General features: G+C 42.4%; 6 protein-coding genes across 8 annotated transcripts; 3 read left to right on the top strand and 3 right to left on the bottom strand.

Annotated features, from left to right (window-relative positions):
• The first annotated feature begins 4163 nt into the window (after positions 1 to 4163).
• LOC110492346 (lipopolysaccharide-binding protein) lies at positions 4164 to 18063 on the top strand. Its single transcript, XM_021566584.2, has 17 exons — positions 4164 to 4283; positions 4477 to 4586; positions 4680 to 4791; positions 5049 to 5177; positions 5615 to 5770; positions 5858 to 5921; positions 6040 to 6100; positions 6197 to 6288; positions 6453 to 6629; positions 7121 to 7180; positions 8319 to 8486; positions 8595 to 8662; positions 8748 to 8790; positions 8982 to 9045; positions 9261 to 9337; positions 15509 to 15591; positions 17675 to 18063. The coding sequence occupies exons 2-17, from the start codon at positions 4487 to 4489 to the stop codon at positions 17715 to 17717; spliced, it is 1497 nt and encodes a 498-aa protein (XP_021422259.2). The 5' UTR covers positions 4164 to 4283; positions 4477 to 4486; the 3' UTR covers positions 17718 to 18063.
• A 4639-nt stretch (positions 18064 to 22702) lies between these two features.
• Positions 22703 to 25263, bottom strand: LOC110492345 (PRELI domain containing protein 3B). The gene is made up of 6 exons (XM_021566583.2): positions 25107 to 25263; positions 24023 to 24191; positions 23779 to 23868; positions 23606 to 23676; positions 23396 to 23498; positions 22703 to 23297 (listed from the first exon to the last, which is right to left on the bottom strand). Exons 1-6 carry the CDS (start codon positions 25136 to 25138, stop codon positions 23181 to 23183), a joined length of 582 nt encoding a protein of 193 aa, XP_021422258.1. The 5' UTR covers positions 25139 to 25263; the 3' UTR covers positions 22703 to 23180.
• Positions 25264 to 27709: 2446 nt separating this feature from the next.
• Positions 27710 to 30925, top strand: LOC110492344 (ATP synthase subunit epsilon, mitochondrial). The gene is made up of 3 exons (XM_021566582.2): positions 27710 to 28015; positions 30175 to 30299; positions 30713 to 30925. Coding segments are annotated over exons 1-3 (159 nt in total). The 5' UTR covers positions 27710 to 27983; the 3' UTR covers positions 30715 to 30925.
• A 1290-nt stretch (positions 30926 to 32215) lies between these two features.
• Positions 32216 to 63926, bottom strand: LOC110491113 (piezo-type mechanosensitive ion channel component 2). The gene is made up of 48 exons (XM_036945789.1): positions 63718 to 63926; positions 63262 to 63475; positions 62801 to 62972; positions 61447 to 61509; positions 61308 to 61317; positions 60383 to 60546; positions 59411 to 59789; positions 59027 to 59208; positions 54487 to 54635; positions 53923 to 54090; positions 52899 to 52940; positions 52583 to 52615; positions 52342 to 52469; positions 51993 to 52165; positions 51641 to 51817; positions 51276 to 51428; positions 50851 to 51051; positions 50503 to 50707; positions 50195 to 50296; positions 47177 to 47342; positions 46746 to 46989; positions 45387 to 45483; positions 45084 to 45243; positions 44863 to 44952; positions 44674 to 44756; positions 44302 to 44367; positions 43969 to 44081; positions 43766 to 43886; positions 43597 to 43659; positions 43326 to 43492; positions 43018 to 43217; positions 42637 to 42798; positions 42114 to 42389; positions 41702 to 41960; positions 40111 to 40299; positions 39820 to 40021; positions 39538 to 39667; positions 39197 to 39344; positions 38865 to 39079; positions 38600 to 38758; positions 35383 to 35530; positions 34925 to 35113; positions 34731 to 34823; positions 34464 to 34633; positions 34114 to 34230; positions 33808 to 33887; positions 33429 to 33657; positions 32216 to 32883 (listed from the first exon to the last, which is right to left on the bottom strand). The coding sequence occupies exons 1-48, from the start codon at positions 63920 to 63922 to the stop codon at positions 32631 to 32633; spliced, it is 7509 nt and encodes a 2502-aa protein (XP_036801684.1). The 5' UTR covers positions 63923 to 63926; the 3' UTR covers positions 32216 to 32630.
• Positions 63927 to 80380: 16454 nt separating this feature from the next.
• LOC100170209 (G alpha s/olf-1 protein) lies at positions 80381 to 101729 on the top strand. 2 transcript variants are annotated; one of them, NM_001129988.2, is given in 12 exon segments: positions 80381 to 80538; positions 82578 to 82650; positions 86403 to 86457; positions 86641 to 86760; positions 93457 to 93554; positions 96238 to 96292; positions 96487 to 96560; positions 96740 to 96798; positions 97080 to 97200; positions 97501 to 97631; positions 97924 to 97991; positions 99813 to 100408. In NM_001129988.2, coding segments are annotated over 12 exon segments (1140 nt in total). In that variant the 5' UTR covers positions 80381 to 80399; the 3' UTR covers positions 99960 to 100408.
• A 9725-nt stretch (positions 101730 to 111454) lies between these two features.
• On the bottom strand, positions 111455 to 119193 carry LOC110492343 (vesicle-associated membrane protein-associated protein B). Of its 2 annotated transcripts, none has more exons than XM_021566579.2 (6): positions 118901 to 119193; positions 115052 to 115204; positions 114811 to 114914; positions 114438 to 114518; positions 113990 to 114166; positions 111455 to 113719 (listed from the first exon to the last, which is right to left on the bottom strand). In XM_021566579.2, exons 1-6 carry the CDS (start codon positions 118956 to 118958, stop codon positions 113555 to 113557), a joined length of 738 nt encoding a protein of 245 aa, XP_021422254.1. In that variant the 5' UTR covers positions 118959 to 119193; the 3' UTR covers positions 111455 to 113554. The 2 variants fall into 2 exon arrangements, with proteins under 2 accessions (XP_021422254.1, XP_021422256.1); XM_021566581.2 differs by having other exon boundaries at positions 113990 to 114097.
• Between the last annotated feature and the right edge of the window lie 3249 nt (positions 119194 to 122442).

Raw genomic sequence — 122442 nt, 5'->3', positions numbered from 1 at the left:
TAATAGGGGTTGCAATAATTTCTGCAGATCATTTTAGAAAGAAAGGGTCCAGATTGTCTAGCCCGGCTGATTTGTAGGGGTCCAGATTTTGCAGCTCATTCAGAACATCACCTGACTGGATTTGGGAGAAGGAGAAATGTGGAAGGCTTGGGCGAGTTGCTGTGGGGGGTGCAGTGCTGTTGACCGGGGTAGGGGTAGCCAGGTGGAAAGCATGGCCAGCCATAGAAAAATGCTTATTGAAATTCTTAATTATAGTGGATTTATCGGTGGTGACAGTGTTTCCTATCCTCAGTGCAGTGGGCAGCTGGGAGGAGGTGGTCATATTCTCCAAGGACTTTTCAGTGTCCCAGAACTTTATTGAGTTTGTGTTGCAGGAAGCAAATTTCTGCTTGAAAAAGCTAGCCTTGGCTTTTCTAACTGCCTGTGTGTATTGGTTTCTAGCTTCCCTGAAAAGTTGCATATCACAGGGGCTGTTTGATGCTAATGCAGAACGCCATAGGATGTTTTTGTGTTGGTTAAGGGTAGTCAGGTCTGGAGAGAACCAAGGGCTATACCTGTTCCTGGTTCTAAATTTCTTGAATGGGGCATGCTTATTTAAGATGGTGAGGAAGGCATTAAAAAAATAATAACCAGGCATCCTCTACTGACGGGATGAGGTCAATGTCCATCCAGGATACCCTGGCCAGGTCGATTAGAAAGGCCTGCTCGCTGAAGTGTTTTAGAGAGCGTTTGACAGTGATGAGTGGAGGTCGTTTGACCGCTGACCCATTACGGATGCAGGCAATGAGGCAGTGATCGCTGATCTTGGTTGAAAACAGCAGAGGTGTATTTAGAGGGCAAGTTGGTTAGGATGATATCTATGAAGGTGCCCGTGTTTACGGCTTTGGGGTGGTACTTGGTAGGTTCATTGATATTTTGTGTGAGATTGAGGGCATCAAGCTTAGATTGTAGGATGGCTGGGGTGTTAAGCATGTCCCAGTTTAGGTCGCCTAGCAGCACGCGTTCTGAAGGTAGATGGGTGGCAATCAGTTCACATATGATGTCCAGAGCACAGCTGGGGGCAGAGGGGGGTCTATAGCAGGTGGCAACAGTGAGAGACTTGTTTTTAGAGAGGTGGATTTTAAAAGTAGAAGTTCAAATTGTTCTCTGCAGTAGATTGCAACACCGCCCCCTTTGGCCGTTCTATCTTGTCTGAAAATGTTGTAGTTCGGAATGGAGATTTCAGAATTTTTGGTGGTCTTCCTAAGCCAGGATTCAGACACGGCTAGAACATCCGGGTTGGCAGAGTGTGCTAAAGCAGTGAATAAAACAAGCTTAGAGAGGAGGCTTCTAATGTTAACATGCATGAAGCCAAGGCTATTACGTTTACAGAAGTCATCAAAAGAGAGCGGCTCGGGAATAGGAGTGGAGCTAGGCACTGCAGGACCTGGATTCACCTCTATATCACTAGAGGAACAGAGGAGGAGTAGGATAAGGGTACGGCTAAAAGCTATCAGAATTGGTCGTTTAGAACGTCCGGAACAGAGAGTAAAATGAGGTTTCTGGGGGCGATAAAATAGCTTCAAGGTATAATGTACAGAGTCTGTGAATGGTTTGTCCTCTGACAAATCAACTGTAAATGTCGGTGTTCCTCAAGGTTCCGTTTTAGGACCACTATTGTTTTCACTATATATTTTACCTCTTGGGGATGTTATTCGAAAACATAATGTTAACTTTCACTGCTATGCGGATGACACACAGCTGTACATTTCAATGAAACATGGTGAAGCCCCAAAATTGCCCTTGCTAGAAGCATGTGTTTCAGACATAAGGAAGTGGATGGCTGCAAACTTTCTACTTTTAAACTCGGACAAAACAGAGATGCTTGTTCTAGGTCCCAAGAAACAAAGAGATCTTCTGTTGAATCTGACAATTAATCTTAATGGTTGTACAATCGTCTCAAATAAAACTGTGAAGGACCTCGGCGTTACTCTGGACCCTGATCTCTCTTTTGAAGAACATATCACGACCATTTCAAGGACAGCTTTTTTCCATCTACGTAACATTGCAAAAATCAGAAACTTTCTGTCCAAAAATGATGCAGAAAAATTAATCCATGCTTTTGTCACTTCTAGGTTAGACTACTGCAATGCTCTACTTTCCGGCTACCCGGATAAAGCACTAAATAAACTTCAGTTAGTGCTAAATATGGCTGCTAGAATCCTGACTAGAACCAAGAAATTTGATCATATTACTCCAGTGCTAGCCTCTCTACACTGGCTTCCTGTCAAAGCAAGGGCTGATTTCAAGGTTTTACTGCTAACCTACAAAGCATTACATGGGCTTGCTCCTACCTATCTCTCTGATTTGGTCCTGCCGTACATACCTACACGTACGCTACGGTCACAAGACGCAGGCCTCCTAATTGTCCCTAGAATGTCTAAGCAAACAGCTGGAGGCAGGGCTTTCTCCTATAGAGCTCCATTTTTATGGAACGGTCTGCCTACCCATGTCAGAGACGCAAACTCGGTCTCAACCTTTAAGTCTTTACTGAAGACTCATCTCTTCAGTGGGTCATATGATTGAGTGTAGTCTGGCCCAGGAGTGGGAAGGTGAACGGAAAGGCTCTGGAGCAACGAACCGCCCTTGCTGTCTCTGCCTGGCCGGTTCCCCTCTTTCCATTGGGATTCTCTGCCTCTAACCCTATTACAGGGGCTGAGTCACTGGCTTACTGGGGCTCTCGCATGCCGTCCCTGGAAGGGGTGCATCACCTGAGTGGGTTGATTCACTGATGTGGTCATCCTGTCTGGGTTGGCGCCCCCCCTTGAGTTGTGCCATGGCGGAGATCTTTGTGGGCTATACTCAGCCTTGTCTCAGGATGGTAAGTTGGTGGTTGAAGATATCCCTCTAGTGGTGTGGGGGCTGTGCTTTGGCAAAGTGGATGGGGTTATATCCTTCCTGTTTGGCCCTGTCCGGGGGTGTCCTCGGATGGGGCCACAGTGTCTCCTGACCCCTCCTGTCTCAGCCTCCAGTATTTATGCTGCAGTAGTTTATTTGTCGGGGGGCTGGGGTCAGTTTGTTATATCTGGAGTACTTCTCCTGTCCTATTCGGTGTCCTGTGTGAATCTAAGTGTGCGTTCTCTAATTCTCTCTTTCTCTCTTTCTTTCTCTCTCTCGGTGGATCTGAGCCCTAGGACCATGCCCCAGGACTACCTGACATGATGACTCCTTGCTGTCCCCAGTCCACCTGGCCGTGCTGCTGCTCCAGTTTCAACTGACCTGAGCCCTAGGACCATGCCCCAGGACTACCTGACATGATGACTCCTTGCTGTCCCCAGTCCACCTGACCGTGCTGCTGACCATGCCGGTCATTTATGAACATTTGAACATCTTGGCCATGTTCTGTTATAATCTCCACCCGGCACAGCCAGAAGAGGACTGGCCACCCCACATAGCCTGGTTCCTCTCTAGGTTTCTTCCTAGGTTTTGGCCTTTCTAGGGAGTTTTTCCTAGCCACTGTGCTTCTACACCTGCATTGCTTGCTGTTTGGGGTTTTAGGCTGGGTTTCTGTACAGCACTTTGAGATATCAGCTGATGTACGAAGGGCTATATAAATAAATGTGATTTGATTTGATTTGAGTCATCAGCATACATTAAAAAAACTATAAAACAACATTTAGTTCATTTGTAAAGACATCACTCATATTTCATGTCTTGTTGGTTGGGAGCCGGTCCATGGGCCTCTTGACCAAATGTTGGTTAAAGCCAACTGGACACTTCGGGGACTGTTGAGAAAATAATTACAAAATAATATTCTTTGTAAGCCTAATAAATAAGCCTAATAAATGTCACAATTTAGACCCTGGGTTGACGCACTATTATTCTGTTCAGTTGTTATTTGGATAAATATCTGCTACTGTATCTCAACTGGAGTGTGCTAGCTTACTCCAAGCTGGAGGAAGACAACGAGTAAAGAGGGAGGCCTTATTTCATAGAACATTTATTTGCTATGAGCCTTCTCTTGATTCTACTAAGCACTGCTATTAAAACGTGGAGATTATAAAGCAGACCAAAATAAAAGTTTAACAGTCATCAGACATGGAGAGTATGTTTCCTGTTTTTCACACTCTACTTAGCAACAGTACATCTCAGCACCACTCACCAAAGGGGATAGGTGTTCAGCAGTTTCACTTTACAATGAAACAGGAAGTTAATAGACTATATATAAATATCACATGATTTGAGCACAGTCCCAAATCAGACCTACAGCCATCTATCTACACTAGAGCTAATAATCAACCTAGGTAAAATTATTCCTTTTATTGTACATGCATAAATCTATAGTCTCTGTATGTATGTATCTCTTATGCAAATCATGTTAACAAAATGATCTTTATTTGCTGATTTGCTGGATATAGTTGAAAAAAAAGTTGTTTATGGTATTTTATAAAAGCAGTACTATTTCAGAGGAACAACACTGTATATCTCTCCATATAGGGTGTTAAGCATGTTATCCCTCCTAATACTTCTGCTGAATCTTACCAATCATGCTTTTGGACAAAATCCTGCAATAAAGGCCATATTGTCAAATAAAGGACTTCAATATGGTAAGAAAATGCTATTTCCTCAATTGTCTTGAGTTAAAATACCAAACCAGAGAAATTGCATTTCAACAGCTACTTTATTCTTGTATCCTCCAGGGTCACACATTGGGGCTGATTGGATGCAGGAGAAGATAGGTAGTGTGATCATACCAGATGTCAGAGGTGGTGTTGACATTGGTATAGGAACGGTGCACTACGTCCTTGACGGGTACATGTTGTGGCTTTTATTTATGAAATTAAAGTAAACCATTACTGTTTAGAATCTCAGAATAACGTTTAACTTAATCATCATTAGTCAAAGAACCTGCTACAGACATTTTGTGCTTTGTCCTTTGGTGGCAAAGTACCAAGAATGAGTTTGGGTCTAATATTATAACATAGTCTCCGAAGATGTTCTATGATTTAAAACAGTGCTATTGACACAATGTGCACAACATTGACTGTCTCCACCAACCTTCTCTCTAGAATCTCAGTGTCTGGGTGTGATGTTCCAGAGCCTTCAGTGGAGTTCTATGAGGGCGTGGGACTCAAGGCTGTGATCAGTGGCCTCAGCATTTCAATGAGTGGAAATTGGCACACACGTTTTGGCATCATGTGAGTGACAGCGATCAGTTTCTGTTGTCTGATTGGTGCCTGTTTTTCTATTTTTCCATCTTTTAATCTTTCCATGCTATTGGATTATGAGGGTCAGGTACATTATTGATGTCTGTCTCCTGAAAAGGGAGAATCTTTGTTAAATGTACTGGTAACACAACTACTGGTGAAACAAGGTAACACAACTACTGGTAACACAACTGCTGATGACAGTATAACAGGAACTGATACACTGATACACTAAATCTGTACAGAGAACAAACATATTATATCTGGGACCAGTCAGATAAGAATGAGTACAGTAGTTCTCTCAACGGCTCTTCCTGTTTTCACATCAGAAGATTTGAGCTTTGAAGCCTGTTCCTTTTGTAATGACTTCAAAACGAATCAAATTTCTAAGAACATTATGTCTCGTTCCACTCTCTGTGTGTTTGCAGAACCGATGGTGGCTCATTTGACCTGGCAGTGTTCAATGTGGACGTGACCTCTGTGGTGCAGATAGGAAGTGATCAGAGTGGACACATTTCTATCTCCAGCGAAAACTGTGATGCCAGTGTCGGTGAGGCATCAATCAATTTCCATGGAGGAGCCAGGTATGTTTCAAAATGTATTTAGAGAGAGGGAGAGAAAGAAAGAGATTTATAATCATCATTATAATTTGGTAACCATTTTGTTAACAGTTTGATCTTCCAGCCATTTGTGAGCCTTTTCCACCATCGCATTAAAGCTATAATTGAGGAAAGAGTGAGTAAATTGATTCACTCATGATTTGTATTCCTTATACCAGTAAATGTTCAAATGATGTGGGGTATTTTTCAACTGACTGCATGACCATATAATGTATATATATCACTGCACCCAGATCTGCCCATTGGTTGAAGAGCATGTTACCGATTTGGAGCGACATCTATCAGAAATGCAAGGTATTGCAGTAGGGAGGACAAAGAAAGAAAATAGGCTTCACAAATATTATTTCTACCAGTATTGTGGTGCTCATGGTGTTGTTTTTTTCACTACAGTGTCCTTCAAGGTCAATTCTGCTCTAGTTTTGGACGTCCCCCTCACTAACTCACCCCTCGTCGATTCTATTAGCCTTGGTCTGGATTTGAAGGTAGCTTTACCTGATGTGAATGGATACAACATAACCCAATATGATTGTGTTACATGAAGAAAATAGGGTGGGGACTGGGGTTATCATACTTTGCATCAGTAACAAATGGTGTATTTTTTAAAACTCAGGATCCTTGCTCAGATTGACTGATTTCTGTGTTCCAGGGTGAGTTCTACAGTGTTCAGAGTCACACAGATCCTCCTTTTAAGGCCGAGCCTTTTAATCTGCCAGAGGACAAAGGCCACATGCTCTCCCTGGGCCTGTCTGAATTCACTGTCAACTCTGCCTCCTATGCTTACTTCTCCGCTGGACTCCTGCAGGCCCAAATAAACGACAGCATGGTGTGTGTGCGTGTGTGTGTGGGGAACAGAAGTCCTTACAAGGATAGCAAAACAAGGAAAATTGCTATTTTAGGTTTAGAAGTTAGGTTTAGGGTTACAATTAGGGTTAGGTTTAGAATTATGGCAAAGGTTAGGGTTAAGTTAAGGGTTAGGGGTTAGGGAAAATATAATATTTAATGGGAATCAATTGTTTGGTCCCCACAACAACAAATGTAAAACAAACGTGTTTCTGTGTGTGTGTGTGTGTGTGTGTGTGTGTGTGTGTGTGTGTGTGTGTATGTGTGTGTGTGTGTGTGTGTGTGTGTGTGTATGTGTGTGTGTGTGTGTGTGTGTGTGTGTGTGCGTGCAAATGTTCATGTCTGTCTGTCTGTCTGTCTGTCTGTCTGTTTTTCTGTCAACTACAGTCATTTCGCTCCTTTTAATCTAAGTATGCAAACTGTTGAGAAACCTTTGTATTTAACCCTTCCCTTTACTTCCTCTATTTATCTCAGATCCCCAAGACCTCTCCTTTCCGTCTCAACACAACCTCCTTCGGGCCTCTCATCCCTCAGGTAACACCCAGAAAATCCTTGGCCGTTGCCAAAGGTAAAATGCATTCAGTGGCCAGTTTATTAGCTACACCAATTTAGTACCGGGTCGGACCCACCTTTGCCTCCAGAACAGCCTGAATTCTTGTCGGAAACATTCCACAGGGATGTTGGTCCATACTGACGCGATGGCATCACGCAGTTGCTGCAGATTGGACAGCGGTACATTCATACTGCAAACGGCCCATTCCATCTCATCCCAAAGATGCTCTATTGGGTTTGGCCAGCAACAATGTTCAGATACACAGTGGCGTTCAATCGTTGCTCAGTTGGTATGAAGGGACCTAACATGTGCCAGGAAAACATTCCCCACACCAATAACGACCGTCACCAGCCTGTACCGTTGACACCAGGCAAAATGGATCAATTAACTCATGCTACTTATGCCAAATCCTGACTGCTATCAGCATGATGCAAAAGGAACCGGGATTTGTCAGATCAGGCAATGTTTTTCCACTTTTTAACTGTCCAGTGTTGGTGATCGCGTGCCCACTGGAGCTGCTTCTTCTTGTTTTTAGCTGATAGGAGTGGAACCCTGTGTGGTCGTCTGATTCAATAGCCCATCCGTGACAAAGATCTGCGTTCCGAGATGCCGTTCTGCACACCACTGTTGTACTGCGCCGTTATATGTCTGTTTGTGTACCGCCTGTTAGCTTGCACACATTCTTGCCATTTTCCTTCGTCCTCTCTTATCAATGAGCTGTTTTCACCCACAGGACTGCTGCTGACTGGATGTTTTTGTTTGTCGCACCATTCTCTGTAAACCCTAGACACTGTCGTGCATGAAAAAAGCCCAGGAGAGCAGCCGTTTCTGAAATACTGGATCCGACGTGCCTGGAACCCACGATCATACCTCGCTCAAAGTCGCTTAGGTCACTAGTTTTGCCCATTCTAACATTCAATCGAACAGTAACTGAATGCCTCAATGCCTGTCTGCCTGCTTTATATAGCAAGCCAAGGCCACGTGAATCACTGTCTGTAGGAGCGATCCATTTTCGTGAACGGGGTGGTGTACTTAATAAACTGTCAATGAGTGTGTATGGACAGTGTAGTTTTGCCCTTGAACAAAATCTTTCTAAATGCACTGTTTCATTCCTCCCAGCTTCCCAAGCTCTTCCCCAACATGCTGATGGAACTGCAGGTGTATGCCAGGAACGTTCCAATATTTTCCTTCCAGGCTGATAAGGTTACAATGGAATTTCCAGGTGCTGTTAAGGCCTTTGCCATCCAGCCAAATGCTTCACGGACTCCACTGTTCAAGCTCAATGTTGTGAGTTAGCTTTTTTGGTTCAGGGTTCATGTAAATCCTTTTCAGTTATTATGTACTTTCAGAATGCATTCTGTGCAGGGTTAATTCCAATAAATTCTTCTCTTCCAGGACTCCATTTTTAGTGGGATGATACGCATTTCAGAAGAGAAACTCAAAGGCTTGGTGGAACTAAGCAAGTAAGATGAGTTTCAGTTCCACTTGAATTAAATAAATACATTTGATTTGTAAATTAATTGAGTAATACAACTCTCCATTTGCTAGTTTTACCCTGACACTTGCATCAAGTGAAGTGGGAACATTCCAGGTAGGATGCAAAGACACTGCATTACCTTTACAATGATATGGTGCACTGCTTAACCTCAGTACGCTGTGGGACGGTTTCTCCATTAGGCATGCTTGTTAGTCCAGGACTAAGCTTAATCTGTATCTGGGAAACTGGCCCTGTATGGATAAATAAAGAGCTACCAAATGTTGACAACGATCACTATTTTCCAGACTGCAGCCCTGGAAAAGTTTATGAAGCTGGGGATGAAGATTACAGTGTTAGCTAAACTGAACGGTAAGTTCTGAAATGTATGCGGGAAAAAGAGCATACAATCCTAGAGTAGTACTACAGTAGGCCTATTCATGTTCATATTGACCATATATATACACATTGTCAAACCACACTTCATCATGGTATTTACCTTTTAACATACAAAACCATTGTGTGTAAACCTAATGACTGGACTGCTGAAATAGTTACCCTAAACTACTGGTTTTTGTTTGTTGCAGCCAAACTGGAGGAGGGCATTGTTTTACCCACCATGCACCACATCCATCTGGTTAACCCTGCGCTGAAGATCCAGCAGGTCTGATACCATGTATTATTTTATTGTGTTACTTTTAATAATTTTTTTGAAACTTAAAAAAAAAATCTTAACTCTTATTTTTCTTAAGACCGCATTGTTGGTTTGTAAATAAGCATTTTACGGTAAGGTCTACTACACCTGTTGTATTCGGCGCATGTAACTGTCATGTACTGTCATGTTGTGTCTTGTCTCTGTCCTTTCCCTTCACCCTGTCTCCCTCTGCTGGTCGTTGTTAGGTTACCTTTTCTCCCCCTCTTTTCCCCAGCTGTGCCTTGTCTCCTCCTAACCACCTCGTCACCCCTTTTCCCACCTGTTCCCTTTTTCCCTCTGATTAGGTCCCTATATCTCTCTCTGTTTCTGCTCCTGTCCTTGTCGGATTCTTGTTTGTTGTGTTTCATGCCTGAACCAGACTGTCGTCATGTTTGCTGTAACCTTGTCTTGTCCTGTCGGAATCTGCCGGTCCGTCTGAGCCTACCTATGTTTGGTAATTAAAGAAGCTCTGTTTAAGTTAATTCGCTTTTGGGTCCTCATTCACGCACCGTAACAGAAGAATCCGACCAAGAATGGACCCAGCGACTTCGGATCCTCTCCACTCAGCCGTCGGGATCCAGGGAGCGATGCTAGGCAGACACGAGCAGGAATTGTCTGCTGCTCGACATGCCGTTGAGACCCTGGCCACCCAAGTCTCCAACCTCACAGAACAGGTTCACCATCTCCGCCTCGATCCACCGGCCACTTCCAGGGCTTTCGAATCTCCGGAGCCCAGAATCAATAACCCGCCGTGTTACTCTGGGGAGCCCACTGAATGCCGCTCGTTCCTCACCCAGTGTGATATTGTGTTTTCTCTCCAGCCCTACACTTTCTCCAGGAGCACTGCTCGTGTCGCCTACGTCATATCTCTCCTTATTGGACGGGCTCGTGAGTGGGGCACGGCAATCTGGGAGGCAAGGGCTGAGTGTACTAACCAGTATCAGGACTTTAAGGAGGAGATGATACGGGTTTTTGATCGATCTGTTTTTGGGGAGGAGGCTTCCAGGGCCCTGTCTTCCCTATGTCAAGGTAATCGATCCATAACAGACTACTCTATTGAGTTTCGCACTCTTGCTGCCTCCAGTGGCTGGAACGAGCCGGCTTTGCTCGCTCGTTTTCTGGAGGGTCTCCGCGCAGAGGTAAAGGATGAGATTCTCTCCCGGGAGGTTCCTTCCAGCGTGGATTCCTTGATTGAACTCGCTATTCGCATTGAGCGACGGGTTGATCTTCGTCACCGAGCTCGTGGAAAGGAGCTCGCGTTCTCCGTTGCCCCCCTCTCCGCATCACTACCATCTTCCTCTGCCGGCTCGGGTGCTGAGCCCATGCAGCTGGGAGGTATCCGCATCTCGACTAAGGAGAGGGAACGGAGAATCACCAACCGCCTCTGTCTCTATTGCGGTTCCGCTGGTCATTTTGTCACTTCATGTCCAGTAAAAGGCCAGAGCTCATCAGTAAGCGGAGGGCTACTGGTGAGCGCTACTACTCCTGTCTCTCCTTCAAGATCCTGCACTACCTTGTCGGTCCATCTACGCTGGACCGGTTCGTCAGCTTCCTGCAGTGCCTTAATAGACTCTGGGGCGGAGGGCTGTTTTATGGATGAGACCTGGGCTCGGGAACATGACATTCCTCTCAGACAGTTAAAGGAGCCCACGGCCTTGTTCGCCCTGGATGGTAGTCCTCTCCCCAGGATTCAGCGTGAGACGCTACCTTTAACCCTCACTGTTTCTGGTAATCATAGTGAAACCATTTCTTTTTTAATTTTTCGTTCACCTTTTACACCTGTTGTTTTGGGCCATCCCTGGCTAGTTTGTCATAATCCTTCCATTAATTGGTCTAGTAATTCTATCCTCTCCTGGAACGTCTCTTGTCATGTGAAATGTTTAATGTCTGCTATCCCTCCTGTTTCCTCTGTCTCTTCTTCACAGGAGGAGCCTGGTGATTTGACAGGGGTGCCGGAGGAATATCACGATCTGCGCACGGTGTTCAGTCGGTCCAGGGCCACCTCTCTTCCTCCACACCGGTCGTATGATTGTAGTATTGATCTCCTTCCGGGAACCACCCCCCCCGGGGTAGACTATACTCTCTGTCGGCTCCCGAACGTAAGGCTCTCGAAGATTATTTGTCTGTAGCTCTTGACGCTGGTACCATAGTCCCCTCCTCCTCTCCCGCCGGAGCGGGGGTTTTTTTTGTCAAGAAGAAGGACGGGTCTCTGCGCCCCTGCATAGATTATCGAGGGCTGAATGACATAACAGTGAAGAATCGTTATCCGCTTCCTCTTATGTCTTCAGCCTTCGAGATCCTGCAGGGAGCCAGGTTTTTCACTAAGTTGGACCTTCGTAACGCTTACCATCTCGTGCGCATCAGGGAGGGGGACGAGTGGAAGACGGCGTTTAACACTCCGTTAGGGCACTTTGAATACCGGGTTCTTCCTTTCGGCCTCGCTAACGCTCCAGCTGTCTTTCAGGCATTAGTCAATGATGTCCTGAGAGACATGCTGAACATCTTTGTTTTCGTTTACCTTGACGATATCCTGATTTTTTCACCGTCACTCCAGATTCATGTTCAGCACGTTCGACGTGTCCTCCAGCGCCTTTTAGAGAATTGTCTTTTTGTGAAGGCTGAGAAGTGCACTTTTCATGCCTCCTCCGTCACATTTCTCGGTTCTGTTATTTCCGCTGAAGGCATTAAGATGGATCCCGCTAAGGTCCAAGCTGTCATTGATTGGCCCGTCCCTAAGTCACGCGTCGAGCTGCAGCGCTTTCTCGGCTTCGCGAACTTCTATCGTCGTTTCATCCGTAATTTCGGTCAGGTGGCAGCTCCTCTCACAGCCCTTACTTCTGTCAAGACGTGCTTTAAGTGGTCCGTTTCCGCCCAGGGAGCTTTTGATCTCCTCAAGAATCGTTTTACATCCGCTCCTATCCTTGTTACACCTGACGTCTCTAGACAGTTCGTTGTCGAGGTTGACGCGTCAGAGGTGGGCGTGGGAGCCATTCTTTCTCAGCGCTCCCTCTCTGACGACAAGGTCCACCCATGCGCGTATTTTTCTCATCGCCTGCCGCCGTCGGAACGTAACTATGATGTGGGTAACCGCGAACTGCTCGCCATCCGGTTAGCCCTAGGCGAATGGCGACAGTGGTTGGAGGGGGCGACCGTTCCTTTTGTCGTTTGGACTGACCATAGGAACCTTGAGTACATCCGTTCTGCCAAACGACTTAATGCGCGTCAGGCGCGTTGGGCGCTGTTTTTCGCTCGTTTCGAGTTCGTGATTTCTTATCGTCCGGGCTCTAAGAACACCAAGCCTGATGCTTTGTCTCGTCTCTTCAGTTCTTCAGTAGCCTCCACTGACCCCGAGGGGATTCTCCCTGAGGGGCGTGTTGTCGGGTTGACTGTCTGGGGAATTGAGAGGCAGGTAAAGCAAGCGCTCACTCACACTCCGTCGCCGCGCGCTTGTCCTAGGAACCTTCTTTTCGTTCCCGTTCCTACTCGTCTGGCCGTTCTTCAGTGGGCTCACTCTGCCAAGTTAGCCGGCCACCCTGGCGTTCGGGGTACGCTTGCTTCCATTCGCCAGCGTTTTTGGTGGCCCACCCGGGAGCATGACACGCGTCGTTTCGTGGCTGCTTGTTCGGTCTGCGCGCAGACTAAGTCCGGTAACTCTCCTCCTGCCGGCCGTCTCAGGCCGCTTCCTATTCCCTCTCGACCGTGGTCTCACATCGCCTTAGATTTTGTCACCGGACTGCCTTCGTCAGCGGGGAAGACTGTTATTCTTACGGTTGTCGATAGGTTCTCTAAGGCGGCTCATTTCATTCCCCTTGCTAAGCTTCCTTCTGCTAAAGAGACGGCACAAATCATCATCGAGAATGTTTTCAGAATTCATGGCCTTCCGTCAGACGTCGTTTCGGACAGAGGTCCGCAATTCACGTCTCAATTTTGGAGGGAGTTTTGCCGTTTGATTGGGGCTTCCGTCAGTCTCTCTTCCGGCTTTCACCCCCAGTCTAACGGTCAAGCAGAACGGGCCAATCAGACTATTGGTCGCATCTTACGCAGTCTTTCTTTTCGCAACCCTGCGTCTTGGTCAGAACAGCTCCCCTGGGCAGAATACGCCCACAACTCGCTTCCTTCGTCTGCGACCGGGCTATCTCCTTTTCAGAGTAGCCTCGGGTACCAGCCTCCGCTGTTCTCATCTCAGTTCGCCGAGTCCAGCGTCCCCTCCGCTCAGGCTTTTGTCCAACGTTGCGAGCGCACCTGGAAGAGGGTCAGGTCTGCACTTTGCCGTTATAGGACGCAGACTGTGAGGGCTGCTAATAAGCGTAGAACTAAGAGTCCTAGATATTGTCGCGGTCAGAGAGTTTGGCTCTCCACTCAGAACCTTCCCCTTAAGACGGCTTCTCGCAAGTTGACCCCGCGGTTCATTGGTCCGTTCCGTATTTCTCGGGTCATTAATCCTGTCGCAGTTCGACTTCTTCTTCCGCGATACCTTCGTCGCGTCCACCCGGTCTTCCATGTCTCCTGCATCAAGCCCGTCCTTCGCGCCCCCGCTCGTCTTCCCCCCCCCCCCCCCCCATCCTTGTCGAGGGCGCACCCATCTACAGGGTCCGTAGAATTTTGGACATGCGTCCTCGGGGCCGTGGTCACCAGTACCTCGTAGATTGGGAGGGGTACGGTCCTGAGGAGAGGAGTTGGGTTCCCTCTCGGGACGTGCTGGACCGTGCGCTGATCGAGGATTTCCTCCGTTGCCGCCAGGTTTCCTCCTCGAGTGCGTCAGGAGGCGCTCGGTGAGTGGGGGGGTACTGTCATGTACTGTCATGTTGTGTCTTGTCTCTGTCCTTTCCCTTCACCCTGTCTCCCTCTGCTGGTCGTTGTTAGGTTACCTTTTCTCCCCCTCTTTTCCCCAGCTGTGCCTTGTCTCCTCCTAACCACCTCGTCACCCCTTTTCCCACCTGTTCCCTTTTTCCCTCTGATTAGGTCCCTATATCTCTCTCTGTTTCTGCTCCTGTCCTTGTCGGATTCTTGTTTGTTGTGTTTCATGCCTGAACCAGACTGTCGTCATGTTTGCTGTAACCTTGTCTTGTCCTGTCGGAATCTGCCGGTCCGTCTGAGCCTACCTATGTTTGGTAATTAAAGAAGCTCTGTTTAAGTTAATTCGCTTTTGGGTCCTCATTCACGCACCGTAACAGTAACAAATAAAATTTGATTGGATTTGATCTATTAGTGTATCTTTTAAACCAGCCTCAATTAGTATAGGTTGGAAATCTGTAAATGTGTTTAATTTGCCAGTTTTGAGTATGTTTTGAGTATGTTTTGCCAGTTTTGAGTATGTTTTGAGTATGTTTTGCCAGTTTTGAGTATGTTTTGAGTATGTAAGTGTGTCAAATCAAATGTTATGTTACATGCGCCGAATACAAATGGTGTAGACTTTACTGTGAAATACTTGCTTACGAGCCCTTCCCAACAATGCAGAGTTTAAAAATAAAATAGTAACACAAGAGGAATACATTTTTTTTAAAAGAGAGTACCAGTACCAGATCAATGTGTAGAGGTGCGCGGTATTTGAGGTAGATATGTACCTGAAAGCAGGGTAAAGTGACTAGTTATCAGGATAGATAATAATAAAAGTAAAATAAAGAACAGAGTATCAGCAGCAACTGATGAGTGTAAAAGTGTGTGTTTATGTCTGTGCGTGTGTAATATGTATGTGTGTTATGTGTGTGTGTATGTGAATGTGTGTGGGTTTTGTGTAGGAGTTTCAATGTAGTGTGTGTGTGTGTGTGTGTGTGTGTGTAGTCTAGTGAGTGTGCATAGGGTCAGTGCAGATAGGGTCAGTGTAGATAGTTTGGGTACCATTAATTAACTATTTAACAGTGTGTATGTGTATCTTTACTTTCACCAAAGTAGTTCTGGGAGATACACCAGAACTAGGGGCAGCAGGCAGCCTAGTGGTTAGAGCATTGGACTAGTAACAAGATTGAATCCCCGAGCTGACATGGTGAAAATATGTTGTTCTGTCCCTGAACTAGGCAGTTAAAACACTGTTCCTAGGCCATCAATGAAATTAAGAATTTGTTCTTAACTGACTTCCTAGTTAAATAAAGGTATAAAAAAGACAGTATTTTGGGTTCATTCAGATGTTTTTTTCTCCCACAGGGATTTGTGTCCATTGCATCAGACCTTGATGTTAAATCTGGCGAGGGAGAGAGCCTTTCTGAAGGGATTTACCATTACCGACTGTAGGTGGTGCCTGCTAATATCGTTCATTATTATCCCAGAAAAAAATGATACATTACTAATTTCTTAATGTAGAACAGCAAGTAGCTACACAGTAACTAATTACTAATTAATGGTTACATTTTTGCACCTAAAACACCAGACGATTGTTATAGATTTTAAAACCTATTATTCAAGAGACAATTTTCAGCTTTGCCTAGTTTTCAGTTATCAATTATCACAAGTATCACATGAAATGTACTGCTTCACCTGAAATTACATTTGAGCATTGCCCCCTTTTGGATAACTCACTGATTAAAGAGAGGAACAAGACAACTGATTGCAGCTCACAATAAACCTGATTGCAACTCTGGACAATAAAGCTGTGTGATGCAATACAATGAAACACCACATTAATACACTGAAAAATTATTGTTTTACTAAAAGTTCATTTCTGTTTTCTTGAAGTGTTCGCTATGGCAAGGTTTACAAGGCTACAGTAAACATGTAGTCCCCCAAGCAGTGCTTAATTTGAGCCAGAACAGGATCCGGCACCTCTCAGATTTGATTTATTTTGTTCAGGTGTGGTGTCGAAAAGATCCCCCATGCCAGAATCCCCCCCCACCCCCTCCCCCCCTTCACGTGAACGCGCACACACGCTCAATTCTTCATTGTTGCAACTTGCATGCTAGTTGAGATGTCTGATCACGTTAGGCTCCGTTTCATTTGATTTTTGATGTAATTTTGTTCGCGGGCAGGCACAAGTAATGTCTGCAGTTTTCGGTTTGGCTATTTGTTTCAAGTGTATTAGTCTATAAATAAATCTCTTTGTCAAAATTTGTCACCTCTCCCATCTCTTATTCGACTAGTAGTTGTTCTGAAAGGTTTATTGCTTGCCTATATTTTACTCCCTCCTTTATGTTTAATATAACACACATACATTCATTATTCATTTTGGTTGTTCTATAGAAAGTATTTGACTGATGTGTGCCACAGAAAGTACTTGACTCTAGCTACAAAAGTAAGGAAACTAGAAGGGAGGGGGTGGGGTGGGGGGGGGGGGGGGCGGGTTGGCAAGGCTAGTTTCTTGCCTGCCAACCCCCCCTTCTATCATGGGACTGCAAGGCCTGGCACACTTCAGAATCCCTTTTGGTGACTCTAGTCACAAAAGGAAGTGGTTATTTCAGCAATAATAGTTTTCAGAGGCCTCTACTGCTCTCTCTACCCATCCCTCAATCCCCCATCCCATCATGCTTTTCCCTCTTATGGCTTTTCCTAAAATGTTTTACAACTTTTCTGTTTTAGTTTTTAAGAATGTAGGTACAGTAGTAATAATAAAATAATAATAACTATAATAAATAAAACGTGTACTCTGGGCGAAAAAAAAGTTCAAATATATAAGTCAACGTGAGTGCATATCCATAATCACAGTAAACTGTTATAATAATAGAAAAAACGAAGAAAAAAATAAATAAATGTATAATAATATAATAAACAAAACTATGACTGAATGTGCCTCCATGAAGAATCCCTCCCCAATAGGTCCCTTTTGTCAAGACTTCCTCCGAAGTCGGTCCCTCTCCTTGTTCGGGCGATGTTCGGCGGTCGACGTCACCGGTCTTCTAGCCTACGCCGATCCACCTTTCATTTTCCATTTGTTTTGTCTTGTCTTTCCTCACACCTGGTTTCAACTCCATCAATTACATGTTGTGTATTTAACCCTCTGTCCCCCCCATGTCCTTGTCCGGTATTGTTTATTGTAAGTGCTTGTGCACGTTATGTCTGGTGTGCGTCGGGTTTTGTACCCATTTAATGATTGTTCTGGTTTCCGGTGAGTTTTTATTATTAAACTGCGCCGTTGGAAACACAGTTTTTGCTCTCTTGCGTCTGACTTCTCTGCCACCCCTTATACCTTTGCCCTCAATAGGACACCCCCAGCACCTCCACCATCCCCATCAACCTCCACCCACCCCTCAACCACAAAACACAATAATGACAATAACAATATAAATTAAAAGACAAAATATATATACCAAGATACAGTACATATACATAAACATATTCATAAGACACTCAACTTATCTCTTATCTCTTTTCCTACATCAGATATGCAGGTGACATTTCCACCTGGATGACAGCACATAATTAGCAAGACGGAGATGCTCTTCATCCGAGGGAATGCCTGCCCATTCTCAGAAATGAGATCATCTGAGATGATCACGTCGTTTACATTCCAGTCCTTGTCAGCTCCATATTTGACGACTTCAACTCACACCCTGTTGGAATCTCTGCATTATCAGATTCGCCTCTGTTATTAATCTCTATATTGTAATCAAAAAAAGTGTTTCAAAATGCTGTACTTTTATTAATATATATGTTCAGATCATTCTTGAGAAATAAGGGGTGTAATATCTCCAGATGGGTGTGTGGTTGTCATGCCCTGGCCATAGAGAGACTTTTATTCTCTATTTTGGTTAGGCCAGGGCGTGACTAGGGTGGGCATTCTAGTTTCCTTATTTCTATGTTTTCTATTTATTTGTGTTTGGCCGGGTGTGGTTCTCAATCAGAGGCAGCTGTCTATCGTTGTCTTTGATTGAGAATCATACTTAGGTAGCCTTTTCCCCACCTGGATTTGTGGGTAGTTGTTTTCTATTTTGTGTCTGCAACAGACAGAACTGGTTCGTTTTGGTCCTTTTGAATAAATTATCATGAACCCGTGCTGCGCTTTGGTCCTCTTCTTCAGACGAGCGTTAGTGGTGCCCTTCCTCACCCATGCCAAGAAGATGTTACTTCTTGTGGGGTCTTTGCCTTGAAAGTAAGTGCGAGAGAATAAGTAATGTAAAATTAACCTACTGAAAGTATACGGACTAAAAAGCAAAACAGAACTGTCAAATTATATTATAGCTATGTCGTTGTATACTGGTGAATTAGAATCTTAAGTGTAACAATTTTGTTGGGGAAACAAATGCCATTTGAATTTTTTTTCCCCAGTTAGCTGAATGTGTTCTGGAGTCAATTGTCTTGTCAAATACGGACAAAGATAACATCATGAGAGAAGAAATAGCAGTCACACTCAAACACTGGTATGTTCAATTTCTAATTTAATATAATTGTAGATTATTATTTTTTTTTTAAATTTACATTTAGATGGCCACTAAAACATGTATTTAAATAATTATGTTACAAGAAATCTATACTGTTCCATTTGCTCAGAAAAACACATGTAAAGATATATAGACTACTTGACATTGTTTTGCTAGATGACCTGAGCCAACTGTGCCACTTCTGTGGGGAGGTGGACAATGAGGAAGACACTAACTGGGTAATTGCTTGTTCACTTCTAAAGGCACATTTTTAGCAGTATGAATGTGTATAAGCAGTCAATTTTCCAGAGGTAGTATAATCTTTGTCTGATAATGAAATAATTGTAATTCAAGAAAATGGATTTAATGTTAAATATATTAATTTGTCATCATAAAGTTGATTGTTTGTGACCGCTGCCCACGATGATTCCACCAGTCCTGCATGAAAACCATCATCGGACTTAAAAAAAAAAATGTAACTTTATTTAACTAGGCAACTTGCCTAGTTAAATAAAGGTTTAAAAAAAATAAAAATAAACTTTATTATTAAGAACAATTCAGACTGTCTGCGTTGCCTGGTCAGGACGAGGTTAGGCTTGAGTTCCAGGTGACGGTATCACCTGAAACTTCCATAAAAAGTGGACTAAATGTTCAGTCGAGCTGTTGCCGCTTTCCAATATTTGTTTTATTTATTGTCATTTTATTTCTTACTATGCCAAGATCGAAATTTGTATTTAATGTTTACAAACCTAACTTTCTGTATTGTGTGATATTTGTGTATTTTCTTACATGACAATGTTTCTTAAAAAAGAAAAGTTTCTTAATACCCTAATTTTGCATTCTGTAGCACACTACTGGTCAACATGAGCTACCACAATGATTATGAAGTGTGCCAGGCCTTGCAGTCCCAAAATAGAAGGGGGAGTGGGGGGAGGAGTCCCCCCACCCTCTAATTTCCTTAATTTTGTGGATTTTATTTTATTTAACCAGGTAGGCCAGTTGAGAACAAGTTCTCACTTGCAACTGCGACTTGGCCAAGATTAAGCAAAGCAGTTCGACACAACAGAGTTACACATGGAGTAAAACAGTCAATAATACAGTAGCATCTATATACAGTATGTGGTAGGATAAGAGAGAAAACAATAAATAGGCCATGGTGGTGAAGTAATTACAATATAGCAATTAAACACTGGAGTGGTAGAGATACAAGGGTGCAACGGAGCAAGATAAAAAAAATACAGTGATGAGGTAGATTGGATAGGCTATTTACAGATGAGCATGTACAGGTGTAGTGAGCTGCTCTGACAGCTGGTGCGTAAATCTAGTGAGGGAGGTAAGAGTCTCCAGCTTTAGTGATTTTTGCCGTTCGTTCCAGTCATTGGCAGCAGAGAACTGGAAGGAGAGGTGGCCAAAGGAAGAAATGGCTTTAGGGGTGACCTGTGAGGAGCGCGTGCTACAGGTGGGTGCTGCTATGGTGACCAGTGAGCCGAGATAAGGCGGTGCTTTACCTAGCAGAGACTTGTAGATGACCTGGAGCCAGTGGGTTTGGCGACGAGTATGAAGCGAGGGCCAGCCAACGAGAGTGTACAGGTCGCAGGGTGTGGGTAGTTTATGGGGCTTTGGTGACAAAACGGATGGCACTGTGATAGACCATCCAATTTGTTGAGAAGCGTGTTGGAGGCTAATTTGTAAATGACATCGCCGAAGTCTGAGGATCGGTAGGATGGTCAGTTTTACAAAGGTATGTTTGGCAGCATGAGTGAAGGATGCTTTGTTGTGAAATAGAAAGCCGATTCTAGATTTAATTTTGGATTGGAGATGTTTAATGTGAGTCTGGAAGGAGACTTTACAGTCTAACCAGACACCTAGGTATTTGTAGTTGTCCACATATTCTAAGTCAGAACCGTCCAGAGTAGTGATGCTGGACGGGCGGGTAGGTGCAGCTTTCCAATATCAATTTTGTGGCTAGAGCCATACTTTCTGTAGCACACACTACTGGTCAACATAAGCTACCAAAAATGATTATGAAGTGTGCCAGGCCTTGCAAGAAAATCAGTCAAGTACTTTCTATAGAACAAACTTCACGTCAGGTTAGGCAACTGAAATGAATAATTAATGTATGTGTGATATATTAAACATAGAGGAGGGAGTAAAATGTAGGCAAGCAAACATTTCACAACAACTACTAGTCGAATAAGACATGGAAGAGATGACGAATTTTGGCAAAGAGATGTATTTATAGTCTAATACACTTGAAAAAAATAGCCAAACCGAAAACTGCAGACATTACTTGTGCCTCCCCCGCTATCAAACCGACATCAAAAATAAATTAAACGCAGCCGAACGTGATCAGAAATCTCAACTAGCAAGCAAGTCGCAGCAATGAAGAATTGAGTGCGTGCGCGTCCACGCTAAGGAGGGGTGGGGGAGAATTCTGGCATGGGGGAGCTTTTCGGCACAACACCTGCACCTATTTACCCGGATACAGTACCTCTTGCGGCACGATTGATTCATTGTGTCAATGTTCGCACTGTAAACATTCTAATAAAAGCGATGGGCGTTAAATTAAGTTGCTTCCTCGTTATTTCTCCCGCGCCTAGAAATACCATTACGTTAATGCGCGGTGATCCTTCTGTGTAGTCATCGAGTTTGATTAATGTTGATTCCAAAAATCCAGAGCGAACTGGTGAATCGAACCCAGAATGAGACAGAACTGTCAGTGCCGGCCGGAGGAAAGGAGTGAGGGGCAAACTGTTCCTGATGGCGATGCCTTAGCTAGAAGCTGTTCATCCCGCCAGTTCAGCATCACCACCCACACCTCCAATAGCGAGTCAGACTGAGCAGGAGAGGGAAACGGGGAGCAGATGCAATTTGCAGTTCAAGAACAAGAAAACGTATTACCCCTGGCTTGTCATGCATAATTAAAAACTGGGCTGTACAACATGCAAACAGATGGGGAGCTTGGATCTAGAAACGACTGGAGGGATTAAACTATCTAGCAAAAGTGTGACTGGAATGTACAGTATCATCCTCTGCCTTTGACATTTAAAAAAAGTCCTCAGAAAAAGGGTTTTTGAACATGCCCGAACCAAGGCGCATTTGGTTCGGCATGTTCAAAATCAACTGTCACTGTCCAATTATCCTGAACATAACCCTGTCCCAGTGTCCACTGTTGACGTTCACTGACTACACCCAACACGGTTGTGTAAATCGCATACTGTAGTAATGGTCAAGCCATTTTTTCAATTCTTCCAAACGTATTCACACTTGTTACTTGGGTGTTGCTTTGTAAAAATAAATTCAATAAATTAAAGTCCATAGGGGTAATCAGCAGTTGCTACAAACATTTTGAGTTTGATTTGGGGGGGGGGGGGGGGGGGGGGGACATGTTTAGAATAATGCTGCTTTCTAATAATCTGTCTTGGTTGGGTTCATGCGAGTGACATATGGACTACACAAGAGTACACCCAGAACATTGCTCTGGGATCTAGGAGTAGCTCAGTTTCAAGGTAAGAAGCTTGGCATCTATCAGTCAGTCTCATGCAGGAACCAACCATGCTTACAAGACTTGTTTGTGTAGCAGTACAAAGGGAATGCCCCTTTTCAGAGTTTCATCAGGCAGAGTTTGTGAACCTCTCCAGCCATGATAAAGATTTCTTCCTTTACTTTAAATTTGAGTCCTTAGTTGTGAATTTCCCCAACAGTACTTCTAAATTAATGATGTACCCATTGATTGAAGGATATAACGTATGTCTCATGAGCTTAGTTCAACTGCCATACCGCATCATAACCAGAAAAAAATCTGCAATCATTTGTCAACAAAATAAAATGTAAACAAACACTATATAGCCTCAAAACTATACTTTTGTTATATGTCTGAATTTGACAGTGGTTACATTTCTCTAGCACCATCCTTTAGCTTTTTACCAAAACAGGGTTGGGGAGATCATTTTGTTATTGTTTCTACTGCTGATTGATGCTTTAAAATTCAAGTTTGCATTCTTGAATATGTAGCACAGTGACTTTACATCACAAATAAAACAGACCCACAAACAAGCATAAAAATATATTTTATCTTCTCAGTAAGTGAACATTTCCATGAAAATGACTGACAGCCTTTTAAAGATTGGTAAGTACATGGCTTGCATAGGCAACATAGAATGATGTTAAATGGAATGGTCAAGTGCCAGAGTAAACCTGTTAGACAGCCGACCATAGAATAACAATAGAAAAAAGACAGGAGGAGAATGAATAGAAACTTGATGACCTATAGGCACGGTGTGATTGAAAATGTTAGACTACAAATCCCATGAGCCTCAAATGCAACTTGGCTCCACCCTGTTCAATGTCATCAGCTTCACTCTGTGTACCCAACAGCATGTACCCTGCTTGTAAAGACAGTCCGCTGAGGGAATCGTGCGTTCTTGTGACAAGATGAGTGGACCAATACAGGAGGTGGCTGTGCTGGCAGATAAGGTTGGTCTCCCCTTTCAGGGGAAATGTCTGAGGTACATTGAGATGAAGGATGATCATTTCTCTGTGACTGCTGCTGCCATGGGGATACGGATTGTGGCCTGTGCAGTCGCTGCCAGCTCCTCGATCTCTGTGTTTAACCGCCTGATGACCCACTCCATCGCCTCTCGTCCCTGGACACAACAAAACACACAGGGGAAAGTTAGGGGCTGAACATTTCCATTCATAAATATTTAATCCAGGCTGCATGTGCGAAGGATAGAGGTCATACTTTGCCTGCATTCGCCGAGATGGTTTTGGCCATGAGCCCCTCCAGGTAACTGCTCAGACTAATTCCTTTCACAGAGATCAGTGCCTCTTGTGTCAGTATGGTCCTAAACATAAGGATAAACAGAAAAAAAAAAACAGTTTAGCTGTGAAAACGCAAAGCTATTTATCAATTTTCCCGTCTATAAACTCAAACCATCAACAAATCACATACTTTTCGGGATCCTGCGGATGCGGCCTGTATGTTAACTTTTCGTCCACAGATACTATGTTAGTACATGAAATCTGAAAGCAGAGGAAAGTGCATCAACGTTAGCCAACAAGGCTAAAAGGTGGAGTTATCTATAGTATTCACAAATGAACATCCGACAACAGCTGTGAACTCACATTTGTAGATTGTAGCTCAAATGTCTTTTCCTTGGGGTCTACCACCGAATGCTCCTGGATGTATGTGTTTGTTCGTGTTATACCAATGAGCTGTGAGAAAAGACAATGACATCCTCACTGTCAGTGAAATACGTTTGACATCACTAACAAAATAATGCATCCTCAGATCTGCTGAATGCACTTCTCAGGAGAATCGTATTAGTGGCAACATTGGAGACAGGCATCCACTGTGCTGAGGACTTACAGTCTTGGCCAAGGAGGGCAGTCCCCACTCTGTGCTGAGCAGTCTGTTGCTGCATAGCCGACCTTGTGTGTCCACATGTCTGTTCAACACGTCCACCCCTACCACGCCAGGGTTCATGGGGTTGGGGTACTTCTGCATTGCCGCCTTGGTCACTGTCTCCCACGGGTGGCTGTGGGGGGACAACACAGGAAATCAATATTACTGTAATAATACAGTATCATAATGTGTGCATATCATAATATGACCATGTGTGCATGTGGACCTCCTGGTGTGCCCCCACATGAATACATTTGAAAAACTGTCCTGACATTATTGTACTGTGTTATGTCGATTGGGTTAAGAAATATGAATTCAGTAATACAAGGTACTTGGTTTGACCTTGACAATGTTTATTTTTTACAATCCCTATTCATGATGTGAGGTAAACAGGCATTTCCTCACTCAATTAATTCCCCAAAGAGTATTAAGCCCTGAATATATAGTGACATAACAACCATGATTCCACCATTGACCGAGCCTCCGGTATAGCTAGTTGGAATAGAAATACCTTTATTCCAGTCTCAGAGAGCGCATGCCTAGTGGTGCGGCACGGGACATCACCAAAAAGAACATTGAGCTAAAATTCGATTAATAGATGAATTCACATGACCTTAAACAAGTAACAATTAGCTGAAGCAAAGCACCGGAATCCCGTGACACTGCTGTAAACTTCGGGCTAACAGTTAACGTTAGCTACTTGTAATGCAGCTAACTAATGTAATGTCAAAGACATGGTAATGTGGCTGGCTAGCTTGCATTCACTTACTGTACTGTCTTTGTTGTATAGCTAGCTAACTATCATTATTGTTCCTAGTTTAGTAATGGTAAAATGGAAGTTTGATGTGTTGGCTAGCCAAATATTTGGCTAAAGTCAGCTGTTTGCTACCTAAAACCCATTGACTTGTACCAGAAGCTAGTTGATTAAAAGCAAAGAGCTAACACGCGCTAACTGGCTGGTTGCTAACCTAGCTACAAACTTCAATAAGCAAGTTAATATCAAGGTATTTCAATTAAACACGTTTTAGAACTTTTATAAATTACTCACTTGAATATGTGTTCTGAGGTCCAGATCTTCATGTTTTAAACAGTTCAGTCAGTACTTGGGCGCCGGTGACTTATGACAGCAGCTATAAAGGAAAGATGTTGCCAAATTGCCCAACAAGTGGTGCTCCCTCTGGTGGCGACCAGAAGTATGTCATCCGACTAGTGATTGGTCGTTCGCGAACGAGTCGGCTCTAAGAGCCGGCTCTTGTAGGTGAACGTTGGGAGACGGCTCGCATATCAGAAGAGCCGAATCAATTAATAAAAATATATACAAATTAAGATATTAATAATCAAAAGATTTAAATGAATAGAATTAGCTAATTCAAAGAACGAAAAAATATATAAAACAATATGGGTCTAAATGCTCAAGCCCACACATTCGTTCTGACTGTCTGCTCAGACGAACAGCCTCACCTGTTGTTCCTGTCAATCAGACACGCAGTGTCAACCAATGAACCAAAGATGGGTAAGGGAGTGCTGAGCCAACTCACTCACAGTCACACACTGAGCAGCCGAGAACAGTGAGGAAGGACAGCTGTGAAAACAACAGCTGGAAAATGAGTCGGAAACATAGTAGCATTTTAATAATGTAGACAATGTTGGAGCACCGTGTAGAATTTGCCAAAACAAAATCTCATATAAAGCCGGTTCTACGCACAACCTTCACCAGCATATGCGAACTGTCCACCCAATTGTGAAGCTAGCTGTAGCGGAGCTTCGAGAAACTAGCGGGCCTGCTAGTGATAGTGGTGGAGCCAGCACCTCCACACGTGGAGATGTATCCACTCAGTCAAGTAGGCCTACTCCACGACCCACAGCAACGCAGTCTTCTATGGACCAATTTATGCCAAAGTCTATGTCTGTAGCAAAACAAGGCCAAATTGATATTGCATTGGCTAAAATGATTGCCACTGATTTCCAGACATTTTTCGATCGTGGAGGACAGAGGTTTTAGAAATTATAGCAATAGCCTAAATCCAATGTACATAATTCCAAGCAGGAAAACCCTTTCAAAATCACTTATTCCACAACTGTACGAGAGCACACAGGCGTCAGTGTGGGAAAGAGTCCAAAGCTGCAGTTTGCCTTACCACTGACTTCAGGACATCAAGGGTAACCACTTCTTACATGTCGGTTACATGTCACTTCATTGAAGATTTTTCAATGTCTAGCGGTCTTCTGGACTGCTTTGAGTTCAGCGACAGACACACCTCAGAGAACTTGGCAGAGGAACTGTTGAGAGTGGCCAGAGAATGGCAAGTAGATGGAAAAGTGGTCTGTTGTTAGCAACAATGAAGCTAACATAACAATTTTTAAATGGACTCATCATCCATGTCTTGCCCACACAATCAATCTGGTTGTAAGAGATGCTCTGAAGGTGATGAAACCCACGGTGGACAAAGTGAAAGCAGCTGTGGAATACTTCCACAGGAGCACAGTAAGTGCTGGAAAACTAAAGTCTACACAACGCCAGATGGGGATGCCTGAGCTGAGGCCTAAACAAGACTGCACTACAAGGTGGAATTCAACATTTTAAATGTTGTAGCGGTTTCTTGAGTCAAAGGATGCCGTCATCTCTACCCTGGCCATTGTCAATGCAGCTGTTGATGCTCTGACCCAAGAGGAATGGGAGGTGGTGGAGGAGGTGTGCAGAGTCCTGGAACCCTTTGAGCAGGTCACTGTGGAGATCAGTGGAGAGAGGTACAGTAAGCAGTTATTACTGCATCATTATTTAATCCAGTATTATATATGTATATGAGCAGTAGATGAGAATGTAATATCAGTAGACAAAACATGAACCTGAACTGTTCTGCGACAAATAATTGCTGAGAGAAGAAATCGCATCAGCTCCTCAAAAGTGAGGCAGCTTGCATTTCTGAATGCAAATCTCCCATAAAAGCAAAATATGGTCAGCATTGATGTGTGCTGCTGGTTATAACATGGCAATAGAGAGGAAAGAGGGACCAGTTTAATGTTTTAAGTGGGATGCTGCAGTTTTGCACATTGTTATTTATTTGTCTTTGATATGGTGCAATATTGTATTATTATGTTGTTCAGATTGTATTCGTGTTGAATTGTTATGTTTATATGCACTTTGTTTATATACATTAAAAAATGCACATGGGTAATAGCATCCTTCTTTTTTTTACATTCATTTCAATTTGTGGGATGCTGCAGTTTTGCAAATTGTTATTTATTTTTCTTTGATATGGTGCAATATTTTATTATGGTGTTCAGATTGTATTCGTTTTATATGCACTTTGTTAATAAACATTAAAAAGTTATACTATATAGCATTCTTTTTCATAACAAACCAATCAATTTTTTTAAATACATTGTGTTTAAGTTAGAGTATGATTTCATTTAATAATTTAATTATAATTGTTTTAACACCAATCATAGACAAACTATCGCAAACTGTTTGACTTGAAAAAATTACAAAACAACTTTTTTTTTTTTAAGAGCCGTTTGGGAGCCAAAAGAGCCGGCTCTTTTTGGTGAGCTGAGCCGAACGAGCCTGCTCACTGGAAAGAGCCGGAATGCCCATCACCACGTCCCACCCTCCCTGGTCCTTCAGAGTGAAAAATTACCGAATAACATAACATCCATTGAAATGTCTGGAATTTTCCTGACGCGTATTTCAGAGGAGAGAGTGCACCTTATTTTGAACAAAGCCAAATGTAGCATAAATAAGAACTCAAATTCCCTTTGAGTAAAAAAACGGCACTCATCAGATTTTACATACTGTCGATCATAAAGCGCAGATAAAAGTCCCGCCCCAGGAAGCGTGTCAACCCTAGCGACGTCATTCTTGCCTCTTCCGCCCTGATTTTTATAACATATCGGAGTTGTCCTTGAGCGGAATATCACTGGCAAAATGGTTGCATACTGGAGACAAGCGGGCCTTAGGTAAATGTATTCAATATTGAACAATGTCACATCTGATTGTACGGTCATGCACTTAAACGATGTAGCTACTAAGTTACATATTTGATTGACGGCTCTGGTGTGATTGATATCCAGCTAGCGCCTAGTTAGACGATATTATAAACGAATTTGACGAGTTAGCTAATATAGCGTGTTTCCCGTGCGTTATAATCAAAGTGGTCATATCACGGTCAGTCACACCAATTATATCACTGTCTTACGTATCGACATTATTTTTAGGACAAATTCATTGAAATGTCTATAATCGAAATGCTATACCCAGTCTGTTTAAAGCAGAACTGCCAACTTGTGCGTTGGCCGTGACACGCATTTGAACGCTCACGGCACATCTCACGCATTGAAAAGTACTGCAATTATATTTCTAATTAGTCCATTGTATAGTCAGTGCGTTAACTTTTCAACTGTTCTCCAAATCGTGTTGAACTCGGAACATCTGCGATTGCAATTTAACATAAGCGGAACGTCTATCCTTGTCCTGGCTTGCCACAACACTGACCCGCGCCACATTGAAGCATATATATGATTGGTCTAGTTATGTAAGGGATAAAGTGGATTGGATGCATTTTTTTAAGCAACACCCCTCAGGATTAGAGTGGCGCTGACTGGAGAGCCAGAACGTTCTCTGCTGAGTTTATAAAACTGTAAAAAGAGCAGCATGGTAGCGCTGTTTTATGTACAATGTGGTGCGCAAGATGAGGTTGCTGTTACTCCCGTCCCTATTGCAGAAATCAGCCTTTTGACAGCATGTACTAAAGTCGATTTAATCCATACTTGCATTAGTCCCCTTGTTTGGCGATTGAAATTTAGGTTGTGACAACGAAAAGGCAGCAGAGACCTGCAGTATGTAAGCAGGGAAGTTTGGTAACTTGTAACTATGAAAATCATTTTGTCAAACAGATTGTGAAACCAGAATTGTACGTTAGGATTCTAGAGGGGGAACAATACATCGACAAATATTTTGGTTAGGGTGTAGGGGCTAATTGATGTCGTCTTGACTTCAAGCGATTTTATCTATTTACTTTGTCTGAGAGGAACAATTCTCAATCTTAACAATGGGCTAAAACAGAGTAATTACTGTTTTGTCTGCAAGAACACTGTTATTCCCCACCCTTTTTAAAAATTGGACTTCACCATTTTTTCTGTTTTTAAATCTGATATGCCTACTTGTCTTTGTAAATGAATTGAGGCTATGTATTTTTGCAGCCCTTCATGGACAGTTTTGAATAAGTCATACAAATAAGCATGGCATATTAAATGCTCCAAGAATCAAATATAATTTGACATTTTAGGATTTTGTACATGCTAGGGTAACTCATAAACACATCCTATGTAGAGTAAGATAATGTCAAGGATATTCCACTGGTAGGCATCAGCTACCTGAATGTTGATATTCATTAGATTTTCTTAAAGGCTGGGTGATTTTGAGAAATGAATTGTTATAGCAAGAACACTTTCAAACACCCAGCGCTTGGGAAACAGATCAGGGGTGGCCAACCTTCCTGGAGAGCAAGAAGGATTTTCTTTCAGTGCTATTTGAAAGATACAACATGCTTGTCCTTACCTTGAAAGGAGTCTCTTGACAAGGAGACTGCAATCTATGATTTGGTTACCCAGTGTCATCAACCATGAGTATTTCCTGTGCAGAGCCTTGGTGTAGTGGTTATACTCCCCGGGCACATGTCATATACAACTTTCCACCTGACAACAGGAATCAATCCCTGCTTCCAACCTTCCCACTGTTTCTCCCATTTCCCTATCACATTTCATTACTGTCGGAATGTGTCAAACCACCCAAGAACTTTAATTTCATCCCCTCCAAAAATCTGTTACAAAGTTGTAGAATTGCGTGATAATTGAATGTCCAAAGCATCCAGAATACACCTGACCATTTTTCTTTTCTTTTTTTCCTCTTCTCTCTCCCCCCTGGTCATAGGGGTAAGCCATGTCAAAATATATAGAATGACAGGAAATTAGCTTAAAAACAGTACTTCCGGGGGAGGATCCCCCCCCCATCTTGGTAGCGTGCCAGGGGGAAAGGAAATTCATAGAAAATCTCACTCCAAGCTTTCTTCAAAAGGTGGCAGCCCTGGCTAAAGTGTTCCTTTCTGTGTCCACTGCAGCTACATTCGCTTCTCTGCGATCTGCGCGAGTGCAGTGCGAGCGGCACTGAAACCACAGTTCAAAGTTGAGGCAATGAAAGTTGCAGAATCCAGCGTCAAAGTCTATGTCCCAAAGGCTATAGCATGTGAGTATTGAAAGGACAAATCACTACAATCTTTTAAAATAATAATTGTATCCATCTACCACCTCCTAACCATCACACAATATTGCCTCAACTCTTGCTGCTTGGGCTATCACACCTGATTTTATATTGGTTCTATTTACTGCAGCTGCCAAGTAAGCATGTCAAGTATTTGCCTACTAAATCAGTCTGCTTTATTAGGCAAGTCAACTTTCTCATTGCCATAGATGTAGAACACTACAGAACTGCAGATTATCAGACAGTAATCACCATAATTTATATATTGTCTATGGGCATTACTGTCTTTTTGTAATCTGCAGTTCTCAAGCAACTAGAACAAGTAGCTAGATAACATCAATAGTTCAAAGTTTAAGATCAGTGTAACTTGACATGTTTCCCCCTCCTTTATCTTGCAGGATCTGAATAAATGTAATGGATGTTCTTCAGGGCCAAGAGGATTTTTCAAAGTCCCTGCCAACATGTCTGTCTTTGTGAATGAATGAAAATGCAAGGGTTAAATCTAGATTTGTGGATAGATAGGGGACCTAACAGAATGGAGATGTTTTTCCTTTGTAATTAAGAAAATTAATTAAAACTCCTATCTAAAAGATGTCTGCTGGATTACTTAAGCTTGCATCCATGACTCTTGTTTGCCCCTGTTTTGTGAAGATGCACAGTGGCTTGAGAAAGTATTCACCTGTGGCATTTTCCCTATTTTGTTGCCTTACAACCTGCAATTAAAATAGATTTTTGGACGGAGTTTATCATTTTAATTTACACATGCCTACCACTTTGAAGATACAACATATTTTGTGAAACAAACAGAACTTGAGCATGCATAACTATTCACCCCCCCTAAGTCAATACTTTGTAGAGCCACCTTTTGCAGCAAATACAGCCTCAATAAGCTTGGCACATCTAGCCACTGGGATTTTTGCCCATTCAAGGCAAAACTGCTCTGGCTCATTCACGTTGGCTGGGTTCCGCTGGTATACAGCAATATTTAAGTCATACCACATTCTCAATTGGATTAAGGTCTGGGCTTTGACTAGGCCATTCCAAGACATTTGAAATGTTTCCCATTTAAACCACCCAAGTGTTGCTTTAGCCGTATGCTTAGGGTTATTGTCCTGCTGGAAGGTGAACCTCTGTCTCGGTCTTAAATCTCTAGCAGACAAACAGGTTTCCCTCAAGGATTTCCCTGTATTTAGCAGCATCCATCAGATTGGATACTCCAATCGCCGCTTTGCAGCTCCTTTGGGGTTATCTTTGGTCTCTTTGTTGCCTCTGATTTAATGCCCTCCTTGCCTGGTCTGCGAGTTTTGGTTCACCTTCCCTCTTGGCAATTTTGTTGTGGTTCCATATTAATTTTTTTTAAACTTATTTGATGGTGCTCCATGGGATGTGCAAAGTTTTCGATATTTTTTTATAACCCAACCCTGATCTGTAATCCGCAACTTTCTCCCTGACCTGTTTGGAGAGCTCCTTGGTCTTCATGGTGCCACTTGCTTAGTGGTGTTGCGCACTAGGGCCTTTCAGAACAGGTGTGTGCATATATACTGAGATCATGTGACACTTAGATTGCACACAGGTGGACTTTAACTAATTATGTGACTTCTGAAGGTAATTGGTTGCACCAAATCTTATTTGGCGGCTTCATAGCAAAGTGGGTGAATACATATGTACTCACCACCTTTTTTTAATTTTTTGAAACAAGTTATTTTTTTTCACTTCACCAATTTGGACTATTTTGTATGTCCATTACATGTAATCCAAATAAAAATAATTTTAAATTAGTTAATTGCAATAAAATAGGAAAAATGCCATGGAGGATGAATACTTTTGCAAAGCCCTGTGCTTTACCTGGCAACATGGACTGTGAGTGGATCTTCATAACTTAACACTTCAGGAGTCTTATGTAAAAGTAGGATATAATCTCTGAATTTTATTCATTTAATTAAATACTGTACACAGAGGTGGAGTACAGTGTGAAATGAGAGTGAATACTTCTAGATGAGCTTTTCAGTGCAATGAAACAGGGTTGTGTTCAGTGGGATGTATAAAGTTGCAGAATGTTGAGAGAAATACATTCTGTAGAGCAGACGTGCATCTGTAAGCTCTATACAAGCCATTTGAATCTAAAATGACAATGTCGCATCTCAACTTCAATTAAATAGTTTCACACTTGGAGCACATTTCTATGATTACGGCCTACGGTCTTTGTAAAAATTTGAATCACTTAAAAGTAGTCAGTGATTCAAAATGCATGCATTGTACAGTAGGAATACAAACAAACAAATCATCCTTTTCGTAACTAAAATGTCATAGTGCTCTCTAGTCTCTCTTCTCTCTGGTCATCTTGATCATGGTTTCTGGCGAGCGATACAGGAAAATGAGCTTCTCAAAAAGTGTTTCCTCCAGCTCCATCTCACCAGTCTCTCGCACAACAAAGATGTCCGTGCAGAGCTTCAACACCCGATCCACACACGGCAGCTCCTCAAACATGATGGAGCGGGATATCCCGTTGAAGAATTCCCTGACAAACTTTCCAACGACCAGCACCACAGACATGTACAGGCCCACGATTCTACCGTAGCAAGGTGGAATGGCACAGGAGGTGGTATCAGGTTGCAGGTCCAGGACAGACAAGCAACATAAGTATATGGGATTTCATGGAAAAGAGGACAAAGAGTTTATTTAGCAGTGAGAACAAATCAACAAGTCAAAGCGTCAATCAGCAGTAGAAACAATAAATCAATCGCCCTGCCCCGGGTTCGGTAAAAGCTGTGTGAGAGTGATTAGGCTGGAGAAATGTAACCACAGAAATTCATAGACAAAGCTTTGGATGCAAGGACTGATCCACAATATCAAAATTATAGTTCTAACCATGTTTTGAGGCTATATAGTGTTTGTTTACATTTTGTTTGGTAAAACAAGCTTATATTTTGGGTTCTGATGGGGAACGACGCTCATAATTATAAGTTATATTCTTCAAGAGTCAATGGATACATACAGTATTAATTTATAAGTCTAAAACTGGCTGTATCAACTGCTGATTGTCACTTTGAAGGGATAGTTCTCTTAAAATGTAAATAGCTCCTGGGGCAGCATTGAGTTTTTTTCTTTACCTACCCCTGTCCTGCTAGAGCACCCAGGCTGGAGGGGCTGACTTTGTCGTTGAAAACCACTATCTCAATGCTGTGACAGCTGCTCTGGATGTGCCCTTGTCCAGGAGTGCATTCCTCCACCATCCACCACTGACCCCCCTCTGCACTTCCACTGTCTTCTGCCCGCTGTAGTTTGATGGACAGGGGCCGGTAGAAGGCCAACATCTGCAGGTCCTCAGGCCTATCTGAGTGTTCTGGGATGTTGGAGATGGGTCAGGGAAGATTTGAATAAATGAGAAGCAGAGACTATGAACTTCAGTTGACTGGTTAAGATCCATGGTTATACAAGCATTTGTTAAATGTATTTTCTGTACAGTATGATGGTTGGATAGAGGGTTACTTACCTACTTCCAGACGGGTGGCCATCTTGGACTCCAGTCCTCCGGGACCTCTGATGAACTTGGGCAGGAGAGACTCAATGACCCTAGCAGAGAGAATGAATGACAGCATATCAGCACCAACATTCTATTACCATTGTGATCATATCTTTTGTATGTGGAGTTCTTTTGAATGTAATAGGTTCCTCTACAACTAGCTTTCAGAGAGGTTATTTTAGGTTATTTTATTGACAGTAATGTCATGTTGACTGTGGCTGTAAATTCTAGTAACAGTTGATGATGTAGTGAGAGTGCTGGGATGATGAGACTCACACAGAGTCACTGCGTGTCCCTATGAGCATCTGAACTATCTGGTCCCTCAAGGCCCTGTCCTCATACTTGACAGTGTGTTCCCCAACGGTCTCCACGTTCATCGACAGAGACGCATTCCTGGGGAGGAGGGGCACACGTACACACACATACAGAGTGAAATCACTACCACTATCACTAACTGGTTAAGTTGTTTATTATAGCTGTATCATATGGCATATGTTTATAGCACAAACCATACAATCTTAGCTTTGACACAAGGTCAAAAAGTCAGACCTCAAGCCTTAATGGCGTTATATACCCCTTTCACATGTAACCAACCTAGAGCCCTATCCAACCCTGCTACACTGTACCTGAGTAGTACCCATCTCAGGGTGATGTAGATGTGGGTGGAGTTGCTGAGTTCATGGATCATAGCATCACGGCTGGCAGGGCTGATGCTCCACATTAGACTGGCATCACTCTTGATCTTTGCAATGACAATGTCCTCGGCCATGTAGTTCACAAGGAACTGCATGGCTGACTGAGAGAGTTAGAAAGAGGAGTATGTCAGAGTAAGGAGTTAGGGTCAATTCCACAGTCCCTCTAACTTACAACTTGTTGTAACCAGATCCTCTTACCGGGTGAGTGGCATAGAGGTTGGTGAGCCGGTTGAGGCCTGCCTCTGAGTATGGCATCAGGTTCTGCTCCTGGGCACTCATTGTGAACAGTGGCTGTATAAAATGTACACAGAAAACATCAGCATTAACAGTCTCACAGAAGGAGAACATTTTACCAAAATAGAAAGATTGTGAGTTTATGAGGTCATTTATACCTCATATCCTGCTATGCTGAGCTGAATTGAGACATCTAGAGGCTGATTGGTCACCCCAGCCACTGACTTGACCAATGACATGAAGAGGAGGGGGAACCAAATTACGCTGATGAGGAAGAATATGATGAAGCCGCCCATTCCATACTTCACCACCATTTTCTTCTTCTGCCCTGGGGTGTGTGGGTATTTCTGTACAAATTAAAGAGACAAATGATTCATAGTTCAACACAATTTCGGTCAGTTCAAGTTGTAATTATTAGCCCACAATTGTTCTTGATACAATAATTCTTAGTCTAGTGTTCATAGATATATATAAAAAAAAAAACATGAAGACAGAAAAAAAAGCTTTAATTCTACAGCGATTCACCATAAACTATCAGTCAGATCTACTCTCTATGGAGGTGAGTTTGAGATTGACAACTGCTGCCAGTCTAGTGGCAGTTCGGCATCCCAGTTACCTTCTCCGACTCCCTCCAGCACTTGAGTATGAAAATGTTGGCATAAATGTCCTCGACACAGATCCAGCTGCCCAGGCTGAGGGTGGTGTCGGTCCAGACCCAGTCCATCACGGCACGCAGCTCTATGAGGAACGGAACCAGGCGGAACCTGAGGAGGAGACAGGGACAACCCATAGAGATAGTTAGAGGACACAACATTGTATGTGTTCCATTATGGTGTCTGTGCGATCATGGCAGTGCCATTGAGGCCATCCTCATTTTAAAGTAGTCCATTTTATTATTCTACAAATGTGAGTTGGAAAACAAACTAGAAGGTTGTTTACTGCCATCTAGAGGTATAAAGCCAAGGTTGGTGATTTACTACCAACTGCAATTATGGAATGCTTTCTCACAGGTATAATTAATTGGCTGATCCCTCCTGATGACGTGGATTTGTTTTTAGGATCCCCATTAGCCTACGCCAATGGTGACAGCTAGTCTTACTGGGGTCCAACACGTAACAAAAAAGAAAGAGACAAAAGACTTTACAATTTACATGCAGTTTAAGTGGGAAGTTTACATACACTTAGGTTGGAGTCATTAAAACTTGTTTTTCAACCACTCCACACATTTCTTGGTAACAAACTATAGTTTTGGCAAGTCGGTTAGGACATCTACTTTGTGCATGACACAAGTCATTTTTCCAACAATTGTTTACTTATAATTCACTGTATCACATTTCCAGTGGGTCAGAAGTTCACCTACACTAAGTTCACTGTGCCTTTAAACAGCTTTGAAAATTCCCCAAAATTATGTCATGGCTTTAGAATCTTCTGATAGGCTAATTGACATAATTTTTGTATTTTTTAAAATTTTTATTTCACCTTTACTTAACTAGGTAGGCCAGTTGAGAACAAGTTCTCATTTACAACTGTGACCTGGCCAAGATAAAGCAAAGCAGTGCAACACAAACAACAACACATGGAATAAACAAACGTACAGTCAATAACACAATAGAAAAAAAGTCTATATACAGTGTGTGCAAATGGCGTGAGGAGGTAAGGCAATAAATAGGCCACAGTAGCGAAGTAATTACAATTTAGCAAATGAACACTGGAGTGATAGATGTGCAGATGATGATGTGCAAGTAGAAATAGTGGCGTGCAAAAGAGAAAAAAGTTTTAAAAAACAATATGGGGATGAGGTAGGTAGATTGGACGGGCTATTTACAGATGGGCTATTTACAGCTGCAGTGATCGGTTAGCTGCTGAGATAGCTGATGTTTAAAGTTAGTGAGGGAGATATAAGTCTCCAACTTCAGTGATTTTTGCAATTCTTTCAGGTCATTGGCAGCAGAGAACTGTAAGGAAAGGCGGACAAATTAGGTGTTGGCTTTGGGGATGACCAGTGAGATATACCTGCTGGAGCGCATGCTACGGGTGGGTGTTGTTATCGTGACCAGTGAGCTGAGATAAGGCAGAGCTTTACCAAGCAAAGACTTATAGATGACCTGGAGCCAGCGGGCCTGGCGACGAATATGTAGCGAGGGCCAGCCGACGAGAGCATACAGGTCGCAGTGGTGGGTGGTATATGGAGCTTTGGTGACAAAACGGAATGCATTTGAGTCAATTGGAGGTGTACCTGTGGATGTATTTCAAGGCCTACCTTCAAACTCAGTGCCTCTTTGCTTGACATCATGGGAAAATCAAAAGATGTCAGCCAAGACCTCAGAAAATAATTCTAGACCTCCACAAGTCTGGTTCATCCTTGGGAGCAATTTCCAAATGCCTGAAGGTACCACGTTCATCTGTACAAACAATAATACGCAAGTATAAACACCATGGGACCACGCAGCCGTCATACCGCTCAGGAATGAGACGCGTTCTGTCTCCTAGAGATGAACGTACTTTGGTGTGAAAAGTGCAAATCAATCCCAGAACAAAAGCAAAGGAAAAACCTTGTGAAGATGCTGGAGGAAACCGGTACAAAAGTATCTATATCCACAGTAAAAACTAGTCCTATATTGACGTAACCCTAAAGGCCGCTCAGCAAGGAAGAAGCCACTGCTCCAAAACCACCATAAAAAAGGCAGACTACGGTCTGCAACTGCAGATGGGGACAACGATCGTACTTTTTGGAGAAATGTCCTCTGGTCTGATGAAACAAAAATAGAACTGTTTGGCCATAATGACCATCGTTATGTTTGGAGGAAAAAGGGGGAGGAATGCAAGCCGAAGAACACCATTCCAACCGTGAAGCACGGGGGTGGCAGCATCGTGTTGTGGGGGTGCTTTGCTACAGGAGGGTCTGGTGCACTTCACAAAATAGATGACATCATGAGGGAGGAAAAGTATGTGAATATATTGAAGCAACATCTCAAGACATCAGTCAGGAAATTAAAGCTTGATCACAAATGGGTCTTCCAAATGGACATTGACCCCAAGCATACTTGTGGCAAAATGGCTTAAGGGCAACAAAGTCAAGGTATTGGAGTGGCCATCACAAAGCCCTGACCTCAATCCCATAGACAATTTGTGGGCAGAACTGAAAAAGCGTGTGCGAGCAAGGAGGCCCGCAAACCCGACTCAGTTACACCAGCTCTGTCAGGAGGAATGGGCCAAAATTCACCCAACTTATTGTGGGAAGCTTGTGGAAGGCTACCCGAAACGTATGACCCAAGTTAAACAATTTAAAGGCAATGCTACCAAATACTAATTGAGTGTATGTAAACTTCTGACCCACAGGGTATGTGATGAAAGAAATAAAAGCTGAAATAAATCATTCTCTATACTATTATTCTGACATTTCACATTCTTAAAATAAAGCGGTGATCCTAACTGACCTAAGCCAGGGAATTTGTACTCGAATTATCAGGAATTGTGAAAAACTGGCTAAGGTGTATGTAGACTTCCGACTTCAACTGTTAATTTAAAAACATGAACGTGTGTGTGTGAGTGTGTGTGTGTGTGTGTGTGTGTGTGTGTGTGTGTGTGTGTGTGTGTGTGTGTGTGTGTGTGTGTGTGTGTGTGTGTGTGTGTGTGTGTGTGTGTGTGTGCGATCATGATGTTATCCGTCCCCATAGGAAGTACCACCCAGTTGACTACTGGAAGTCCTTAATGGTGCTGCCCATGTTAAAACAGGCTTTTGGGCCCTAGAGTCCTCACTATCTCTGTGGGACAATTCTGGTATTATGGGATGCTCTGGCCTTTGTTAATCTATCATAGAGCATTGACTGTACCCTTGAAAGAGGAATAGGTTGAGGTAGTTGTAGTTCTTGGTCAGGAAGTTTCCCAGCACACGATTTGGGTAGCCACACTTGATCTGGTAGGCTGAGAGGCCAAAGTAGATGCACTTCACAAAGTACCACAACTGTGCCACCTGGTTCATGTTGAACCTCCTAGAACACAAGAGAAGGACCATGAAAAAGGTCAATAAGCAGGTCCTTTTTTGATGGTTACACTTGTATTCACACTGTAATTAAATTAATGAACATTAACTCTGACCTCTCAGTCACCCCAGGGAGTATGAAAAACATCCAGAAGTGGATACCAAACACCAGCACCACTTGGAAGACACATTTTCCCACAAGGGTTTTGCGGAGATAGAGAGCACGGTCCACTATCATGGTCCCAAACTGGATGAGCAGCATGACCAGGAAGGCCGATGGGACCTGGTCCTCCCCAAGAGCATCTGTGATGTCAGCCGCAGCACTGTGTTTCTGTTCCGACACAAAAAGAAAACAGTGGAAGAAATCCACTTGAAACAAGTAGGCCAAATAGCTTTCCAAATTCAATTGTGACTCAAGACAGGTATTCTCTTTTTTCTCTTTTCTCACCCCAAAAGCCCAGTATCCAAATATTATGACAACGAAGTTGACCACGTCGATCAGAAACATGAGAGCGTAGACATCACACACTGGGCTGTACTCTGGGTGAATGATGTCATAGAAGAACTGCCTGATAGGTAGGTATATGTGTAGGGCACTGCGAAGACAAAAGAGGTCCATGACTGAAAATGTCCATTAATTTTTAAACCAGTACTTAAACATGCACTCATGTCCCGTCAAAAGTCCTGCCTCCAGTTTGTAAACTGCCAGTTATCACCGGTGATATGGAATGAAAGTAACAGAATACACCTACAATGAATATCCGTAAGTATAGAGTGCTAAATGCTCACACTTCTATGATAGCAGCTTTAGCCTCTAGCATCCTTTCTCTGATTAGCTTCTTGATCCTTTCCTTCCTGGTCAGGGGAACTTTATTGTGGTGCCTCTTCTTCGAGTGGCGCTTTTTGAGCTGCATATCATCTGCAAGAATATCACATTTACATCAAGATACATTAGTATATTCAGGTTGGGAAACATTTCCCATCTGTTCAGGCAACACCCCATTTCAACTATAATACCCTCTCAAACTAACTCATTAGTTCAGCACTGTTTAGTCTACTGAATGTATGTACCGTTTGTCTCAGTGGAGTTGGCTTTTCCCCGTCTACGAAACAAGGATGCAGTTGAGGCCTGTAGAGGAAGGAAGGGCAGTCTTCGCTTCGGCTGATCCCCTGCTTTGTCTCCTCCACTCATCTTCTTCTTCTCAGTCTTCTTCTTTAACTTCTTGAAGAAGTCCGGCATCTCAACCTCTTTGTTATCCCAAAGACCGTGACACTACGGAGAGAAGAAGAAGTTTTGCAAAATTGTGCTTTTATCTTATCTTTTATATGATGTTCCACAGAAACCAGCATTCCCGTCAGTACCTTTAGAATGGAGCGATGGAAGAACAGAGCCAGGAGCTGTATCAAGTCAAAGAGAACGTAGCCATCTTTCTTCTCCACCCCAATGATGTTGGGCAGAGCAAAGGGCCGGTCCGCATTGATGCCTCGGTAGGCCGAGGTGGTCCAGGGGAAAAAGCCAAACTGGAAAAAATACTTGACCACCACAATCAGCTGGAAGAGATAGGAATCATCAATCACCCATACATAAAATGTATGCACGCATGACTGTAAGTCGCTTTGGATAAAAGTGTCTGCTAAATGGCATATATTGTTATATATATAGACATACACACAACATTACCAAAAGTATGTCGAACATTTCATTCCGAAAGCATGGGCATTGATATGGAGTTGATAACCCTTTGCAACTATAACAGCCTCCAGTCTTCTGGGAAGGCTTTCCACTGGATGTTGGAACATTGCTGCGGGGCCTTTCAATTCAGCTACAAGAGCATTAGTGAAGTCAGGCATTGATGTTGGGTGATTAGGCTTGGCTGGCAGTCGGTGTTCCAATTCATCCCAAAATTGTTCGATGGGGTTGAGGTCAACGCTCTGTGCAGGCCAGTCAAGTTCTTCCACACCGATCTCGACAAACCATTTCTGTATGAACCTCACTTTCTGGACTGTGGCATTGTCATGCTGAAACAGGAAATGGCCTTCCCTAAACTGTTCCCACAAAGTTGGAAGCACAGAATCGTAGAATGTCATTGTATGTTGTAGTGTTAAGATTTCCCTTCACTGGAACAAAGGGGCCTAAACCGAACCATGTAAAACAGCCCCAGACCATTATTCCTCCTCCGCCAAACTTTACAGTTGGCACAATTCATTCGGGCATGTAGTGTTCTCCTGGCAGCCGCCAAACCCAGATTCGTCTGTCAGACTGCCAGATGGTGAAGCTTGATTCATCACTCCAGAGAACGTGTTTCCGCTGCAAGCTTTACACCACTCCAGCCGACGCTTGGCATTGCGCATGGTGATCTTAGGCTTGTCTGCGGCTGCTCGGCCATGGAAACCCATATGATGAAGCTCTCAACGAACAGTTCAAGTGCTGACATTGCTTCCAGAGGCAGTTTGGAACTTGGTAGTGAGTGTTGCAACCGAGGACAGACGATTTTTACACACAATGCGCTTCAGCACTCGGCGGTCCCATTCTGTGAGCTTGTGTGGCCTACCGCTTCGCAGCTGAGACATTGTATAACTTAGACGTTTCCACTTCACAATAACAGCACTTGCAGTTAACCGGCGCAGCTCTAGAAGGGCAGAAATTTGACTAACTGAGTTGTTGGAAAGGTGGCATCCTCTGACGATGCCACATTGAAAGTCACTGGGTTCTTCAGTAAGGCCATTCTATGGCCAATGTTTGTCTATGGAGATTGCATGGCTTTGTCCTCGATTTTATACACCTGTCAGCAACGATATGGCTGAAATAGCCGAATCCACTCATTTGGAGAGGTGTTCACAAACTTTTGTATTTATAGTGTATATTATTTTTAATTAACCATCAATCTAAATAATCAACCAGCCAACCAATCAATCAACATATCACTTTATTGGGGGTGCCTGCTGTGCGTACCTCTGTGTAGATGATGGCTGCCATCCAGAAGCGCTTGGTTGGGCGTGGCACAGACAGCATGGCCCAGAGGAAGATAAGGATGGGCAGGATCAGACTGAGCAGCGAGGCCGACACCATGTGATTCAGGATGATCACAAAGTAGCACAGCATCTCTGACTTAGACACCATGGTGTTGTACAGGGCAAACACCAGTCTCAGGTGTCTCGGGAGAGACTGGAAGAACTGATCAGACGCTTCAATTTCATCATTCCCAAACATACTGCAATAGAGGAGAATCACAGTACGTGAGAAAAATGTATTTTTTTCTGATTCTCAACTTTACTATAAGGTACTGTGATACAACTGAATGGGTACACTTGACTATACCATGATTGTAACAAGAAAAAACAAGTCCCAATCTCCCATGACTGACTTGTTGAGCAGTAGCTCACTGGCCGTGAGGTTCCTGGTCTCACTAAGAGGCCTGGAGGAGTCTGGGAAATCTTCGCTGTTCTCATCAAACTCCAGATAGTCCAGGGAGATGGATCCTGAAATCATCACAGCTTTTTCCCTCTCCTCCTCTTCTTCCTCCCTCCATTCCTCCTTCTCCATTCTATATTCCTCCTCCACTTTATATTCCCCCTCCTCTTCTTCATATGCATCCTCTCCTTCTTTACTGTCCTCCTTATTGGGAACAGTATCATCATGGCTGATGAAAAATGTAATTCAGAAAGAAAGATGGATATAAGATGGAGTCAAACAAACTATGAGTTTATAGAGGGGTATAGAAAGTTAGTAGATATGAAACCAAATATACAGCAAGTCAAATAAAATAAGAGTTTATTTGTTGAGGAGGAGCTGGGAAAACGGCCACCTTCTCCATTGGCGCCATCTTGAATAATGGTGTACGGTATACAGAGCAGAGGAAACCATAAGTGCATAAGTGTCACCATCACCTTAGTGGAGGGTCTTCAGTGTCAAATGAGTCAAGGTCCAGTTTGGTAGTTTTCAGTAGTTTCCGTCTGAGTTGGTCGGCAGCGGCCTGGAGTATAGGAGGGTCATCCAGCTCATCCAGAGTGGGCTGACGAGACCCCAGCAGGGTCTCATCCGTCATGCAGCTAAGACATGATGACAGGGAAACATGTTGACCATCCTGGTCCTATGAAGCCATTCATAAAGCCTCCATAAAGAGGCTATAATGCAGAATAGCATAATAGTAGAAATACTCAATAATACATTTAAAACTGATCGGTTCTGTATAATACATGCAGCCTGCTAATGGAATAGGTAACAAATTTCACAAATGAATGAATCAAGACTCTGTAGGTGATGCTGACCTGGACAAGCTGCTACCCCAGGAGATTTTGGAGTGGGTGTGTTTCAACATGGAGTAACCTCGTGCTGATGACGGCACAGGTGGAGGGGAGGAGACAGGGGGAACTATGTCTTCCTGGTCTTCCAGGGAGGTCAGGGTGTTCTGTCTGGACATCCAGTTATCATAGAAGCGCTTCACGCTCTCCTGTGACACCTCTTTCCCCTGTAAAAGGAACACTTTTATTTTTGTCAACACTGCAGGGAGGACATAACTTAAAACAGGGTTTTACAAGTGAAATGACGTATCCCCTGTGGATTAATGTTACTTCACCTTCTTCTGTTGCTGGCCTAGAAGAGCCCTTTCAAAACGTAGCACTTTGGAGATGTCTAGACCATCTTTGCAGAAGGAGTTCAGGCCCTCAGTGAGGTCATCCAGAAGGGACAGGATAAACACCCATAAAAACTTGAGTGAGTCGATAATCCTCTGAAATATATTTTCTGTGAGAAGACAGAAACATTGTATCAAGTTAGTGGCAGTACACAGACTTCTAGAGTTATTCTACTGTATATCCATGAAGGGTCTGTTGAGGTGGAATGTTGACCTTTCTCCTCCACTTCATTTTCCTCTTCCAACTCATCCTCACTAGACTCGTCCCTCTCAATGCCTTGGATCAGACAATTAAAATCATGATGACACAAAACAACACATTAGTTATTCTGTCTCTATGACAGAATTATGCAAACAGTCCCATACAAACCAGACCCTCTTACCTTGCTGTCTCTGCAGCTGTCTCTTTGCCCTTCTCTTCTCCTCTTTTTTCATCTTCGACTCTTCTTTTCTGTGCAAATTTAGGGCTGCTTTTGAGCTTGTGACCCATGCCTCATAGGCTAACTGTGGAGAAAGGAGGCACATTCAACAACGTACCCTAACACTATTTTACAACTCTTTGTAGTTTGTCTTCTTTGTCCCTCACCTGAAAAGCAGATTTCTTCTTTGTTAGTGTCTCTTCCTCTTTCTTTTCCTGGACTTCCTCCTCTTCCTCTTCACTGTCACTCTCAAATAGATGGTAGCCACAGTTGTTTTCAACTGGAGGAAAGACAGAAGTGTGAAACAACAAAGACATGAACTCCTGCTCATTCTACTTTAAACTATTGCAGTATGTGAACTGTTTTAAACACTTACATTTCCTTGAGTTTGAATAAAAAAATGACAATTGATAATGAGATTGAACCATATCCCCCTATTGAAGTTCTGTTTGTAATTGAATAAATCTGAATCTTATTACTTAGGTTTATGGAACACATACCACCAGGCCGTGAAACCCATGGTCTCCACCATTTCTCCTGATCATTCTCTGCCTTCTCAATTTCACCTGGAAAACATATTCATCCCATCCCTCCATCATAAATGTACCCTTTCATTCAGTGAGACTGAGAAGAATAATGAGTTGAGTCTCCCCCCACCTTAGAATGTAAAGCGATTTGAGCAGTTTTAATAGTCTAGTGCTATTGAATCTAATATTAAAGCTGGAGGTAAACATTGCCCCTAACCACAGAGCTAGGATCAAACTATCTTACCTCCCAATTCTAGTAGGGGTAAATACAAATATCAGAGTATACGTTTAAGAACGGACCCTTCGTCAGTGGTTATGGACAACTACTAGCTCCATGACGCTCACCCTTTGGCACTATATCAGTAGGGGGCGCTGCTACGTCTCCTTGGCCAGGCTTACTCTTCTGTTTGGATTTGATCTTCTCCATCCTAGAGGAAGGGTTCAACACAGTGAATTAAAACAATGCAACAATAGCAAACCCCTTTGACTGAACACTAGATGAGAACAAACAAACTGCTGTGGCATAAGTCTTACTGCTTCTTCAGCGTCTCCACAGACTTCTTCTCCATCTCCAGTCTTGCAGCAACCAGTTTCTTCACTTTGGCTTCAAAGAGCTCAGCACCCCTTGAAATATGAAAGAAAAACAACCTATGTGGTCATACATTCAGCTGGTTCCATTCAATAAATTAATAAACCGTCATCTCAAAACTTTACTGGTAAGGAAGTGGTCAGGTCAGCAACTAGATAATTCTAACCTGGAGGCCAGGATCTTGGAGGCCTTGAGGTCAGACACCACATACAAGAAGTAGTAGCTGAGGAAAACCCTCCTCTGAGCCAGGAGCACGGTGAAGCAGATCGCATCCCACACGATGCCCGCCTCCCCCTCCGGCAGCTCACACTCATCATCAGGAGCAGCTGGGGAACACACACATATACACATATGTAAGCACACACGCAGGTGTGCACGTAGCTAAACACACACAGACACAGATAGAACAGGCTACATAAATGCACAACAACACACACAGTGTGTTAATGTGATTATCAGTCACACTTACGGAGATCATAGCCTTTGATTGTACAGACCATGCTGAAGGCCTGAATTAGCCAGCAACCATTCTTCAACAGGCTGTCCAGATAAGCACATGAGCCAAGCTGTGGACACACATACAGCAAGACAGATAGCTCAGAGGAGACAGAAGATGGGACATGAGACACTGATAGTCAGTAAGTGAAGCTGTTACATTAGCATCAAAGAATGAAGACTAGATTAGTGCATGTTACGGATACAGGTATCCTGTGTGTGTGTGTATCCTGTGTGTTTCTTTTCTCTCCGTCTCCCCTCACAGGTGAACATCATCACTCCCCAATCAGTCAACAATCAACCCATCAATCAGAAGACACACCTCCTCCTGTTTCCTACCCTATCACAGTTCCTTCCCCATGGTTTAAAAACCCCATCATTTGTTTGCTCAAGAGCTCTATCTCTTTGTAAATGCCATGTGGGTAGATCTCTGCTCTTTATAGATTTCAGTAGCTCAATCGCTTTGTAACTGCCATGTGGGTAGATCTCTGTTCTTCATAGATTTCGGTAGCTCAATCTCTTTGTAACTGCCATGTGGGTAGATCTCTGTTCTTCATAGATTTCGGTAGCTCAATCTCTTTGTAATGCCATGTTGGTAGATCTCTGGTCTTTATAGATTTCGGTAGCTCAATCTCTCTCTGTAAATGCCATGTATGTAGACCTCTGTGTTTGACTCGCTCTCTGTGTATTAATTAACCTCTCCTTTTGTTGGAGCACCTCCAAATCACTTTGTCATCTCCTGTGAGTATTGTTTTGGTTATGGTGTTTATTTGTTGCTGGTGGGAAAAGGGGGAAACCAAGACAAGTCGCCCATGGGCATACACTACCCGTAGGTAAACTTTGTTAAATACACTAGTTAGAACTGGGCGGACCACCCACTGTATTTTTGGTTAGTTAGCTGTTGTTAAAGTAGGCTAGTCTAGCTTAGGGGTGTTTTTGTATATTTATTGTTTCTTTCCTTGGGTCCAGCTCAGCCCCTTTTCCTGCTCCCCCCATTACCGTGTGTTTTACAATAAACCCTGAGTTTGACGGTATAATTTCAGTTGTCGTGGTTATTTCGTTCACACTCTTACTTTGTCACTATTATAATTTACATGAGTTATGTTACGGGTCTCATTACCATCCCCCCTAGACTGTCGGGCCAAAAGGGATTCGTAACAGTGCAGTAACACAGAACAGGCTGTTAGCATTGATGAGTGATTAAAACCAACTGTGTTATTAGCATAATACAATGTGGTACACATAGTATATGAATGAAAAATCCCTTTCAGCAACGAGGCTAGGTTTGAGGATAGGCTAGCTGAGACGGTGAGTGATTAGCTGGCTAACATACAGATAGCAGGTTCTTCATGCCGATGACAAAACAGGTGTAACCGATGAGCCAGTCCCAGAGCCTGAGGATGTATCGTACAGGCTGCATGAGCAGGCTGCCCCCGAACAGCATGAAGTAGAAGCAGGCTAGCAGGTAGCCCAGGCAGAAGATGTTAATGCGGGTGGTGCCTGTGATGAAGATGAGGCACAGCACCAGCCAGAAGAAGTAGCTGAACACAAACACCTTGACCATGTCCAGGTAGGACCTGAGGGAAGGAGAGACATCCATATTACCAATTGAGTAGGTGCAGGAGTTTTTCTATACCATGTAACCAGGCTGGGAAAAATTCTGGGCCGTAGTGGTAGGCTGTAAGTTGTTTCATGAAAACTATAAAATAGTTGTCTAAAGCACTTACAGGTCTGCAGCCATGCTAGCTTAGAGAGTCCACTGACCTGCAGTGGAGGAAGTTGTTGACAGGGATGTACTGGTTGAAGGAGCGTGGGTCCAAGCTGCGGCTGATCTCCACGTTCTCCCCGCCCATAAGGCGCACCGCGGCACGGTTCTCCTCCTCAAACACCTTCCACTGCAGCGATGAGCACATGAGCAGGAGGTGGTCGTCTGGACACGCAGAAAAACAAAATGGCTGCCTTGATCACTTACACTACATGACCAAAAGTATGTGGAAAACTTGCCCGTCAAACATCTCATTCCAAAATCATGCGCAATAATATGGAGGTGGTCCTTCCTTTGCTGCTATAACAGCCTCCACTCTTTTGGGAAGGCTTTCCACTAGATGTTGGAACATTGCTACGAAGACTTGCTTCAATTCAGCCATGAGCATTAGTGAGGTCGGGCACTGATGTTGGGCGATTAGGCCTGGCCAGTTGAAATTCATCCCAATTCGTTCCAATTCATCCCAAAGGTGTTCGATAGGGTTGAGGTCAGGGTTCTGTGTAGGCCAGTCAGGTTCTTCCACACCGATCTTGACAAACAATTTCTGTATGGACCTTACTTTGTGCATTGTCATGCTGAAGCAGAAAAAGGCCTTCCCCAAACTATTGCCACAAAGTTGGAAGCACAGAATCGTATACAATGTATGCTCTAGCATTAAGATTTCCCTTCACTGGATCTAAGGGGCCTAGCCCAAACTATGAAAAACAGCTGCTGACCATTATTCCTCCTCCACCAAACTTTGGGCAGGTAGCGTTTTCCTGGCATCTGCCAAATCCAGATTCGTCAATCAGACTTCCAGATGATGAAGCGTGCTTCATCACTACGGAGAACTTGTTTCCACTGCTCCAGAGTCCAATGGCTGTGAACTTTGCACCACTCCAGCTGACGATTACATTGCTCATGGTGATCTTAGGCTTGTCTGCGGCTGCTCGGCCATGGAAGCCCCTTTCATGAAGCTCCCGATGAACAGTTATTGTGCTGACATTGCTTCCATGGCCGAGGCAGATTGTAACTCGGTAGTGAGTGTTGCAACTGAGGACAGACAATTGTTTGATGCACTATGCACTCGGCGGTCCCATTCTGTGATCTTGTTGTTCTTAGACTTCACAATAACAGCACTTACAGTTGACCGGGGCAGAAACTCACGAACTGACTTGTTGAAAAGTGGCATCCTATGACGGTGTCAAGTTGAAAGTCACAGAGCTCTTCAGCAAGGCCATTCTACTGCCAATGTTTGTCTATGGACATTGCATGGCTGTCAGCAACGGGTCTGGCTGAAATAGCCAAAACCAGTAATATATATATATATAGTGTATGTAGGAGATACAAATTGATGTTGTATGAATGGATTTACATTACACACTATATACAGGGCATTCGGAAAGTATTCAGACCACTTGACTTTCTTTTGTTACCTTTACAGCCTTATTCTAAAATGTACTAAATTGTTGTTTTTTTCTCACCAATCTACACACAATACCCCAAAATGACAAAGCAAAAACAGGTTTGTAGAATTTTTAGCAAATTCATAAAAAATGAAAACTGTACTATCACATTTACATAAGTTTTCAGACCCTTTACTCAGTACTTTGTTGAATCACATTTTGGCAGCGATTACAGCCTTGAGTCTTCTTGAGTATGATGCTACAAGATTGGCACACCTGTTATTGGGGAGTTTATCCCATTCTTCTCTGCAGATCCTCTCAAGCTCTGTCAGGTTGGAGGTGGAGCGCTGCTGCACAGCTATTTTTAGGTCTTTCAGGTCTCTCAGGTAAGTCTGGTTCTGGCTGGGCCACTCAAGGACATTCAGAGACTTGTCCCAAAGCCACTCCTGCATTGTTTTGGCAGTGTGCTTAGGGTTGTTGTCCTATTGGAAGGTGAACCTTCGCCCCAGTCTGAGGTCCTGAGTGCTCTGGAGCAGATTTTCATCAAAGATCTCTATGTACTTTGCACCTTTCATCTTTCCCTTGATCCTGACTAGTCTCCCAGTCCCTGCTGCTGAACAACATCCCCACAGCACCACCATTTATTTAACCTTTATTTAAGTCAGTTAAGAACAGTTAAGACGCTTGGCATTCAGGACAAAGAGTTCAATCTTGGTTTCATCAGACCAGAGAATCTTGTTTCTCATGGTCTGAGAGTCCTTTAGGTGCGTTTTGGCAAACTCCAAGCGGGCTGTCATGTGCCTTTTACTGAGGAGTGGCTTCCGTCTGGCCACCCTACCATAAAGGCCTGATTGGTGGAGTGGTACAGAGATGGTTGTCTATCTGGAAGGTTCTCCCATCTCCATCAGGATCTTGGTCACCTCCTTGACCAAGGCCCTTCTCCCCTGCTCAGTATGGCCAGCTCTAGGAAGAGTCTTGGTGGTTCCAATCTTCTTTCATTTAAGAATGATGGAGGCCACTGTGTTCTTGGGGACCTTCAATGCTGCAGACATTTTTTGGTACCCTTCCCCAGATCTGTTCCTCGACACAATCCTGTCTCGGAGCTCTACGGACAATTCCTTCCACCTCATGGCTTGTTTTTTTCTCTGACATGCACTGTCTACTGTGGGACCTTACCTGTATATAGACAGGCATGTGCCTTTCCAAATCATGTCCACTCAATTGAATTTACCACAGGAGGACTCCAATCAAGTTGTAGAAACATCTCAAGGATGATCAATGGAAACAGGATGCACCTGAGCTCAATTTAGAGTCTCATAGCAAGGGTCTGAATACTTATGTAAACAAGGTATTTTTGTTTTTTATTTGTAATACATTTGCTGAAATAAAAATAAACTGTTTTCGCTTTGTTATTATGTGGTAGATTGATCAGGACTTTTTTTAATTAATCCATTTTAAAATGAGGCTGTAAGGGGACTGAATACTTTCCAAATGCACTGTATAGTAGACAATGGCCTGAATCCTTGAGATATGCATTCATACTTTCATGTAAATCAAGAAAGATTGTCAATAGGAGATTTCCCCCAAATTACTGAAATTGGAAATTGCTGGGATGAAGACAGAGAGACTCACAGAAAATGAAGTAAGGGGCAGGACGCATGGCGAAGTCAGGCAGATAAAGCCACTTGATGAGGTTGGAGGTCAGGGCCTGACTGGAGGTCCTCCATGGATAATCTGACAGATAGAGAAAAAAATTAAGAAAGCAGTGATAGAAACTATTTACTATTCTATCACAGGGTAACTGCACATGTTTTTAATGGCAGTAACTCTAGAATGAGGCCTATGTCATATGCAATCGTGTGACTCAAATCCTAATCACACATCAATTATGGTGTAGTTACTACTGTAGTACATTGTAATCTCCAGATATCTCTCCTTACCGACACAGAGAGCGGGAGGGATGCCGATACAGAGCAGGTACTGCAGCACCATGAGTCCTGCAGTGAAGCAGCAGTACTTAGGCCACACCTCCCCTATTGCCTTCCTGCGTCGTCGTGACAGAACAGCCATCAGAGCACAGGAGTGCAGCAGCGCATAGAAATCCATCCGTTGGCCAATCACATTCACCGCCACCACAAAGCACACCTGAGGGACAGGAAGACCATCTCAAAGAGCTATGCAACCACTGTGACATGATGATCCTTAAAAATGAAAACAAATAGATTAATAGCACAAAATCTCAAATGGAAGCACCAGTAAAAGAGCTATATTAGTTGTAGCTACTCTACCTCCAGGCCAAACTTGTAGAAGAAGTAGTTGATGAAGTACTTGATGCAGGGCAGGATACCTTGGTCCAGGTGCTGGCGTGTGATGCCTTGGAAGATGATGCTGAAGGTGGGGACCTTGAGGTCATTGTGGAGGCGATAGTAGAGCTGGTGTCTATGGACCGTCACCTCAAACACCAGCAGCCCCAGCACCATCAGGTGGTTCTGACATCAAAGAAAAACACAACCAAAGAACACTCAGACGATAGAACCACAGATTAATGAAGCTACCACACTAATAATAGGATATTCATTTATATGTACCATACTTACCATGATGTATTAATCTGTTATTAAAATGCATACATTTCAATATCTCTCTTTCAATGGTTTTCATGGCATCAATATTACTAAATAACCACAGACACTGAGTGAAAAGCTTGTCTTACCCTGAGACAGGGCAAGATCCTGTCTTCACACTTGCGCAGCTCTCCACACCATATGGCTGGGTCAACAGGCTTCACATAAAGCACAGACCTCCTCAGCAGCTCTGCCATGTTCCCCTCCAGCTCCAGCCCTGTCCCATTAACTGACACCAGGCTCTGCACAAACAGAGATGCATACTACTGTAAATGTAGATAGTCACACACACACACATACATGCACGCATGCACGCACGCACACACACACATGCACGAAAACATGACATAATTCCCTTTTAAGCCAACCATTACCAAGTAGATATTGATGCTACAGAATAATACATTTTCAGTATTTGGTCAGTGTTTTGCATTCTAGCGGTAAGTGAACTCACAGTGGTACAGTTGGAGGAGTACTCCAGAGGTTTGATGACCTTGAGCTGGTACAGCATCTTACACACCACCATGACACAGGCCCAGACTGAGGACACACTGGAGGCGATGGGGCGGAGCCGGGGGAAGGGCAGGGCAAAGGCCCACAGTACCAGAAACAGGAAGTTCATCAGAGACACCTTGGGCAAAGGAACGCAAAGCATGAAAGCACATGTTTAGTGCAGACCCCCTACACAGCATTTGTGGTGAAATCAGTGCAGTGTAAATGCAGTAGATGCACTATAAAATGTACTCTAAATGGGGTCAAGGTTCAATGACAACATGGCGTTTCAGGGTCACATAAAGACATCTGACCTCTTGCAGGGACACCCAGATAATGCCGGTAGAAACGATCTTGAGGCTGTGGAGCTCCAGCAGCCTCCAACTTATCTCTTGAGCCCGCTTGAAGACAGCCAGAGCCTGGAGCAGCAGCAGGCCAGCCCGGTCCACCATCAATCCCCACTGGGTCAGACGCTCCTCTGGGGCGCCTAGCGGGCACAACAAGGACAGCAGACTCAGGGTCAGATAAAAGATGTGATATGCTGTGCTCGATTTCACAGACTGTTCTGTTTATGTAGCATATTTGTTTGTATTGTCTATGTGCTGTTAAAATGAGCTTACTTCTGGTACAGTGCATTGGAATCTGAATCTCAGTGGCACACACCTGTTCCCTCCCGGTCCTCCTCAGATTTCTTCTCTGATGAGGCAGACAGTCCATCACTGTCCAACGTGTGCTGACTCCCCACACGTCCTGACTCCTCACTCATCTGCTTTCTCTGCTCCTTCGCCATCCTAGCAGGGAGACGGTAGGCAAGTCATATAATAAGTAATACACTATATACAGTACATACGGTATAACAATGATACAATACATGCAAAGGAAGGAAATGTACGGAAAAATGTACCGTTTCTGTAACTTTTCAATGTTTTCTTTAATTCTGATGAAAGATACAAATCAGTTAAACATTGTACTTAGAGTGCTAACATTCTTTTAAATGATCTGAAAAATATTACGTTACCATTTTTAAGAATTCGTAATGGACTGATGGAATGAAATGATATCACCCAAATATATTTTTGCAACACATTTCAAAGCATGAGCTTGACTCCTTTTTTATACTTTACGTCTGCCCAACTAAGGGGGTTTAAGATTTCTGAAACACTGGACAAACCACGGTGTGTGAAGCATGCCATTCACAGAGACAGAAATGCAGCTCTTACATGTCAGCTATCACATTGACTGATTTTCTCAGCTCTTCCACTCTGGATGAAGAGAGATGGACAGAATAGATGACACAGAATGTAGAGATGAGTGGAGAATGACAGCATGTTTTTCCAAAGAAAGAAACATAATTGGAGCAATCAGATCATTACATTAATTTACTCCGTTATCAATTTTTTGATTTATACTGATAACGCCATTGTACATCCTTTTTTATGAAAGGCCCAGCGTAGTCAAAAACGTTATTAAATATATTTCCACAATATGAGGTTGGAATAATACCGTGAAATTGTGAAAATTATGATAATGCCCATTTAGTGTAAGAGCTGTTTGAGAAGACCACCTGAAATTTTAACCTGTTTTGGTGGGAAGACATCACTAGACGGTAAATTAGTTAATAGACCAATAAGAAAGAGCTTGTTTTCTGTTTTCCCCTCCCCACTCAGACCACTCCCAGACAGTCATAGCAAAATTATTGCTTGAGAAATTGTTCTTTGCTAAGAAGCTTTTTTTGCTTCTTGTTGACCATTTTCATTGAAAAAAGGTACTTAATTGTTACACACAAATTATTTGATGTTGAGATGAAAACAGCCGCATTGAACCTTTAAGAAAATGCCTCTAAAAATACCAATTGGCATGAAAATGACATGAAAGGACCACTTTGATGGACTAGTAACAGTTCCCTCTTCCCTGATATAAAGCACATTATAAACTGGGTGGTTCAAACCCTGAATGCTGATTGGCTGAATGCCATGGCATATCAGACCGTATACCTTGTATGACAAAACATTTGTTTTTACTCTTCTAATTACGTTGGTAACCAGTTTATTATAGCAATAAGGCACCTCCGGGGTTTGTGGTATATTGCAAATATACCACAGCTAAGGGCTGTATCCAGGCACTCCACATTGCGTTGTGCGTAAGAACAGCCCTTAACCATGGTATATTTTCCATATACCATACTGTCCAACGGGTCTTATTGCTTGAGTATCCCAGGGGTTGTGATCAGGTTAGCTGTCCAACCTGGTTTGTCCCTGGCGGACAGGTATGTTGTCCAGTTTGGTGAGCTCCAGGAAGTCCTGGTTGAAATAGTGCAGCTGCAGGATGCAGGCCAATAGGAAGGCTGCCGGGAGGAGTATCCGAGCAAACAGCTCCACAGTGTCGTACTGCTCCAACCCCAGATCACGGAGACTAGAGGACAGAGGACAGGGACAGCACTGAGCACATAACGTCTACCAGTGGTGTTAACGGTACTAATGAAATGACATCAGACACATAGGAACCATATGTTTGATGTATTTTGTACCATTCCACTGATTCCGCTCCAGCCATTACCAAGAGCCCGTGCTCCCCAATTAAGGTGCCAGCAACCTCCTGGGATGCCTACAGTATGTTATTAGTCATGGATCATCAGGGAGACTTTCAGACACAGGGTACAAGATATGTGGAATTTCTGGCCAATGAATGATTCAATGAATCAATTAACACCGTAGCACTTTAAAGTCTTGGGGTGACTCCAACAATATGGAGGCATAAGAAGCACTGTGAATGTATAGTGTTGGCCACAGTGCCACCATACACACTCACCCTTCCTCAGACATGCCCATGATCTGTCTGAACAGGCCAGACACGGTCTTAAACTGGTACATGTAGATGGCTATCAGGACAACCATGGAGTAGCCCACCACCACCGCCCAAAAGTACTTCAGCACTCGCCTCCACACGTCATAACGGATCTGAGGAACGGTAACATCGATACCATGATGATCAAGGTCAAATCACTCTACAAATACTAATCACAGGGAGCAATGTTATTTTAGAAAGATCATTCAAGCACTCTGATTTCCCTCAATTACTACACACATTTCATGACAACAGGCGTCCACAAAATAAGTTGTCTTTTTAAACCCATTTATCATCGCAGTCTTCGAGAGAAACACTCTTTTCACACCACTTCGATACGGCTAAACTCTTAGAATAAAGGGTTATTTGCGGGGGGATAGGGTTCTACTAAGAACTGTTTTGATCTGAAGAACCCTTTTAAGAAGACAAGGGTCCTTTGTAAGGCAAAGGGTTCTACTTAAAACCTTTAATAGGCTGACCACACCGCAAGCATCGCGTGCACGAGCGTTGCAAAATAAATGTAGGAATCTATGTTATTCAATTATTGCGCCCACACTGCTTGCGCGCGTCAACGAGCGTCTGCGTTGCCAAGGGCTAAAATAGAAATCATTCCTATTTCTGACACAGATCACACTGCAAGTCCTGCCTCTCCCATCTCCTCATTGGTTTATAGAAGCAGGTACCCACGTGCCATCTCCTCATTGGTTATACCCACGTGGGTGATTGAAAGACAAACTTTGTTGCCGGTCATTGTGGTAATACTATGAAAGTTTAGATGCCAATCACCATATAAGTTCAAAGATGAAAAAGCCTGGAAGGAGGAGAGATGACTAGAAACGATTCGGTTGACCGTTTTATGTGTGGATTAATTGTCGGAGTGGAGGACCTTGTGCATTTCAGGTAAAATAACAACTCAATGTTTATATCCCAGGACAAATTATCTAGCAACAGAAAGCTAGCTAAATAGGATAAATTAGCTAGCAAGTGCAAGATAGCTAGCTAAATTGCCATACATGTTTAATGCTTTTCGACCTGTCCCCAAATTCATGTAATTGGTTCAGAGTTTGTTTTGATATTTTAACCTGTGTGTCGTGATCGCGTTTGGTGTGGGGGGACAAAATAAATGTATGCACGATGGCGCACGCGCGCAGTTGGTTTGGGTTCCGTGTTACACGGAACTGAATGCAGGTTGCAGGTAAGGATCCAACCCTTTTTATCCATCTTCGCATAAAATGACATACCCAAATCTAACTGCCTGTAGCTCAGGACCTGATGCAAGGATATGAATATTCTTGATACCATTTTAATGGAAACACTTTGAAGTTTGTGGAAATGTGAAGTTAATGTAGGAGAATATAACACACTAAATCTGGTGAAAGATAATACAAAGATCCTGTAGAGGTTAACACAGGGGCAAAGATCCTGTAGAGGTTAACAATTCCTAACTCTGGATTCCAATAGGAATTACACATCACTTTGCAAGCCAGCATAATGTGACTTGCAGGCCTGATATGGCAACATCACTATGTTAGGGTATTATTAGCCCCTCAAATAAAGGCCTTATGATGTATGTAATGTATTATCATAAATAATGCAATTGTAAGGCTAATAAGGCTGTTGGAACCGCTCATAGCGGGTTCTAAGAAGAACCCTCCAAAGATAAAAGGGTTCTCGGTAGAACCCTTCACAGACAGTTCTAGGAAGAACCTTTCGATGATAACCGCTTTATAATGGGTTCTAGGCAGAACCCTGCATTCAGGGTTCTAGGTAGAACCATACACAGGGGGTTCTTTGAAGAACCCTATATAGAGGATTCTAGATAGAACCCCCTGCAAAGGGTTCTACACAGCATTAAAAAAGGTTCCCCTACGGGGACAAACCGAAGAGCCCCTTATGGTTCTACTTAGCCCCTTTTTTTCTAAGAGTGTACGATCGGAAGTTACTTTTTTAGCAGGTTAGGAAAACTTACGCATTAGGTTGGGAGAATTAACTTAGCAGGTTAGGAGAATTAGGTTAAGGCTAGGGGTTAGGGTTAGCGAAAATGCTCTGCTAACCTGCTACGAAAATCACTTCCAGTCGTAGCTGTATCAAAGTGGTGTGAAAAGAATGTGTCCCCTGTCTTCATATGTTAATTGCACATTCACTATTTATTTACATAATAATAACTAAATTATTAAATGTAATGCAGCAATATGCACAATATATACACTGCTCAAAAAATAAAGGGAACACTAAGATAACACATCCTAGATCTGAATGAATGAAATATTCTTATTAAATACTTTTTTCTTTACATAGTTGAATGTGCTGACAACAAAATCACACAAAAATTATCAATGGAAATCAAATTTATCAACCCATGGAGGTCTAGATTTGGAGTCACACTCAAAATTAAAGTGGAAAACCACACTACAGGCTGATCCAACTTTGATGTAATGTCCTTAAAACAAGTCAAAATGAGGCTCAGTAGTGTGTGTGGCCTCCATGTGCCTGTATGACCTCCCTACAACGCCTGGGCATGCTCCTAATGAGGTGGCGGATGGTCTCCTGAGGGATCTCCTCCCAGACCTGGACTAAAGCATCTGCCAACTCCTGGACAGTCTGTGGTGCAATGTTGGTGGATGGAGCGAGACATGATGTCCCAGATGTGCTCAATTGGATTCAGGTCTGGGGAATGGGCGGGCCAGTCCATAGCATCAATGCCTTCCTCTTGCAGGAACTGCTGACACACTCCAGCCACATGAGGTCTAGCATTGTCTTGCATTAGGAGGAACCCAGGGCCAACCGCACCAGCATATGGTCTCACAAGGGGTCTGAGGATCTCATCTCGGTACCTAATGGCAGTCAGGCTACCTCTGGCGAGCACATGGAGGGCTGTGCGGCCCCCCAAAGAAATGCCACCCCACACCATGACTGACCCACCGCCAAACCGGTCATGCTGGAGGATGTTGCAGGCAGCAGAACGTTCTCCAAGGCGTCTCCAGACTGTCACGTCTGTCACATGTGCTCAGTGTGAACCTGCTTTCATCTGTGAAGAGCACAGGGCGCCAGTGGCGAATTTGCCAATCTTGGTGTCCTCTGGCAAATGCCAAACGTCCTGCACGGTGTTGGGCTGTAAGCACAACCCCCACCTGTGGACGTCGGGCCCTCATACCACCCTCATGGAGTCTGTTTCTGACCGTTTGAGCAGACACATGCACATTTGTGGCCTGCTGGAGGTCATTTTGCAGGGCTCTGTCAGTGCTCCTCCTGCTCCTCCTTGCACAAAGGCGGAGGTAGCGGTCCTGCTGCTGGGTTGTTGCCCTCCTACGGCCTCCTCCACGTCTCCTGATGTACTGGCCTGTCTCCTGGTAGCGCCTCCATGCTCTGGACACTACGCTGACAGACACAGCAAACCTTCTTGCCACAGCTCACATTGATGTTCCATCCTGGATGAGCTGCACTACCTGAGCCACTTGTGTGGGTTGGAGACTCCGTCTCATGCTACCACTAGAGTGAAAGCACCGCCAGCATTCAAAAGTGACCAAAACATCAGCCAGGAAGCATAGGAACTGAGAAGTGGTCTGTGGTCCCCACCTGCAGAACCACTCCTTTATTGGGGGTGTCTTGCTAATTGCCTATAATTTCCACCTGTTGTCTATTCCATTTGCACAACAGCATGTGAAATTTATTGTCAATCAGTGTTGCTTCCTAATTGGACAGTTTGATTTCACAGAAGTGTGATTGACTTGGAGTTACATTGTGTTGTTTAAGAGTTCCCTTTATTTTTTTGAGCAGTGTATTTACCCTCAGTCAGACTGTATGTGAAACAACTATGCTGCTGGCAATGATAAACAAAAGGGTCATCTTGGCTTCCTTACAGTATGTGTGGTGTGAGGTCGTAGTTAAAGCCATTAAGCTTCTGTAAGTGCTCAGAGCTAAAAGGTCAGCAGAAATACAAGATGGGGAGGGAAACCAGGAAAACAGCAGCATAAATGTTTTGTGTCTGTGTTTACGAAGTAGGATCAATATTCATAACCGGATCTGTATTGATGAGAGTCTCGAGCTGTTGTTGAGGTATTGGATGCGAAGGGGCAGTAAATGTGTCATAACATTTTGTTGACCCTCTTCGCTTCTTAAGTGCCGTAAACAGCTAATGATGACTATTAGTTAGTTAGTTAGTTAATTACCATATCAGTAGCATCACTAGCGTGTGAGACAATCATACTGTGTAAGGGTGAGTGGGGTCAGTGATAAGGTACTGTATTTACAGAGCGAGGGTCTGAAATTAACTTTTTGGTCAACTAGATTTTACGGCTCTTAAATCAAACAATTTCACAGCCGTTTTCCTTTTCATTTGACACAATCTTTCACTCAGTTTCACCCTTCTCTTTTTAATAACATTGTAGATAGAATCTTATATAATATAAACTTTATTTATATAGCACAATCCATATGGTATTTCCTGTGTAGTGTACACAACAACATTGGTTTAACATTATCTAGAAGTAAGTATGAGGCCCACCTGATAGAGGACGACACAGAAGAGGAACAGCACAATGTAGAGGATCTTGTAGACCATCACCTTCCCGGAGAAGCTGACCACAAAGAACATGGAGCAGCAGAACAGGATCCAGTACTTCACCAGGGTTCCCTTGACCGCTGAACCTAGCATCTCCATTATGAGGGAGGTATCACCTTCATCCGCTAAGGGAGAGGATGAACACAACATAGAACTGGTTCAAAGGGTCAAACACCTCTGTGGGTTAGAGCACTGTTAAGTGAAGAATGTTACAGACACCTGGGTACAATATAATTTTCATTTCTAATGCATTTGTTACTGTATTAGAGAATGTGACTTTATCAGTTTGAATCCATAAAGTATGCATAAAAGGAGAAGAGTCCAGACGTGGTAGCACTTTGACTTCATCCAGAGACTCTTCTGACTCCTTCAGATCCTGCTCTTCCTGTTTCTCCTTCAGTTGTTGACGGAACAGAAGCAAGAAGCTAAAGGCGTAGAACACCTTGGCTCCCAGGTGGACGCAGGGTGCTGGGTAACTGGCCATGTCAAAATCTACCAGCACAGCGTGGGCTAGGTCAGGGTATAGCTCATCCCTCCGCAGCCTCAGACTGCTCAGGAAGGCAAGCAGTAGCAGCACGGTGCCGTACACTGCCAGGAAGGGAGCACTCATCATGGCGTAGCGCCGACGGTCACGCATTATCCAGATCAGACACGACCACACCAGCAGGGCAAATGTCAGCCAGCTGTTATAGGTGATGCTCCACACCTGAGGGGTTGAAGGAACACAGGACACAGGGATACCTAGTCAGTTATCCAACAGAATGAATCAGAGAGGTGTGGGGGGCTGCCTTAATCAACATCCACATCTTCAGCACCCGGGGAACAGTTTAACACGCCTTGCTCAGGGGCAGAACGACAGATTTTTTACCTTGTCAGCTCGAGGTTTCCATCCAGCAACCTTTCGGTTACTGTCCCAATGCTCTAACCACTTGGCTACCTGCCGCTGACACTCTACACATCTTAAATACATTCTTAGAAAAATGGGTTCCAAAGGGGTTCTTCAGCTGTCCCCATAGGAGAACCCTTTTGGGTGCCATGTGAGAACCCTTTGAGGAATGGGTTCTACATGGAACCTGAAACAGTTCTACTTGGAACCAAAAAGGGTTCTTCATAGGATTTTGCTATGGGGGCATCTGAAGAACCCTTTTAGGTTGTAGATAGCACTTTTTTAGTTAGTTAGTGTAGTTATATAACCATGTTTATGTTACAGAGATATGAAGATAATTGATCTCTATTCAGTTAGACTTTTAAAGGAATTGTTTTCGGAAAGTTCATTGTTCAGTGACTAAAGTGGTTTACCATCATGATGATGAGTGCGCTGACGTAGCTGTGCTTCATGATGAACAAGCCGAACACAACCAGTCCACTGGGGCCAGGAGGGGTGGGACCAGTCTCTGTATCACTCATAGACACCTCACTCCTCTCCTTCTCTTCCTCACTCATCTCTTTCAACTCCTCTGACTCTGAGAGAGGAGAAACAGCTGGAGGAAGGAGTTTAGAAGAGTTTCTATTGCATATAATTGGCATATTTTACCGTGTCAGTTTCTACACTAGTGAGGGATATTTATTCAATATCAGTTTACTACCATTTATTCATGACTGGGTAAGATCAAAATATTCAGGTAGATATAAATAATACGCTAACACTTTATTTGGATAGTCCATCCGTAGATTCTCTACAGACTATCAGTAACATTTAAATTATTTACTAATCCTAACCCTAGCTCAAGCCCTGACCGTAACCTTTAATCTAACCCTAAACTTAACCCTTACCCTTATTCTAAACCTAACCGTAACCCTAACTGTAACATTAGCAAGCAGGTGCTTATCAACAGATAAGCATTCCGGACTATCCAAATTAAATGTGACCAAAACAATGTGACCATCTACCTTGTGAGGGTGCCAAGTCTATTCCTTCATATTGTGGTGGAGGGTAGCAGTTTGTATATCCTGCCGCTGGCGCTCCCATTAGGGACCCCATCTCCTGTCCTCTCAGGTCATGCCATGATCTGCTCATCAGTAAAACCATTGGCTGCAGAGGAAAAACTGTTTACTATGAATTTTGTCTTTGAAGATAAGTGATGCACATCAAATTTACAGTGTCTAACCAGACATTTAAAGTCTCTTTAAAGTAGTTATAACAACAACAATTTGGGGTACATTGGGAGAGCAGAAAGTAGTTCATGTACCTCCTTGTCTGGCATGTACGCTTCATCATCCGTACTGGTCAGTAGCTGTGATAGACAAAGAAAGACAACTGTTCAAGAAATCTGTAGAATCATGTTGGTAACACTACAAGAGGCTAGATTGGGAAATGTAGAAGATTTGAACACCTCCAATCTGTCTCCTGAGATGAATAAGACCTTGGAGAAGCTGGAGGGATCCTCAAGGGATTCTACTGGACTCTCAGACTTCTCCAGAGTATCCTGGCAGAAATACACAGACAGCACCATGAAATGACAGACACACAATGAACACGTCCAGTAAAGCATAAACCAGCAACTTAAACCCCATTTTTCTTTCATTTAACAACTCATTGGCTGCATATGAAATGGCACCCTATACACTATATAGAGCCCTAGCCATATAGTGGTGAACTATTTAAAAATATATATATATTTCACCTTTATTTAACCAGGTAGGCAAGTTGAGAACAAGTTCTCATTTACAATTGCGACCTGGCCAAGATAAAGTAAAGCAGTTTGACACATACAACACAGAGTTACACATGGAGTAAAACAAACATTCAGTCAGTAATACAGTAGAAAAATAAGTATATATACAATGTGAGCAAATGAGGTGAGATAAGGGGGGTAAAGGCAAAAAAAGGCCATGGTGGCGAAGTAAATACAATATAGCAAGAAAACACTGGAATGGTAGATTTGCAGTGGAAGAATGTGCAAAGTAGAGATAGAAATAATGGGGTGCAAAGGAGCAAAATAAATAAATAAATACAGTAGGGGGAGAGGTAGTTGTTTGGGCTAAAGTATAGATGGGCTATGTACGGGTGCAGTAATCTGTGAGCTGCTCTGACAGTTGGTGCTTAAAGCTAGTGAGGGGATAAATGTTTCCAGTTTCAGAGATTTTTGTAGTTTGTTCCAGTCATTGGCAGCAGAGAACTGGAAGGAGAGGCGGCCAAAGGAAGAATTGGTTTTGGGGGTGACCAGAGAGATATACCTGCTGGAGCGCGTGCTACAGGTGGGTGCTGCTATGGTGACCAGCGAGCTGAGATAAGGGGGACTCTACCTAGCAGGGTCTTGTAGATGACCTGGAGCCAGTGGGTTTGGCGATGAGTATGAAGCGAGGACCAGCCAACGAGAGCGTAAAGGTCGCAGTGGTGGGTAGTATATGGGGCTTTGGTGAGAAAACAGATGGCACTGTGATAGACTGCATCTAATTTATTGAGTAGGGTATTGGAGGCTATTTTGTAAATGACATCGCTGAAGTCGAGGATCGGTAGGATGGTCAGTGTTACAAGGGTATGTTTGGCAGCATGAGTGAAGGATGCTTTGTTGCGAAATAGGAAGCCAATTCTAGATTTAACTTTGGATTGGAGATGTTTGATGTGAGTCTGGAAGGAGAGTTTACAGTCTAACCAGATACCTAGGTATTTGTAGTTGTCCACATATTCTACATAGGGAATAGGGTGCCATTTCGGACACAATTAATAACTTAGGCCTCTTAGTTGCATTGGTGCCTCAGTCTTAGTTGAAGTACCTCCTCCTCCTCAGTGATGTTGACCCACTTGCGCAGCAGAGCCACTAGTGTGTAATAAAGGAGCAGCAGCACCATGGGGTTGGTGAAGACAGGCCAGCTGATGTCTGGCTGCAGACCCAGACTGTATGGCTCAGTCTCATTGGTTTGGATGACCGCTGTTATACCAAACAGCCTGAACAAAATCAGAGAGAGATGCACCAGATCGGTTAACAAACAATATTCACAGTGGATAGATGGCATGTATCAGTTCATGAAATTGAACAGGGATTTGTGTATGTCTGTGTCCAGTGTAGTAGAGTGTGTCATTATTTTCTATTTCAACAATATGAATAAATACAATACGTTTTTCAGTGGCTGGGTTTCAGCCCGCAAACCAATACAGTAAAAAATACTGTGTGTATCTGTATAGTCAGTGTCCAGCCAGTATCCTGTGATGCTACATCCTGGTCCCGTGGCCCTACCTGGCGTAGATGTCCTGTGGGGGTACGATCTGTTGGGCCAGGGGCAGCTGGTACAGGTAGAGGCTCAACAGGTGACCGGCGCTGAATATAGCCATCATCACACAGAGGGTACCGAAGAGCAGCAAGCTGAGGGAGTGGAGAAAAACCCACCACCACACCAGGCCCAGGAACGTCCCGAAATACACCACTGAGGTCAGGGAGGGCAGAGCGATGCCTGGTACATGGGGATAAGCACCAGTCAAGGGGAGAAAGGAGAATATTATGGTAGTGTAGGGGAGCAGATAGTAAATGAGTTGCCTTAATTTGGCTGGGCTATACAGCGGAGAAGGCTGAGCCAATGCAAGACTTTGAGGTTGGCTCGCAAGAATAGTACATAAGAGTCCAAAGTGACTTCTTTGAATGCAATGAATTAGATTACAATCCACAGCAAGGAAAGGAAAGCCTTTTGAGATGTACCTGCCAGCCCTAGTAGTATGGTGACCACTACTTTCCCTGCTGTGTTCATGATGGCGGACAGCAAGAGGCGCAGTCCAAGGGAAAATGCCATGAACTTCTGGACAAACTGAGGAAGGGCTGCCGGCACCGCTATGCTTTCATCTGAGCTGTCATAAGACGAGCCGTCTGTGACTTCACTGCCAACCTCAGACTCTGAGTCGGACATCTCCACATCCTGCTTGTCAAAAGAGCACTAGTTTGACAGACATAACAACATTTTTACTTTGTAACAGATTCAATCTAAAGGAGTTCCATGTTCAAACCACTAGAGAAGAAGTGCTGAAATACTGCATTAGAAAGTGATGCGCCTCACCTTCAAATTCTTTACAACATATTGGAATGTATGATGTACATTTCTAACACTCTAATTTAAAACAATAATGGTTCAACTTCTGTGTACTGTGAATTGAACAAAAGAGTCAGGTGAAATTGGCCATGTGCATACCTCAGGGTCAGAGGGTGCGATACAGTTCTGGTTAAGTTGGGGCGTGGGGCGCAGCAGCTTCCTGATCAGGCGCAGTATGAAGAGCGCTGACAGGAAGAGCCCCAGATCAGGGGCTAAGAGACGCACAATGTTTCCTGCATCCACCAAACTGAACCTGGGGACACAACACACAACAAGTGATTAACAACACCCACATTAGAAAAAACACCAAAGTCCGTTTTTGAAAAGTAAAGAAAATGTTGCCCTACCGTACAATGCCCAGATGGTAGAGAATATTCTCCCAATATTCGTTCTCTGTAGAACAACAAATAGAAATCAAGTCTCGTCTTATCAGCAAAATTCCAAAGCAACATCCACCCTCATAAATGTTTTCTTGAATGAGTAAGTTCATTATACTCTCCGTGTATGAAAACGCTAAAACAAACATCTGTCTCTCTTTTGGTTGCTGTCCAGCAGCATCTCAGAGTATTTGTTGTTTAGTAACTCAGTGAGCCGATAGAGGCTGGTGTTATCTTACCATACTGAGGCACGTAGGCAAAAGTGATCTGCATGAAACACTGGAGAGACAGAAACGTCACGCTGGTAGAACAAATGAGCAGCAGGAACGTCCCTGTTTTTCCTTCAGAAATAGAAGACCAGAGACACAGATTACTGGGGGGATAATAGAAGAGAATGGAAACTTTACTTTCAATTTTTGTGAGAAATAATATGTCTTTCTTCCTATTCCCTACCCCTCCAAGACACATACAAGGTATTCAGATCAGCCAGTCGGTATTCTGTTATCAGAGCATTGGACTCAACCAAAAGGTTGCAAGATCAAATCCCCGAGCTGACAAGGTTCAAATCTGTCATTCTGCCCCTGAACAAGGCAGTTAACCCACTGTTCCTAGACTGTCATTGAAAGTAAGAATTTGTTCTTAACTAACTTGCCTGGTTAAAAAAAAATGAATGACAAAATTAAACTGCATGTAATTAGGCTGTTTCTTTTAATGGCCTTTTTTACTCAATTTTCCCCCATCTTAATGGCTGAGGCTAGTGGTAGAGTCTACTGTGGGAATGCAGACACTATAGGTCTCTGTACTTACAGATACTATAGGTCTCTGTACTTACAGATACTATAGGTCTCTGTACTTACAGATACTATAGGTCTCTGTACTTACAGATACTATAGGTCTCTGTACTTGCAGATACTATAGGTCTCTGTACTTACAGATACTACAGGTCTCTGTACTTACAGATACTATAGGTCTCTGTACTTACAGATACTACAGGTCTCTGTACTTACAGATACTATAGGTCTCTGTACTTACAGATACTACAGGTCTCTGTACTTACAGATACTATAGGTCTCTGTACTTACAGATACTACAGGTCTCTGTACTTACAGATACTATAGGTCTCTGTACTTACAGATACTACAGGTCTCTGTACTTACAGATACTACAGGTCTCTGTACTTACAGATACTATAGGTCTCTGTACTTACAGATACTACAGGTCTCTGTACTTACAGATACTATAGGTCTCTGTACTTACAGATACTATAGGTCTCTGTACTTACAGATACTATAGGTCTCTGTACTTACAGATACTATAGGTCTCTGTACTTGCAGATACTATAGGTCTCTGTACTTACAGATACTACAGGTCTCTGTACTTACAGATACTATAGGTCTCTGTACTTGCAGATACTATAGGTCTCTGTACTTACAGATACTATAGGTCTCTGTACTTACAGATACTATAGGTCTCTGTACTTACAGATACTACAGGTCTCTGTACTTACAGATACTATAGGTCTCTGTACTTGCAGATACATAGTGAGCTGTGCTTACTAAACGAGGACGGTCACATTCTGCCTTCCCAAAGGATGCCTAACAGCAGTATTTAAACCACAGAGTCATTCTGTGTCTTAAGAGCAGTTTCTGTGATTGATATTTTAATAAAGTAGGCTTCATGGTTCTGGATTCCCCTGAACAGCAGAACAAATCCAATCAAAAAAAGATAACAGTTGTACTTAACAAAGACATTTGGTTTCAGTTTAATTGTGTGTGTACATCGAATAGATACAGAATCTATGAAGACAAAGATTTATAATGCTCTTTGAAATTTGTATGTCTTTTCTTTATATTAAGGGGTTGTTCATGAAATGTTCAAATATTCAACACCAACAACCGAACAGAACAGAGCCGTAAGACATCAGTGGCATATTTACAGAGGCTGACCCCTATAATTAAGAGAGAAGAGTGAAAACGAGGCCTGGTGGAATGGTGCAGCATTAGCTGAGCCAGCAAATGGGCTTCCGATGCCCGGGTTTTTACTAAAAGCTTTGTTTCATTTCTGCTCTACTAAGTGAAGGCCGGTCAATTCTGCTTCAGTATGATGTGTTTAATCTCTGCACCCCACCCCTGACCACTCAACCCAGGGGTGGTGTCATATTAGCAAGACAGAGATTGAAAAATGATCAACAAAGCTTTTAAAGAGAAAAAGGCTAACAGTCCCGCATGCAACCATCTCGCAAACGCTGACACCACAACATTTCATCCCACTACAGTATGTAATTAGTAGGTTATACATTATAGATCAGGCCATGCTGGCTACATCCCTTTACAAAGTACACGGACAATATTTTAATTCATCAACTTTATTGATAAACATACAATAGAATGCACACACGTTTGTATGTTGGTCAATATGAGTTGAGGAATCACACAAACTTGCACACACAACACACACACACACGCACACACTGCAACACTCTTAGAAAAAAAGGGTTCCAAAAGGGTTCTTTGGGGAGGGATAGGGTTCTACCTAGAACTGTTTTTATCTGAAGAACCCTTTTTGGAAGACAAGGGTTCTTTCTAAGGCAAAGGGTCCTACCTAGAACCTTTAACATCCTACGATGATTGTTTGGAATGCAAGAATTATTTTTTGAAAGGCAAGAAGGGTTCTTTGGAAGGCAAGAAGGGTTCTTTGGAAGGCAAGAAATGTTCTACATGGAGCCATATTTCCCAGCATGCTCTATTGTGGGTTATTTTCAGAATTGTTTGTTTTAATATCTGTGTTTTTGCATGTACATTGATTGGTTGATACATTTTATGATACACAAAGATAAATAACCTTTTTTAAAACTAATCCAATCTGTTAGTACTTATTACACACAACTTATTATGCCCATTACTGGGATTGTAGTTCTAGTTTAGAGGATTGAGGTAGTCTCTGTACTCAATCTTCCCTACCCTAGCAGTCATTCTGAATGCAGGTTGCGGATGATAAAAATTTCAATTTGTTGGATATCCTAACTCTGGCTAGAATCCAGTAGGAATTACACATCTATTTGCAAGCCAGCATAATGTGACTTCCAAGCCTAATGTGTTAGGGTATAAGCAGGTCCTCAAATAAAGGCATTTTGATATATCTAATTATTGTTCTAAAAAATGTTATTTTAAAGGCTAATGAGGCTTGTGGAACCATTCATAGACGGTTCTAGGAAGAACCCTCCAAAGATAAAAACGGTTATCGGTAGAACCCTTCATAGATGGTTCTAGTAAGAATCTATAGATTATAAAATGGTTATTGGTAGAACCTTTCATAGAGGGATCCAGGCAGAACCTTATACAGAGGGTTCTATGAGAACCCTACATAGAGGGTTCTAGGTAGGAACCTTTGCAAAAGGTCCTACCTAGCACCAAAAAGGGTTCCCCAATGTGGACAAACCGAAGAACCCTATGAGTGTAATTTAACAATATTCTGGAAATAATAGACAGGCAGCCCAATAAACATGAACATTAAAATGATTTGTCTCCCAAGGGCCACATTGATCAAACATGGTGTTTATTAGCAAACATTAAAACATATAGAGGACCCAGTAGCATAGAACAAAAGACAGTGTAACTTGGAATAAAATGTGCCTTATTGTTTATAGTCTAGAACTTGAGGTGCCATTTCAGACCCAGTGGTGTTCCTCTGAGGTCTTACCTTGCATGGAGGTGAGAGAGGGGTTTGGCAGCAGGGGAAGGGTGAGCAGGAAAAGGAAATACACCACAGACAGACCATTGTACCGGAAGGATGACGCTATGGAGAGATAACACAGATTTTACATGGATGTTTATTTGTATGTACAATATAATATCTAGGTATATACTGTAATTTTTGTCTTGGGTGCTGTATTTTATGTGATTGTTCATTATGTTGAGTCCATCTTACGGAAAATCCAAATGAGCACAGTTGAAACAGAAACCCATAATTAATCAACAGCTGCTAGAAATAAATAGCCTACTGTTTCATCCATCAAAGAGAAAAGGCATTGGTAATAGAATGCTCTGATCCATTGCACCTACTAGTACAAAATGCATACGTGTTCGACTGAACAAAGCCCCATCACACAGTTAACAAGTAGCTAGCTAAAAAATAATGCTGCTTACTGGTCACACCACATTTTATTTTATTGTTGGTCTTCTTCGACCAACAATGCCAATGAAACTGACAACAAAATCATGGATCCTAGTTTGAACTTAAAACTTTTAATAATACAAAACACAAAGTATAATTGAATTAGTATTATGTTTCTTTCTTATTGAAATTACTTGGAATCTTGATTTGCTTTACTTGAAGGTGAGGTAGAAAATACACTTAAAAACAATACAATTAACATGGAAAATGTGTCTTAAAAGAGAAAGGCAAAAGTTTCCCTGTTTGTTTATTTTTCCTTTCTTATACAACAGCTAAATACATCATAAAATGATCTGCAATAATATTTTTGTCAGAGTTAATTTTGTATCCTTGATTTAACATTATGAGAGGCATGGCCAGTTGTCAACATGCTCCTTTGGAATACTCAGAAATTATGTCATTTAAGGGCAAAGTGAAAATTCCACAATCTGAAAAGTTCAAAGTTATCTGATTTTAGCGCACACATCTCTGAACTCACATGCTCAATATTGTACTGTTGAGAACAAAACAATACAATAAACATACTATTCAACAACTCAAACATTTTATTTCCCATTACAGTTTTATGGCACAATTTACTCAATGACTACATGCTCACATTATTACAACGTTTCTGTGTCCACTCAAATAATTACCATCAGGGGAAACAAGAAATAATGGCTTAATCTGCACATTCCCCCAGACAACATGTCTCACATACATTGTCTGTGCTTTTTGTAAAGTATCCAAAACGGTGTTTCTAACAGTATTCTTTAAGCACTTTATAAAAGCAAAATCTCTCAATCGAACTGGAAAAACCACTGCTATGACATAAATAACTAACAAGTCCACCATCCTGCTGTATTATTACCTAACACTTGAATTCTTAACTTACATTCTTCCAAACCCAACTTACCTGCAAGCAGAAGAAGAGGTAGTACTAAATTATAGAGTATCCCCACCACAATATCCCCTGCCATGTCTCCTTAGCATGTGAGAGACACCCAGCTTTCTGATCAGACTACTCTCTAGGCTGCCTGTGGCTGTAGGTAACTCCCGTCCTCTGACACATTTCCCTACTGCAGACACACTGGCTTGAACAGTAGAATCCCAGACCTCAGCACACAGACAGACAGGACTGGAAAGACCAGGCACAGTGATACATTGGAAGAATGATCCCACTCAGCAGTCCTGATTTAGAGGAGCTTCAGTCAAAATGAAAGGAAGTTCCAAGACAAAAGGAGCAAGAACTAAATGGTGTTTCGTTGGTTTTAGATGCAGATGTGTGACTCCCTTCCTCAGTCTCATTTTGACCCCCTCTTTCTCCATCTTTCTCTCTCTCTGTGTGTATTCATTAGGCAGAGCAAAATCATACACTTAGTCATAGATGTGGCTAGACTATTTCACTTTGTGGCCATTTGTTGGTATTGTCAATTACTGTTACAGAGACCAAGCTATACAATACAAATAAAATATGGGACATTGATGTGTTTTATTTAAGCTCTTGACTGGCCCATGTATTTTATTGCATCTCATCATAAGTTTCTGCTGGTGAGAGGAAGTGTATCTAAAATTCATGTCCGTAAGGCCATTAAGAGCCAGTGACTGAGGCAGCAGCGCATGGGGAACACAACAAATTGTCTCAGTGGAGAAACTAGGCTACACATCGTGTTTTTTTTTTTTACTAGGGACATTTAGTAATCAGGTCATTAAATTCAATTAACGTGCACCTTCAAATATTGGAGTTCTAAACTAATCCAATCTTAGATCAACACTGAGATCATGGAATATGTTTTGAATATGAAGAGATCTCACTGACGGGGCAGACTGCCAATTCTGGCAAATGCCAGATGGACAGGTCCATCTTTAGCCCAGTGGGCCTGCCCGGGCCGATTTCTGGTCCTAGTCTGTCCCTGACTCAATAATAGAGCAGGTCTAGAGTCCCTTCAAAGTAAATCAAGCATGGTGTTGATACTGTAAGCACATGTGAAGCTCTGAGGGGAAACATTTCACTGTTAGTCAATGATCGGAGCAATAAGGAATAATTGCAGTTATCGCAGGGGTATTTATCAAGCTATAGCAAGACAATTATTATCTGGATTATAATTAACAGATATTTTTGTAGAGGTTGATACATTTTCATTAGGGCAAAAGAAGTCTGAATTTTCAAAGTAGAAATTACAAACTTTAGAATCCTTTTTAAAACTCAAATACACTACAAGTTCGCATTTGCTGCTGTGCAGTGCAGAAAAAATTTGCAGCAAGAAAATAGTGATCAAATTAAGATACTACATTTGTACTGTATGTGTTCCTTTTGTCCAGGTGGGAAAGGGCAGTGTGGAGTGCAATAGAGATTGCGTGGATCTGTTCGGGCGGGATGTGAATTGGAGGTTGTCCAAGGTGTCTTGGACGATGAGCTATAACCAGCCTTTCATAGCATTTCATGGCCACAGATGTGCATGCAACGGAGTGACAGTCATTTAGACAGGTTACCTTTGGCGGCGAAAATGTCAGTGAAGACACTTACCAGCTAGACAGCGCATGCTCTGAGTATGCGTCCTGTTAATCTGTCAGACCTATAACTCATATTTCTATGTGAATTTGGTTGGGTCCATATTGCAGCTTCAAAGTAACTGTCCAGTGTTTCGGCGCTCTTAGTTGCCGGGGACTTTAATGCAGGCAAACCTAAATCTGTTTTACCTCATTTCTACCAGCACGTGACACACACAGACGCATACAAAGCTCTCCCTCGCCCTCGATTTGTTAAATCTGAACATAATTCTATTCTCCTGATTCCTGAAAACAAGCAAAAACTGAAGCAGGAAGTACCAGTGACTCGCTCAATACGGAAGTGGTCAGATGACGCGGATGCTATGCTGCAGGACTGTTTTGTAGAGCTGCCACTTTCAAGGAGTGGGACACTAATCCGTACACATAAGAAATCCTGCCATGCCCTCAGACGAACCATCAAACAGGCATAGTGCCAATAAAGGATTAAGATTGAATACTACTACACCGGCTCTGACACTCGTCAGATGTGGCAGAGCTTGAACTATTACGGACTACAAAGGGAGACCAAGCCGCGAGCTGCCCAGTGACGCTAGCCTACCAGACAAGCTAAATGCCTTTTATGCTCGCTTCGAGGCAAGCAACACTGAAGCATGCATGAGAGCACCAGCTGTTCCGAATGGCTGTGTGATCACGCTCTCCGTAGCCGATGTGAGCAAGACCTTTAAACAGATCAACATTCACAAAGCCGTGGGGCCAAACGAATTACCAGGACGTGTACTCAAAGCATGCGCTGACCAACTGGCAAGTGTCTTCACTGACATTTTCAACCTCTCCCTGCCCGAGTCTGTAATACCTAAATGTTTCAAGCAGACCACCATAGTCCCTGTGCCCAAGGAAGCAAAGGTAACCTGTCTAAATGATTACCGCCCGTAGCACTCACGTCGGTAGCCATGAAGTGCTTTGAAAGGCTGGTCCAGGCTCACATCAACATTATCAGCCCAGATACACTGACCCACTCCAATTCATATACTGCCCCAACAGATCCACAGATGACGCAATCTCAATTGCACTCCACACTGCCCTTTCCCACCTGGACAAAATTAACACCTATGTGAGAAGGCTGTTTATTGACTACAGCTCAGTGTTCAACACCATAATGCCCACAAAGCTCATCACTAAGCTAAGGACCCTGGGACTAAACACCTCCCTCTGCAACTGGATCCTGGACTTCCTGACGAGCAGCCCCCAGGTCGCAAGGGTAGGCAACAACACGTCTGCCACACTGATTCTCAACATAGCAGTGGTAGGCCTGATTACTGACAATGAAGAGACATCTTATAGGGAGGAGGTCAGAGACCTGCAGTGTGGTGCCAGGACAACAACCTTTCCCTCGATGTGAGCAAGACAAAAGAGCTGATCGTGGACTACAGGAAAAGGCAGGCCGAATAGGCTCCCTTTAACATCGAGTGGAGCGGGTTGAGAGTTTAAAGTTCCTTCTTATCCACATCACCAACTTTTGCAGGATCTGGGGACCCATGCAAATATTTTCGGTACCCCAAAAAGTCCTACAGCTGCACCATCGAGAGCATCCTGAACGGTTGAATCACCACCTGGTATGGCAACTGCTCGGCATCTGACTGTTAGGCACTACAGAATGTAGTGCGTACGGCCCATTACATCACTGGGGCCAGGCTCCCTGCCATCCAGGACCTATATGCTAGGCGATGTCAGAGGAAAGCCCAAAATACTATCAAAGACTCCAGTCACCCAAGTCATAGACTTGCCACCCAGACTATTTACAATGAACTCCCCCATTTGTTTTTTACAGTGTTTTTACTCGCTGTTTATTATCTATGCATAGTCACTTTATCCCTACCTACATGTACAAATTACCTCAACTAACCTGTACCCCTGCCATTGACTCGGTACCAGTACGCACTGTATATTCGTTATTGTTATTTTATTGTGTTACTTTATTATTTTTTACTTTAGTTTATTTGTTAAATATTTTCTTTACTCTTTATTGAACTGCATTGTTGGTTAAGGGCTTGTAAGTAAGCATTTCACGGTTTTATGACAAATAAAGTTTGATTTGATTTGCAGATTTCTTTGAAATATGACCTATAATTAGTTACAATATGAGTGAGATAGTTTTGTTTGCAAACATGGGCTTATATCGGTAATAAAAAATATTCAGACAAGTATACCGCTGATTGGCCAGCTCACCCTCCTCAGGAGGATGACATCATCCTTTATATGGACATAGCAAGCATTTTTTAATGGTCTGTTTGAGATACAAGTTTGAGGTCAGGTTTTTGAAGTGTTTTTTCTTGAATTTATGCTTTGTCCACAAATAGGAATATATGATGAGTCAGCAATATTATTTGGTTAACAGCATGTGAGATTTTCACTGGATAGTTACTTTAAAACATCAAAATGTTCTCTCAGCCTCATGGCAAAATGTGTAGAGTAGCAGGAAATTAGCATTAAAACTGCAAAATGTTCTCTCATTCTCATGGCAAACTGTGAAGAAAAGCATGAGATGAGCTATAAAACAGCACATTTTTCTCTCTGCCCCATGGCAAAATGGGGGTGGGAGGCCTTCCACTTCTCCTTCCACTTATTGTTTTTTCAGAATACCCCTTCAAATATCCCTAAAAATACCTCTCAAAAGAAGCATAATACGCCATGTCAAACTGTGAATTGAAGGAAATGCGTTTTAAAATGTTCATCCCCCCAATATCTCCACCGAAAAGTTGTTCTTGTTTCATAGCTTGCTTTCATCTCCCATAGAATCCTACTATTTTAGGTTGTCTCCCATTTAAAGTAATGTTTTCATTTATCATTTACATGCATTTTGCTATATAGCAAGCAAACTGTAGTGTATTTATCAATTATTCAGTCTAGAGATACTGTACCTTATCAAGATTTAGAGTTATTCACTTACCGTGAACTTAACTACATGCTGAAATAGTAATCATGTTATAAACCAAACTACGGGATAACCTAATCAACTGTGTTCGAGTGGCCGCTCCGGATCAGAACTAGGCACGGAGGTAAAGTCTTTAACCAAGGAGAAATCCACTCAATTACTCTCCGTGGAAGATTTAAATTGATTATGCCAATGAGTGCTGAGCATGCAACTAATATTTAATTGACAGTGCAGTTAAAAGTGCTGTGAGTAGACTGAGAGAACTATTAGTGTATGTGGAAGGAAGCAGGAGGCCAATGGGCCTTACAGATGCCTGGGTTACTATAGAACTGTTGGGAACTGTCCCCTGGACACAATAGTCACTCTTAGGAATAAGTCAAAAGTAAGAGTAAGTAGCCTTGTCCAAGTTAGAGTAAGTAGCCTTCTCCAAGTTAGAGTAAGTAGCCTTCTCCAAGTTAGAGTAAGTAGCCTTGTCCAAGTTAGAGTAAGTAGCCTTGTCCAAGTTAGAGTAAGTAGCCTTGTCCAAGTTAGAGTAAGTAGCCTTGTCCAAGTTAGAGTAAGTAGCCTTGCCTCTTAGACAAAATTGTATCATTAAACAATTATTTAACTGGAAAGGGAAATTAGCAAAGTATAATGTACACATTATATACAGTGCCTCTTCCAATGTATTATATACAGTGCATTGGGAAAGTATTCAGACCCCTTCACATTTTGCACATTTTGTTACGTTACAGCCTCATTCTAAAATGTATTAAAGAATCCCCCCCCTCATCAATCTACACACAATAACCCATAATGACAAAGCAAAAAAAAGGTTTTTAGACATTTTTGAAAATGTATTACAAATTAAAAACTGAAGTACTACATTTATTCAAGTATTCAGATCCTTTACTCAGTACTTTGTTTGTAGCACCTTTGGCAGTGATTACAGCCTTGAGTCTTCTTCGGTATGACGCTACAAGCTTGGCACAGCTGTATTTGGGGAGTTTCTCCTATTCTTCTCTGCAGATCCTCTCAAGCTCTGTCAGGTTGGATGGGGAGCGTCACTGCACAGCTATTTTCAGGTCTCTCCAGAGATGTTCGATCGGCTTCAAATCCGGGCTCTGGCTCGGCCACTCAGTCTGAGGTCCTGAGTACTCTGGAGCAGGTTTTCATCAAGGATCTCTCTGTACTTTGCCCCGTTCATCTTTCCCTTGATCCTGACTAGTCTCCCAGTTCCACACAGTATGATGCTGCCACCACCATGCTTCACCGTAGGGATGGTATTGGCCAGGTGATGAGCGGTGCCTGGTTTCCTCCAGACGTGACTCTTGGCATTCAAGCCAAAGTGTTAAATCTTGGTTTCATCAGACCAGAGAATCTTGTTTCTCATGGTCTGAGAGTTCTTTAGGTGCCTTTTGGCAAACTCCAAGCGGGCTGTCATGGAGTGTTATAATGGAGGAATACTTTGACTTTCAACTACAATCCTGGAGAAAGTGATATTACACTTGCACCTTTGTTAATGGTTTGGTCGCCATTTGATATCTCCATTGGCTACCCACTGCAAAGGCTCTCAGGTGAAGACATGAAGGTGTTTCCATGTCTGAGGGGAAAATAGTAGTAGAAAGTAAAACTTCAAAGTTAGTTCACAGGACACAGTGTGATTTAGGTTAGCACTAATCCCACTGGGCAAAAACTGGTTCAATCAACGTTGTTTCCACACCATTTCAACCCCAAAATTCAAGGTGATGAAATTTAATCAATGTGGAAAACTGATTGGATTTGCAAAAAGTAATCAATGTGAAGGAATTTCTTACTTTTTCAACCAAGTTTTAACTTAAATCCAATCGCATTTTTGGTTGCGTTCACATTGAATTTATGTTAGTTGACAACTAAACCAAATGTCCATCAAAACTAGGCGTTGAACTGGCGTCTGTGCCAGTGGGATCGCTCGTTGAATGTATCATGACATGAACTGGATCATTTCACTTATACCACTACTTACATAGACTACTTATGCCTGTTCATAAATCCAATGTCATCCATATGGACCATAAAACAGCCATATGAATGCTTTTGATAAAGTGGTACGGAAAGGGACTCCCATCTGTTCTGCTGATGGACCACAGTTCCTTGGAGAGTTTCTCTAATTGACCCCAACGCCCCAAAGTCGAACAGATCAGCAGCATCAGCATGCCCCAGAGCCTACCTTAACGCCCAAAGGATTACCATATCTTACTGGGCTTTTAGGGCCTTTCAGTAAGTATAGGTCCACTCAGGAGCTTATCATGCACTCACCACCAGAGCAGTCCATCCACACTTGTTCATGTTTGTAGGGTTACTTAGGCATGTAGTGGCTATCAATTGGGAGCCAATGGATGTATCACAAGAGGACTAATTCTACAATTTGGCACAGGTGGGGTTGCAGATGTTCAGAAATGCTTGCAAAAGAAACCACTTTCCAAACATAGATCTTTGGTTGGGTTTTTTACCTATTTATTAGCAGCAAAATACATCAATAATTCCATACTGGCAGATGTAGTTACCGTAAGCGCATATCATTCCAAAATTGTTACTGGTGAACATGGTAACGGCTGTGTAGCGCTACTTCCTGATCACCTGTGTGCCTATACATATGACCAGTGACCTATGACCCAAAAGTGTGACCTCTAGTCAGTGGTGGAACAAGTACCCAATTGTCATACTTGAGTAAAAGTAAAGATAACTAAATAGAAAATTACTCATGAAAAAGTCACCCAGTAAAATACTTGAGTAAAATGTCTAAAAGTATTTGGTTTGAAATATACTTAAGTATCAAAATGAAATGTAATTGCTAAAATATACTTACGTCTCAAAAGTACAAATGATTTCTAATTCCTTATAGCCAGACGGCACCTTGTTTTTTTAAATGTACAGATAGCCAAGGGCACACTACACTCAGACATAATTTACAAATTAAGCATTTGTGTTTAGTGAGTCCACCAGGTCAGAGGCAGTCGGGATGATCGCTTGAAAAGTGTGTGAATTGGACAATTTTCTTGTCGGGGTGGCAGGGCAGCCTAGTGGTTAGAGCAACCAGAAGGTTGCAAGTTCAAACACCCGAGCTGACGAGGTACCAATTTGTCATTTTTCCCCTGAACAGGCAGTTAACCCACTGTTCCTAGGCCGTCATTGAAAATAAGAATTTGTTCTTAACTGACTTACCGAGTTAAATAAAGGTAAAATAAATCAATACAATTCCAAATGTAACGATCACTTTTGGGTGTTAGGGAAAATATTTGTAGTAAAAAGTACGTTATTTTCATTAATAATGTAGTGAAGTAAAAGTTGTCAAATAAAGTAAAGGTAACCCTGTAACGAGTGCGCTGGGAGTCGGGAAGGAAGTTTAGGGAGTGAATCATTTATTAAGTGAAAACATGACAGACATGAAACTGAAACAGAAACAACGACACCTGGGGAACCAAAGGGAGTGACATATAGGACAGGTAATCAAGGAGGTGATTGAGTCCAGGTGAGTGTCATTATGTGCTGATGCGCGTAACGATGGTGACAGGTGTGCGCCATAACGAGCAGCCTGGTGACCTAGAGGCCGGAGAGAGAGCGCACGTGACAACCCCATAAAACGACTTAAGTTGTACTTTAAAGTATTTTTACAGACAAACTGTTGACAACACAACACAATAACCACATAAGTAGGTCAAAATCTCTCTTACAAGTCATACGCTTTTGAGGGATAAAATTCCTTTACAAATACAGGTAAATGTGGTGAATTTACTATTTGAAGTCTACAATGTTCAGACATAAATTGAGTGTTTCTCAACCATATTTAAGATAGAATAGTCAAATCTTCCATAAACTCTCTGACAAATGAATTTGCATATTATATCATGAATGACCGGAGTAATGATAGAATGAGGTGTTTTACCATATGCTGAAACTGTATTTGTACAATAAAGCGTGAAAACTAGTAGTGCATGGTATATTATACCTTGTTAATAGCCAAGTTATTACTGCCCTCTAGTGCCCAGAAGATGTGACAGCAACAGAGGCTAAAACCATCACAGATCTCTAGGCTACACATTATCACAGTGTATGGTGACAATGGCATGGAAGTCATGAGATGTTGATAAATGTGAACACCAATACATCTCTAGAGCATAGAACATACTAGATGATCTCATTTAAATATCTTTCAAACCACTGGGGATGATGAAAAACTATATATTGAGATTTTGAGTCAAAACTGAGAATATGAACAGGTACATTTTTGATGACATTCTATATACAGAGAACTGTCCAAATGGAATTCCAGTAAGATATTAAATAAAACAATCTGAACAATGACAGTGACACACACAAGAGTCCCATTGGATATCCAAATACAGCCCATTAAATGGATTCATAATAGAAATCATGATTCACATTCAGATTTGGAGATCTGACATGATAAAGTCTTACATTGTGGCAGAGGGTGTCAGTGAAAGGCTTTGTCGTGTGGGTAAGAATGTCACCCAAATTGGACAAATGTTCTATCCCAAATGTAGCCTACGCTGTATTCCATCAAAGCATACAGTTGGGATTATAATAAAATTGGGATTATAATTCAGAATTATAATTCTGTAGTTCCATTCTGAAGTGGCAGAACTCAGCCTATGTAACCCCTGGATATACAGATGTAGACTGTACGGGATTGATCAGTACTCAGAGCATTCTATTTCATTTCCAGTCCAGTAATAAATAATAAATTATAATTCACAATTGAAAAAACACCCCTGTCTACTCAGTACCAAAAATTACTACCAACCTCAACTAGGCTAGGCTAAAGTCCTATGTCTATGGAGCATAAATGAACCTGTTGGCCCATGAGATGATTTAACAAATAATAATAATAATAATTAACACTGGGAACATTATTCTAAAATCAATTGGGTAATATAGTGCCACTGCGCGTCAAAACATCGGGAAATGGAAAGGGCCCCAGTTATTCGAGTGGCCCGTGCTGAGGGTCCCAATCTACCCTTTCATTGAAGAGGGCGCCGTTTTCTCCGCAGAATTTCACCATGCTGACGTTCTGTACAATCATGTGATGAAGCTCTGGTCCTTCCCAGAGTTCAATGTGCGCTGTTTGCCCCTCCCCATCTATTCTGCTCTGTCTATCTCAATGTGCTATTCCCGGAGAAAAAGGGGAAAATAATACCTTCAATAATTGGTTATTCCCGTGTTTAATCTCCCACGACCAGCCCAGGAGGGAACTGCCGTCATAGTGGAATGTGTTATTACAATCCGCGTTATATTTATGAATGTATATGCACATGTAAGCTCTACCTACCATTCGAATTCAAAAGAAATATGCAAGAAACTGGAAACATTCGAAGGATTTTTGTATTTTCTTCATGTTTAGAAGAATCAGAACCCATTTAAGAATGTGTTGGGGACTATCAAAGCGCTATTAGGAACCTTGCTGATGTGAGTAGGGGTACACATTTCAGCAACAAAAGAAAAGACAGAGAAGGCCCTTTGGATTGAGAAAAAAACAGCAAAGAACAGCCATCACAGAAACGGGGAAAAATCAGGAAAATTCTATTATTTCGGGGATCTAAACTGAAAATCGGACTCACAGTTTAGATCGAGGATCATCTTATGGATGGATATAAAAGGAGTTGAATGAAGACGGAAGCAATGGAAATATTACTCATGTAGTTCGTTAAGTGTAGCCATAATATAGTTTTATTTCTCTAGTTTATCTATAGGCTATGCGTAGAGAAATGCCGTTTTAAGGAAGTACACAGAAAATACGCCTTTCCCCAAAATATGTTTATTATAACTTTTGCCAAAAAGATCCATGTCATTGTACAGCCGAGTTTCTGTGTCATGCCGAGTTTGGGTCCCTGTCACAGGCAACAGTGAGACGTGAGACCCGGGCTGTTCGTGAGATGAAAATAAGCTATTTCTCCCCTCCTCAATTGAATGTGAAAGAGGTAAAAGCCTCAATCAACCTTAACATCTGTGGATGGTCATCAATATCGGTATATAAAAACTATATGTGAAGAAGGAAAACCCTAACAGAATTGACCAAGTGAGAGGGCGGCCTGGGTGTCGTCATCAACAGTCTCATACCCTCTGACAGCAAGATCTACTGAAAATACGCATTATGTACACATAATTACAAGCGCGGTAGGACAACGTTTTAAAACTGATTAGTTCGACGTAACACTAAACAACAAGACTGTATACATGTCGTTAATATTATTCTCAATTCCGTGGGTCAACAGAGGGATCTAGAATAGTTTGTTTATTTATTTTTTTCCACATTCCCCCTCCCCTGGACCCTATTTCTTGCGGGAAGATGGGTTGTTTGGGCAACAGCAAGACTGAAGATCAGCGAAATGAGGAGAAGTCACAAAGAGAAGCAAACAAAAAGATAGAGAAACAACTTCAGAAGGACAAACAGATATATAGAGCAACTCACAGGCTACTACTTTTGGGTAAGTTTGTTGAAGGAAAGCTGATGTGTTGTAGGCAAGGCCTCATTGGCAACATTGTTTCTATTCCTATATGGCACACTATTTGATGTTGTGATATAGGATATTGTTGTCTCTGTAGGCCTTCCTCTTACACTCTAGTCTCATTTAACTTTTTCATATGTGACATGGTTGCTGGTATGATGTTTAAGTTGGGTATCAGTTAGACTTGATTCTCTAACATAATTGACGTCTACTTATTGCTACATTGTTATTGTTTCTTCACATTTGATACATTTAGTCTTGAGCCTGTGTGATTGTAACAGCTCGTGCCTAATCTATATCAAACATGGGTGTTGAGGCTCTGCATGTGTGTTGTGGGTTTGTTTTCAGAACTACTAGCTGCTTGACAACTTTCAAATTCATAGGCCTGTATATTTCAAGGTGGGCCTATGTGTGAATAAATGAATGGTGAACATTTCTACCACTGACACTTCTGTACTCATGGTACTGTTATCATGTAAAAGCAGTCAAAATGTCCTCTCTTAATTATAATATTTTATTAGAATTTGCCTGATGCCTAGTGTATTGAATGACATAGCGGTATTTCTGTTGGAGAGGAAGTTGTGGTAACTAAAGAAAGCGGAACAGAACTCACATTTAACCATAACAAAAGCTTTACTACAATGCTGCTTTAGATATAGCACTGTGCTCTTTGCACTTTTATATGATATGACACGTTTTGTTGTGTGTGCCATTGGCAAGTTGTCAGATGTTGGCCTATTCGTGAGTAAGAATTTTGTTGGACAGTGTTGATGGAGAAACATCCGACCATGAACCAACCATGATAAGCTCGTAACATTTGAGATCACTGCTATGGGAAAGAAGATTTTCACTTTCATCATTAGAGTCATCTATTTGATTTGACAATGACATGTGTGTATTGTTGACACCTTTATGCTTGATTCACACTATAGGTTCAAACCAAGCTGTACTGAGCTAGCCTACTTATGCATCCACCACGAGAACTGTGCTGGAAAGAATGGTGTGAAAAGACAATATCAGAGCCAACACAGTCCAGTTTGGGTTGTCCCTATAGTGTGAATCAGGCATTCGAATGGATCTGTGATGAAGAACTTCCTTAGTTATTTTTACATGGGGATGTCCACACACCTAAACTAGCCAATCGAAAATAAATCAGACTTGATAGGTTTTACATGTTACTTTGTGTTACCATTACATCCCTGGTTATAAGTGAAGCTGGTAATATTATTGCATTAGTAGATTTCAACAGGTTGATATTGCACCCATTCATTTACATCTTACTGTATGTGTGGATTCACCAAACCTCCCACTATTGTACGTTGTTTGACTCGGACAGCGGTGATCTTAAGCTCAAGGTAGAAGTTGCCCCTTACCACATCAGTTTATCAAACTTAAATCCTGACCTTAACCAACTGGAAGATAAAACTATATCTGACCCATAGAGAGAGAGGCCTCATCGTTGTATCCTTGCCATTATGGCGTCGTTGACGGCATGGGCAGTGCCATTGAAGCTATATCCATTTAGAAGTTGTCAATTTCTTCTTCACTATTAACTGATGCCTCTTGATGACCTGGTTACACATAACAGGGACACCAGGAGGAATCAGCCAATGAAGTTGGAAGTTCTGACCATATTAAAATGGTGGAAGCCCTCAATGGCGCTGCCCATACTAAAACGGCCTTTTGGCCACTAGAGACCTCTTAACATTCTCTATGATCTGACCCTAGATCAGAGGTTAAGGGCAACTTCCTCCAAATCCTGGCCTCTACTGGTGCTGAGTGAGACCTCGGTCAAGTGGCATAATAACCCATTTAAATTAGAATAATTCCTAATGTTTATTTCACAGTTTTGAAGTGCTGAACTATAACTTTGAACGTGTCTCTCTTTACAATTATTTTTTTTGTAGATGACTTCTGAGCATCACATTCCAAAAGGCCGTCTCTGTTGGCTGTCAGGGCAGGGCATTTCTCGATACTCTATGAAATAATTCTAACCATCTCTTCCCCCCCACCCACAGGGGCTGGTGAGTCAGGGAAGAGCACCATAGTGAAACAGATGCGAATCCTCCATGTGAATGGCTTCAATGCAGAGTAAGTATGGTTTCCTTCTCCAGACTATGCTCTACAAATGTGAATATAGATCAAGGTTTGAGACTTTACAAGCAGAGTGATGGGGGGTAATCTCAAAGGAACCAAAATGTATTGGTCTTGCAATACCTGAATTGTAGAAAACACATTAGATTCACCTGTGCACAGCACATGATGAGAGGCTAGTAACAATTGATGGTATCCCTCAGTTCAATAGCCACTATAATGTACTGTCTAGGTGTCTCGCCTAGTTTTTACTGTGAAGTCTTAGATTTCGATTTAAGAATTATTAGTCTGATTGTATGGACAGATGTAAAGACGAGGATTTAAACTTCCTTCAGAAACAAATACTGTGGGGTTCAAGGCCCTGGTGCGTTGGTTGGTGAAGGGTGCTTCAAGGCCCTGGTGCGTTGGTTGGTGACGGGTGCTTCAAGGCCCTGGTGCGTTGGTTGGTGACGGGTGCTTTAAGGCCCTAGTGCATTGTTTGGTGACAGGTGCTTCAAGGCCCTAGTGCATTGTTTAGTGACGGGTGCTTCAAGGCCCTTGTGCGTTGGTTGGTGACGGGTGCTTCAAGGCCCTGGTGTGTTGGTTGTTGGAGGTTTAGGCTCAGGCGAGTAGGTTGGTTGGGGATTTAGGCCTGAATCTGGTGTTGGTCCAGGAATCTGTGCATTGGTGGGTTATGGTTTAATCTCCAGTTTGTGAGGTTAGGTTTGGAGGTTCAGGCACTGGTTGGGTGTGAGTGGCTTGTGTTAGACGAGCACATCAGCATATAAGGCCCCCAGCTGCGTGTGACCCATCTCGTGACTCCACAACACTTACAACTGCAGCGCTCTATCTTGTGTGTATGAATATGCTCAGTTCATCACTTGGTCACATCCTAGACATTTCAGACATTCATTGATTAGTTGGTTGTGTCTGTGTGATAACTTAACTGTACTGTGTATCACTTAAACTTAAGGATTGCATTAGCAAATGGATACAGTGCAGGGCAGTGTGTCTGTGACTTCTCAGCAATGTTTTTTAGTCAGTCCTGGAGGAACATATACTGTACAACGAAAAGGAAGATAAGGAATTGCTGGAGGTTTTTGGTAGATTCCCTAAATCCTGAAGTATGTCATTTTTGCATTCAGTAACTTCCACTGATAAGGTTCCAGGCCTTTGTGAAACACTGGACCAAGTATATTTTATCTTCTTAGATTAGGAAAGGATGTATATCATCACACATGCTTTCTTCATATACAGTGGGGCAAAAAAGTATTTAGTCAGCCACCAATTGTGCAAGTTCTCCCACTTAAAAAGATGAGAGGCCTATAATTTTCATCATCATAGGTACACTTCAACTATGACAGACAAAATGAGAGAAAAAAATCCAGAAAATCACATTGTAGGATTTTTAATGAATTTATTTGCATATTAAGGTGGAAAATAAGTATTTGGTCAATAACAAAAGTTTATCTCAATACTTTGTTATATACCCTTTGTTGGCAATGACAGAGGTCAAACGTTTTCTGTAAGTCTTCACAAGGTTTTCACACACTGTTGCTGGTATTTTGGCCCATTCCTCCATGCAGATCTCCTCTAGAGCAGTGATGTTTTGGGGCTGTTGCTGGGCAACACGGACTTTCAACTCCCTCCAAAGATTTTCTATGGGGTTGAGATCTGGAGACTGGCTAGGCCACTCCAGGACCTTGAAATGCTTCTTACGAAGCCACTCCTTCGTTGCCCGGGCGGTGTGTTTGGGATCATTGTCATGCTGAAAGACCCAGCCACGTTTCATCTTCAATGCCCTTGCTGATGGGAGGAGATTTTCACTCAAAATCTCACGATACATGGCCCCATTCATTCTTTCCTTTACACGGATCAGTCGTCCTGGTCCCTTTGCAGAAAAACAGCCCCAAAGCATGATGTTTCCACCCCATGCTTCACAGTAGGTATGGTGTTCTTTGGATGCAACTCAGCATTATTTGTCCTCCAAACACGACGAGTTGAGTTTTTACCAAAAAGTTATATTTTGGTTTCATCTGACCATATGACATTCTCCCAATCTTCTTCTGGATCATCCAAATGCTCTCTAGCAAACTTCAGACAGGCCTGGACATGTACTGGCTTAAGCAGGGGGACACGTCTGGCACTGCAGGATTTGAGTCCCTGGCGGCGTAGAGTGTTACTGGTGGTAGGCTTTGTTACTTTGGTCCCAGCTCTCTGCAGGTCATTCACTAGGTCCCCCCCCCCCGTGTGGTTCTGGGATTTTTGCTCACCGTTCTTGTGATCATTTTGACCCCACGGGGTGAGATCTTGCGTGGAGCCCCAGATCGAGGGAGATTATCAGTGGTCTTGTATGTCTTCCATTTCCTAATAATTGCTCCCACAGTTGATTTCAAACCAAGCTGCTTACCTATTGCAGATTCAGTCTTCCCAGCCTGGTGCAGGTCTACAATTTTGTTTCTGGTGTCCTTTGACAGCTCTTTGGTCTTGGCCATAGTGGAGTTTGGAGTGTGACTGTTTGAGGTTGTGGACAGGTGTCTTTCATACTGATAACAAGTTCAAACAGGTGCCATTAATACAGGTAATGAGTGGAGGACAGAGGAGCCTCTTAAAGAAGAAGTTACAGGTCTGTGAAAGCCAGAAATCTTGCTTGTTTGTAGGTGACCAAATACTTATTTTCCACCATAATTTGCAAATAAATTCATTAAAAATCCTACAATGTGATTTTCTGGATTTTTTTTCTTCTCATTTTGTCTGTCATAGTTGAAGTGTACCTATGATGAAAATTACAGGCCTCTCTCATATTTTTAAGTGGGAGAACTTGCACAATTGGTGGCTGACTAAATACTTTTCTTCCCCACTGTATATATATAGTTATTGCGTATTCTCTCTCCACACACACACATCATATGTACACACACACAGTCACATACAAGTGCGCACACACACTACTTTGTAAGAACCATGTGATTAAAAAAAAAAAAGTGACTATCTTGTTGAAAATGTAAACAGGGCCTTCTCAATCTACCTCAAGCCAATAAACTAGAGGCTGTGTCTGTGTGGGATACAAGCCCTCCTGCTGGCTGTTTCCTATTCTGTCTTTATTTTTCTTTCCATTTCTCTCTCTTTCTATTGATGTACCTCATTCTCTGACACACATTGACTCTCTTACTCTACTTAAATGCAGTTTGTGTTCTTGGGATAAACTAAACATCAGTGGCAGTGTTCAACTTAGTGAAATGTTTCCCGCTACAAAATACATCTCTCTTTGCATCTGAATCAGAAAAAAAATTTGGAGACAGTTGGAGGACACTCACCGTTGCTTCCCGTAGCCTACAGTTTGGCGCACTCCACCTTCGCTTATTAAACTCCATTGCATTTGACTTGATAGCTGATACTGTCGTCTACTGATGGGTTGTTGCAGCTCAGTTACCACTCTTTAAGGTGGGATGATGTTTGACGTCTGATTATTTGTAGTTATCATGGCAGGTAGAGCATTTTCATTAAAGTCCAATGCAGGCACTGGGAGACTGGGACCTGTTAAAGATATGAGTTTCACCTAGTTGAAGATGTATGTGTCACAGTCATAAACATTGTCAGGTTCAGAAGGAATGATATTGGGAAATTGTGCATGTATGCCAGCTGTTGGACAATTATCTACATATATGTTTGTTTTTTGTTTGCTGTATCATCAGCATATCTGTTGTGTATGACAATGATACTTAAAAACAATAAAAATGTATAATAAAGAGGTTTTTGTTTTTTTGCAGAGAGAAGAAGCAGAAAATTCATGATATCAAGAATAATATTAAAGAAGCTATTGAGGTGAGTATTCGGTTTGAATCTTTGTAGTTCATGTCTCTGTAGGTAGATGCTATGTAGAATAAAAAATTCTAAACAGCTAAGCATGAATCATGAATATTTTATCATAGAATATAATATACCCCAAGACAATCCTGTGTTGTCACTTGATTTGTATTGAATGTGTTTGTTTGTGTCACTCTTTAGACCATAGTAGCAGCTATGAGTACACTGACGCCTCCCGTTCAGCTCGCCAATCAACACAACCAATACCGAATCCAATACGTCCTCAACCTAGTCAATCAGAAGGACTTTGAATTCACATCTGTGAGTATGACAATGTTTCTACCAGACACACAAATCAAAACATTGTCTTTGCATTAACGTATGTTAGAGCCAGATCAATATGATTTGAGGGGACAAAACTTACCGATAACTAGATATCTGCCAATATACTGTTTTACGCCGGGGAAATTAAAAAGTAAAATTTTTACACACGGAATTCTCAGAAATCTAAAACAGCAATTGGTCAAGGAAATATGCTTCAAATGTTCATTTCCTACATTGTAAAATTAATGATACATACTGAGAATGGCCGCAAGTGCTCAGGTAAGCATGAGAGTCCCTTTTTTCATCATATTTATTTCATATCGGTTGAATTATCGGCCGATACTGATATGCCGTTAAAAGGCCGATAATATTAGTGAACCAATATATCGGTTGAACTCTAATGTACAGTGCCTTGCGAAAGTATTCGGCCCCCTTGAACTTTGCGACCTTTTGCCACATTTTAGGCTTCAAACATAAAGATATAAAACTGTATTTTTTGGTGAAGAATCAACAACAAGTGGGACACAATCATGAAGTGGAACGACATTTATTGGATATTTCAAACTTTTTTAACAAATCAAAAACTTAAAAATTGTGCGTGCAAAATTATTCAGCCCCCTTAAGTTAATACTTTGTAGCGCCACCTTTTCCTGCGATTACAGCTGTAAGTCGCTTGGGGTATGTCTCTATCAGTTTTGCACATCGAGAGACTGAAATGTTTTCCCATTCCTCCTTGCAAAACAGCTCGAGCTCAGTGAGGTTGGATGGAGAGCATTTGTGAACAGCAGTTTTCAGTTCTTTCCACATATTCTCGATTTGATTCAGGACTGGACTTTGACTTGGCCATTCTAACACCTGGATAAGTTTATTTTTGAACCATTCCATTGTAGATTTTGCTTTATGTTTTGGATCATTGTCTTGTTGGAAGACAAATCTCCGTCCCAGTCTCAGGTCTTTTGCAGACTCCATCAGGTTTTCTTCCAGAATGGTCCTGTATTTGGCTCCATCCATCTTCCCATCAATTTTAACCATCTTCCCTGTCCCTGCTGAAGAAAAGCAGGCCCAAACCATGATGCTGCCACCACCATGTTTGACAGTGGGGATGGTGTGTTCAGCTGTGTTGCTTTTACGCCAAACATAACGTTTTGCATTGTTGCCAAAAAGTTCAATTTTGGTTTCATCTGACCAGAGCACCTTCTTCCACATGTTTGGTGTGTCTCCCAGGTGGCTTGTGGCAAACTTTAAACTACACTTTTTATGGATATCTTTAAGAAATGGCTTTCTTCTTGCCACTCTTCCATAAAGGACAGATTTGTGCAATATACAACTGATTGTTGTCCTATGGACAGAGTCTCCCACCTCAGCTGTAGATCTCTGCAGTTCATCGAAAGTGATCATGGGCCTCTTGGCTGCATCTCTGATCAGTCTTCTCCTTGTATGAGTTGAAAGTTTAGAGGGACGGCCAGGTCTTGGTAGATTTGCAGTGGTCTGATACTCCTTCCATTTCAATATTATCGCTTGCACAGTGCTCCTTGGGATGTTTAAAGCTTGGGAAATCTTTTTGTATCCAAATCCGGCTTTAAACTTATTCACAACAGTATCTCGGACCTGCCTGGTGTGTTCCTTGTTCTTCATGATGCTCTCTGCGCTTTTAACGGACCTCTGAGACTATCACAGTGCAGGTGCATTTATACGGAGACTTGATTACACACAGGTGGATTGTATTTATCATCATTAGTCATTTAGGTCAACATTGGATCATTCAGAGATCCTCACTGAACTTCTGGAGAGAGTTTGCTGCACTGAAAGTAAAGGGGCTGAATAATTTTGCACGCCCAATTTTTCAGTTTTTGATTTGTTAAAAAAGTTTGAAATATCCAATAAATGTCGTTCCACTTCATGATTGTGTCCCACTTGTTGTTGATTCTTCACAAAAAAATACAGTTTTATATCTTTATGTTTGAAGCCTGAAATGTGGCAAAAGGTCGCAAAGTTCAAGGGGGCCGAATACTTTTGCAAGGCACTGTATGTACACACCTGTGTGAGTGAGCATTTGTACAGTACCAGGAAAAAGTTTGGACACCTACTCATTCAATAGTTTTTCTTTATTTTAACTATTTTCTACATTGTAGAATAATTTTGAAGACATCAAAATATATGGAATCATGTAGTAACCAAAAAAGTGTTAAACAAATGAAAATACATTTTAGATTTTAGATTCTTCAAAGTAGCCACCCTTTGCCTTGATGACAGCTTTGCAACTCTTGGCATTCTCTCAACCAGCTTCATGAGGAATGCATTTCCAACAGTCTTGAAGGAGTTCCCACATATGCTGAGCACTTGTTGGCTGCTTTTCCTTCACTCTGCGGTCTGACTCATCCCAAACCATCTCAATTTGGTTGAGGTCGGGTGATTGTGGAGGCCAGGTCATCTGATTGTAACGTAGATGCTGGGAGTCAAGAAGCAGGTGGTAAATTTAATTTAACAAGAAACATGGAACGATACAACGTAGGAGTAGCGTCTAGACATGAACAACAGAAAACAATACTGCCTGGGGAAAGAACCTAAGGGAGTGCCAGATAAAGGGGAGGTAATGAGTGAAGTAATGGAGTCCAGGTGCGCGTAATGATGAATACCAGGTGCGCGAAATGATGAATACCAGGTGCGCATGATGATGGTTCCCAGCACTGGTGGTTAGTAAACCAGTGAAGTCGAACGCCGGAGGGGAGGAGCAGGAATAGATGTAACACTGATACAGCACTCCATCATTCTCCTTGGTCAAATAGCCATTACACAGCCTGGAGATGTGTTTTTGGTCATTGTCCTGTTGAAAAACAAATGATAGTCCCCCTAAGTGCAAACCAGTGCAAACCAGATGGGAACGGTGTATCGCTGCAGAATGCTGTGGTAGCCATGCTGGTTAAGTGTGCCTTGACTTCTAAATAAATCTCTGACCGTGTCACCAGCAAAGCACCATCACACCTCCTCCTCCATACTTCACGGTGGGAACCACATATGTGGAGATCATCCTTTCAACTACTCTGCGTCTCACAAAGACACAGTGGTTGGAACCAAAAATCTCAAATTTGGACTCAGACCAAAGGACAGATTTCCACAGGTCTAATCGTCCATTTCTCGTGTTTCTTGTCCCAATGAAGTATCTTCTTATTATTGGTGTCCTTTTAGTAGTGGTTTCTTTGCAGCAATTTGACCATGAAGGCCTGATTCACACAGTCTCCTCTGAACAGTTGATGTTGAGATTTGTCTGTTACTTGAACTCCATATGACACATTTATTTGAGCTGCAATCTGAGGTGCAGTTAACTGTTATGAACTTATCCTCTGCAGCAAGAGGTAACTCTGGGTCTTCCTTTCCTGTGGCAGTCCTCATGAGAGCCTGTTTCATCAAAGCGCTTGATGGTTTTTGCGACTGCACTTGAAACTTTCAAAGCTCTTTAAATTTTCCAGATTGACTGACTACATGTCTTTAAGTAATGATGGACTGTTGTTTCTCTTTGCTTATTTGAGCTGTTCTTGCCAAATAGGACTATCTTCTGTATACCACCCACCACTACCTTGTCATAACACAACTGATTGGCTCAAACGCATTAAGAAGGAAAGAAATTCCACAAATTAACTTTTAATAAGGCACACCTGTTAACTGAAATGCATTCCAGGTGACTACCTCATGAAGCTGGTTGAGAGAATGCCAAGTGTTCAAAGCTGTCAAGGCGAAGGGTGGCTACGTTGAAGAATCTCAAATATAAAATATATTTTGATTTGTTTAGCACTTTTTTGGTTACTACATGATTCCATATGTGTTATTTCGTAGTATTGATGTCTTCACCATTGTTCTACAATGTAGAAAATAGTAAAAAAATAAAGGAAAACCCTGGAATGATTAGGTGTGTCCAAACTTTTGACTGATATGTTCCCTTTGGAATGTCCATCCAGTAGTCTCTGTTGCAGGTGCAAGCCTCATGGTACTGGTATCTCTGTGGGTTGTGGTACAATATAGTAATTGATGGGGCGGCAGGTAGCCTAGTGGTTAGAGCGTTGGACAAGTAACCGAAAGGTTGCAGATCGAATCCCCGAGCTGACAAGGTAAAAATCTGTCGTTCTGCTCCTGAACCAGGCCGTTAACCCACTGTTCCTAGGCCGTCATTGGAAATAGTTCTTAACTGACTTGCCTAGTTAAATAAAGGTAAATAAAATGCAAAATTAGCGGGTAGGGCCTCGATGCGATACCTGTTAGCTAATTGACTGCCCTGAGGAAAGGCCTGGAGGTCTCAGAGTACCACTGGTTTACACTGATTGTGCCTGTAACACCACTAAATACCTCTCTCTGGTACCCACATGTTTCTGTGTCACACTGGGATGCCCATCTGAACAACAGGGTGCTTGCTGGTAGTTGTCAGGCTGTTAGGACTTGGCTGGGAGGGACATAGGACTCTATTCAAGCTAAGCAGGTACCAAGTTTCTGGATAAACATAATCTATAATGGATTTATAAGTGCATCCAATAACTTTGTTTTATATTGATCACAAAAACCTTGTTAACGTTTTTTTTATTGAATAGGACCCATAGTGTCCTAGAGATAATTTTACTTTATCTCTAGAACAGATGACATGTTGTCACTCAACAAAATTAAAACATATTTTTAGCTGTTATTATTAATTTAGATGCCCCTTATGAGTCTTTGGCTGAAAGAATATTAACTATTACAGTTGAAAAGTTGCTTCTCTATCATTGCGCGATTGACTGTCATTGAAGATTGCCATGTCCTTTTTCTGGGCCTAGCACACCTGCCATAACATCTCTCTCTCTGAGTTTGGGTGTGTAGGCCTACATGTGAAAGGGATATGATTGACTGCTGTCTTGCTCTGTGGCGTTTGAATGTCTGCGATTTCGTTCCTAATGGAGGAGAGTTGAATGACTCGAAGGTCAGACAGTGTAATACTGTTGGCAAAGCCTCCCTCCCTCTCTCTCCCTGCTTCCTCTCTGGCACCCCCCAGGGCTGAGGGGGAACCGGTTCTACTGGTCACCTAATCTCAGAGTACAGATAGAAAAAACAGACGGTGAGGAAAAGGTGGGGGACGTTTGTATGGATATCTATGGTCTGGGCTGTTCATTTCATGTTTAAATGCGTTGTTGTGGTATGGGATTTGTTTTCTGGCTGCTGATTAATCGACTGATTAGAATGGTTTCGGCCCGTTGCCTACCTCTGCTTTATAGGTTGTTATTCTTAACGCCACTAAAATGTAAATTTTCTCAAATTCAAAGCTACCCGGCTCCTCACTTCCTTATCCTGTCTCTGGCTACATGATGCTTTTGTAGTGGAGTTGACCATAGTTAGAACGCCAGAGGGGACATTCCCATTCAGATGTATTTTACATAGCACATGATCATGTGCAGAATGTAATAGATGGTTGTTTATTAACCAGGAAAAGGCAACCAGTTGCTTTAAAAAAACAAAAAATTACTTAAAGCAAGATCAAACTCCCTGTGATATGCTTAGCAAAACAACACAAGCCTTTGTGTATTTGAAAAAAGGCCATACCAAAGGATGAAATGGAAATGATTATGGAAAAAACTAAGATCAGACAAGCCAGTGAGCAGAGAGAAACAATCTAGCATTGAGTTGTAGCCCCAAAGGATTCTGGGTCGGCTGCTGTAATGCAATGAGCAGTTCCTAGAGAGGAGTTTTTATTTTTTTTCTTAAGCGCATGACTGATGATAAAGGAGGACTCTGTTACTAAGACACATGATGAGTGCTCTTTTATGGAGTGGATGCAGGGATTTTTATAACTCTTCAAGTAACCCAAGCCAGCCGAACGGTGGGACAAATATTGGACAGCAAACCTAAATGTAATGCAAGTGTGCTGCATTGTTCCACAAAGGTCCAGTTGTCCAGAATATGTTGTTTTATACATGACAGGGTTTCTTGTTCCATGGTCGAAATGGAAGGCGATGGAGGGAGATGATGAGTATATCTGCCTTTCTATGTGCTTTTTAGCCCTTTGAATGTTGTCCATGGGGTGGTCACTCTGGTCCTTTAATAAGCTATGTGGACATTCCCACTTTATGCAACAGATATCAAACAAGGAAGTAACAGATTGGCCTTTAGATATGCTAGTTGACTGGAATCATTACACCCGCACAGCTTTTGTTTGCTAAATGAATGTAATGAAATATGATTCATTCAATGTTATGAGATTTTGACGTGATTATGAGTCAACTGACCCTCCCTAGCCTGTCGACCATATGTAATCTTTATTTCTCCTCATTAAAGGAAATGTTGAAAAGGTTGTAAAAACTTGCTTTGTTTTTTCGTTTTTTTTTTTATATTTAAAGGCACATTCTTTAATTTCATCAGCCTGACCATGCCACTTTGTTTTTCTTATTGAAACTCCCCTTGGTAGTTACCCTCACTGGCCACAGAACCTGTTGTCCTGTCAATAAATGCTAGATCCCTAATAGGTGTGCTGCCCCATTGGAATGTAAAAAAAGATGTGGCACATCAGTGCCCTCAATCATGACATGGATGATGGACAGTGTCCTCCTTTTCTACTTGCTTTAATTTAGTCGATGTATTGTTATTGTACCATGTGAATTAATTGCGTCCTCTTTCTCTCTTCCACTGCCCCTCTTCTTTCATTCATTCTCTCTCCTTACATCACTCTCTCTCTCTCAGGAGTTTTATGAAAATGCAAAGACTCTCTGGCAGGATGAGGGCGTGAGGGCGTGTTTTGAGAGATCCAATGAGTACCAGCTGATCGACTGTGCGCAGTAGTAAGTATGCACTGCACTGCACCGCCGAGAGGGGACCAACTGTCTTGAATAGCTACAGTGCCCTTGTACAGGCCTGTGTTGTTGAAAACAAACACTCTAAGCCAACGATTAGGGGCACACATGGGACTGTAGTTCAAGGCTGGCATGCTCAGATTTAGCAGGCGGATAAAATACCAGCTAAAGTTTGTAAACCCCAAATCTAAAATGTATTTAATCTCATCAAAACTTTATTGTAAAAAGCAATTTCCTAGAGAGACCCGTTCTGATTTTCAATGGCAAGATAACAGGCAAGTATTCTCCCTGAAAATGATGTGTGGTAGCGGAGCTCTGTGTCATGGAAGTCATCTTGAGCTCATGCTCGTCCTCCACAGCTCCTCATCGTGTCTGTGCACACACACAACAGTATGACATCACCAGAGCTTTCTGCATCAACACTGCCACCTCTGGCTATGTGTCTCTCTCTTTCACTCTCTCGCGCTCTCTCCTCACTTTCTTTCTCTCTTTCTATCTCTCTGGCACGCTGTCCCTCGTACTCTCTCGCACCACACTCTCTCACACACGTTCTCTTCCTCTCCTTCTCTTCCTCTGCTTTCTTTTCCAACTGTTGTGTGGCTCCGCATCTGTGATGCAGGATATTTGCAGCAACGGGGACCAAAAATGGTAGGTCCTGAGTCATAAAAAGGGAGAGACAGGAAGTAAACCACAGTGGGAAGTAAACCACAGTGACTGGAGCCTCAGAGTTAAGTCTGTTATAGTGGTATTTGATTTGAGCTGATTTTATAAAAAATTCATATTGTGCTAATGTTTGAAGAGGGCTGTTTTTATTTGATTGTGTTACTTAACAGTCTAGGACAACCCCTTCAGGTGGTTCAGATGGTCCAGTCTTTTGTTCCCTCCCTCTCTCTCACTCTTTCCCACTCCCTCTCTCAATACCTCTCTCCTGCTCTCTCCCTCCCACTTCCTCTCTCCCAGTCCATCTTTCTCAATCTCTTGCTCCCTCATTTTTTCTCTCCCTCTTTTTTTCTTTCTCCCCTCTCAGGCCCTACTCCAGTCACACAAGATTTTGAGCTGATAGTCTATTTATAGAGCCTGTGGTTCTGTCTCCATGGTAACCATGCTGGAGGCCAGGGCACTAGGGAGCTATTTTTGAATCTGCTCTGTAATGTCAGACTACTCTTTCTCTCTCCCCCCTCTCTCTCTTTCACACACACATGCACACACTTTCTGTCTTTCTCACCATTTCCTTCCTACCTATCACCCTCCCTCTCTTTCTTCCATCTCTCTCTACGCCTTTCCTACCTCAATCTCTATCACCCTCCCACTCTCTCTCTATCCTTCCCACTCACTCTAATACACTCATTCAATCTCCCAGTGCCAGAGACTAATTTAGCGATGTGTATATGTCTGTTTGGGTTCAGGCTGATGGGCTAGGTCAGGTTTGTGAGTGTGAACCCTTGTGAAAGGAGAGTTTACAGTTCTAACTTTTACAACATTCTTCAGTAACGTGTAGGAAAGGAAAGAGTAGGAGTTCATCTCCCCACCTGTGTTCTTCTGAAGTCTGCATAGTTATCTCTGGCCATCTTTGTTGCCATAACAAAGAATGGTACATGCACATGAGCACATACACACTCACATAATCTATGTGTTTCTCCTAGTCCCTTTGTCTCTCCCAGTGAGTGCCGACTCATTCCTGCCATGTCTTACCTGTACTTAGACCTGTCACATTTCACCCCTCTGTGTCACATTCCTGGTTATCCAGAGGCTCGGCATTCCTCTGTGTTCAGTATGCTTGGGAGACCGGCATTCAGCTGTCACACACTGTTGGTACAGTTTGTGGCGTTCAGTTGTATTAGACACTCTGTAGGTACTGTTTAAACCCAAGTAAAACAGTTGTAAACTACACTAAGACAGGAACAGCTGCTCTTTCCATGACAGACTGACCAGGTTAATCCACATGAAAGCTATGATCCATTATTGATGTCACTTGTTAAATCCACTTCAATCAGTGTAGATGACAGGCAGGAGACAGGTTATATAAAGATTTTTTAACCTTGAGACAATTGAGACTTGGATTCTGTATGTGTGTTGAGTTTTTCCACACTCAACAGTTTTCTGTGTGTATCAAGAATGGTCCACAACACAAAGGATATCCAGCCAAATGCTTCCCACAACTTTGGGAAATATTGGAGTCAGCATGGGTGCAACTCAATATTAGGAAAGGTGTTCCTAATGTTTGGTATACTCAGTGTATGTCATGGAATTGGACATTAGTCTCAAAGTCAGTATGACTCCAGAACGATTGTTATTCCTCTCAGCTCTAAGTGTCTGTACCAATGATGTCTATGTTGATGTTTCTCTCAACCACCTTGTTCCTGGACGGACACTGGTCCCTGGGATGTTACTAACTGGCTGCTCATTTAGTTAGCTGACACTGACTTAGTAAGAAACTAAGTCGTCCTCCAAAGAGGAAGTAGCGATGGCTTACCACAGGTCAGTCCCTCCCTGCTACAAAACAGTTGGCGACACACAGGGGTATATAATTCTATTGAGCTCAGTGGTCTCTACCTGTCCACAAACCAAGACAAGCTCACCATCATGCTTTTTCACTGCCCCTACTGACTGAATTCAGCCATTTTGTCCTGTCCTGGCCATCCTTCTAAATCTTTTTTTTTTCTCTCCTCAGCTTTCTAGACAAGATTGACATTGTGAAACGGAGTGACTACACTCCCACTGATCAGGTGACTTTCCGTGGTCTCAATGCCACCATCATCAGAGGCCCAGGGATACATCTCAAATGGCACCCTATCCCCTCTATAGTGCACTACTTTTGGCCAACGTCCTCCATTTGATACACATCCCTACTGTCCTCCAACTTCCTTTCATAATATTGATGAAATATAACCCAGATGAATGACTCCCGTCTTTCTCTCAGGACCTACTGAGATGCAGAGTGCTCACCTCTGGGATCTTTGAGACCAGATTTCAGGTGGACAAAGTCAATTTTCAGTGAGTATAACCCAGGATTATCTTCCGATTTGGTTATTAGTACTATACCTGAAGATCAACCTCCAACTCAGCCCTTTAGACGTGTATGAGTCCATACAGTGCAACTTACATGTGATTCATTACTACGCCACAAGGTCGTAGCGTGTGGTATATTTATCGCACTGACATCTCTTCCACAGCATGTTTGACGTTGGTGGTCAAAGGGATGAACGTCGGAAATGGATCCAGTGCTTTAACGGTAACATTTGTGTTGCCATTTTATCTGGCCAACCCAATAGAGAATCACTCACAAACACAATTCATTCTCATTGATACTTTTTGGGGGGTTCTAGACGGGTCCTCCGTAGTCTGTAGCCCTGTTCCACTACAGGTTTCCTGTATTTTATCACCTTTGCTTTTTCTGCCTTTACTGTGTGTTTCGGCCTTAGCCTTAAAGCTAATTGCCTTTTGACTGTGTCATTGATTTCGCTTAACAAAACCAGGTTGTCTGAGTCCCTCCTTCCTCTGTCTTCCTCACAGATGTAACAGCCATTATTTTCGTGGTGGCCAGTAGCAGCTACAACATGGTGATCCGGGAGGACAATCAGACCAACCGTTTGCAGGAGGCTCTGAATCTATTCAAGAACATCTGGAACAACAGGTGACACAAGCACAACCCATGACACCGCCTCCCCACAAATATTTATGGAATAAATGGAGTTTTATTATATTCTTCTGTTTTATTGAAATACTCTCATCGTACAATTTTCTAGCCGTAAATGACCACTGACTGCTTGTTACCAGTGTATTTAGCCTGTTGTTACCAGTGTATTTAGCCTGTTGTTACCAGTGTATTTAGCCTGTTGTTACCAGTGTATTTAGCCTGTTGTTACCAGTGTATTTAGCCTGTTGTTACCAGTGTATTTAGCCAGCCTCTCTGTGTGTGGGTTTCTATTTTTAGGTGGCTGCGGACCATTTCTGTCATCCTATTCCTCAATAAACAGGACCTGCTAGCAGAGAAGGTGTTGGCTGGGAAATCAAAAATTGAAGAGTATTTCCCAGAGTTTGCACGCTACACCACACCGGATGATGGTGAGAAGTTGTCACACTTGACTGGATGTTTACTGTACACACACACGGTGCGCACACATATACACACACACACACACACACGGTGCGCACACATACACACACACACATGGCGACACACACGCGCACACACAGTGATTCTGCTTTTTACCACGGTAGATGGCTCTTGAATGTTCTTTCCTGTGGCTGGTAAGTAATCATCATAGCGATTAGTGACACTGTGAAAATTGTGAAAATGTGTGATGGTGTACTAGAATCAAATCACAACACTCATCAGTCACTTACTATTCTATAGCAACACCAGAACCAGGGGAGGATCCACGCGTCACGAGGGCAAAGTACTTCATACGAGATGAGTTCCTGGTAAGTGCAGAAATACAATGTTTCCCCTGCTAATGTTATATAGAATCTTATGGTATTGATTACAAAATAGGATCCAATCAAAACCAAAAATGCCAAATGAGATGACTTGCTTGTATTGGATACAGTGCCTTGCGAAAGTATTCGGCCCCCTTGAACTTTGCGACCTTTTGCCACATTTCAGGCTTCAAACATAAAGATATAAAACTGTATTTTTTGTGAAGAATCAACAACAAGTGGGTCACAATCATGAAGTGGAACGACATTTATTGGATATTTCAAACTTTTTTAACAAATCAAAAACTGAAAAATTGGGCGTGCAAAATTATTCAGCCCCCTTAAGTTAATACTTTGTAGCGCCACCTTTTGCTGCGATTACAGCTGTAAGTCGCTTGGGGTATGTCTCTATCAGTTTTGCACATCGAGAGACTGAAATTTTTTCCCATTCCTCCTTACAAAACAGCTCGAGCTCAGTGAGGTTGGATGGAGAGCATTTGTGAACAGCAGTTTTCAGTTCTTTCCACAGATTCTCGATTGGATTCAGGTCTGGACTTTGACTTGGCCATTCTAACACCTGGATATGTTTATTTTTGAACCATTCCATTGTAGATTTTGCTTTATGTTTTGGATCATTGTCTTGTTGGAAGACAAATCTCCGTCCCAGTCTCAGGTCTTTTGCAGACTCCATCAGGTTTTCTTCTAGAATGGTCCTGTATTTGGCTCCATCCATCTTCCCATCAATTTTAACCATCTTCCCTGTCCCTGCTGAAGAAAAACAGGCCCAAACCATGATGCTGCCACCACCATGTTTGACAGTGGGGATGGTGTGTTCAGGGTGATGAGCTGTGTTGCTTTTACACCAAACATAATGTCTTGCATTGTTGCCAAAAAGTAAAATTTTGGTTTCACCTTCTTCCACATGTTTGGTGTGGCTTGTGGAAAACTTTAAACGACACTTTTTATGGATATCTTTAAGAAATGGCTTTCTTCTTGCCACTCTTCCATAAAGGCCAGATTTGTGCAATATACGACTGATTGTTGTCCTATGGACAGAGTCTCCCACCTCAGCTGTAGATCTCTGCAGTTCATCCAGAGTGATCATGGGCCTCTTGGCTGCATCTCTGATCAGTCTTCTCCTTGTATGAGCTGAAAGTTTAGAGGGACGGCCAGGTCTTGGTAGATTTGCAGTGGTCTGATACTCCTTCCATTTCAATATTATCGCTTGCACAGTGCACCTTGGGATGTTTAAAGCTTGGGAAATCTTTTTGTATGCAAATCCGGCTTTAAACTTCTTCACAACAGTATCTCGGACCTGCCTGGTGTGTTCCTTGTTCTTCATGATGCTCTCTGCGCTTTTAACGGACCTCTGAGACTATCACAGTGCAGGTGCATTTATACGGAGACTTCATTACACATAGGTGGATTGTATTTATCATCATTGGTCATTTAGGTCAACATTGGATCATTCAGAGATCCTCACTGAACTTCTGGAGAGAGTTTGCTGCACTGAAAGTAAAGGGGCTGAATAATTTTGCACACCCAATTTTTCAGTTTTTGATTTGTTATAAAAGTTTGAAATATCCAATAAATGTCGTTCCACTTCATGATTGTGTCCCACTTGTTGTTGATTCTTCACAAAAAAATACAGTTTTATATATTTTTGTTTGAAGCCTGAAATGTGGCAAAAGGTCGCAAAGTTCAAGGGGGGCGAATACTTTCGCAAGGCACTGTATGTTAGCATTGTCTTCATGTTAGATTTGTTATTGAGTCAAGTGGATGATGTCCTGATGATTGTAGTATTTGTGTTTCACTGTGTGATTTCAGAGGATCAGCACAGCCAGCGGAGATGGCAGGCACTATTGTTACCCCCATTTTACCTGCGCCGTCGACACGGAAAACATCCGCCGGGTCTTCAACGACTGTCGGGACATCATTCAGAGGATGCACCTTCGGCAGTATGAGCTCTTGTGATGGGAGGGGGCTGCAACAAAGACTCTGAACCTCCACCTCCGGTCTCTCCCTGACCCCCCCTGAAACCCACCCCTGTCGACCTGCTCCTGATTCGGTGTACTCTTGGGGACTCCTGAAGTCAAACTAGATATGAGCTACAGAGTAACCTGGAAAGACTATTGAAATACTGCAAAACACAGAATACATCCAAGCCAGATCAGCTGAACTCCGCTGCACTTTAGCACTGTGCTCAGGACTCGAACCCATTTCACCACACACACAAGCGTATACACGCTGACATAACACCGAACTCTCTCTTTTTCACACCATTAGTTTATATTTTGAGACACACACACTTAGACACACTTGCTCTCAAATTTACCCTCCGATAACTGCTTGCTGTTCTGAAAAATAACACACTTTTACTCGACTACATGGTCCTGGACTGGGTGAGCTCAGAGTCTTGGCTGCTTACTGTCTGCAGCCACAGATTGACTGGATCAGTGCTTTCAATGACTTCACAGCCAAGATACCTACTAGGAGCAACGTTGATGACTGACAATAAACCAGAGAAGCATCGTGGTGGGCAGGGCATGGGGGGAGGGGAATATCTATGTAAATTTGGTGGAGCTTGGACACCATGACGCTCACAGGATTGTCACATGACTTTGCCTTGTTTGTACAGCAGCGGGAGGAAAAAGGCCAACGTTCACAGAACTCAACGGAGTGCAAAAAACATATACAGTACCATATAAGTGAAGAGAAGTCCGATCAGCCCTGTTTCTGTCTCCAGTTGTTTTGTCTGTGTAAACTTTTGTGCCATTGTGCCCCCCTCTCTCTAATCACCCCTCCTCCCTGTCCACTCTCTTAACCTCACCTCATACCCTGCACTGTTACTTTACTGGCAATGCTCTTTGTTTTATTTTTAAAGAAAAAAGTAATCCTGAAATTTAAAAAAAAACTAAGAGGAAGAAGATAATTATATGGGATTCTATTCTTTACTCATGTGGTCAACCCCCCTCCACCCCCTCCTTCCAAGGCTATTTGTATGTCTGTCTTTACTTTACTGCTGAACTACTATTCTTGTACAGACTGTAAAATGTATTATTTTGTACAACTTTATTGAAAAAATAGAAGATCCCTGTGCCTTGATCACGACTGTACGTGTATAATGAGCTAAAGTCGGTGTTCTACTGCGCTGTATAGCTGGGCCAGTTTCCCCCATCTCTCCAGGGAAGGAGGACAACCATTCGTAGATTTGGATTTTTATTTCTCTCCCCCAACTCTCCTTTATGATTTAAATGCTTATTTTTGGATCCATATACCAAAAGAAAGATAAATATATGAAATGTTTATGGATTTTTAAAAGTATTTTATTAGAATCAAAGACACAAATTGTACACTTGATATAGTGTGCGTATTGCTAGAACTGAAATCCTTTTCAATTAGGTTTTGTTCAGGTTTTGTTTCATTAGTGACTTCTGCAAACAACATTTTGAAGGGTGAGTGTTTATTTACCATTTTTAGCTTTAAGGTAAAGGGTGATGGAAAAATATCCAAATGCAAAACATTGCTTGTTTCTACATGAATATTTTATTTTGCTAAAGAAAACAACAATCAAGAAATGGTATTGTTTTGGGGTCCTTCCTAGTGTTCCACAACAGAGGCAGACTGTACAGTATTACATTTTCACTTCAGTGCCCTAGTTTTCATGTATTATGTACATCAAACATGGGTTTCTACTTTCAGAAGAGGAGCTCTGCAAAATAAAGTTGTTTTGGTGCAGACAGCAAGAGGCCTGTCCTTACACACAATCACAACGGCAAGGACAAACATACACCAGATAAAACCACATCTCATTCACCTGCCTTTAGCCCTGTCTTGAGTCATGTCCACCGTCCTTAGACAGTTCTTCATCTCCTCATACAGTGCCCTATACTCTTACTTCACTACTTTTAACCTTTTATCATCAGTTCTATTCTACTTTTGATTGAATCTATAACATGCATCATGACTGTATTCAATTCAGTCTGTTGTTTTCCAAACACTGGCATTCTACTTCACCACATAGCTTTTTTGTACACATACAAACAGTTGTGGTTTGTGTTATTAGAGCGTGGATCTTTAGGGTATTTGTCTTTGCATTTTGGTCTTGACCTACACCATGACAGTTGTTGCTGAATGTCTTTCTCTTGTCAGGAGTGTAGCTTAGGGAAGTACATGAGAATAAGAACTGCAGTATTTGAATGTGGAGGGGAATGCAAAAGACTCAAGTATGAGTCAACGGGTCAAAGGAAGTAAGAGGAAAGGGGAGGCAGGATTGTGATGAAAAGGGCGGAGTGCTGTTGGAAACAGGGTTTCTTCAGCCCAACATGAATGTCCCTTGATATGATTACACTGTTCAGTGCCATGCTCCCTGAACGCGAGGAGAGAACTGCCAATGACACAACTGAGCAGAACGTACGTGTCTTATTTAACTTGATGGAAAAGAGTCTTCTCATTGATATTGAGCCAGATCTACAGGTTGGTTGCCCTAGGAACTGTAATTGTGTTATCTACGGCCTGAATGATTGTCATTGCTTGCTATTCCTGGTGACTGTGAGGGCTGGGTTCATAGTCTGTGATGCTCTGTGACATCAGAATAGCTTATGTGTCACTGTTGTGTGGGTATTGAACATGGAGGCTTCCACAATTTAAGGTTTGATTGATATGATGTCATTTTCCCCCCATGTTCTTGTTCCTCATATACAGCTGAATGCTCTACCACTTTTCACCACTAGGTGCTGACAACCCTATTTATGTCAGAATAATACAGTCCTGTATCCATAAGAATGATAATTTAAAGTTGCTCTAGCAAACATTCATATTTGAACCAGATTACATCTGTTAAGTAATAAGGATTATTATCAGTATAATATTTTCTGTCTGAGTTATTCTGACTGGAAATAAACAGGCCATGTGTTGAGGGAGGGTCCAACGTTTAGTCATGCAGGGATTTGGTAAAACCTTGGTCCTGTAGAACTCAGCTGTGTTAGCAGGCTTATGAGGTATTGCTCAAGGATTACACATTCAATCTTCATAAATAAACCCATAAAACTTTAGATAAACTAATTAAAACGAAATCTAGCATCCACAAAATACTGTTTGTGTGGCTACAGGCCCACACACACACACTCATATACAAATTCCATCCCAGAAATAATGCAAAACACTGACTGGGACCATTCTAATCACCCAAAGGCTGTACTTTGCTTAGTTCTCCTTACAATTAATATAAGAGTAGGCAAATGCATTTAGTTCATTATTATGATTATGCTATATGTGCTTTTTCCATCTATAATAATTGTGCTTTCTGCTATTTTAATGATTTACTTGTTTAAAACTGTATACAATGATTGTGGTTAGCCTTCATGTTGTAAAGGTCTGAAGCGCCATTGCAGTTTTTATGCAGTGTTCACAGCTCAATTCTCCATCCAGACGCCCACAATCCAAGCCCCTCAGGCTACACAAAGACATGGATTTTAAATACAGACAGTAGAAACCAAGTCAAGAGAGAAAACACTCCATCAACTAGTCCCGAGATGGTCCCTTTTGAAAAGACTAATATTTGCTGCTGCGTTTAAAACACAGGAGGGAAGGAAACAACTATTCAGGTTTTTCCATGTAGAGTAGACACTACAGTGCATACGGAAATTATTCAGACCCCTTGACTTTTTCCACATTATGTTAGGTTACAGCCTTATTTTAAAATGGATTAAATTAACTTTTTACTCATCAATCCACACACAATAACCCATAAAGAAAAAAGTGATAACTGTTTATTAGACATTTTTGCGAAAAAAAAGAAATACCTTATTTGCCTGAGGAACTATCCGTAGCGCTTCGAGACAGGATTGTGTTGAGGCACAGTTCTGGGGAAGGGTACCAAAACATTTCTGCTGCATTGAAGTTTCCCAAGAACAGAGGGGCCTCCATCATTCTTAAATGGAAGAAGTTTGGAACACCAAGACTCTTCCTAGAGCTGGCCGCCCGGCAAAACTGAGAAATTGGGAGAGGGGGCTTTTGTTCAAGGAGGTGACCAAGAACCCGATGGTCACTCTGACAGAACTCCAGAGTTCCTCTGTGGAGATGCTAAAACCTTCCAGAAGGACAACCATCTCTGCAGTACTCCACCAATCAGACCTTTATGGTAGAGTGGCCAGAGGGAAGCTACATGTCAGTAAAAGGCAGCCTGCTTGGAGTTTGCCAAAAGGCACCTAAAGACTCTCAGACCATGAGAAACAAGATTCGCTGTTCTGATGACTCAAAGATTGAACTCTTTGGCCTGAATGCCAAGCGTCATGTCTGGAGGAAACCTGGCACAATCCCTACGGTGAAGCATGGTGGTGGCAGCATCATGCTGTGGAGATGTTTTTCAGCAGCAGGGACTGGGAGACTAGTCAGGATCGAGGGAAAGATGAACGGAGATCAGCGAGATCCTTGATGAAAACCTGCTCCAGAGTACTTAGAGCAGGGGGGGCTGCTTACCTTAGACTGGGGCGAAGGTTCACCTTCCAACAGGACAACGACTCTAAGCACACAGCCAAGACAACACCGGTGTGGCTTCGGGACAAGTCTCTGAATGTCCTTGTGGCCCAGCCAGAACCGGGACTTCACCCCGATCAAACATCCCTGGAGAGACCTGAAAATAGATGTCCAGCGACGCTCCACATCCAACCTGACTGAGCTTGAGAGGATCCGCAGAGAAGAATGGGAGAAACTCCCCAAATACAGGTGTGCCAAGCTTGTAGCATCATATCCAAGAAGACTCGAGACTGTAATCGCTGCCAAAGGTGCTTCAAGATAGTACTATTTTCTAGTAAATTGTAAAATAATAGTGAAGACATCAACACTATGACATAACACATATGGAATCATGTAGTAACCAAAAAAGTGTTAAACAAATAAAAATATATTTTATAATTGAGATTCTTCAAATATCCAGCCCTCCACACTCTTGGCATTCTCTCAACCAGCTTCACCCGTCATGCTTTTCCAACAGTCTTGAAGGAGTTCCCAAATATGCTGAGCACTTGTTGGCTGCTTTTCCTTCACTCTGCGGTCCGACTCATCCCAAACCATCTCAATTTGGTTGAGGTCGCGGGATTGTGGAAGCCTTTGTCATGCAGCATTCCATCACTCTCCTTCTTGGTGAAATAGCCCTTACACAGCCTAGAGGTGTGTTGGGTCATTGTCCTGTTGAAAAACAAATGATAGTCCCACTAACCCCAAACCAGAGGGGATGGCGTATCGCTGCAGAATGCTGTGGTAGCCATGCTGGTTAAGTGTGTCTTGAATTCTAAATAAATCACAGACCGTGTCACCAGCAAAGCACCCCTACACCTTAACACCTCCTCCTCCATGCTTTACGATGGGAAATACACATACGGAGATCATCTGTTCACCCACACCGCGTTTCACGGTTGGAACCAAAAATGTCCAATTTGGACATCAGACCAAAGGACAGATTTCCACCGGTCGAATAATGTTCATTGCTCGTGTTTCTTGGTCCAAGCAAGTCTCTTCTTATTATTGGTGTCCTTTAATAGTGGTTTCTTTGCTGCAATTTGACCATTAAGGCCTGATTCACACTGTCTCCTCTGAACAGTTGATGTTGGAATGTCTGTTACTTGAACTCTGTGAAGCATTTATTTGGGCTGCAATTTCTGAGGCTGGTAAGTCTAATGAACTTATCCTCTGCAGCCGAGGTAACTCTGGGTCTTCCATTCCTGTGGCGGTCCTAATGAGAGCCAGTTTCATCAAGGTGCTTGATGGTTTTTGCGACTGCACTTGAAGACTTTCAAAGTTCTTGAAATATTCCAGATTGTCTGACCTTCATGTCTTAAAGTAATGATGGACTGTTGTTTCTCTTTGCTTATTTGAGCTGTTCTCGCCATAATATGGACTTTTATCAAATAGGGCTATCTTCTGTATACCACCCCAACCTTGTCACAACACAACTGATTGGCTCAAACGCTTTACGAAGGAAATTCCACAAATTAACTTTTAACAAGGCACACCTGTTAATTGAAATGCATTCCAGGTGACTACCTCATGAAGCTGGTTGAGAGAATGCCAAGAGTGTGCATCAAGGCAAAGCGTGGCTATTTGAAGAATCTCAAATATGTGTAACATATTGTGTAACACTTTTTTGGTTACTACATGTGTGTTATTTCATAGTTTTGATGTCTTCACTATTATTCTACAGTGTAAAAATAGTAAAAATAAAGAAAACCCTTGAATGAGTAGATGTTCTAAAACCTTTGACCGGTAGTGTATGTCAATTTAATATTTCATTTTTGTATTTTTTTTATTTTGAAAAATCAGTTTTTGCTTTGTCGTGATGGGGTATTGTGTCTAGATTAATGAGGGGAAATAAACAATTTAGTCAATTTTAGAATAAGGCTGTAACGTAACAACATGTGGAAAAAGTCAAGGGGTCTGAATACTTTCCGAATGCACTGTATATGGGAGAATTTGATTTGAATACATCTTATCAAAACTTCAAGTATGCCCAGATGATACTCAAAACTAAAGCAAAGCACTAGGACACAATGTAGCCAACTATCAATGCAACGTAATGAGTCCAAACCTATCCTTATATTGTCGTGTACTGTACATAAAAAAATGTATGTTGCATATTTGTAAGGACCCCTTAAAATGAAGTGTTATCGCATATTTCTATTAACTCCAGCTTCTATTCTACTCCACTTCTATTAATCAGCTGATATGACTTAAATCACTTCCAGGATTCACTTGAGCTAAAATAATTTGCTGTCATCCTGATAGAGAACCACAGTATGAGTCATAATACCCATTAAACCTAGCGGTCAAATGGAATGGTTCCAACCGTTTTTCCAGCATTCATTTTTCCTATAGGGGATTTTAGAAACACTTAAAATGAGGGTTTGTAGACTTTTTTGATAACCATGTAAATCTCTCTCGGACCAGTTAACTTTTATCAATATATTCGCATATATTTAACGCCAACAAATGAAACGTTAGTTAGCTGCTAATGTGGCTATCAAGAACTACAAATGCCATGATGATCTGGACGAGACTCCCGAATCGAGGCAAAGGTATGAGTCTCTGGATTAATGATCTAATGTTAGCTAAATGTAGTAATTCATAAATTGGATACATTTCTTTAAATGTACCTGCTAGCAAAGGTGTCAGCTAGAGATGACGTGCAGGAGCTTGGAGGGATATGTAGTCTACTAGGATGCCAATTAGCATTTTTGAATCTGTGTGAATTTGTGTAAATAAAGCCTAATATATTAAGTCACCTTGTCCGAGAGACATTTACATGGTTATCAAAACATCACACCAGGGTAAGCCTACACAAAACACAGCCCTTATTTAAAGTTTCTAAAAACCCCTATGCGAAAAATGAATGGTGCGAAACTACTGGAATTATTTCCCTGTTTGACTGCTAGGTTTTATGGGTATTATGACACCTCTAATGTGGGGCTCTATAGGCCTATGTTGTATCACTGTTTCTCCCATTTAATGAGTCGTTCCTTTCAGTCATTAGTCGTTCAACCAAATCGGTGCCTTTTGAGATGTGTATTTTTTTTAACATTCTGTCATAATGAGCCCATGTTGAACTTAAATAAAAGTTAAGTAAAAAAGTACTACTTACTATTACTATAGTAAGTGGCTATTCATTTCCAAATGTATGCCACATTTACGTACTAGTAGGAACTAGGAAACTTGGAAATGTCTGACTGAGCAAAATATGGGGTTGCGTGCTCAGCCCCCTCCTGTACTCCCTGTTCACCCATGACTGCATGGCCACGCACGCCTCCAACACAACAGTAGTAGGCCTGATTACCAACAATGACGAGACAGCCTACAGGGAGGAGGTGAGGGCCCTGGCACCAAGAAAATAGTGGTGCCAGGAAAATAACCTCTTCCTCAACATCAACAAAACGAAGGAGCTGATCGTGGACTTCAGGAGACAGCAGAGGGAGTACCCCCCTATCCACATCGACAGGACCGCAGTGGAGAAGGTGAACAGCTTCAAGTTCCTCAGCGTACACATCACTAACAATCTGAAATGGTCCACCCACACAGACAGTGTGCTGAAGAAGGTGCAACAGCGCCTCTTCAACCTCTGGAGTCTGAAGAATTTAGTCTTGGTCCCTAAGACCCTCACAAACTTTTACAGATGTGCAATTGATGGCATCTTGTCGGCTGTATCACTGCCTGTTACAGTAACTGCACAGCCCGCAACCCCTGGGCTCTCCAGAGGGTGGTGCGGTCTGCCCAATTCATCACCGTGGGGCACACTGCCTGCCCTACAGGACACCTACAGGCCCTGATGTCACAGGAAGGCCCTCAAAAAAGTCAAGGACATCCACCACTCGACCCACAGCCTGTTTACCCCACTATTATCCAGAAGGCGAGGTCAGTGCAGGTGCATCAAAGCTGGGACCGAGAGACTAAAAAACAGCATCTATCACAAGGCCATGCTACAGTAATATAAAGACTGAATGCACGTCTAATTTACCCATCTCCATCTGGCTTTCGGGGGTCACCTTATATTTTATTTGTAAATATTTTTTTATTTGTATTGCAGCTGCACTCAAATATCATCAGGGCATTCATACTTTTTGTGCTTTGCCAAGCAGCTTAGAGCTGTTGTGAAGGAAGTTGTCAAGGAAGTGATTTTGTGATTATGCAGGACTTCCCGCCCTCACCTACTGTCAACCAATCATGTCAATGTGGAGCTATACAGAGCCCTCCACAATGTTACAAAATTTGAGATGGGCACGCAATGCGGTACAGAGCTCAATTCGGCCTCTGCGTGCCTCCAGAGGGCACGAAATTGCATCACACCATCCATATAGCACCTCTGACCACATTTTCAGATCAAGCATAAATTGGCTTTAAGCACACCTAACATATTATTTTTTCTTGCCCAAAAGGAAACCTTTCTGGCTGGTCTCCAGGAATGTAAAACAGTTAGGAAGAGTGACCGTTAAAACGGGATTGAATGAAGTAGCAGCAAATAATATGATACATGAGCCACTAATGTGCATGGAGAGCCTCATAAGTTTGGCGAAATCACCTACTATCCTTCAGTCTAATACTTCTATTTACTTACTTTTGTAGTCCGAACTGTCCTCTCCGAGTTTATTTGGAATTTAGCCTGAAAGGGATTGGAAAAATATGATTGGTTGATGATAGGCATATGATGTTGTCCAACGTCTGGTCTTGCACTGCGCATAATATTAGATCTAAACAACGATTGGAGAAGTGTTTAACATCACCAGTACCACATCCTTTTAATAGGCTATATACATTGCATTACCAAAAGTATGTGTACACCTGCTCGTCAAACATCGCATTCCAAAATCATAGCCATTAAAATGAAGTTGGTCGCCCCCTCTCTATGTGCTATGACAGCCTCCACTCTTTTGGGAAGGCTTTCCACTAGATGTTGGAACATTTGCTGCGGAGACTTGCTTCCATTCAGCCACAAGATAATTAGTGAGGTTGGGCACTGATGTTGGAGGAATAGACCTGACTCTTCCCAAAATTGTTCGATGGGGTTGAGGTCAAGGCTCTGTGCAGGCCAGAGCCTGCACACACCGATCTCGACAAACCATTTCTTTATGGACCTCGCTTTGTGCAAGAGGGCATTGTCATGCTGAAACAGGAAAGGGCCTTCCCCAAACTGTTGCCACAAAGTTGGAAGCATCGAATCGTCTAGAATATCATTTTATGCTGTAGCTTTAAGATTTCCCTTCACTGGAGCTAAGTGGTCTAGCCCGAACCATGAAAAAAAGATTGCATGGCTGTGTGATCGATTTTATGCACATCAGCAAGGGGAATGGCTGAAATAGTCTAATCGACTAATTTGAAGGGGTGTCCACATTATTTGTATATATATTGTATATTTTAATTAGCGCAGCGTGACTGCAAGAGACAGGTTAGAATGTCTGACTGAAATACAGGACAAATCAACCTTTTTTCAAGATTAGTGGTGTTTAGATTAGGGTGACCACATGTCCCAGATGATGCGTGACATGATTGTTTCCTTGTTGGAGAAAGGGATAAAATGTGGGACTGTCCCGCACAATCCGGGACATGTGGTCACCCTAATCTATGTATGGATTAAAGCCAATTTATGCTTGATCTGAAAATGTGGTATGATGATTTGTATGGAGGTTAAGACGCAAGCCTCCGGAGGCATGCGGAGGCCAAATCAAGCTCCTTACCGCATCACCATGTGCCTCTCAAATTTTGTAACAATGCGGAGGGCTGCCCATTATTATTGGTTGATGGTAGGTTGGGGTGGGAGGTCCTATATAAACACAAACTTCCTTGACAACTTCCTTCACAATAGTTCTGCTACGCGAAGGACAAAAGGTATATTTGCTCTGTTTTCTGCAGAGGCTGTATCACAGTAAATGCTGTACAGCCACTGCAGAGCCAGATTGACCATACAAAGCCTTTAACAGGGTGAACATGTTATGCTCCACCCGCTCAGTTGTCCATAGTGCTGAGCAAGTGTTTTTTGATGTCGGTTCAGTTACGGTTCGATCTAGTAAGAAAAAATATATAGTTTTCAATTTCAGTTTCTATAAAAACATTTTTTACATTAAATGCATTATAAACAATTTACCACAAAACACCAGAAAATGACCAAAAAGAATAGAACCAGCTCACCTGATTTTACTCTAGGATTTGACTATTAGATGTTTAATGTTCCTTTTAAAAAATATATTTAAAAAAGTAATGGCTTCACCATATTAAAACAAGAGTTTAGTTCACATAACAGGGTTGACCTTGAATGAGGGACAGTCGTAAATAAACCACTAATCACATGAAATACATTATCTTCAGAAATGACAGTCAAAGCAACAAAATAACTAGCCTTTGCAATTATGGTGAAACTTGGAGACATTTTGGGATTAAGGGCTCAATTCAATCAGATCCGCTTTAGCCGATATCCGCATAGTGGTTGTTTTGGCATGTAGGAGGTGGAACTGGATATTCCCTAAAACATGGCACTTCAATACATCTATGACCGGAAGTTACTTTTTCATAGCAGGTTAGAATTTATGCAACAAGTTAGGAGAATTAGCATAGCAGGTTAGGATAATTAGGTTAAGGTTAGGAAAAGGGTTAAGGTTGGCGAAATGCTCTCCTAACCTGCAACGAAAAGTTACTTCCAGTTGTAGATGTATCAAAATGGTGTGTTTTTAGGAAGTCCCATTAGAGCTGTCAAATCAACAAGCAGCTCCCGGCATTATCTAAAGTGGACACTGCCATTGGCTGCATAGAGTAGCATTAAGATAAATCCATTGCAGCCTTGTTTACAAGCTCAAACACTGGAATGTGAGATGTAATCTCACCTCCATTAGGCTGATCGAAATCCTCATTATTTAATTTTATGATCTTAAATTCGAGTGTCATTATTTCTATAGGGTGAATTCAAAAAGAGTAGGACGTTATATAAACTGGGACACCATAATCCTGACGTTTATTTATTGGTTTGACAAGAGCAAATCAAAACTAATGTTACTAAGCCCTTGCAGAGAAACCACATGATCAAAATCACATCACTTCATTGATATCATAGAGGCGGGAAGAGCAAGCTTCAAACAAGCTTACCCTGCAAAGCACATGGTAAAATCAGCTACATGATGTCATCTGAGCCTCTCTTTCCCTATCTCTCTGTGGGAGAAACTCTCTCGGCCCACTTCCTGTGTGGCACTTCACTTCCTGCTGTTGTGATCATTTTTTCTGTTTTGATGTTAAGGTTCTAAAACTACCAGAAATAACGCAGTGCCAAATTCTGATGTAAATGTGCATACTATGTACTGACGCATCAAAAATAATACATTTAAAAAATTGCCAATATTATGTTTCAATTTTGTAATTCAGTCATGTTTTTAGTTGTCCTGCTTTACCAACTATAGCTAACTAAAGTAGGACAGCATGGAGTAGCTAAAGTGGGACAGTCTTATAAACTATTCCAATGGAGGAAAGGGATCCAGTTTACATTAGGGAACCCCTGTACTTAGGTTAGGCAAGGTTCTGGTTCGTGTAGTACTATATCCTGTAAAAAAAAAAAAAAAGTATTGTACTGTTATTTGAGTAATTTCAGAAAAAGTCGGACACATATTAGCCCAACAGATGATGAATTTCTGAATTCCTCAGATGTTTCCTAATCACACAAATTGATGTGATGATTAGGGAACATCTTGAGGATTTCAGGAATGTATCACGTGTTGAGATATGTTGGCTAGATGTTGAAAAAGGTTACAGAACACAGATATGAAAATAAGTGTCCCACTTCTTCACCCTATAGTCTACACTTTCTCGTTCTGAACTTCTAACACAAGTGTGTAATTGGCATGCTGACTGCAGGAATGTCCACCAGAGCTGTTGCCATAGAATTGGTTAATTTCTCTACCATAAGCCGCCTCCAACGTCATTTTAGAGAATTTGGCAGTTGTGGCTTCTGAACGATCAGAAGAGCAGCTCCAACAGTTACCGCCACAACATCAGAAATGCGGGTGTCGGCTATTGCCTGTTAACGCTTGATCTAATTGAATCTAGGCCTAAGTGCAGTAAAATCTTCCTAGAAGTGTCAGCGTTGACGGAGGGATGTCAAAATTCCAAATTTGGGCAATTTAGCAATCCTTAATTCATGCAAAAAACAACAGATTTATTGAATTAATGTGGTCTATGTTAAAGGGCACTTAATTTAATATAACAGACTTAAAATTCAATATTGGTGCAAAATTTCTACTTAAAATATCAGAGATGCAAAAGGCACCACCCACATACTGATCCTGAAGACATCCTTCACAGGCTGGGGCTTTGACCAAATTACAAGTCACCGATTCTGTGCCTTCACCTCAGAGACTGTCACTAAATTACACACTAAAATGTGTAGACCTAACTCACTGCAGCACTATGAGACAGTACATATTCTGTGATAGATTAAAAACACATTTCTAATTGATTATAAAAAATAAGCAACCTACTGCATTGGACAGGGGTCTGTCTTGGACAAAATGATGGTTAACATTTTATTTTTCAGTTACCCCCCCCCCAAATCCATTTTATGTTTCATACAGGAATCAGTTGGATGACAGGATTTACATAATTACCCCCCTTCATGCTAAAATTCACCGGCAGCCTCTCGACTCACACACAATGCACGGTCTCCTTGCCTTAAAAAAGCAGTGATTAAAACATTCACACAATGTCATAGAACTCAGTCACATTAGTTCTGCTGTAGGAAAAGCCTTGACCTTGCTGGAACACATTGCTATCATTGATGCTTATAGAACACAACGTTGCAATTTCCCCAATCCCCACACAATGATTTGTATTGTATCTGTGCAAGTAGGGATGGAAAATACAGTGATTAAAAGGCAAGACGACTCGTGACCGGTTCTTTTCATTATTTCACTAGATTACCTTTGCTTTATGGTAAATAATTTCACAACTCAAATAAACCCATGTGATATTGCATTATGCAAAAAAACAAGTACACATCCCATTGTTGTTGTTTTTTTTCGGTCCTCCGAGCATGCTGCAGCTGGCTACATCTACAGGGCCAATTTCCCGATGATGACACCGATGACGAAGAACAGCACGCAGAGCGCCAGCACGCGGGTACTCAGGCCCTCCTCCCTTATCATGGCCTGTGAGGAAGATGAGTGGGGAGAGGACGCCATGGACGTGACCTTCCTCTTCCGCAGACCATCCTCCTCCTGGGTAGAAGGAAGGAGTCACAGGCCAAATGTCAGTTATTTGCTCCATCTGAAACAATGCAGACTTACATAATAGGCCTCATATTTGAGATGGGTAATTGACTGATTTGAGATCAGTAACTGCTTGTCACTGTTATTGCTCAAAAAACAGCTGTTATATATTAAACGAGGCCTATTAAGTAAGTCTGCATTGTTACAGATGGAGCAAATAAAATGCATTGTGTCGAACAGATCTGATTGTTGTGGGTTCTAGGGACATTTGAGTCTCACCCTGATCTGTTTGTTCTCTTCCCGTAGTCTCTGGACCTCCATCTGCAGCCTCTTGCACTCCTCCATGATCTTCTTCACCTCGCCGTCATCCAGGGAGGAGCTGGCAGACTTAGGGAGTGAGGAGAGCTCTGACTTTATGGAGGTAGAGGACACATTTTTGTTGCTTTCACTGTCATGCTGTGGAAAGGAGTGGAGACAGAAACATGCAGATGAATAACAGAATGGGGATGAGAAGCACAAAATAAAAAACAAAACATGGCAACGGCTGTTTCAGAGATGCAATGGAGTGGAGATGATCGAATCATTCAGAATCTATTTGTGAATGGAATGAAGGTGCTCTGAATTAATCTTACACTGTACGGTGAAATCTGTGAGGGAAGGAATGTCAACAACAACAAAAAACATGCAATTGTATGTAGTAATATGATAAGATGTAGGAGATACTTACAGTTTTGTCATTCTCTAGTGGCAGCTCAAATGCACATCTCAACTTGGAGTCCATCAACTCCTCTGGCTTTGCCTCTTTCCACTGTCGGCCAGAAGGAGGATAGAATGATAGAAAGAGTGACAGAGAGGAAGAAGAGGGCCGAAAGAACTGAATAATAAGGCAACACCAAGATGACCACACCCAAATAGGGACTCCATGACACTCATAAGAGAAGCATATCCTGACAGCACATTTGTCCCACTTGCAACGCATAAACAAGTAGATGCTTGAGACAGTAAGACAGAACTAGAAATGCAGATTGAATAAACTTACTGGGATCATCAGATCATAATTAGTGACATTCAGATTTATCACATTCCATTTGGACACTTACCACCCCTTCCATGTCAGTCATGTCATATGGAGCAAGCATGGACTGCACCATGAATTTGTGTTTGCTCTTTTCATTGGGATCATAGTCGAAAGGCTGCAGCATAACTGCAAAACAAAGCAGACAAATGGCATCAAGCAAACTCTTAGCAACAAGTTACCTTCCGTTGACCAGCTCAATATACTATTCGTTCCTGAGATTATTCTGCTACGATCATCTATAAATCAAACTAAAAGATACCAACCAGATACATTGATGGAAGTGCCTGCGTCAATGATGCCACTGTTTGGACGGACACAGTATCGACGAGGCGCTGTCGTCTTCACTTTAAAACACACATTTCTGTCTGTTGGGTTGCCTAGCTTCAGGGTGGCCGTGACGACATCTGTAAATGGACCTGGAAAAGATGGAGAGAATAGACAACAGATACACTACATGACCAAAAGTATGTGAACACCTGCTCATTGAACATCAAAATCATGGGCATTAATATGGAGTTAGTCCCCCCTTTGCTGCTATAACAGTCTCCACTCTTCAGGGAACGCTTTCCACGAGATGTTGGGACATTACTGCGAGGACTTGCTTCCATTCAGCCACAAGAGCATTGGTGATGTCAAAACTGATGTTGGGCGATTAGGCCTGGACCGCAGTCGGTGTTCCAATTCATCCCAAAGGTGTTTGATGGGGTTAAGGTCAGGGGTCTGTGTAGACCAGTCAAGTTCTTCCACACTGATCTTGACAAACCATTTCTGTATGGACCTCACTTTGTGCACGGGGGCATTGTCATGCAGAAACAGGAAAGGGCCTTCTCCAAACTGTTCCCACAAAGATGGAAGCTAAGAATCATCTAGAATGTCCTTGTGTGCTGTAGCGTTAAGATTTCCCTTCACTGGGGGAAAAAAAAGTATCTGGACACCTCTTCAAATTAGTGGATTTGGCTATTTCACCCACACTCATTGCTGACAGGTGTATCAGATTGAGCACACAGCCATGCAATGGCGACATAGACAAACATTGACAGAATGGCCTTACTGAAGAGCTATAAGCTGCTGTAAGCTGCTCTGACAGCTGATGCTTAAAGTTAGTGAGGGAGATATGAGTCTCCAGCTTCAATGATTTTTGCAATTCGTTCCAGTCATTGGCAGCATAGAACTGGAAGGAAAGGCGGTCAAAGGGGGAGTTGGCTTTGGGGGTGACCAGGAGGAGGAGTTGGCTTTGGGGGTGACCAACCAATCGCTGACCAGTGAGCATGCATTTAGTTTTACTTGCATTTAAGAGCAGTTGGAGGCCACGGAAGGAGAGTTGTATGGCATTGAAGCTTGTCTAGAGGTTTGATAGCACAGCGTCCAAAGAAGGGACAGAAGTATACAGAATGGTGTTGTCTGCGTAGAGGTACAACACTCACTACCAAGTTCCAAACTGCCTCTGGAAGCAACGTCAGCACAATAACTGTTCATCGGGAGTTTCATGAAATGAGTTTGCATGGCCGAGCAGCCGCACACCAGCCTAAGATCACCATGCTCAATGCCAAGCGTTGGCTGGACTGGTGTAAAGCCATTGGACTCTGGAGAAGTGGAAACGCATTCTCTAGAGTGAGGAATCACACTTCCCTTCTGGTAGTCCGACGGACAAATCTGGGTTTGGCGAATGCCAGGAGAACGCTACCTGCCCCAATGCATGGTGCCAACTGTAAAGTTTGGTGAAGGAGGAATAATGGTCTGGGGTTGTTTTTCATGGTTTTGGCTAGGCGACTTAGTTCTAGTGAAGGGAAATCTTAACGCTACAGCATACAATGATATTCTAGAAGATTCTGTGCTTCCAACTTTGTGGCAACAGTTTGGGGAAGGCCCTTTCATGTTTCAGTATGACAATGCCCCTGTGCACAAAGTGAGGTCCATATAGAAATGGTTTGTCGAGATTGGTGTGGAAGAACTTGACTGGCCTGCACAGAGCCCTGACCTCAACCCCATTGAACGCCTTTGGGATGAACTGGAACACCAACTGCGAGTCAGGCCTAATCGCCCAACATCAGTGCCCAACCTCACTAACTCTCTTGTGGCTGAATGGAAGCAAGTCCTCGCAGCAATGTTCCAACATCTAGTGGAAAGCCTTCCCAGAAGAGTGGAGACTGTTATAGCAGCAAAGGGAGGACATATTAATGCCCATGATTTTGGAATGAGATGTTCAACGATCAGGTGTCCACATACACTACATGACCAAAAGTATCTACAGAAATAAGATTGATCTCGCTTGTGTTCAGATCCTGCTTGTGTTGCATGTTTGTGTGTTTGTTTAATAGCCAACTGATTCCGTGAGCACCAAGCCTCACGCAACACATGTCAGATAAACAATTTCACACATTTGGCTGTTTTTAATCTTCGTTTTGCTGTACTAAAGTTGTACACTTGTTTTCGTTAGAACATCCTCTCTGGTATTACTTGTAATGTATTTAGTGTTGTTTACACTGTTCCAAATTGTCAGAAAAATAGTATATTTAGAATAACTAAACTTTTTCTTGATCTCCTTATTGTTATTATCATCATCATTATAATAAGTAATGTCATTATCATTAGTAGGCTTAGTTGCCTTGTATAACTACCATCGAGCTGTAGGCCTAAGAGCGCATCCTGTTTAGTCTTAACACCTTAACTTGCTTAGGCCTATTTTTCAATACTTATATTTGCTGTCACGTGTTACGGTGTTCAGAGTTCGTTATAACCAATTTATGGATGTAATTATGATATGCTATAGGTCAGATTGTTCACATTTATGCGATGCATACGTGTCACGTAAAGAGAGCAAGGCCAAGGGTTGAGGGAATAGGGAATGTTTTTCCTAAACAAATTAGGGATTTCGGCAACAAAACTTTTCAGTGAGAAATGTCTGCAATCATGTTGCAGCTTCAACAACACGGACAGTGTGATAAATACTGTTGATGTTCTGTAGTCTTTGATGCAGCAAGGAGGAGGGAGAGACAACCGGTGCTAGTCACACAATCACTCGCTGTAAAAACAAAAATTATACAGTGCAGCAAGTCTGAGCTCGGCCCGGCACAATCAAATCAATTGCAGTCGGACTCCCCGGTCAGACTCCCTCTATTTATTTGTGTGTCTTAATATTTCATCAAACATAGTGCTTAAAGCATCAGACAAGCTCAGTGCATATCGTTGTTTTGATTAAAACACATAAGATGTGTCTATATATGGAAAAAATACACGTTTAAAAATGTCAACCAATCGATTGGTCGAAAGAACCTGATGACTCGGTCAACCAATTTTATTTTTAGTTGGGGACAGCCCTAATCCAATTCTCAAATCTATTCATCAATTATAGCCTGTTCAATAACTCAATTACAAGCGGTAAGATGGTCCTACTCAGAACCTTACAATTCTGCTAAAACTCACTGATCCTGCGCCTGACAATTGTCAACAGTCACTTTTCTACTGCAGTATTTCTCAATCAATTCCTGGGGCTCCCCTAGGAGGTGCACAGTTTCAGGCCAACAATAACACCAATCAAGGGCTGATTCAACTAATCAAGGGCTTGTTCATGTGTGGTCAGGGCTAAAACAAATATGTGCCCCACGAATGGATTGAGAAACGTATATGTATCCATAAAGGTAATTGTGAAATGGGATTTTCATTAGTATCGCTCTGACCTCAGAAAGTACTATAAATGAATTAATTATACTTAATTTAGCTAGTTAGTAACGTTAGTAGCTATAGCAGAAATATCTTAATTTATGGTGGCAAAAACTGACTCGCAAGTAAGGGAGATGATAGTAACTGAATAACATGCAACTAACATTGATTGACAAAATTACCAGGGCCTGGCTTTTCATTGCAGGCTAAGATAGCTTGCTAGCCACTGAAGAAAATGACAGCTAGCCATTAGCCGGTTAGCATCAGTAGGTAGAAGACGTTGCTATGCAATGTCCCTTTGCTTGTCACCGCTCTAGAAACCAAATATGATAAACCGTGTGCAGACCCATTGTTTAGTTATCAACAACACTACTGATAATGCGTTGACGTTAGCTAGCTTGGAACAATGGTCAAATACTTGCAGACCAAACTGCCCGGCCCTGCCCTCTTACCTCTAAATTTCAGTTCGTGTGGTGGCTCAAGCTGGAGGACTTGCTCTTGTCTGGCCATGTCCCAGAGGTTCGAAAGCCTTTCTGATATAAGTACCTGGTCTATATATCGCAGCTTTTGTTACTATAACTATTGTAAAATCTCCTAAATACGACCCGATTAAGTTAAGGGATAGCTGGAGGATCACAAATGCACCACTTGGACAGCCAAGTGCCAACAGCTGAAGCTAAGCTAGCAAGCAAGCAGGAAGGAAAGGATCCGTGTGACGTCGTGGGAGGGGACAGGTCTGTGGAATGTCAGCAAAGAGATCTTTGTAAAGTTGTTATATTTTTTTCTGGCAACCCGAAAAAACCCTCTGATCTGGCAGCTATTTGAGAATGTAAAGTCATTTTCATTTAGAGGCTGTTTCAAGCAGATATCCTTATTAATTGACAAACTGGGTGATGCCCAGAAAGGCATTTAACGATGCTAAGGAATCAAATCAAACTTTATTTGTCACATGTGAAATGCTTACCTACAAGCCCTTTAACCAACAATGCAGTTCAAGAAAGAGTTTAGAAAATATTTAACAAATAAACTAAAGTAAAAAATTATAAAAAGCAACACAATAACAAAACAATAACGAGGCTATATACAAGGAAGCGGTACCGAGGCAATGTGCGGGGTACAGGTTAGTCGAGGTAATTTGTACATGTAGGCAGGGGTAAAGTCACTATGCATAGATAATAAACAGCGAGTAGCAGCAGTGTAAAAACAAATGGGGGGTAAATAGTCTGGGTGGCCATTTGATTAATTGTTCAGCAGTCTTATGGCTTTGGGGTAGAAGCTGTTAAGGAGCCTTTTGGTCCTAGACTTTGCACTCTGGTACAGCTTGCCGTGCGGTAGCAGAGAGAACACTTACCTGTACCCTGACACATTGCCTCGGTACCGCTCCCTGGAGTCTTTGACAATTTGAAACTCTCGACCCGCTCCACTACAGCCCTGTCAATGTTATTGGGGGCCTGTTCGGCCTGCCTTTTCCTGTAGTCCACGATCAGCTCCTTTGTCTTGCTCACATCGAGGGAGAAGTTATTGTCCTTGCACCACACTGCCAGGTCTCTGACCTCCCCCCTATAAGCTGTCTCATCGTTGTCAGTAATCAGGCCTACCACTGTTGTGTCGTCAGCAAACTTAATGATGGTGTTGGAGTCGTGTTTGGCTACGCAGTCGTGGGTGAACAGTTAGTACAGGAGGGGACTAAGCACGCACCCCTGAGGGGCCCCAGTGTTGAGGATCGGCTTTGCAGACATGTTGTTGCCTTCCCTTAGCACCTGGGGGCGGCCCGTCAGGAAGTCCAGGATCAAGCTGCAGAGGGAGGTGTTTAGTCCCAGGGTCCTTAGCTTAGTGATGAGCTTTCTGGGCACTATGGTGTTGAACGCTGAGCTGTAGTCAATGAACAGCATTCTCACATAGGTGTTCCTTTTGTCCAGGTGGGAAAGGGCAGTGTGGAGTCCAATTGAGATTGCGTCATCCATGGATCTGTTGGGGCAGTATGCAAATTGGAGTGGGTCTAGAGTATCAGGGATGATGCTGTTGATGTGAGCCATGACCAGCCTTTCAAAGCACTTCATGGCTACCGACGGTAATCATTTAGGCAGGTTACCTTTGCTTCCTTGGGCACAGGGACTATGGTGGTCTACTTGGAACATGTAGGTATTACAGACTCAGTCAGGGAGAGGTTGAAAATGTCAGTGAAGACACTTGCCAGTTGGTCCGCACATGCTTTGAGTACACGTCCTGGTCCTGGGGGCCTGTTCGGCCTGCCTTTTCCTGTAGTCTGGCCCGCGGCTTTGTGAATGTTGACCTGTTTTAAGGTCTTGCTCACATCGGCTACCGAGAGCATTATCACACAGTTGTCCGGAACAGCTGGTGCTCTCATGCATGCTTCAGTGTTGCGTGCCTCGAAGTGAGCATAGAAGTAATTTAGCTCGTCTGGTAGGCTCGCGTCACTGGGCAGCTCACATCTGGGTTTCCTATTGAAGTCCGTAATAATTTCAAGCCCTGCCACATCTGACAAGTGTCAGAGGCGGTGTAGTAGGGTTAAATCTTAATCCTGTATTGACACTTTGCTTGTTTGATGGTTCGTCTGAGGGCGTTGCGGGATTTCTTAGCGTCCGGATTAGTGTCCCGCTCTTTGAAAGCGGCAGCTCTAGCCTTTAGCTCGATGCGGATATTGCCTGTAATCCATAGCTTCTGGTTGGGATATGTATGTACGGTCACTGTGTCTTAATATTATAATATGATATATTGTAATATCTAAATACTACAATGATATGTATGTACAGTGCCTTGCGAAAGTATTCGGCCCCCTTGAACTTTGCGACCTTTTGCCACATTTCAGGCTTCAAACATAAAGATATAAAACTGTATTTTTTGTGAAGAATCAACAACAAGTGGGTCACAATCATGAAGTGGAACGACATTTATTGGATATTTCAAACTTTTTTAACAAATCAAAAACTGAAAAATTGGGCGTGCAAAATTATTCAGCCCCTTTACTTTCAGTGCAGCAAACTCTCTCCAGAAGTTCAGTGAAGATCTCTGAATGATCCAATGTTGACCTAAATTACTAATGATGATAAATACAATCCACCTGTGTGTAATCAAGTCTCCGTATAAATGCACCTGCACTGTGATAGTCTCAGAGGTCCGTCAAAAGCGCAGAGAGCATCATGAAGAACAAGGAACACACCAGGCAGGTCTGAGATACTGTTGTGAAGAAGTTTAAAGCCGGATTTGGATTCAAAAATATTTCCCAAGCTTTAAACATCCCAAGGAGCACTGTGCAAGCGATAATATTGAAATGGAAGGAGTATCAGACCACTGCAAATCTACCAAGACCTGGCCGTCCCTCTAAACTTTCAGCTCATACAAGGAGAAGACTGATCAGAGATGCAGCCAAGAGGCCCATGATCACTCTGGATGAACTGCAGAGATCTACAGCTGAGGTGGGAGACTCTGTCCATAGGACAACAATCAGTCGTATATTGCACAAATCTGGCCTTTATGGAAGAGTGGCAAGAAGAAAGCCATTTCTTAAAGATATCCTATAAAAAGTGTCGTTTAAAGTTTGCGTAAAAGCAACACAGCTGAACACACCATCCCCACTGTCAAACATGGTGGTGGCAGCATCATGGTTTGGGCCTGCTTTTCTTCAGCAGGGACAGGGAAGATGGTTAAAATTGATGGGAAGATGGATGGAGCCAAATACAGGACCATTCTAGAAGAAAACCTGATGGAGTCTGCAAAAGACCTGAGACTGGGACGGAGATTTGTCTTCCAACAAGACAATGATCCAAAACATAAAGCAAAATCTACAATGGAATGGTTCAAAAATAAACATATCCAGGTGTTAGAATGGCCAAGTCAAAGTCCAGACCTGAATCCAATCGAGAATCTGTGGAAAGAACTGAAAACTGCTGTTCACAAATGCTCTCCATCCAACCTCACTGAGCTCGAGCTGTTTTGCAAGGAGGAATGGGAAAAAATGTCAGTCTCTCGATGT

The sequence above is a fragment of the Oncorhynchus mykiss genome, chromosome 16 (assembly GCF_013265735.2).
Source record: "Oncorhynchus mykiss isolate Arlee chromosome 16, USDA_OmykA_1.1, whole genome shotgun sequence".
Lineage (NCBI taxonomy): Eukaryota > Metazoa > Chordata > Actinopteri > Salmoniformes > Salmonidae > Oncorhynchus > Oncorhynchus mykiss.
The sequence above is the reverse complement of the archived record's forward strand: the minus strand, read 5'-3'. Positions and strand labels throughout refer to the sequence as shown.

Coding starts and splice junctions, on each gene's coding strand:
- LOC110492344 (XM_021566582.2), top strand. CDS start 27,984: ATGGTTGCATACTGGAGACAAGCGGGCCTTAG. Junction 28,016..30,174: donor TGGAGACAAGCGGGCCTTAG/GTAAATGTATTC, acceptor TGTCCACTGCAG/CTACATTCGCTTCTCTGCGA.
- LOC110491113 (XM_036945789.1), bottom strand. CDS start 63,922: ATGTCCGACTCAGAGTCTGAGGTTGGCAGTGAAGTCACAGACGGCTCG. Junction 51,818..51,992: donor TCTGGGTGTCCCTGCAAGAG/GTCAGATGTCTT, acceptor CCTTTGCCCAAG/GTGTCTCTGATGAACTTCCT. Junction 51,429..51,640: donor ACTCCTCCAACTGTACCACT/GTGAGTTCACTT, acceptor CTGTTTGTGCAG/AGCCTGGTGTCAGTTAATGG.
- LOC110492346 (XM_021566584.2), top strand. CDS start 4,487: ATGTTATCCCTCCTAATACTTCTGCTGAATCTTACCAATCATGCTTTT. Junction 8,663..8,747: donor GGCTTGGTGGAACTAAGCAA/GTAAGATGAGTT, acceptor TCCATTTGCTAG/TTTTACCCTGACACTTGCAT. Junction 9,338..15,508: donor CTGCGCTGAAGATCCAGCAG/GTCTGATACCAT, acceptor TTTCTCCCACAG/GGATTTGTGTCCATTGCATC.
- LOC100170209 (XM_021564388.2), top strand. CDS start 93,889: ATGGAAGTCATCTTGAGCTCATGCTCGTCCTCCACAGCTCCTCATCGT. Junction 94,215..96,237: donor AGCAACGGGGACCAAAAATG/GTAGGTCCTGAG, acceptor TTCTCTCCTCAG/CTTTCTAGACAAGATTGACA. Junction 96,799..97,079: donor ATGGATCCAGTGCTTTAACG/GTAACATTTGTG, acceptor TCTTCCTCACAG/ATGTAACAGCCATTATTTTC.
- LOC110492345 (XM_021566583.2), bottom strand. CDS start 25,138: ATGAAGATCTGGACCTCAGAACACATATTCAA. Junction 24,192..25,106: donor ACCTCAGAACACATATTCAA/GTGAGTAATTTA, acceptor GTCCCCCCACAG/CCACCCGTGGGAGACAGTGA. Junction 23,677..23,778: donor TTGAGCTACAATCTACAAAT/GTGAGTTCACAG, acceptor CTCTGCTTTCAG/ATTTCATGTACTAACATAGT.
- LOC110492343 (XM_021566579.2), bottom strand. CDS start 118,958: ATGGCCAGACAAGAGCAAGTCCTCCAGCTTGAGCCACCACACGAACTG. Junction 114,915..115,051: donor CACTTCCATCAATGTATCTG/GTTGGTATCTTT, acceptor TTTGTTTTGCAG/TTATGCTGCAGCCTTTCGAC. Junction 114,519..114,810: donor TGACTGACATGGAAGGGGTG/GTAAGTGTCCAA, acceptor TCTGGCCGACAG/TGGAAAGAGGCAAAGCCAGA.